The 134,175-nt window shown below is 38.0% G+C and overlaps 2 protein-coding genes across 5 annotated transcripts; one reads left to right on the top strand and one right to left on the bottom strand.

Annotated features, from left to right (window-relative positions):
* Nucleotides 1–26,980: 26,980 nt before the first annotated feature.
* CISD1 (CDGSH iron sulfur domain 1) lies at nucleotides 26,981–44,475 on the bottom strand. The gene is made up of 3 exons (XM_059055224.2): nucleotides 44,226–44,475; nucleotides 37,345–37,550; nucleotides 26,981–27,665 (listed from the first exon to the last, which is right to left on the bottom strand). Exons 1-3 carry the CDS (start codon nucleotides 44,248–44,250, stop codon nucleotides 27,576–27,578), a joined length of 321 nt encoding a protein of 106 aa, XP_058911207.1. The 5' UTR covers nucleotides 44,251–44,475; the 3' UTR covers nucleotides 26,981–27,575.
* Nucleotides 44,476–45,781: 1,306 nt separating this feature from the next.
* Nucleotides 45,782–86,257, top strand: IPMK (inositol polyphosphate multikinase). Of its 4 annotated transcripts, none has more exons than XM_059055214.2 (6): nucleotides 45,782–46,331; nucleotides 55,441–55,526; nucleotides 60,592–60,688; nucleotides 67,474–67,646; nucleotides 79,577–79,658; nucleotides 80,893–86,257. In XM_059055214.2, the coding sequence occupies exons 1-6, from the start codon at nucleotides 46,142–46,144 to the stop codon at nucleotides 81,513–81,515; spliced, it is 1,251 nt and encodes a 416-aa protein (XP_058911197.1). In that variant the 5' UTR covers nucleotides 45,782–46,141; the 3' UTR covers nucleotides 81,516–86,257. The 4 variants fall into 4 exon arrangements, with proteins under 4 accessions (XP_058911197.1, XP_058911198.1, XP_058911196.1 ...); XM_059055215.2 differs by having other exon boundaries at nucleotides 45,810–46,331; nucleotides 55,441–55,535; nucleotides 67,474–67,592; XM_059055213.2 differs by having other exon boundaries at nucleotides 45,836–46,331; nucleotides 55,441–55,535.
* Nucleotides 86,258–134,175: the final 47,918 nt, after the last annotated feature.

Below are 134,175 nucleotides of genomic sequence, written 5' to 3'. Positions count from 1 at the left end.
TAGGTCATTGGGCAGTTTTTACCTCCAACGCTTGTAATTTGCATATTCTTACATTTAAACTGTAGATTCAAAATAAACAATGATGGATGTCTTGTTATCTTTTTTCTGGTATGAAATTCTTAGATGAAGTTAATCAGATATGAAAATATTTGTAAACAGCAAGAATCAGACTTGAATATCTGATGAAAAAACACTAAGCGTTGAAATTGCTCCCTGAAGATCTGTGCATAGAAATTGAGGAGAAGGCTATACAACAACAAAATGTAAAGAAATGGGACATTTACATTAAAAAAAGAATAAAAGTTCAAAGAATTCCAAGAGAAACAATGAAAGATTCTGTTCTTACATTGCTAGAAAAAAATCAAAAGTCAATGTTTCAATTACAAGCACTGGACACCCATTTTAAAGTAATGGATCAAAAAAATGCCAATATTTACTATTACTATGTCATTTCCTCAGATTTTTTTTTATAAAATGCAAAACTTTGGAAGTTTTAACTAAATTACAGAAAAAGTAATCTCTGGTAAAGATAACATTTTAATATAAAATTTTTAATAGAAAAATTTTGATTGTGGAGACATTTGAAAGTCTCTAGAATCATTCCTGAAGACAAAGACTTGAAGCATATTGCAATTTCTGGAATTTCTTGTTAAATCTGATTTTTATGACTCTTCCAAATTTATCCTCATGTTTAAGACTTTCCCTAACTCTTTGTGTGTCCGTTTCTTTGTGTGAAAGAAACTTTTCCAAGTTAAAATTATTAAAACATGTTGTTTGCTCTGCAGATAGATCCACAAATCTATTGAATGTGAAGATACGAAGGAGGTCCAATTTGATGAAGTCATTAACAAATTTTTCTAAGCCAGTACCCCAAAACAGAAGATGTAATGTTATTCATTTCTGTCACAGACAAATATGTAGGTATGTTTCCCTTCTTTCAAGAAATACATTAAAGTAATTGAAAAACTTGATGCTTTTTTTTCTTTATTTTATTGAAATATTTAAATTTTAATTTTTACCAGCATGCTTATACATATGAAGTTAAAGGAAAATTTTCTCCATCTGCATTCTTTTCTGGCCATTATTATTATTTGTTCCCCTTTACAATATTACTGAAGCTAATTTTGTTGTGTAACATAGAAGGTGTTTAAAAGCAACAACAATAAAATGATTTGCTCTGGATGTCAGATAAGCAAGATATTTGATCACTACATTGATCATCTTTGAAAATTACTTTTTAAAAAAAAAAATTATTTTATTTATTTATTTATTTTTGGCTGCGTTGGGTCTTTGTTGCTGTGCACAGGTTTTCTCTAGTTGCGGTGAGCAGGGGCTACTCTTTGTTGCGGTGCACAGGCTTCTTATTGCAGTGGCTTCTCTTGTGGAGCATGGGCTCTAGGTGCACGGGCTTCAGTAGTTGCAGCATGCAGGCTCAGTAGTTGTGGCTCCTGGGCTCTAGAGCGCAGGCTCAGTAGTTGTGGCACACAGGCTTAGCTGCTCCACCTCATGTGGGATCTTCCTGGACCAGGGCTCGAACCCGTGTCCCCTGAATTGGCAGGCAGATTCTTAACCACTGCATCACCAGGGAAGTCCCTGGTTTCTTTCTTTTTTAAACCTATGCTATCATAAATAAAGATATACTAATGACTTCCTGCAAATTACTCGGTTAGAACCTGGTGGGGCATGACTCACATCTGGTACTCAGATGTGTCAGATGCTAGGACAGGCAGTTTCTCATGTGTTGCTTGAATCAATCAGCCCAACTCCCTGTGGTAGGTTTTATTATTTTAATTTTACAGGTGAGGTTTAGAGACGTTTAGCAAAGTAAAAGTTACATAGTAACATGTGGTTTCTAACTAGTGGATTTGAATCCAGGTCTACCTCAAATGAGAGGCATTGTGCTGCGGACGCTTACAGCCTAACTGGGAATTCAGAACCCATAAATGAAGATAAAAAGATAAAATAATACAAATAATCTATGCCAAGTGCCCATAAAGACCTGACCAAGACCTTTATTGGGTCAAAAAATGGAGCCATCATTAGGGGGTCTCGCAGTTGAGAAGGCTTTATGGGGAAAAGATTGAGCAGGGCCTGGAAGGGAGTATTTATATACAGAACTATAGAAGAAAGAGGAATCTGCATGAGGAAATGTGAAAAGCTGAAAAGCTGGGTCTGTTCCTTGCCTGTCAGGATTCTAAGTGCCGAATTTAATTGATTTAGAGGGACCTGCTTACAAAAGAAAGAAAGTTCACATCCTTTTAGTTTACCTGTATAACTGAGGCAAAATCCTACCAACCATTTCCAGTCATCTTCAAGTTTGGGCTTGGATTTCAGAAGCTCATGCCACTATATTCAATGTAACAAATATTTTGAGCATAGTAGCCATGGATAAAGCTTTGCACTGATTTTTCTTGAAACTTTATGATTTTTAGTTATATGTATATGCATATCCACACAGATATATACCCACACAAATATACATTTTCGCATAAAAGATAGTTATGGATAAAGCATATACATACTCTTCTGCACCCTTTTTTTTAACTTAACATATATTGTAGAGTTTCATATAAGTACATAAAGATCTGCCTTATTTCTTTTAATAGCAGCATTTTATTTCATTGTCTGAATCCTATCGTCTTTAACCCTTAGGTTGTTTCTTTTGGTTTGCCATTACAAACAGTGCATCATGTAACAACTTTAAAACTATATCCTTTGCTTATGTGTAAGTAAATCTAGGATAAATTCCTAGAAGTGGAATTTCTGGATCAAATTGTATATGAATTTTTAATTTTTAAAAGTAGTGACAGGGGCTTCCCTGGTGGCGCAGTGGTTGAGAATCCGCCTGCCGATGCAGGGGACACGGGTTCGTGCCCCGGTCCGGGACGATCCCACATGCTGCGGAGCGGCTGGGCCCGTGAGCCATGGCCGCTGAGCCTGCGCATCCGGAGCCTGTGCTCCGCAATGGGAGAGGCCACAACAGTGAGAGGCCCGCAAAAAAAAAAAAAAAAAAAAAAAGTAGTGACAAAGTCTCCTTCATAGAGGTTGGCATTAATAGTTTTTAACTTATCTGCAACCAAATTATATTCTTGCAGAAACAAAAGATTGATCCATTAATGCTTTGTACCGTCTGCTGGGTCCACCAAAGCAGCCTACCATGAAAGTGCATTCAATTCATTTCAGCCCATATTGCTGGAGCCTGTGCTGTGTGCAATGCATAACTTAAAACAATGGGCAAGAGAAGGGACTGAGGGAGAGAAATGGAGACATACTGCAAATACCAGAGAAGAAAAAAAATGCTCCTGCACCAAAACACCCACTTTCACACAAGTGGAAAGTACAGAGAAATCTTGAAAGAAGAGGCCTTTTGTGTTTTTTCCAAGGCCCCTCTCAAAGCCGTGAGAAATTCGGGACAGGCAAGGTTGCGGTCTTGGCTGTCCCAGTCTTCAGACAGGCAGGTGACTCCAGCAACAGAGGTCAAGCTTGGGTAAGTACACTGAGAAAATGAACACAATCAAGGTGATCAGCTAAGAAAAAGTTTGGTGGCTGGCAACGGAGAGGAGAGAGAGTATTTTAGAGGAGAACCAGTGAGGAAGAAGGGCTTTTGGTGGGGCAGAGAGGAAAGCTCGTGTGGAGAAGGGCAGTTTAGGGGCCAAGAAAGGGGAAGCAGTTTATACAGGAAAAGGTAGGAGGACGGGGTTTGTTGAAAAACGTTCATTATAATCTCTTTCCCGTCATTATCTCTCAAGTTTTGTCTGTTGAAAACCACTTCAGTAGGTCCCTACCAACCTAGACTCAAGACCTCTCTGTTTTCCTTCTATTGAGACACGGGTCAAAGCATCTGGTGTCTTGTCTTCCTCTTCTTGCCTCTTTCCTTCTCTGCACCAAATGGTTAGTGCAAACCCAGCCAGATAGTTACCTCATTTGTAAATGGGAATTCTTATCCCTGAACCCATGACCCTCCCCAACAGACAGGATACATAATGTAGCGGGAATCGATCATTTAAAAAAATTTTTTGTTGGAGTATAGTTGATTTATGAATCTATCATCTGAATGCGGCTAGAGTTTGCTTTGCTGAAAATACTCTGAGCTCTTTCTACTTCCAGCTCCTTCATCATGTCCTCCAAGAAAAGATCGCTTTATATATCAAAACCAAGAAGAAAATACAGATGAAATGCTAGTTGGAAGCAAAAGTCCAGTAACTTTATAAAGTTATGGACTGGAAGTTTGGAAAAGATGTTAAAGGGTAACTTGGTCCCATACTTCAACACCTGCAGGAATTCCCAGACCAATGATCTGTAATGACAAGAAACTGTAGTAAGTTTGGAAAAACATCAGCTCCTGGGGTAGTTTGTTTGTTTGTTTGTTTTGTGGTACGCGGGCCTCTCACTGTTGTGGCCTCTCCTGCTGCAGAGCACAGGCTCAGTGGCCATGGCTCACGGGACTACTCGCTCCACGGCATGTGGGATCTTCCCAGACCGGGGCATGAACCCGTGTCCCCTGCATCGGCAGGCGGACTCTCAACCACTGCGCCACCAGGGAAGCCCCTGGGCTAGTTTTATCAGTAACACTTCTCTCCTTTTTTTTTTTTTTAAACTATGTGATGTCTTGTTTTTTAATATAAATTTATTTATTTATTTTTGGCTGCGTTGGGTCTTTGTTGCAGGAGTTGTGGCTCGTGTACTACAGAGCGCAGGCTCAGTAGTTGTGGCGCATGGGCTTAGGTGCTCTGCGGCATATGGGATCTTTCCGGACCAGGGGTTGAACCCGTGTCTCCTGCATTGGCAGGCGAATTCTTAACCATTGCACCACCAGGAAAGTCCAACACTTCTCTTTATAGTGAGCTTAAACTTGTTTTCCTTGTACTATTCACCCACTGATCCAACTGTAATATCTATAGTTATACGAAATAAACTTAACTTCTCACTCCTCTCAATGTTTATGGTACTTATTGTCTATGTCGTTTCTCTAGGACTTATTATAATTTAAGATATTTAATATAGTAATTAATCAGTGAACACCAACTGCTGCTCTACAATGTAACAGGCACTTGCCTACATTCTGGTATTATTTCAATGAATAGGATGAATCTGGAAGAGACATATATAAGAGACATATAAACAGATAATAATAAATAATTGTTGAGTGCTATCTCTGTTAAAGCAAAACACTGTGAAACCACACAGGAGGGAATAATAGAACATATGGATGGGGTACCATGAAAAAACAACCAAGTTCATCATTAAATAAATATTTGATCTAGGTTTTGAAGGATGATTATGCATTTGGCAGGTGAAGAAATGGGGAAATAATTTTAGGAGGTGTTGGTTTCAGGGATTTCTTTTGGGCTTTTTTTTTTTTTTTGGCTGCACCACCTGGCTTGCAAGATCTTAGTTCCCTGACCAGGGATTGCATGCCCTTGAAAGTGAAAGTGCAAAGTCCTAACCACTGGACTGCCAGGGAATTCCCTCTTTTGGGCTTATAGAGAGCAAATTAGAGTCTGGAGACTGAAAATTCCTTTCTCCCTGCAGTGGACGGACTTTAAGATGGTCTGCAATGATCCCTAACTCCTGGTATTGATGCATTTTTGTAATCCCTTCCCCTTTATTGCGGGTGGGGCCTGTGACTTGCTTCTAACCAATAGAATACTGCAAAGGTGACAGCATGTCACTTCTGCTGTTATACGAGGTATAAGGCCCATCTCGATAGCATGATGAAGCAAAGGCCGTGTTGGGGAGGCCTACGTAGCAAGGAACTGAGAGTGGCCTTTGGCCAGCAACCAGCCGGGAACTGAAGACAGCATCTGCTGACAGCAAGAAACTGAAGATCTTAGTCCAACAGGCCACAAGAAACTGATTTCTGCTAACGACCATTTGAGTTTGAAACAGATCCCTTGCCCAGTCAAACCTTGAGATGAGACCAAAGCCAGGCCAATACCTTGATTTTGGCCTCATGGGATCCTGAAATAAAGAGTCCTGACCCACAGAAGCTGTGAGATAATAAATGTGTGTTGTTTTAAGCTGCTAAATTTCTGATAATACTGTTATGCTGCAATAGATAAGAGATAACCTTATGCATTTTCTCTTGCTGTTCCTTTTTTTCCTCTTCATTATCTTCTTTGTTTTAAAATATCTCCTTTCTTCACTCTCTTCTCTCTTTTTTAGAGAACTAAGCTGACTTTTCTGCCAGTCTTAGTCTAGAATGCTCTCTCTCTTCTTTAAATACAGCAAGTAATAACTTTAGCATGCCTCTTTGTCTAGGATTGAATGAAAAATGGAATTGTGTGGGAACACTTGGATTTGTGGAGTCAGAGAGACTTGGGTTTGAATCCTGACCTCTCTACTTAACAGCTACGTGAATTGAGGCATATTATTTAACCTATCTGAGATTCACTTACAGTAAAATGGGTATAAAAATAATGAACCAGGGTAGAAGATTTTAATGTTAGGAATTTCCTTGTAGCCAAGCTGCTTCTTCTAAGGACACCTCTAAATACTGTGTACTCAGCTGAGAAGTGGCAGCATCAGTAGCTAATGGCTCTAGCAATGCCAGCTAGCGTTAACTAGTGTCAAACACGAAAGGAGGAGTCCTTCACTCTCACATCATCTGGGAAAAATACCATTAGATATTAAATTTAAAGTCCTGGTTAGGTCTTATAAGAAAATCTACTTATTTATTTGGGGATGGGGAAGACTTTACATATTTCATTTAATCTACTAAAATAAAGGGAGATTTCAATTTTGCTTTTATTTCACTTTTATAATCCTTTAAATAAAGACTTGACCCCATTTTAGTAGGCTCTGATAGAACACACACCATTCATTTAAAGAGTATTCCTAGTGTCTATTTTGGGCAAAATGCATTTTATAAAATTCACCTGTCCTAGAAATAGAAAATATTTTATAGAGGAAAGTAGCTGAATAAATTAGGGAAAAAGAAACCATTCCTTATATTATTTAAAAAGAGAAGAGAAAACAGAAGTAGGCTACTCCCAACAGATACAGGAGATGTAAGGACACTTTATTTTTATTTTTTTGAATTTAATTTTATTTTTTTATACAGCAGGCTCTTATTAGTTATCCATTTTATACATATTAGTATATAGATGTCAATCCCAATCTCCCAATTCATCACACCACCACCCCCCACCACTTTCCCCCATTGGTGTCCATACGTTTGTTCTCTACATCTGTGTCTCTATTTCTGCCCTGCAAACCAGTTCGTCTGTACCATTTTTTCTAGGTTCCACATATATGCGTTAATATACGATATTTGTTTTTCTCTTTCTGACTTACTTTACTCTGTATGACAGTCTTTAGATCTAGTGGAATGTTACTCAGCCGTAAAAAGGAATGAAATTGGGTCATTTGAAAGGACACTTTAAAGGCCAGGTGTCCAGCATGTTCAAGTCTGCACCCCAGGGCTTGGCAGTCCTTGTATTTACAAGTTCTGCCTAGTGGAGAGAAACTGAAGAATAAAAGGCCTGATGAAGAGAATAAGGCAGAAATGGGAGGACAGGAAGGAAAGGGACTGGGAGGAACACTTTTTTCGAGAAACTTCACCCTTCTTTTTTTACTCAACCCTTCTCAAGAGCTGCACAAGCTGATCCAAGGCCTCCAAGAAACAAGATGAAGCCTACATGCTGAGCATTTCTCAAAGATTCCAGGGCTGGTGTCAGCAATTCCTAGGGTGTTTGTTAGTCTAATGCAGTTTATCTTGAGAAGACAGGCTCGGTGGAGGTAAGTGCAGGGAAAAAGTAAGTAATAGCTACTTCTACATAGTAAGTACAAAAGGGAGGGGAAAAAATAAGTTTATCCAATACGAGAGGGTGTAACAAAGTTTAGGAAAGGATGCAAATGTGAAAGTAGAAATAGTAGAGACTTTTTTCTGGTCATTCATTGCTTTGGACTGTAATGTTGGAACAGGATTGTGGAGGCCATTTCATTGCTGGGTTACAGGGAACTGGGTGGAAGAGGAGTTTGGGAGAACATATAGGAAATTTGGGACAGCACTTGGGGGGTCTCCTCTGGGCACTGGCCATTTGCCAACTGGTTCAGAGGAATTTCAATATTTTAACATCTGGAATGCCCATCCTGATGCTTCCTGGCCTGAATATCAGCCCTGCCAGTGTCCCCGCCCAGGAGCCCCCTCAGGTTCTTACTATAGTTTCCTGGGATCAGTGGGGCCAGTAGCTCAGCCATTGGGCCAAATGCCCCCTTCAGTTTTCGTCTATAGTTTTGAGCTGCCTGAAAAGAAGTTCTGAAATGCTATATTACTTTTCCTTCCAAAGAACAACAACAACAACACACACTGTTTTAAAGGAAATCCACTGTATGATAAATCTTGATCCACAATTTGACAGTTTGCTCATCCCATAAAAAAGTTTCACAAGGAAAAAATAAAACATAAAGTGACCAAAAAAAATGTCACAAGGACCATACCAAATTAGAAACTCCAGAAGCAAAGACATACCATGCATAAGAAAGGAAAACAACCAGTGCTCCTTTAGAAGCACAGACTCAGCATAGACAAGAGCATGGACGTCACCCAACTCCATGGAATACAATCCCTCCACCACCTCCCAAAGTATCCTCCACAGTCCTCCATTTGAAACCCTCTATCACTATGTATAATTTGTGTATCCCTGACTCCAGTATTGTCACTGGGCTTGGTGCCATCCTGCTGTTACCTTCAGTGCCCCCAGGAGAGTTGCTTCCACTGGGCACTTGTCATATGCAGTGAGCCCTGCTACTTCTGCTTTCACTAGACCTCCCAAACGAAGACCCAGTGCAGCCAAAATAAAAATAAAAATGGAAATTAAAAAATGAAAAATAAAATATTTAAAAGAAAGAGTATATTTAAAAAAAAATTAGCCCACCCATGCCCTGCACCACTATGTCTCCTAGAATTTTAAAGAAACTGTACTTTCTGTTTATATTTACAGAATTTCACTCCCTCTCTCTTTCCCTCTCTTCACCACCAGTTTTCCCCAGCAACCCTTGGTCATGAGCCCATGCGGAGAGTGGAGACTTGGCTCAATGAAGAATGTGAGTAGAAATGTCATGTGTTACTTAAAATCTTTCCTTCCTAGTGATGACTAAGGCTTTGGTACTAGATTAAGCTTGTCTGCTTCTCTCTTTAAATTATGACTGTTTTTTTTCTTTTTGGCCACACCACATGGCATGTTGGATCTTAGTTCACCGACTAGGGATCGAACCCATTCCCCCTGCATTGGAAATGCGAATTCTTAACCACTGGACCACCAGGGAAGTCCCAAATTATGACATATTTTAAGCATACAGAAAATACCAAAATTATATAAAAGATCCACAGTCCTATTCCCACCACCCAGATATAATGAATGTTTATATTTTTGTGGTGTTTAAATTACAGGTAAAGTTAAAGACATTTCATTCCCCTACTTCTTTCTGAAGAGGTAGCTCCTCTGTTGAAGTTTTGTGTGACCCCAGTGCATGCTTTTATAACTTTATTAGACATTTATGAACACATAGCTATGTATAATATTGGTTATATAATATTAGATACAAATTCATGTGTCTATAGACATTAAAATATTAGCTATATTGGTTTGGGTCTTCAAGTTGTACATTAATGGTATCACACTATATTACTTCTTTTCTTTGCTCAACAAAAATATTTTTCAGTTTTATTCATTTTCTTGCATATAGAGCTTAAGTAATTTTTATTGCTGTATTTTAGAAATAAATATATCACCATTTATCCATTAGTTCATGTCAGTGGACATTTAGATTGTTTCAAGTTTTTACTATTACTAATAATGTGTCACTGAGAGTTTTTGCTCTATAGATCTTATAATTGAGTAAAAGTTTTTCTGGGTTAAATTCCCAAAGTGAAATTGCTGGATAATGGTATATGCAACTTCAACTTGACTCAATATTGCCAAATTGACTGATCTCCAAGCTGGTGGTGCCAACATACACTCCCTCATTCTCTCCCAACATTTAGTATTATCAGTCTTTTCTGATAATCTGATAAATGTCAACTTATTTTAAAATCTGCACTACCCTAATTACTCAAGAGATTGAACATCTTTTACCTAATTATTGATCATATGGGTGTCCTTGTCTGTTAATTGACTTTTCACATCTTTTGCCAATTTTTCAATCTTTTCTTTCTTTATGAATTTGTAGAAATTCTTTATATATTCTGGATACTACGTGGGTTGTCTTTTGTGAAACAGAAACTTTAAAATATCTGTGTAATCAAATATCTGTGTGATCTATGTAATCAGATCTTCCCCTTCAGAGTTTGTGCTCTTGGGGTCTTGTTTAAGAAATCTCTATCTCGGGGCTTCCCTGGTGGCGCAGTGGTTGGGAATCTGCCTGCCAATGCAGGGGACATGGGTTCGAGCCCTGGTCTGGGAAGATCCCACATGCCACGGAGCAGCTGGGCCCATGTGTCACAACTACTGAGCCTGTGCATCTGGAGCCGGTGAGAGGCCTGCACCATGATGAAGAGTGGCCCCCACTCGCCGCAACTGAAGAAAGTCCACGCACAGAAACGAAGACCCAACACAGCCAAAAACAAATAAATAAATTTATATATTAAAAAAAGAAATCTCTATCTCAACATCACTAAAATAGGCTGCTGTATTTTTTTCTAAACATTTTAAAGTTTGCATTTTATATTTAGTTTTTAATTTACCTGGACTTTGTTTTTGTACAGAATGATACTGAAATCCAGTCTTATCCTTCTCCATGTGGTTAGGCAATTGCTCTGTCACCTGCCCATCTATGCATGGCTCTGGTGTGGGTTATCCTTTCTTTTTCTGGTATTCTTGTCTCACACTAAACCATGCTGTTTTGATTACTCTAGCTTCATAATGAGTTTTGCTTTCCTGCCCCTTTCTTTATTTACCTTGAAAACTATGTTGCCTATTCTTTATTTTTTCATATGAATTTTTGGATCAGCCTATCAAAGTCCATGAAAAACCCTGTAGGGATTTCAACTGTAATTGCATTAAATATAAAGATTAGTTTGAGGGGGAAATTGATATTGTTGAGATGGCAATTCTTACCATTCTTGATCATGCTGTAGTCCCAGTTTACTTAGGTCTTAGGTATTCTTCACTGAAATTGGTTTACTTTTTTTCCCATAAAGATCTTTGCATCTTTTGTAAAATTTATTTCTTGGCATTTTTGTAATTATTTGTTGCTAGTTTATAAGAATATAATCGATTTTGGTAGCCAGATCTTGTATTCAGCAACATTACATGACCTTAAATGTGCTAACTGTAACAAGATTTTCATGTCCACAGTCTTTGGGGCACCATGAGTACCCCAAAGTTAAGACTAGTTGAGACTGAAAGTTACAAAGTGACATCTAGAATTGTGTTTGTCCTTTTCAGTCATTTTGTCTCTTTTTTAAGTATCTTAGTCTCTTCCCTCTCTCCCCCAGCTCTTCTCACACTGACTTGGACTTCCAGTGACTTGTCTGAACGTAGTTTTAATAGTCAAGTCGTACAACAAGGTTCTGAAGAGAAAATGGTTGTCCTTTCCCACGAGCTTTGGTAAAATCAAAATTAATGGTTTAATCATTATAACCAGATAATTATTCACAGCAGAGCCACACATAACTTTTTCTCTTCTTGTATCACATGTACTTGTCTTAGAGTTTATAATGCATCTATTAACTCCCAAATGATTTCTCTGTTGTTGGTTTGGCCTGGTGATCATTGGCTATCGGTTCATATTTAAGAGGAGGTACTGAAAGGCTGGCTTCAGCCTCTGAGTGTATAAGCAGGGTTTGTTGACCCATGGGTATTACTTTAAGATTATTTATTTAGTTACAATTGTCAGTAATTTCTCTCAGTTATTCTGCTGAGCTGGGGTGGTGCTATGAAACAGATGTTTGTGTCCACCCCTACCCCCCAATTCATATGCTGAAGCCCTAACGTGATGGCATTTGGAGATGGGGCCTTTGGGAGGTAATTCATTCATGAGGATGGAGACATAACGGGATGAGTGTCCTTATAAGAAGAGGAAGAGAGTTAGTCCTGTGTTTTGGCTCTCTACCTATATAGATACAACAAGGAGATGTTTATCTGCAAACCAGGAAATGGGTTCTCACCAGATCTGCCGAGCACCTTGATCTTGATCTTAGCCTCCAGTACTGTGGAAAATAAATGATTGCTATTTAAGCCACCCAGTCTATGGTTATTCTTGTTATAGCACCCCAAGCTGAATAAGGTGGGGAGGGGATATGTAAAGGAGTTATAAGCAACACATCAGGAAAAGGGGCTGCAGGTCTCCCCATTAATATATAGATTTCAACTTAACTCTTCTGTTTTTAACTCAGCCCCTTGCCAAGTCTAGGATCCTGGAGTCTAGTGCCCACTCATGACAACCTCTCCTCAGAATAAATCTCAAGTCATCTTTCAGAGAGTTGGGGGAGGGGAAGAGGAACAGTCACCTGCCCAGAAGAGCCTTGCAGGGAATTTGGTGAGGGGTGTCTATAGCTTCCTAGTCAGATGTTCAATATATCCTTTTGCTTTTAGTGTCATACCCCTTCCCCGCTGTTCACAGTTACCCCAATTCCTGAATTTTTGTTAATTATTTTTGTTAATACAAAAAGTTGACAACATCATACATGTCTGTTGAAACATTACCCCAACCCCCAGTTTCTTGTTTGTCTTTTGATCTTATTTATTAGGTGTTCATCATGAAAAGTTTTTTTGTTTTTTAAAATGAAGTAAAAAATGATGGCTCTGTGTTTTGTGTGACAAAAGTCTTTCCCACTTCATGAATGAAAAAATATTGTCCTGTCTTTTATTCCAGAACTTTGTAGTCTCTCACCGTCTTTACATTTTGGAGGAGGATTAGCAATTAATGTAAGATTTCAGATAGTGGCAAGTATCCAAAATGATTCTTTCTTCCCAGCTGGCTATTTAGTTGTTTCAGCATAATTCTATGAATTACTTATCCTTTTAATACTTTTTTTTTTTTTTTTTTTTTCCGGTATGCCGGCCTCTCACCATTGTGGCCTCTCCCGTTGTGGAGCACAGGCTCCGGACGCGCAGGCTCAGCGGCCATGGCTCACGGGACTAGCCGCTCCGCGGCATGTGGGATCCTCCCGGACCGGGCCACGAACCCGCGTTCCCTGCATCGGCAGGCGGACTCTCAACCACTGCGCCACCAGGGAAGCCCTACTTATCCTTTTGATGATGATTAGAAATAGAACTTTTACTTTAAATTCTTATTTGACTTAATGTCATTTCTAAGCTTCTATTCTTTTCATAGATTTTGTGTGTGTGTGTGTGTGTGTGTGTGTGTGTGTAAATTCATGCTCCATTATCACACCATTTCAGTTATTACTGTAGTTTAATAATAGGTTTAACTATCTGAGGTTGCTAATTTGGGGTTTAATAATAGGTTTTGCAATCCTCCTACAGCAATCTGGAGAATGTCTCAATAAATGCTCAGGTCAAAAGACTTGCAGTAATCCTTTCTCTTTTTCTTACATGCTATATTCAGTCCATCAGCAAATCTGATTTATTCTATCTTCAAAATATATCCTGAATCTGACCAATTCACTACCGTTCTGTCGTACATGAAGCCGCCATCATTTCTTTCATCTGAGTTCTTGCAGTAGCCTCCCAAATGGTTTCCATGTTTTTGTGCTTGGTGTCCTTACAGTTAGTCTCCATACAGAAGCCTGTGTTATATGTAAATCAGATGTCAGCCTCCTGCTCAAAAACCTCCAGTACCATCTGATCTTACTCAGAGTAAAGACAAATACTCATAAAGCTCTGACCTCATTACCTCCCACTCCCTCTCAGCTCCAGCCCCAGGGACCTCCTTGCTATTCTCCAAACACAGAAACAAAAAACACTTAGCATAACTTACTCCAGGTCTTTACAATTGCTGTTCCACCACCCATAACTTACTTCCCTCAGATGTCCATTTATGTTGGCGGCAGAGAGGGAAGAAAGGGAGAGAGAAGTTCAAATATACTTATGTCATAATTCTTGAATAGGTAGTAGTTAGACACTATCTAAAGAAATAGAGGAGAAAGTCTATTTCATAATAAATGTAACAACTAAAATAAAAATATGAACTTCCCAAAATTGTCAGATGAAAAACACATACCAACACAAAACAGGTGTAGAGCATGTAGTGACAATTTATTTTAAGAAAAACCTAAAAATAAGAAAGAAATCATTTAGAAATGATAGAACTAAGACTCATCTAACTATTGTATCCATAGATGGAAATATGTTAACACCTATCTATTATCTATTATTGACATGTATACACTGATGTGTATAAAATTGATAACTAATAAGAATCTGCAGTATTAGAAAACAAACAAACAAAAAAACAACTAATACTAAACTTTCTTTGGGTTATTGGTATGGAAATAACCCAAAAAATATGTTAACATAAATGTTTCAGACATTACATGAAATTTCTAAAAATCTTATATGTTCTGGTATAATGTTATAAGTCATAATTCTAGTTATTACTTTAAAATGTATATCTCAGAAATAACTAAATTTCCTTGTCAATTGCATTTTTATGAACTTTCATCAAATCTTTAACCATGGTCATTTTTAAGTCTTTTGTCATTTACAGACAGTTCTGGGTGTACTCTGATGCTTTTGCAAAAATGTTCCTATAAAAGGGTTTCATCTTCAAGGAATTCATGGAAAAGACTGACAAGTACAGGTTTCTGGTAACTGACTATACTGCTGAACTGAACGAATCAGCATTTTCAGAACTCTAATGGAAAACTGATGAATTCATAGAAGTGCTAACAAAAGATCAAGATAAAAAAAATTAATTACATGGGACTCAGTGAACTGATGAGGCTGATTACAATTTTTGTGACTTTCTGTTTGAATAAAAAAAAAATCCCACAAGGACTCAGAGGCAAAAAATATACAAATCAATATTCACTGCAAAGTAAAGGAGGTGTTACAGTGTAGGATTACTGGACTGAATGTCAATATTATGACATAGTACGAGTGTGTTTTGTGTTTGGTAATTTCAACATTGTTGCTTTTGTTGTGGTCATCCATTTACAATGCTTGGTGTCAGTTTATTTATCCCTTGTAAAAATAAAATACAGAAAAAAAAAGACTCCAGTTGAATTATAAAACAAAGAACATTCTGTACTTCTCTATGTATATTCTAAACATAGAGAAAGTACGAAATTAAAATTGCTCAGAAACTTTGTAAAGAAAAGGATGAACAGAGATATTCTAGGAAAATACAAATAAAAGACAGTAGGGGTTCCGATATTAATATCAGATAAGATTAAATTCTGGAAAACAATTACAAAGATGACACTTTATAGGGTGAGCAATATACAATGAAGTTCTTACAGATCGTTATGCCCAACTTATTTGTACAATTTGACGAAAATTGTTGGAAATTGCAGGTGGGGGGGGTGGGCGGTACCAGTGGCAGAGAATCCAGAGGCCCCTGTATTGCTCTCTATGGCCTTGAATCATCGTTTAAGTATCACCTTCACTTTTTAGGACATACCCAAATACTGCCTGTAGTTACTTACTTTATGTTTTTCTTTAAAGTGACACATTCCTTAACTGAAATAAGTTTATAATGGTAAACTTTTTTATATTTTTAAAACGTTTTTATAATATAAAAAATGGTAAATGTGAATGTCTTATAAAACAGGAAGCTATTCCTCAGCTCTGAAAATGTAGTTCTATTTTACCAAATTATTTAAATGAAGCCAAAAAATCTACTTTATTATATAAAATCTGATTTTTCAATGTTAGCTTAAAGGGACAAACGAAACATGCCTGTGACTCCTTTGGCTGTGGGTCTACCAGTTCTTTGTGTTAATAGGTGCTGGGGACACGCAAAAGGAATCTTCCTCCCGGACTCCTCCCTCCAATATCAGCCAATGGCTCCTACAACTCAGTGCCCTCTCCCTCTTCTCCCTTTATCCTCAGCCACTGATAACACCACTCATGACTTATCTGGACTGTAAACTCCTTAAGAGCAAGGATTATGTCCTAGCATCCCTCTCTCCTTCCCCTCACCTATCAGAGTTTCTGGTACTTACCAGGGGTCCATGCATTCATTTGTTTGTTCACTCATTCAACAAATGTTAGGTAGCAGGGAAACAGAAAAGACTTCATAGCTTAAGTGAAAAGGCTTATAATAAGTGTAATAAGGACTCAAACAGAAAATATGCAGAGTTCTGTGGGCTGCAAAGAAGGGGCACCTAATCCTAACTGAGGGAGTAGGGACGGCTCCCAGAGGATGCAATATCTGTCTGAATTGATTCTTTGATTCTTGGAGAAGTTGTATTTATTTATTTATTTATTTATTTATTTATTTATTTATTTATTTATTTATTTATTTATTTACTTTTATTTTTTTGGTATGCGAGCCTCTCACTGTCGTGGCCTCTCCCGTTGCGGAGCACAGGCTCCGGACGCGCAGGCGCAGCGGCCATGGCTCACGGGCCTAGCCGCTCCGCGGCATGTGGGATCTTCCCAGACTGGGGCACGAACGCGCGTCCCCTGCATCGGCAGGTGGACTCTCAACCACTGCACCACCAGGGAAGCCCTTGTATTTATTTTTTTAAAAAAGTGTGGGGAGGCATTCCAAGAAGAGAAACCAGCTTGGCACGGGATCTAAATTAGATTGGAATAGCTGATTTCTAGAGCGTGAGTTGGGAATGTTGCATGATGGTGCCAGAGGGTAGTCAGGCTTGGCCGTAAAGAACTACATTGAATCCTAACTTCTTATGACACTGGCACACTACACACCCTAACACCTCTTCACTTTTTTTTCAGTGGGTTTCCCCCAACGGCAGTCTATAATTTCTTACTTCTTCCCTTTCTTTAAAAAAAAACAAACTCTTAGGCATTTTAGTATGACTCAGTTTACCTTTTTAAAAAAATTTTTATTGAAGTATAGTTGATTTACAATGTTGTGTTTCATTTCTTACTTCTTATTTCCTGACTGGCAACATCTCATTTATCCTTCATGTACCCGTTCAAATGCCAATTTTTCTGGAAAGATGATCTCAACCTCTCTGTAACCCTTAAGAATGGAATTTGAATTGACTGAACTACTGTACTCTGCATATACTTTTATTTTAGTTGTAATTATTTTGTTTTATAGTTATTGTTATTAGTTTTCCAACTAGGCTGGAATTGTTTTAAAGTCAAGGGCCATTTTTAAGTACATGTTTGTATTCAAAGCATCTGTTAAGATATTTCATATTTGTTCCTTGAATGACTAAATATCTGCATATTAGTGTTCTGGAAGTGCAAAAGGAAAAGGAGATTGTCCTTGACTTCTCAGAGGAAACAGTATTTGTTGGACGTTGAGTATAAGTAATGTTATACACAAAAAAAGAGTGAGGGAGGGCATATCATGCAAGTGGAATATCAGTAGCGAAGATGTGATTTCTAATTACATCATTTGGGTTAAAATGATTGCCCAAGTGATTAGTGGGGATAAAGAAAATTTGATGACATTTGCATAGGAGGAAGGTTGTAATAAAATTCCATTTCACAATGAACTTTTCTTCTATTGCTTTACCTGTGTCCAGATATTTTTGAGGTGGTGAGGCTATTTGTTTATTTGTGCTAGTGCTGTTGAACAGATGACTATGACAGGTCTTTTATCCCTTAGTGTGTGTATTTTAAGACTCAGTTCATGTTTGGCTTTCTCACACAGTCTTTTCCAACTACTGAAACCCAAAGGGCTCCTTTATCCTTTCTGAATTCCTCTGGACATTTTGCTGGTACATCTTCCACAAAGGCATGATTGTTTCTTTTGCAATTGCACACCTTATATTTTGATTTTTATCTGTAAAGTGACTTTTTTGTTGTTGTTGTTGTACGCGGGCCTCTCACTTTTGTGGCCACTCCCGTTGCAGAGCACAGGCTCTGGATGCACAGGCTCAGTGGCCGTGGCTCACAGGCCCAGCTGCTCCGTGGCATGTGGGATCTTCCCGGACCGGGGCACGAACCCGTGTGCCCTGCATCGGCAGGCGGACTCTCAACCACTGCGCCACCAGGGAAGCCCTGTAAAGTGACTTTTTGACTTGCAGCTGATACATATAAAACATAAATATTTACCACATATATAAATACAGAGAGAGAGAGAGCTGACTCTTCATTTTACCCTCCCAGAGCATGATGAGTATATTGAATCCTTCTTACCAAGAAGGAAAAAAAAAATCTCATTACTCTTTGGAACATTAGAAGATTAAGGCTAGAGAAATGTGCTTCACTTGAGAATTGTATTATTTTAAATGTTTCCTATCATTTAAGAGGTGTTTGAAGGCAATAGGAAATTAGAAAATTGTTTTGATATTACACATGGACTTTCATGAAGCCCTTCCTCTGCAAGTGTGCATTTTTCTGTGCCTACTGATAAAAAACAGTCTCAGATCCACTTGCTTTGATCTGCTTATTATTTGGAGTTTGATTCTGCCCTTAGGGTTTACATTCTCCTCTTTTTCCTTAGGACACTAATAAAAACTTAGCTGGATGAAACGGCTTCTTTGATATCCAGTGGTACACTCCCCTTAGTCAACCGTACTGTAGTTTTTCTAATCTTGATTAAAGGTTAATGAGAAACTTTTGCAAAAGAGACTTTGCTCCACTATACCTAGTACCTTGCCATAGACATGTGTGGCCAGGATGCCCCCAGGTGGTCATAGTAATAAGTATATGGGAATCTTCAGAACTTTGCATTTCTCCCTAGGGTTTTTCATCCTTTGGAGCAGATATTAATAGAAGAGGCTAAAGGACAAAAGGGGAAAGAGAAAAATGTAGGAATGTTTGGGTTACTTCTCTCAGCTTAAATTTCCAATCTCATTATCTTTGTGTGGTGTGTTTATTGCTTCTGTTTTTCTTCTAGTTTCTTGTTCTGGATGTTGATCAAAGTGTGTAACAATCCAAGCAGCTTTACACTCAAAACTAACTATGCAACTTCCCTGGTGGTGCAGTGGTTAAGAATCTGCCACAACTACTGAGCCTGTGCTCTAGAGCCCGCAAGCCACAACTACTGAAGCCCGAGTGCCCTAGAGCCTGTGCACTGCAACTACTGAAGCCTGCGTGCTCTAGGACCCGTGCTCTGCAACAAGAGAAGCCACTGCAATGAGAAGCCTGTGCACTGCAACGAAGACTAGCCCCCGCTTTGAGTCTAGTAGCCTCAACTAGAGAAAGCCCGTGTGCAGTAACGAAGACCCAACACAGCCAAAATAAATAAATAAATAACATAAAAATAAAAAACAAGACAAAACAAAATACTAACTATGGTTGGTTGACTATAGTTCTGACCAAACACTAGTTTTTTTTTTTTTTTTTTGCGGTATGCGGGCCTCTCACTGTTGTGGCCTCTCCCGTTGCGGAGCACAGGCTCCGGACGCACAGGCTCAGCGGCCATGGCTCACGGGCTTAGTTGCTCCGCGGCATGTGGGATCTTCCCGGACCAGGGCACGAACCCGTGTCTCCTGCATCGGCAGGCGGATTCTCAACCACTGCGCCACCAGGGAAGCCCCAAACACTAGTTTTTGATCAAGAAAAGGTTTCTTTGAATTGAAATGGTCATGGTAGATGCAATAGTAATGATTCCTATAGCATTCTGATACACTGTTAAACAGCTGGACAATAATGAGTAATTGAGTATACCTACCAGCTGTTGAACATGGTGTAAAGTGCTTCACATGCATTCCATCTTCACAAAGGCCCTGTGAGATAGTCAGTCCTATTATTCCTGTTTTATAGAGGCTCAAATAGGTGAAGTGGTCTGATCAAGTTCACACAGTGGAAAAGGCAGAGGGCTTATGAAAGGAGCGAGGCCCTGGGGGGCAAGACTCCAGCCTCCATGACCTTCCCTGAGTTCCAAAGTGTGGATTCGAAGAGTTGCTAATCAAGGGAGGAGCAGCCAAGAGACCACATAAGGCAAGATTAAGGGGGTCAGAGAAACTCATCAAGATTAGGAGAATGACCACCCGAGAAGAGATTTAAGGAGTGAAGGCCCTGCTCACCCCCTAATCTTGTCAGAGACCCCACCCTTGAAAGACTATTATAAACCCTCATCAAACCCTCTGGGGTTTTCAGCACAGGAGTACAGAGAAGCTGAGCTTTCGGTAACACTTAGCTCTTTGCTTTGTTAGGGACCTTCCAGCATGCTCATTGATGGGCAGTGAATACTGAGAATGATTTTGGCATAAATGCCCAGTTAACCTTCCTCTTCAAAATTACTTTGTAGTGTAACTTAATTAATACATCACTATTTCTACTGAGATCATGAAACATTTCTGTACAGATCAGGTGTTTCTTCATTAGGCACTGACAATACATAACACCATTGATTTGACTTCGTGGCTTTACTGGTGACGTGATTAAGGTTGAATACAAGATCTTTTAAATTTTGGCTCAAGCAATAAGGGCCGGCCTCTTTTACTAGGGTTTAATCCTGACTTTGTCCTTTCACCTGATGAGTCGGGGATGACAACTGGATTTCATCTTGCACATTAAAAGCCAGAAAAAAAATACCATTAATGAGATCGTGCCACAGGAAGGTACACTGCAGATATAATAAGCAGTAGAACCAGTCAGGGCCATCTCAGAGAAGAGGACAAGATGGATCACTCCCAGCCTTGAAACTTGCTGGCCCTTCTTCCCCTTCCAACATCTACTCATCCTTCAGCTCTTGTCCTGACCTCTGGTTCTGGATTTTTGCCCCTTGTGCTCTTACACTTATCTCCCTCATATCTCTAGTCATATTAATAATGGCCTGATTACTTGTCTGTACACCAACCTTCCTCCTTACTAAGAGTTGGGGGGGTCGATAAACTCCGTAAGGGCAGGAATTGTTTCAGTTTGTTACTAACAGCCTGGCAAACGGTAGGTGCTTAATAATTATTTGTAGAAATTGCTGTAGAAGGACATTGCAATTTTAAAACTGCTTTTTTCCCCCTCATGCAGAAAAACAGGAGACCTTTTTAGAAAGTTGTCTTGGGGATGTTAACAAAGTAAGTTTGCCAATGTTGAGTCATTCCTCTGTGTTATTTATGTAGAAGATAATTCTGAATACCTTCCTATACTACTTTTAGCAGGGGACATAATTTTAGGGTAAGGAAGTCATGTGTGAGATGATACCACAATAGATTTTTTTTTTTTTTTGGCTGCGTTGGGTCTTCGTTGCTGTTTGCACAGGCTTTCTCTAGTTGAAGTGAGTGGGGGGCTACTCTTCATTGCAGTGCGCGGGCTTGGTTCTCACTGTGGTGGCTTCTCTTGTGGAGCACGGGCTCTAGGTGTGCAGGCTTCAGTAGTTGCAGCACGTGGGCTCAGTAGTTGTGGCTTGCAGGCTCTAGAGCGCAGACTCAGTAGTTGTGGTGCACGGGCTTAGTTGCTCCATGGCATGTGGGATCTTCATGGACCAGGGCTTGAACTCGTGTCCCTTGAATTGGCAGGCAGATTCTTAACCACTGTGCCACCAGGGAAGTCCCACAATAGATGCTTAAATTCATTATCTCTAACCCCCTCAGGTAGGTATAACCCCCTTTAACATATTAAAAAAAAATAATAAAAGGGGCTGTATTAGGGATTTCCAGAGTGATAGATCTATATCTATATATGTATATAGATGTACAGGGTGAGTCAGCAAGTTGGAGATGATCTAGGAGATACAATGGTATAGTTCCAGTCCAAAGACTGGCAGGCTTGAGACCCAGGAAAAGCAGATGTTTCAGTTTAAAGGCAGTTAGGTAGAGAGAATTCTCTTCCTCTTGAAAGGGTAAGCCTTTTAATTCTATTCAGGCCTCCACCTGATTGGATGAGGCCTACCCACATTAGGAAAGACAATCTGTTTTTATCAATATAAATGTTACTCTCATCCAAAAACACCCAGAATCATGTTTGACCAAAATCTGGGCACTCTGTGGACCAGTCAAGTTGACACATAAAATTAACCACCACAGAGATCCACAGAAAATTATTTCTTCAAGTGGCAAAGCAGGGATTTCAACCTAAGTCTGATTTACAAGCCCCTGATTGTTGCCCCAGTCCACACATTGCCACCAGAGAGGTAATAAATGCAGTTAGAAGCACTTACAGGTTGATAAACCTTTGGTCTTTTTCATAATAGCTTTCTCTTTTCCCAAAGCAATGTCCACAGATTTTAAATATCCGAAGTGCCACATTTCCCCCCAGTTATGAAGCATCACGTGCATACCGGCTTCAAACAAACTGATCTGGATAGCAGTATTTCCTCGTTTTTTTTTTTTTTTTTTTTGCCGTACGCGGGCCTCTCAGTGTTGTGGCCTCTCCCGTTGTGGAGCACAGGCTCTGGACGCACAGGCCCAGCAGCCATGGCTCACGGGCCCAGCCGCTCCGCGGAATGTGGGATCTTCCCGGACCGGGGCACGAACCCGTGTCCCCCGCATCCGCAGGTGGACTCTCAAACACTGTGCCACCAGGGAAACCCTGCTCGTTGGTTTTTATACTAGAAGTTTAGGCACAGAAGTTGATTAAATAATAGCCAATCTGGTCAGGATAAGTAATTCAGTAAATTTTCCTAATAGGCAAGATCAAAAGTCTGTAATACTGGATACAGAGGAGCAAATTTAAAGAAAGATAATCAGGATTTGGAAGCAGAACAAGACAGAAATATTGACTTTTTGACAATTACTTTTGTATCCTTTTAAAATTACATTAAAATCTTATTAATTAAAACAAGTATTTATTGAGCACCTGCTATGTACCTGTAACTGTTTGGGGGGTACTGGGCATATTGTAATGATCAAAATTTGAAACATTTTCTTTCTCAGAGCTAAAAAAAAAAGCAAGTCATGTAGCATTACCAATGTCTTGGCAAACCAGATGCCCAAAACACAAGAGAGTCACAGAACTAAAAACGAAACTTGCCAGTGACCAGACTTCTGGAGTATAAATAAAGGTTCCTTAGGGTCAGGGACTTCAGTGCATACACTGGATGGCACTGTTAAATTAAGAAATGTAATTTATGATTTAATATTCTCATTACCAGAGAGTCTACACTAGGTGGCGTTCAGGGTCAGGATAGAAGCAGTAACCAGCAATGGAAAGTCAATATTGTCTCAGTGTCTGTGCTAGAAGCAGCTTCCTGGTGGATCCTGAGAAACAGTATTAAATGAGAAATGGATGAGGTTGCTTTAAGTGATGATCACAATGCTCTTCCCTGGAAGGGCCGCAGAGGTGAAGAGATAAAGAAAAGGTTCATGTGATGGCTACAGAGCAGACTGCAAGTTGGAAAGATAAAGGCTGACCAATTCTAAAAGTGTAAAATCGTGATATTAAGGGGAACACAGCCTTACTGTCTAGATCAAGGAGTGGTAGCCCATATCAAGAAAGTTTAGGATAAAGGATTGCTGTGCAGTGATGGAGTACATAAATGGAACTTTACCTTTCATAGTTGTGAGATTTTGAAATAAATTTAACAGATTTAGCTAAGTTTAATGGTTGATACAGCCATAAGAAAACATCATCTCTCAGGTCTATCTTGTATATGGTGTGAGATGAGCCACTGCCTAACCCAATAATGAAAATGTTGATAGGCAGTATTACCAGCAGAAAAACAATTTATCCTATAGTAATGAGCATGTGGGCAATGTTCAAAATTATTTTAAATGTAAAATAAAGGTGGAAATCTATAAAACTCTGATACTTACAAATGAAAACAACTTTTGAAATAGTACTTGAAGAAGCAGGTCTTGATAGAAATTGACTGCTGCTCATCTGTAAGTGACAGGTTGGAAGAACTAGAAAGAAATAGACTATCCTCAGAGACACAGGTATTACTGCAAGTGAAGAACACACAGTTTACACAATGCCTAGCTGACAACATTCTCAGCTTGGCACTCTTCAGTGCCATGTTTGAGGTCGCACTGCCTTTTTTGTTGTTCAGAGACCTTAGGGCTAACACCGTATCAATACCCTTAATTTATAATCTGAATGATACTCACCCATTTACTGATTAAAATTTTATTTCTAGTCTTTCCCCTTGGGCATGATTCCCGGTAACTTCAGCTCATACATGTAATTTTTTTGTTTATGAAATACTTCTTAGGTCCATAAAAAATACTTTTCTCAGAAAACACAGATGTGCAGTTAATAATCATCTTGTGCAAATCTCAGTGTTGTGTATTTTATTTAATTCTTTAAAATCATGAGTTGTGAAGGGATTGGGATGGATTGGTACTATTCTTAGCTTGGATCATGATGGTAAGTTGAATGAAAGTAAAACCACTCTTTTACATTAATAACTTTGCATGAAGCCTCAATGCACTGTGTTAATAGTCATATGAAAACTTTCAAATATACAAACTAAATATCAAAATCAATAAAACTATACTGTTTTAACACCTTTATAAAATAATTACTAAGTCCCAGAACTTTAGATTAAACCTTGGCTTTAGATAAAAATGTGGTTCCAGATTTTTAGATTTCATGGAGCAGTTAAAAAAAAAAAAAAGTGGGGGCCAATATAGGGCTGCCAACTTTTAATTTTGCCAAGAATATTGAAAGCAACTAATACTACTATCAACGCCATTTCATAAAAGGATACTTCAATACCACAAAAGTTGGTATAATCATGTAATAAAAATTAAATTCAAGTTGATGACCTTCTGTCAACCTTTTTTTTTTTTTTTTTCCTTTAGGGATGCTGAAATTTTAGTCTTGGTTTAGAATTGGGGAACAATGCCTAAAATGCCATTTTGTCCAACCATTTCAATTAAAAGGCTAAGAGGTGAGTGGCTTTGCCTGACATCAGTTAGTGTTAAAATCGGGGAGGAAAAGCAGAGCTTCTGACAATTAGTAGAATAAAATACTGTCACAGATACCCAAGTATTGAACATGTGGATAATTAGGAACCTTAACCAATGTTTATCTTAAAACAAAATCATTCATAACTAATACAAAATCAAATAAACCCACCTGCTCTGTAGAAAGACTTGGTATACATGACTGCACCTGTTACAATTTGTCAAGGAAAACAACCCCAAGTCATAAACTATCATAATATAACCCATGTCATAAATGATATAATCCAAACTGTGACCTTTGAATTCTCCAAAATGTTGTGTTCTCAATTACATCATCTATAATAAATGCTTAATAAATGTCTGCATGAACAGGAGTATGTCACTCTAAACTTGTCACTGCAAAACAAGTTTCTTCATGACATTAGAAACTTCTCAACCTGGCACAAAATCTTACTGCAGAAATCACTGAAACATAAATGATACAGAGAAAAATAGATGGTGATGGTGTTGGGGAGCCCCACTTGCCTGATCTATCAAACAAAAAAGCAATTAGAAGATTTAGGGTATTTAAGTGAGAACAGTAATTGTACACAATGATTTTTGTGTGAAAACATCTCACATTAACTTAACCACTCCTACTTTACTTTTTAGGTTAACTAATAACATGAAAAGGTTTTCCTATCCTAAAGGAATTCTAGTTCAAAAGCATGTAATAGAATTTTAACATGACTGTGGGACTACATTTATCTAATTATTCTGGAGTATCAAAATGCTACAGATCTGCATTTCACAATAAGGTGACCATTTCCAATTTTACCATAATCATAGTCACCCACTTACACCATTGAAAGTGGTTTTGAGAATTGGTACTAGTTTTTTTTGTTTTTTCCTCCCACTAGCTATAAAAATGCATGACTCATAATAATTTCAAATTCAAAATTAAGAATACAGCTTAGTGTGTTCAAAGGATGTCCCCCCTCCCTGTTTTTTTTTGGCTGCACCACGTGTCTCATGGGATCCTAGTTTCCCCACCAGGGATCGAACCTGGGACCCTGGCATTGAGTGTGGAGTCCCAACCACTGGACGACTGGGCAATTCCCTCAAAGGATGTCCTTTTATCTGTAACTTTGGGAGTTCATAGATGTATTTTTCTTTAAAACAATTAACCTTTAAAAGCATGATGCTCTCTATTGCTGACGCAATCATACTTATTTGAAAAAGGAGGAAGAGGCATGAAAAAATTCATCCTAAGAATCTTATAGGTAGAAACAGGGTTTGTAGCACTTGAGATTTTGTGCTTAGGATGTGCCTTAAAGACAAGTGCAACTAAGTATGTGGACTACTTAAAAACTGGTACACACAATTTTGGGATCAACTTTATCTACTATAATACATAAAACCATACATTAAAAAAATATCAATGATCATACTAAACATAGAACACTGACGTTTTAGTTGCACTGATTCCTGTTACTTCCAAAGTAATTCTGGATCCTACCAAGTAGAAAAATGATTGACTACAACTGAGAATTCAAGTGCCTGCAAAGAAATGAGAATGTTTACCTGTTACCTTTGTCAATTTCAAATTATGTCTGCTATATTACGTACATATTTTTCCTTCTAACCCATGAAATCCAAAAACCTAATTTCTCTTAAAAAATATATTAACTACTCCTGTCTTAACTCTTCTATTGCTCCTAATTATTTTCAGTTTTCATATTTTTTTCTGAATCAGCAATGAAATGCAATGTTTCTGGTCTGAAGAAAGTTTCTTTGAAGAATATTACATAAACACTTGTCTTCAAATTTTTGCTTTTAAGATTATACAGTTTAAAAGAGGATGTAATTCTTATTTTTCTCCCCCAAACAGTTTCTTTACTAGAATTAATCATGTGCCTGATTATCAAGAATGAGGAAATAAAAATCTTCCCATGTCTCTGATCTACCCTCACGACTACTATTTCTGTCAAGGATGTGTGGCTCTGAGTACAGAAGACTTGATATTATGTGTTCCAATTCCTTCAGTGTCCCCAATTCAAGTGTTTGCCACTCCTTGGCTAGAATTCTGGAACATTATCACATTTTAAGACATCCTTCATGACAACTTTAAATCTCATATCACTTTGATCTAAATTTCCACTACTGGTTTCTTTAATGGATCAATTAAATATCCATGAAGACGAATACAAAGAAGTTACTGTCCCTTTATTACTGACCTGGCCCACTTATAATTAAGCAGAATTAACATTCAAAGTTCATTTTGATTGAAAACACAGAAGCTGTATTTTCTCAGTGTCATTACCACGTTCGAGAAGAAAACCAAGGTCATAATAGATTTTTCCTAGATTGTTATTAAGAGATTAACGTAGTTTAATCACACCCAATTTACTTTCTAGGTTAACTAAGTAATATTAAATGGTGATAATTCTTCTTTGAAACTTACAAGTACAATCTGCACATACATGATTTTGAGAATAATTTAATACGTTAACTTCGCCATACAACTATATTGTAATGTCATTTTTAAATGTAAAGAAACGGATCCTTACAAGACCAAAATAACCCACAGTCCATGAGATTGGATTTTCCTTTTTTGTTTGTTTCAACAAATGTGCACCACAATGGTTCAACAAGTAAGGCAAATGCCATGAATATGAAAGCTGTAGTTTGCAATATACCACATCTAGAACCCAGGGGAGGTGAATTAGACACAAGTGGTACTCATTCTAATTAAACGATCAGGAAACATCATGACAAGTTGGTCTGCAGCATCAAAAGTGTCCATTTAAGTGGCTTTTTTCTTAATGATCAGAGGTCCCACGTTGTCTCCAGTTTCTTCATTGTGTTTTGTGTGAGAGCCATCACAGAGTGGGAACTAGGAAGAGAAAGAATGTGAAATGTCTAATTGCAGAATCAGTATTATGTTTGGCAGAGTGGGGGTGATGCTTAATTCACATATGACATGGTAACTCAATAGATTTTTCTTGGCTACCTTTTACAGGTTTTCTTAATGAGCATATGTAATGTGTACACACTAAGGAGGAGGAAGAAATTGACTTGTGGATAATACACAGATCATTAATTAAATTTCCATTTGTGACATTTGACTGTGGATGTGGAAAACCTTTTCCATGTTTATGTACTAGTTATATTTCCTTTCTAGTGAACTACATCCATGGCCTATTTATTGGTAAGAGCCTAAGTTCATTTGTTTAAAATCAATCTGTTCATTATCCTTTTGCTGATCATCTTTGCAGCCGTTTTTTACCCACAACCCTTTTTATTTTGCTTATTTGTTCATGTCTTTAATTTCTCTACTTTCATATAAATAAGTATTTCCCTTTTTATCATCCTTCATGGAGACTTCTTTCTCCTGGAAATGTGATAAACTTCCATTCCTTTCCAAGGTTTCACATATTAGAAAACACAGACATTTTGGTGTCTAGTTGAAGGAAAAGGGACAAAACTAAATATTTAACACAGTGTTTCCCAGAGTGAGCTCTGCAAATTAAGAAGTCCTGCAAAATATTCTGATTTAACTTCATTCTGTGTTTAAAAAACATATACAGTTAAGTCACAACATATATTATTATTTTAAAGAGGTTCTGCTATAAAAAACACTATTTTAATCCCAAATTTCCCAAGCTGATTGGTTTATGGACGACACTTTCACTTTGATACCCATTATCAGTGTTCGACAGAGCGTAATTTGCAAAATTCTGTTCTAAGATCCTGTTGCTTCAATATTATTAGAGGCAATTGCTTCCCAAATTGTTATACCTTTATTCATAAATTTATCAAAATTAATTCTACATATAAAAATGCTTATTTATAGGTTCTACATTATCATATTCATCATTCATATTATCATATTCATAATGGGATAATGACTGTGTTTAAAATGGGCTTCAATATTTGGTAGGGCTGGTTTTCCTTCACATTACTCTGCTTTGTTGAAACTTTCCCATTTATTCTTTACCTAACTTAATTAAACTTTACCTATTTATTCCTCCAGATAAACTTGAGAATTTTTTGGCCACATCCTGTTTTATTCCTCTTGTGTTTTTCACCCTCAGGTCTCATGCATTTTCTAATAAGATCATTTCTGCCTTATATGTTTTATGGTTATTATAATTAGGTATATATTTTCATACCTGACTAATCTTGATATATATTATAAATGTGTGTGTGTGTGTGTGTGTGTGTGTGTGTATCACTGTTTTTTGCAAGTATGTCCTTCCTACTGTTAAATGATAAAAATAAGAATGCAACAATGTTTTAGGTGTCTCCTCGGGATTTTACAATTATCAGTACAGTATTTTGTTTTTTCCTTCTATATTATACCTTTCATTTTTTATTTCATGTCAAATGATGATAGCTAGCATCCTTGTTTTATTCTTGATGTCTAGAATGTACCTGCACTCTAGAATCTAGCTTCACTGTTTAGTATAAGGTACACTTGTTGCACTAAAGGAGCCTATTTAGAAGAGTAAAGTAACAGGAGTCTTGGCCTGAAGAGTAAAATCACCTATTACTCCATTAAGGAAGTATAATTTTCAATACCTGAAAGTAGACAATGATGGTATATAATATTAAACTTTGATGAGACTTGTCTATTCTAAGATTAAAATAATATTTGGCTGATGTTAAAGAAATTCAATTTTAACTTTACGATCTGCATATAATTCTGGGAGGTGGTAAATTAGTTAAAAACTACAGAAAAACTCAAGATATCGTCACATCTTATATTTCCAAATATAAATTCTATCTTGGGGTGCCAATATAAATTCAATGTATATAAAAGTTACATTATTTCTGTCAATAAGATATGGTACAGTATATTCATATTAGAAACAAGTCCATGCAACAAAAACATGACCCCAAGCTTTCAGTGTTTTCTTGGCATGGATGAGGAAACAGGCCATAAAAAAATCAAACTGAAATGTATCCCACAGCAAAGAACAGCATTTCAAAGTGGCATATGTTTAATAAACAAACACAGATGATTTTACAGGGAGAATAAAAGTTTACATTGTTAAAAAACTCCATTTTAATAAATAGCACACACAAAACATGTCGCTGTATGGTGTTATGCCAACAGGTTATAAAATACATTTCTGAAAAATGAAATATTCAGTAAGTAAAAAGTCTTGAATAATTTACTAAAATAGCATATTTAACTTTTTTTTTCAAGATTTTTTTTTCATGTGGACCATTTTTAAAGTCTTCATTGAATTTGTTACCATATTGCTTCTGTTTTTTGGGTTTTTTTTGGTTTTTTGGCCGCAAGGCATGCGGTATCTTAGCTTGCTGACCAGGGATCGAACCCGCACCCCCTGCATTGGAAGGCTTAACCACTGGACCACCAGGGAAGTCCCTTTTATTTTTATTTTAATCTCATATTGAAAATACTAGAAAACTAATATATTTTCTCAAATTATTTTTCTCCATATATAAAGGACAGGAGAGAAACCTACAAAAGATAAGAAAGCCATACATCTAAAATGAGGATATACTTTTACAATAATCTGGTTCTGCCTAAAAATGGAAATTCACATGTTTCATCATGGTCTTAAAAGTAAACAAGTAAAAAATAAATACTTCTTTAGGGCTTCCCTGGTGGTGCAGTGGTTAAGAATCCACCTGCCATTACAGGGGACACGGATTTAAGACCTGGTCTGGGAAGATCCCACATGCCGTGGTGCAACTAAGTCTGTGCACCACAACTACTGAGCCTGCGCTCTAGAGCCTGCGAGCCACAGCTACTGAGCCTGCGTGCTACAACTACTGAAGCCTGTGCGCCTAGAACCTGTGCTCTGCAACTAGAGAAGCCACCGCAAAGAGAAGCCAGTGCACCACAATGAAGAGTGGCTCCCGCTTGCCTCAACTAGAGAGAGCCCACACGCAGCAACTAAGACCCAATGCAGCCAAAAACAAATAAATAAAATAAATTTTTAAAAAAGCTTAAAAGAAAAAAAAATCTAAAAAATATTTCTTTAAAAAGTAGTGAGTGGGGGGAGGGATACATTGGGATATTGGGATTGACATATACACACTACTGTATATAAACCAGATAACTAGTAAGGACCTACTAGTATAGCACAGGGAACTCTACTCAGTACTCTGTAATGACCTATACGGGAAAAGAATCTAAAAAAGAGTAGGTATATGTATATGTATAACTGATTCACTTGCTATACACCTGAAACTAACACATTGTAAATCAATTATACTCCAATAAAAGTTTTAAAAAAGTAGTGAATAAGGAGATCCTGGCTATTTGTTTAATAAACTTCCATGCTTCTTTAAAGTACATAAAGCTTTGTATCCCTTTAAAATGTAAACTCGGTATTCAAAATCATTCTGCTCAGAGGCACAGATATCTTTTAATAGTACTTCCTATATCACTTAACCCTACTCAGAATAATCTCCCAAACTTCATGTGAAGATTAGGCATTCTCATATTTATCCATTAGAGATGTCTCATTTTAAGTTAATGAAAAGACTAAATATTTTTTTCAACCAAGAGCCAAAATGAGTTATTTCAAGATAGGATTAGCAATTTCTTAAGAATACATTGTATGTGTTAATGGAGTGTATTTATTAAAATTAATTCATGATTCTGATATATAGTATAAATGAATGAATGGTAATTACTTGGCATTAAAATTCAAAAGGTAAATTACATAACAATATTTGTGTTTCTCCAGAAAGTGCCTTGTTTCATTTTTGACCTTTCTATACAGGAGAAAAAAAACATGTGGTGGATATATACTTCCAAACATAATCTAGGAAGTATAGCAGTTTTTGTATTAAATAATAATATAATGAATACGTGAATTTTATTAACTCATTAAAAATTTTAAATGTGTTAAAAATGTCAAGCAAAGAGCTGAAATTACAAAAAACAGAAAGGGTATATTTAATTCAGCTCATATATCAATACTTAAAAATAAAAGAATCAGAAAATTGATGAGAAAAAAGTTCAGCTCACAGATGATTCTAACATTTGTTCTAAGATGTTAATCTTTGTTTATTAACAAACCCTGGAGAAAAGTTTGTGAATTAAATTGGTTGAATTTCCTGTATGTCCAGAAAATATCCTATCATTCATTAACCCAATTAGAAAACTATGAATCCCAAATACCTTTAAAACTAGAGAAGAGAGGGTGTGGAGAAGAGTTGGAAATAAATGTTTAGGGGTAAAAAACACTAGAGATCCTTGCTCTCTACTTGGAAAGCTAGCAACCTTGTCAGGGTCTTCATAAAAAACACAAAACTTGTTTCTTTTTAATGGTCCCAGATCTCAAGTTACGATGTTTCTGTTTTTAGGGTGATTCAAGATGGAAATAAATAACTGTTCATCCTTGACTTACGTCTTCTACTTGCAAAAATTAAAAAAAATTTTTTTGAATCTTCCTTTGCCAAACTTTGTATTTTTAATTAGAGTTTGGATTATATTTTCCAAGGAAGTTGCCTGGGGCCATTTGGCTCATTACTATATATAAACTGCTCTGAGAAACAAGCTTGGTTTGGTTGAGAAAGAAAATAAAAGCTATGAGATCTTTGAGACTAACAAGAGAATATGACATTTTATACCATTCTTATGTACTTACTTTAGTAAGACCTATGATAGTAGATATAGTAGGAAAATATGTAAGAAAAATTATGATTTTATAAGACCGTCTTTTTTTTTTTAATTTAAATTTTATTTTTTTGGCTGCGTTGGGTCTTCGTTGTTGCGTGCGGGCACGTGTCATGGCGAGCCCGTGCTGCCCTTCATTGCGGTGCACGGGCTTCTCATTGCAGTGGCTTCTCTTGTTGTGGAGCACGGGCTCTAGGCACACAGGCTTCAGTAGTTGTGACACACGGGCTCAGTAGTTGTGGCTCGCGGGCTCTAGAGCGCAGACTCAGTAGTTGTGGCACACGGGCTCAGTGGTTCTGTGGCATGTGGGATCTTCCCAGCCCAGGGCTCGAACCCGTGTTCCCTGCATTGGCAGGTGGATTCTTAACCACTGCGCCACCAGGGAAGCCCTACAAGACTGTCTTTATGTGGATTGGGCAAGCAATGTAACCAACGATCAGAGTATTGTTTCTATGAAGAAATGGAGTCAGTGCAACTCACTTTTTTTTTTTTTTTGGCCCTGCTGCGTCGCTTGTGGGATCTTAGTTCCCCAACCAGGGATCGAACCCACGCCCCCTGCATTGGAAACCTGAAATCTTAACCACTGGACAGCCAGGGAAGTCCCATTTCTAACCATTAATAGGGTGGGGATTTTCCATAACTCATACACACACACACACACACACACACACACACACACACCAAAAACAAACCCACCACTAATAAAAAAAACCCAACTCAAATCCGGAAGTTGTAAAGGAAAGAAAATTATTCTACACAGTTACATTTCATTTCAATTTTAGTTGAGCTCCTGGCGTGAACTGGCTCACCTTTCCTCTATTTCTTGATTATCTCTTAGTCTGCCTTCTCCTGCTGTCCTTGTTCAAATCTCTCCTGCCTCCCCAATGGCCACCATACAACTCAGCAAACGCCATAATCTACCCGAGGTGAGTGGGGGGGGGGAATCTAGTAAGATCATTTTGCACACTCTTCCCTCTGACATCAATGTTCCTTCACCTTGTTTTGAAAGACTGTCTCTTTCTTTCTAAGGCTGAGTCTGAAATCTGTGCTCGTACTCTCCTTTCCTTCCACCCCTCTCAACATACCACTGTCTCAAACAGTATCTTTTCCTATAGTTGCTTTAATAATTTCCTTTGTATTGGTTCCTTTCCTTCTCACTTCACCTAGGGACAACGCTTTTGTGAAATACTATGCAACAGTCCAGTTTCTGAAACAGCAGAGGGCACACCAATCGGGGGGAAGAGAGGAGGAATGAAGTGTGTTAAAAACATGTAATTTCTGCACATGACTAAGAGATCTGATTCATTAGGTCTGAGAAAACTGCTCAAAATGTTAGAAACCCACAACAGGTTACTCGTGACTGTACCTTAAGAATGAATTAGAGGGGGGAGGGACAAAATTAAGAGTATGGGATTATCAGATACAAATGACTACACAAAATAGATAAACAACAGGATTTACTGTATAGCACAGAAGTATTATATCCAATAGCTCGTAATAACCTATATTGGAATATAATCAGCAAAAAAAAAAACCTCCAAAACTGAATCACTATGCTGTACACCTGAAACTTACGCAGTATTGTAAATCAACAATACTTCAATTAAAAAAAAGAATGAATTAAAACTGAACTAGTTTATATCACATATAACTTTTTTTTTTTTTTTAGATAGGAGTTTAAATTTTGTTGTATTAGAAACACAACTGGTGTATGAGGAAAAAACTACTGAACATAAACTCAATATAGCCATCTAATCAAAGGTATCAAGCCTTCTGTGGACAGGCATGTAGTGTGTGACTTGGCACCTGCATGACCTTAGGAATCTCAGGAATGTGGGGAGATTCCAAAGATGCCTGGAGAATAAGAACATCCACTAACTTGAATAATATTCAAAGTGAACATTGAATCGACTCATGTGGGAATAAAAAGTGCCCAAGATTCAGGGAAAATTCAGAACCGACATCAAAGATGCAAAGAGGATTAATAATGGTATAAAAGATAAGCTTAAAAAGAAAGAAGACACTAAGAAAACTGAAAATAAAATGACTGGTCTCGCATTCCTTTCCTTGAAGTCTACCTAAGGGAAACTCTAAATAGTATGATGAAAGAATAATCCTGGAACGTTCTGTTGACTTACAAAGTCTAATAAACATTTAAACCACTAGCTTGGCCTGTGTCCATTTGTGATTCTTCCTGAAATACTTGAGATCTTAGTCCATAAAAGTCCACATTTGCTTTATTGACCTTTTACCCTCTGGAAACACCCAACCAAAGCAAACGCCCTTTACTTGGCTTCAAAGCTAAGCTTCAGCGTTCACTCAAGCAGTCATCATATTTTTTTCTTTCCATTCACTGTCATATTTACTGAAATTTTGTCATATATTTAGACTTCTGGCATTTCTTTAGTAGTAATTCATACTGTAATCCATTTGGACACAGCTTCTATTCTAATTATTCTGTGAAAATGACACCAAAAGGTCAGTTGCCTAATTGTTTTACCCCACAGTCTTAGTATAATAGTCTATTCACCTCCTGGTCTTTTGCAAGTCTTAGTATAATAGTCTATTCACCTCCTGGTCTTTTGCACAAGCTGATGTTCACAATCAAACCTTCTTTGAAACTTTTCCCTTTTCCACTGTGAAGCCACGATATTCTTAGTTTTCTTCTAACTCTGGGGCCCATTTCATCTCCTTTTTTGGCTCTTCTCTTTACAAAATGCAGAAAATTCTCCAAGATTTCATACTTAGCCCTTGATTTTTATCTGTACCAAGGATCTGCTGCATTCCTACCCTTGACCCATCAGTTTTGCTGATCGCTATCTCCAACCCTGATGTCTCAGCTTTAGTCCCACATTTCAGACTGTCTGCTGTACATTTCCATTCAAATGTCACCTCAATGTCACTCTTTGAAATTGAACTCCTCATTGGTGTCCTGGAAAATGAGCCATTCACCCCGAATTCCTTATTTCCGTTGATGGCACCACCTCTTCTAACCCTACAATCCTATCTTAAGCAAGGTACTTCAATGAGCTTTAGTCTTCCTCCCCCCATCTTTCATGCAAATCAGTCATTGCATTTGGCTGATCCTTGCCTCAAAATAGTTCATGTATCTGTTCATGCTTCTCCATTCCCACGGCCAGCACTCTGGTGTAAGTATAACTTTATGTCTGAAATCCCTGACAAGAAGCTCCCCCATGTGGGGAGGCACAAATTCCTCAAGCTGGTACTCAAGACTCTCCTCAATTTGGACTTATTCCTGCGGGGAGGTGCAAGGACCAGACTAGATTCCTCATCGATCCCAATTTCACTCATGAGTCCTTTCCCACAGATTCTGAGAAAGAGTCCCCAATACTTGCTTGTGTATTCCAATGCCACCAATCTTTCCAGGGGCAATTTAACTCCCATGTATATATCACTATGCCTTCCCAGAAAATTCTAGCCCAGTGCAACAAGCTCTTCCTTTTATTTAAAGCACTCGTACTGCATCTACTACACGCATCTATGATACCTGCTGTTGTACTATTTAACTGTTCTCAAGCATGTATATAGTAATAGAAACTAAATGAACTACTTAAAAATCACTGACTATTACAACTCCGGACTTAGAAATTCCTTAATTTCTAAAGGTATTACTTTTTATATTTTGGTGAGCAACAAGAGAATGAAACCTATTATAGGTGTTAATTTTTAAAAAACAAACCAGATCTAGTCTACAGAATATTATTGAGGATTATTTTCTAGCAACTCCACTAGTACTTATAAACAATCCCATACTCCGAATGAACAGTGCTCTTCTTAAGGAAAAATTTCTGTAATGGGACTATTAATTTTTGGTTCATATTCCATATGTTCATCAAGCAGTTTTCAGACACAATGACATATTCTAAGCACTCTATCACCACTGGATTATACGGTATCAATTGTATCCGGAGAAGGGGGTTAGTGGAATATGCTTTCCAGTACCTAGTATGTGACTTCTTCCTTATATGTGATATGTGATTTGTGATAACGGCTTTCCACTGTGGGAAGAGGTCCCTGACATAACATGCTTTCAGAAATAGATACATCATTTTTATTGTCTATTTTCTTAGGCCTTATAGTGCCATCTTTAGTAAAATCCATTTTATTTAAATGCTAATAGTGGCAGTACACACAGTATTTCACCATATTTCTCTAAATATACCAGAAATTCTGAAGTCATTCAATGTATGAAGCTTTTCAAGATGACCTTAGGAGAGCATTTTACCATATTCAGATCACCAGCTGTCATCACTATCTAAAAGCTGCAGGTATCACAGAGATAATTCCAGACGGAACTTGATAAAATGCAATTCTCACAAAAGAAAATAAAGATACAAAAAAATCCTGTCTAAGATATTTAAATATAGGAGCTGCATCTTAAAGAAAGCTTGGAATACAGGGTCAATGCATATGTACCAGGTAAGAAATTTTCAGGGGTAATTTTCCAAAAGTTTCTCTTGATATTTCTAAAACTTGTGCTAGAATCTAGGAGCTTGAAATCTCAAGGGAAAAAAAATGACCTCTTCTGTTTCTCTTTGTATTTAGGCTGCATATTCCTTTTCCTGGGATAGTGAGTGCTAACACCCACTTGGGGAGGAAATTCTAAGCGTAAATAAAGGGATTTTTCTCTCTTCTTTGGCCAAGAATGTGGTTATATTTGCCTAACTTGATGAGGGTACGATGCAATTTCACTGCATGGTGGTTATACATTTTAGTAAATATATTCCTGAAGAGTACACAGAAAACAGAGAAAAACAGAATCTATTTTTAAAAAAGGAAGTAAAGGAGAAGGGATATCTTGATATTTGATGGTACCAGTGTGACAGAATAGTTTAAATGAAATGTTGCATTAAAGATGGCACAGGCATAAAGTACTTGCTTTTCTTACCTTCTTGGACCTCCAACAACGGCAGTACACAGCTTTATCTCCCAAATCCTCCATGTCAAAAGCATGTACTACCTTGGGGTTGTCTTTCTGGATGTGAGGGTTTACCATACATTTGTTGCGATGATCTTTGACATAAAATCTTTTGTAAGCTAGATAACCAACTGCAGCTGCCCCAGCAGCAATGGTAACCGCTGCAATCCATTCAGCTAGAGCAGGGAAGGAAAACAGGAATGATTATCAAAACCAAAATCTATACTAATAATCTAACATGAACGTTCAGGAAATCCAGTTTTTGAGTGCTAAGCATCACAACAGTCAAAGGTGTTTAACATTAAAAAAATGATCAGAACACACTGGTGAAGTAGTCCCTTGTTAAAACCTTCCCCAGCCCTTACTGAGGCAATTGTGTATTTTCTATTCAGTATTGTTAGCTAAGTTAAGATAGAAGAGGGAAACTTAAAAATTATTTTATAATTGGAGAAGAAACAAAGTTTAGTAATCTTTTTAAAGTGTTCATAAATAGATTTAAAATAACCTGTGAGCCTGCAGATATTTATTGCTTTAAAAAATATGTATAAACATTCAGATTACTAATAAGGCCATAAAAATTCAGATTACAAACAAGACCCTCCTCATCCCTCTAAAAATCAGGAGGTGATTATGTTAGCAAAATGACTCATCAGAGTTTTTTTTTTTTCTTTTTGGCCACACCTGAAGCATACAGGATCTTAGTTCCCTGACAAGGGACTGAACCTGTGGCCCCTGCAGTGGAAGAGTGGCGTCTTAACCACTGGACCACCAAGGAAGTCCCAGAGTTCATTTAAATAGTAGGTCCTTTAGTCATTTAAAAATGCATAACCACAAACAGAATTGGCATCCAAAGAAAAAGAAAGGACAAATAAAACAAAACCAACCCTTAATATTAAACATTCAGAGGAATATATCCAGCAGCATTCTGGGCTTCAAGTCATTCAAAAGCTTTGTTTTTTTTTTTTTTTTTTTTTTTCTAATTTCAAAGTGTCTCATTAAAATAAAACTCAGAAGGTACTAATTTTGTAGAAAACAGAATATAATTAGTTAGATTCTCCTTTAATAAATTCTAAATTTCCATTATCCACCAGTGGATGATCTGAATTCCCTACAAACTTCATTTTAAATTTAATGACATTTTTCGGCGCAATTATTTGCTTGACTAATAGGCCATCTATTTATTCTGTTCACGTAGCTTTTCAAGGATCCCTTAGAAATCCGAGCACTTAACAACTACCCCAGTTCCAGAGAATTTTGGAGAGGAGAGAGTTCTGCATAGTCTGGTTAGCCTCAGCCTCAGAGGAGAGTTGTCTATTCCCAGCATGGAGTGGACTGCAGGAAGAAGTTGAACAGGGGTCAGGATAAACACACTGGACTGCGTCCCAGCATTTCCTAAGTCAGATCTTCACAGTGTTTGAAATAAATTCCCAGACTATCAAATAAAGCCCTAGAGAGATAAGTACAAAAAACACATTCCAAGACCAAATAAAAACATATAATGAATAATTAACTGTATGGCTTTCTTGCACTACTGAGTCAAATTTCTTATTGTACTAATGTGATTAATCATTGAACCTAATAGTTCCTTACATAAAATTGGAGTTCATTCTTACAAAACTCTAATGGAAAGGAACAACCACTCTCACACTTAGTTCCTTTTATCTTGATCTTCTCTTCTAGCTTATTTAATAATTTAGTTTTCATCAAGTGTTCCTAATTAGCATGTTCACTGGATTCTAATTTCAACCAGTTATTTTTCTCTATGAAAAAATTTAGTTTGTTTTCCTGCCCACACAACAGTTCTATTCCTCCCTGCTATAATCCCCTAAAATAAACATTAACTTTATGCCCTTCCCAGATGCTGTATGACTGAAAAAGTTAATAAGTCATTTGATAGCCTCAAACCTTTGGCTTCATTTAAACTACACACCTTGTGTAGATTTGCCCTGAATTTTTTTTTTTTTTTTTTTTTTTTTTTTGCCCTGAATTTTTAACTTTTTTAAACTACACACCTTGTGTAGATTTGCCCTGAATTTTTAAATTTTTATTTATTATTTTTTAAAATTTGTTTTATTATGAATGTCATCATTTTTTCTCATTGGTAAAGGATACTTTCTTTCTTTTTTTTTTTGGCTTTGCTGCACAGCTTGTGGGATCTTATTCCCCCAACTAGGGATTGAACAGGAGCCCACAGCAGTGAAAGCTCCAGTCCTGGAGCTGGAGTCCTAACCACTGGACCGCCAAGGAATTCCCTGCCTTGAATTTTAGTGCTGTTTCATGGTATCATTCTGTGGCAACTCCAAGCAGGGCTGAAACTTTACTGATTTCTAGCTTGATTAATGATCTTCCTTTCTGATGCATTTTTTTACCATGGAAGTCCCTTGAGAAAATGTCAGGAGTTATAGCAATCTACTTCTTAGCTAATGGAAAGCCACTCTGAAGAGTTAATGTACCTATCACAAAATGGGCTAAAATACTGCTTTGCCCATATATATTCAATTATGTTTGCTGAATGTTAAATCCTTAGTATAAACTTAAAAGAGGGAAATATCCCAAAAGACTGAAATAATACAATTCCCTAAATGCTGTTGATCTTAGTTACACCTTACTTTTTTTTTTTTTTTTTTTTTTTTCCCTGCAGTACTCGGGCCTCTCACTGTCGTGGCCTCTCCCGTTGCGGAACACAGGCTCCGGACTCGCAGGCTCAGCTGTCATGGCTCACGGGCCCAGCCGCTCTGTGGCATGTGGGATCCTCCCGGACCGGGGCACGAACCCGTGTCCCCTGCATCGGCAGGCGGACTCTCAACCACTGCGCCACCAGGGAAGCCCTACACCTTACTTTTGAGGTGAAGTCTGAAGTAATCTCTATCTGATTTGTTTTAATGATGCCTACATATTACATAAAGGCCTGAGATCCAAAGAACACCTACAATTGGTTAGGATTAATTGGTCTCATGATATAAAAAATAGAATCCTATAGGAATTTCTACCTGAAACTTATGATAGGCCAGAAGAATCTTTCTCAGCCATCAAAACATCCTTCTATTCTCTTTTCTCATTATTATCAACTGAATCCATATGGTGACTTTTTAGAAACCTTTACTTCCCTTGGATATTTTTGATGGTGGAAGAAATGACAGAATAACTGACACAGAGGGAACTAACTCTAGATATTACTCAAGAGTGGCTGCCCTGTGGGGAATCAAAACATGTACTCTGTGACCGTACCCCCTAGGGAGGGTCACTGATGAACCTTTATAAATGTCATAGCACCATATGTGTGCTAGGAAATGGCTTTGCGTTTGCTCCAATTAGTTTTTTAGACTCACAGAGCCAGATAAGGTCTTAAGAAAACAATTTCCATCCCTCCTCCCTTCCCAAATTCTAATTCTCTAACCTCATTAGAGACAAATGTAAAAGTTCCCAGAATAAGAAAAATGTTGCTGTTTTATCATTTCATTACTGTAGCCTGAATCAGTCTTTTCTGGCAAAAAGCTATGGATGCCACTGGCAACTCTAGGGAAAAGAAAGAAAAGGAAACTATATGGAGGTAGACAAGAATGATGATGGATTCAAAAGTCAACAATTACAATAGAGAAAGAATTGAAAACCCAAGACAGTAAACAAACAATAAAAGCCAAGTAACATTTAGTTCTTGATAGTGTACATGCCTATTAAGAACAGACACCATCTCAGGTTGAACAAGGGGCTATATCAAGACCCAATTTCTAAAGATATTTCAGTTGGCACCTTTCAGACATTCTTTCAAAACTGGTGTCCAGAAATATCCTAAGCCTTATTTTTGCCTCTTCTACTTTATCCTTACTTCCCTTTTCTGTACACCTCTCTCAAGGTATAGTGTTCCTATAGTTAGATCAAACCCCTACCTTGCTTAACAATGCTATCTATACAAATGCCATGAATACATCAATATAAAGAAAATACAAAAAATACATTTCTAAATAATCCCTCCCTTTCTTACTCTTCCCCTGGCAATCTTTGTATAATCTTTGGTTTTCTCTCTTAGGATTATTCAGAGATAGAGAAAACATCAACTTGTTCCCAAACCCCACACCCATATTTATAACTTATTTCTTTACTGTGGGAAATCATTTTGCTTTAACCTAAGACAGAAATCTCACCCTGCTTCTTTTCCTTTAGCCCCTTTGGTAGCCCCAAACTGTCCTCTCCTACCCAGTGTCAACTGCTATAGAATCAGAATGTTCCTTCCACCTCAGGAGTGGGGGAGGGGAGCTGTGTTTAAATCTTTGCCTCTCTTAGGTCCCCCTCAGATTGGTAGGCTGTGCCTGGTAACGTTTTTCTCTCAAGGCCTGGTGTACAGGCAGTGTTCAATGTTAGTTAAGTAAAAAGAAATAATAGATTCCTAATTTGAATTTGCAACTCCATCTGTCCATCCTATCACATTGCTCTTACACCAAATGACTTCTCTTTGGCCTCATCTTAACCTACTGTATCAAACTGTGGAATTTCAATACTTCCTGAGATTAAAAAGAAAACTTCATTATGGAACCCTTCAGACATACACAGAAAATACTGTAATGACCTCCCATTTACACTCACCCAGCTCCAACACGTATCAACTCACTGCCAATCTTGTTTCATCTACAGCTCCCAAATCCCCTATTATTTATTGTTCATAACCCATAGGAGCTAACTCCTTTATTCACAGTATGATCTGCACATTCCTTCTCAGATAAAAACAAACCCTTGAATAGTTACTTTAAATGACTCAATATATTTATTGAACCCAAACAGTATTTTTATATGTTGAAGTTAAATGGATTGGAAAATTATGAGTTAGTTTCAACAAAAGAGACAAGGATATAACAGTCAGAGAATAAGAACTTATGAAATTTAGTTTTGGTTACAAGCATTGTAGTGCTCAGCGTTTGGGAAGTACAATAAAGCAGGCAAATAGACTAGTGCCTATTTTGCAATTGGAGGGTAAAGCAAAATATGAAGAAAAAAGTGACTTGAGGGGACAGCAGAAAGAAGGAAGGCCTTTAAAAATATTTGGTTTAGTTGGCTTATTTTTTTTAAATGAGGGTGAATTATGAGTGACTTTGGGCTGAAGAGAAGAAAATCCCTGTGAGTGAGAAGGCAGAAGAATTAAGAGCAATTGGTATTACTGAGGCAAGCGCTTAAGGAAGCAGGAGAAAATGGCATCTGGATGATATAGAGAGAACAGCCTCAGATAATCTCTTCCTTGCAAATAGAAGGGAAGGGATTAAGGATGAGAGCAGATTCAATGAGTCTTGGAGGTATTAAGGATCAAGAAGTTTAGTAAACTTCCTAGAGGTCATCTATTGGCTATGAGGAGAAGTCATTAGAGAATGGGGACTCTGTAGCAGTGAAAGCCACTTAATGTTTCTTAATGTTTATTACAGTTTCTAAAACTGTAATAAATTTCACAATTGTCTTATTCCTGGGAAAATTTTTTTTTTACAATAAAAATCACTCCCTATTTTAAATGTACGAAGGTGCCTCTATTTAAAGGAGCCTAAAGATGAGTATCCTTTGAAATACGTTTTGCAAATAATCACCTCCTATATACCGCATTAGTAACTTAAAAATGTCATGGGTTGCGCTTCCCTGGTGGCGCAGTGGTTGAGAGTCCGCCTGCCGATGCTGGGGACGCGGGTTCGTGCCCCAGTCCGGGACGATCCCACATGCCGTGGAGCGGCTGGGCCCGTGAGCCATGGCCGCTGAGCCTGCGCGTCCGGAGCCTGTGCTCCGCAACAGGAGAGGCCACAACAGTGAGAGGCCCGCGTACCGCAAAAAAAAAAAAAAAAAAAAAAAAAAAAAAAGTCATGGGTTATCACCCTCACTCTGACAGATAACTTTTAGCAGCAAGTGGAATTCTCCAATTTATAGAATCTATTACAAAATTAGGGCCTAGTAGGGACTTTTTACAGAACATGGCACTCCAGATGCTCAATATTTACTAAATTAATCAAGTAGACTATTTAAAATTAATTTCTGGACAATCTACCTAACTACTGTTACAGGTAACCAAACCTTGAGGGTGGTATTTTACACCTGGGTAAAGATCGCATGTATCCTGTATCAGTACAAACTATTATATTAACAATTATACTACCACCAAGAATTGTTATAAAGTGAAGCTCTAGAAAGTCTCTTAATTTTAATCGGATCTTCTATGAAGTAACATTTCCAAACGCTAGGTACTAGCACAAGGGAAGCAAGGCTGAGAAAGGTGAAGGTTCAATGAGTTCAGTTTTCAATCCTCTCTCCTGGACTACTGCTACCGAGGTCCAGATGCCAGAGGCATTAAAAACAAAAAACAACAACAAAAAACCCTGGAAAAACTGAATACCTCGGATTGGGTGCCTTCCCTTTAAAAAATGTGCAAAAGTAAGCTGTGATTAGTCATGCATCGCTTAAGGGCTGCAGGAGATCTACATTCTCACTCCACGGTAATTTAAACGTTGAGAAGGGGGAAGAGGGTTTTTGTTTTTTGTTTTCACCTTTCCTTTTTTTTCCAGGCCCTGTGACACAACAGAAAGGAGTCTCAGGGAAGAACAAGAAAAGCTAGCAGCGCAGCGGTATAGTTAGGGGACTACCCAGACCTGGGTAGATGCCTGCATGGCCCCCACGCCACTTTTGCCCCGGGATCATACCCTGACCTGGCCCCCTTGCCCCGCGTGGCCCGGGGAGCCTGCAGGTCCGCGGAGCACTTGCCCTTCTCCATCTCAAGGTTACAAGACTGGCGGGAACGCAGGGCAGCCGTAACAGCCCGAAGAGGTGCTGAGGGAGCTGCACCCGGTGCGCAGGCCGCCAGCCTCACCCGCTCCCATGCCCCACTTCACCTCGTACGCTGGAAGTCATACTCATGGCGCCGTCACTTGCAAGGATGTACACAAGACACTGAGCACTGACCGGCTCGAGCGGACAGCGGGAGTCAAGGTGCGACAGGCGTCTGTCCTAAGGGCGAACTGCAGGCTGCCACCGCGCAGGCGCCGCGATAGGCCACAAGCGTGTGTGTATTAAGCAGCCGGGCTGATGCTGAGCATGCGCAAAGCTTCGTTCCGGGCCTTTAGGAAGTCCTGAGTCCGGATTTTGACAGCTGTAAGAAGTGGGAGGAGGAAAAGACCAAGAGAGGTAGCAACTGAGTTTGCGCAAGCTTGAGGGGTTTGGTCCTGGAGCCCAGCGGACGGGCCTTTGGAATAAGGAATCCGGACCAGGTTTTACGTCTCTCCCAGGTGTGCGGATTTATGGGCGCAGAGGGTGTGTGCTGATATAACACTTGCCATAATCAGATATCTAAGGTTTTATCTAAAATTTTCTTGCTTAGTCTGGTACCTGCAAGGCCAGGTCCAATTTTCACTTGAAATGCCGGACACAGGAACCAACTGTGGTGTCCCATCCCAGAATCTCCCTCTCGCTCCCAGCGTGCAGCCCTTTTCTCTGCCTTCCACCCAATTCTCCTTGATCACCTTGGAACTTGCGCTAAGGGTCGAGTGGGAGAGAGAAAAAAACGGCTCATTTCTCTCTCTTTTTTTTTTTTTTGTGGTACGCGGGCCTCTCACTGCTGTGGCCTCTCCCGTTGTGGAGCACAGGCTCCGGACGCGCAGGCCTAGCGGCCACGGCTCACGGGCCCAGCCGTTCTGCGGCATGTGGGATCCTCCCGGACCGCGGCACGAACCCGTGTCTCCTGCATCGGCAGGCGGACTCCCAACCACTGCGCCACCAGGGAAGCCCGGCTCATTTCTTTAAAAAAAAATGTGCTCACTTAAAAAAAATTAAGATTATTCCCTATCTTCTACAGTCTGAAATCAGTGTCGTTTCAAATTTTTTAAATTAGCTGTTTAGGGGCAGCAATTTGGGGAGGGGGGATAGGATTACTTGAAGGATGTTTTGGAGGTGCGTCTTCTAGGAAGCTGCCTGTTTTTACTCCTGTTGTATCTGTGCAGGGTGGGAGTTGGAGGAGGGATGTGATTGCAGTTAAAGGGTGGTCTTCCAAGCCTCCCTGGGCACCGCTACTGCCTCCCAGCTCTCCTAAAGCGTGACTGACTGCCCCTCACAACTGGGAGCCCCTGATATCTTTGAGCTTAACCCAGGGAAGCGCTGAAGCGCGCACTGAATGAATGAAGGCACACCAGCCCTGGCAGCACCGTAAGGCCAACCCGGTGGGAATGAGAAGAGTCGCGAGCGTGGTCGCCTCATCCAGGTCGCCTTCCGCTCGCCCCGGCGGCGCCGAGCGCGCGCCCTGCGGCGGGGGTCCCGTCTGGCGGCCTCTGGGCATGCTCAGTAGCGGCGGCGGCCGCGAGTCGCGCAGTAGGAAGCTCGCGGCGGAGGCGGCGATGCCGGCGGCGCTGACGCGCGCGCGGCAGCTAAGGGGACTGGAGGACGGCGGGAGGGGGCGGGGGCACGGGAGGTGGGGCCGCCGTCGCCGTCAAGGCCCCAGGGAGCGCGGGGCGCCACCGCCGACGCCGCTCCTCCGCTGGGGTCAGTCTCCTGGGCTGCGCCCGGGTCGGCGGCCGCGGCGGCTGAGCAGCGGGAGCCGGGAGCCGAGAGCCGCGCTCCGCCGAGAGTTGGGCAGGACAGAGCCCGCGCCTTCGCGGCGTCATGGGCCCCGTCCTCGGGCCACAGAGGGCACCAGCCGCAGGAACCCCCGGGCCTCCTCGCGGCCGAGCCTGAGCGACCCCCGGGTTCTCCGGCGTCCCCTCCCTCCGCCTTATTTTTTTCCCTGCTCTCGCTGCTGTTGCCGCTTCAGCTCTCCGTAATGGCAACGGAGCCGCCATCCCCTCTCCGGCTCGAGGCGCCCGGCCCCCCAGAAATGCGGACCCCACCGGCGGGCGAGACAGTCCGTGAGGGCACCCCGAAGTCGGCGGGCGGCAGGCTCCGCTTCCTCAACGGCTGCGTGCCCCTCTCGCATCAGGTGGCCGGGCACATGTACGGGAAGGACAAAGTGGGTAAGTGGGGGTGGCGCGCAGATCGCCGCACCCCTTCCGCCTTCGCGAGCCCCGGGCCGGCCGAGGTAGCCTGGGGCTCGCTATCCGGGCCGGACGCCCCTCCGGGTGTACGCCGCACCCCCGGTCTCTTCCGCTTTCCCCCAGAGCCTCGCGACCCGTGCAGCAGGGGCTCGAAAAGTGGGACGATTTTCTGGGGTGTGGGGCGTCAGGCGGGCAGCAGGAGGTGGCGGGGAGAAGAGTGTCTGGTCATCCCAGGGAGGGTGGGTATTGATTGAAGATGGCTTTCGTTGTTAGTGAAAATAAGGAACTTCGTTTTTACTGGACGGGGAAGTAAATTCTCCCCTGAGCACTAGGTCTGTTTATTATAGGCGGGCAGCTAGTATTGCAAAAGAAAAGGAATGAAATGCAGATGATGCTAATCTAGTGCTTCTCTTTTGGGTGCAGCTGCATAGCTGGAGGGGAAGAAACAAGTGGGTTTTTTTTTGTTTTTTGTTTTAGAATGTTTGTTTGTTTGCGTTTTGGTTTTGGAAGCTTGTCCTGGTTTATCCGGGATCTCTCTCCGCGCCCCCTTGAGAGGTTTTTCTGATTTCTCCGGGAGGCGTGGTTTCAGGAATGCTGAAACTCGGATTCACGGTAGGAAATACACACCCTACTATTGTACTAGGATGGTACACAGATAAGACAATCAGTTATTCTTGATCATCTTTATAAGATAGTGTCATGGCCTGTGTAGTACATTTTTTTGAGTCACGGCGTTTAAAGCACAATCCAGGGCCTTTTAATTCTCTTGGTGATGTAAAAGTTCGGTTTAGAAGCTGGACTTCACCTAGCTTACACTGGTTCCTAGGCCATGATTACTTGGGAAATCAGATGGAGGCGTATGTGAGTAATGCGGCTCTTAGACCTGACAATTTGGTTTGTGCTGGTAAGATGATTCCGGTTTAGGCTGGTAAGATAATGCTGACATTTTTAGGCGAGGTAACTGAAGCCAAGGCTGGTTAAGTGACAAGCCTAAAGTCGCAAAGCTACTGTGTGTAGAATCTGGAAACCAAGGGTCCTGCTTCAGAGCACTGTTTTTTTCCCACCGTGTATTGTGCTTGTAGAAAACCACTCAAGGATTTTTGAAAATGGATGAGATTGAATGTATGTTATTTCCCAAAGAACATTTCCCACTACTTTGATCTTTACCTACTCCTTTTCTCTTTTTCAAAATTAGGGGTTAATTATGTGTCAGTTGCGTGCCTTTCTCCCCATTAAATTGTTAGTTAACTTGTTAGTTCCTTGAAGTTAGCTCTCTCTATATATTGATACATAATTTTTTTTCTGAACTATTTGAGAGTAGGTTGTATATATCATGCCCTTTTACACAGTAATACTTCAGCGAGTATCTCCTAAGAATGTACTTTAGTGTGTATTTCTGTAACCACAGCACATTTATCAAATATGGAAAATTTAACCGTGATACAATGCTTTAATCTGTAGTCCATATTCTGATTTTGTCAACTCTTCCAATAATGTCTTTTATCATATTTGTTTTTTTCGGCATAGGAACTAGTCCAGGATCATTTGTTGCATTTAGTTGTCATGTCTCTTGGAATTCTTTAATTTGTAAGTTTCTCAGCCTTTCTTTTTTTTAATTTTATGATATTATCAATTTTGAAGAGTACAGGCTAGTTATTTTATAAAATGTTGTTTAATTTTGATTTCTGATGGGTTCTTATGATGAGATTCAGGTGATACATTTCTGGATGGAACATTATAAAAGTGTGTCCTTCTTAGGGTATCACGTCTAAAGTCCACAGTGTCTGTCTGCCCATTATTAGTGATATTAACTTGATCATCTGGTCCAAGTGTGGTCTGGCTTCTCTAGTACATAGTTAATATTTTCCACCTTGCAACAATAAGCTGTCTATGGAGAGATGCTTTAAGATCATGCAGATATTGGGATCCTCATACTTTACCCCTAGATTAGATATCTATTGATGATTCTTGCCTGAAGCAGCCTTTACTCTGATAGTTGAAAAATTGTGATTTTTCCAATTCTACTACTCCCTCTATTTTAACAGTCAGCATTCTGTTGTAAGAAATAGCCCTCAGAGAGGAAGAAAAAAAAAAAGCCTTCCACTCACAGATACAGAGAACAAACTAATGGTTACTAGAGGGGAGGGGCAGTGGGAGGAGCAAAATACGGGAAGGGGATTAAGAGGTACAAACTACAAACTGAGGTATAAAATAAGTTACAAGGATGTAATGTACAACACAGGGAATATAGTCAGTATTTTATTTATTGAAGTATAGTTGACTTTGTAAGAAAAGGAAAAAAAATAGTCCTCCATTACTACTATGCATGTGTGTTCTTTTTTATGATCACTTTGGAGTCGTGTATTCTTATTTTATAAAGTGTCATAACCCATTATAGAACTTGTTTATTTTGCTGTCCAAATTGTCCTAGATTTGGCCAATTGGGAGTACTTCCTTCCTTTCTGTCACAAGTTATTTTCGCCTTTTCTCGTGCCTTCCCTTCCCAGCTCTGGAACCAGCCATTTTCTCTAAGGAGCCTTGGTTCATTTTTAATGGGAAATGGTATTTAGAAACCAAGATCTGGGTGCAGGTTTGCTCATTGCCCCTAGGGTGTCATTGCTTCCAGGTCTTTTCAATACACGTAACTAAAAAGTATATATAAATATTTTAGAAATCATAAGTACATACTGATATTTCCAGTTTCATTCCAACTCCACAGGGTTTTTTTCCTTTTCCTGATTCTAAATTTGTTTCCTGTTTGCCTCAGTGAGAACCTGGCTCCCAGCAATATTAATTTTTTTTTCTTAATCCTATAATCTTCAGGATTTCTATACCCATACTACTCTAGAAAACAAACCTAGAATAAAGAGTGCAAGATGAGATTCCCTTTTACTGAAGGTATGTGGTTGGAAACTCTTCAAAAGTTATTTGGTTTAGGATTTTTTTTGTGTTTGGTTATTTTTACCCCCCTCTTCTCAATGGTAATATTATTCATTTGAAATACAGTTGGATTCATTTGTTTCTGTTTAAATTCAGTTCCTTTCCTTCAATGATATATCAATATTTTTGAATGGTTATAAAATTACTATGCTTCCAAAAGTCAAAACTTTACAAAAAGGTATATCAGAAGTGTCACTCTATTTCCTATCACTCGATCCGATTTCTCAGCATCCCTTGTAGGTAACCAATTTCCTTGTTTTCTGATTTATCCTTTCTGAGTTTCTTGTTGCAGAAATAAGCAGATCTCTGTAAGTTTTCTCATTTTCCCTTCTTTCTGACACAAAAAGTGATATGCTATATATACTATTGTGGACGTTACTTTTTAAACTTAACAATATCTTCTAAAAATCAGTATTATCAGTTCATAGAGTGCTTCCTCATTGTTTTTTACAGCTCATTTGTACTGTATTGTGCATATACCCCAGTTATTTCAATTTCCTGAATTTCCTTTTGGACTTTTGCTTCACTGATTTGTTTATCCTAGCAATAATACTTCATTGTCTTAATTTAAGCTGCTGTATAATAAGTCTTGGTGTGTGGTAGAATAAACATCCCACTTTCTTTTTCAAGATTATCTTGACTATTTCTGGCCCTTTGCATTTCTGTATAGATTTTAAATCAACTAGTCATTTTCCCCAAGAAACCTGATAAGATTTTGTGTCTGCTTTGAATCTATAGATTGCTTTGATGCGATTTGATTTCTTTATAATCCTGAGTCTTCCAGTATTTGAATATGGTCTATCTCTCCATTTATTTAGGCTTTCTTTAATTCTCTTAGACATAGTTTTCAGTGTAAAGGTCTTACACTAGATTTTCCCTAGGTATTTGATGCTACTGTAAATCATGCTTCCTTTTTTTTTTTTTTTTTTTTTGCGGTACATGGGCCTCTCCCGTTGCGGAGCACAGGCTCCGGACGCACAGGCTCAGCGGCCATGGCTCACGGAACCAGCCGCTCCGTGGCATGTGGGATCTTCCCGGACCGGGGCACGAACCTGTGTCCCCTGCACCGGCAGGCGTACTCTCAACCACTGCGCCACCAGGGAAGCCCCATGCTTCCTTTTTAAAGAATTTGTGTGTGGGGGAACATTTCAAATTTAGAAAAGTTGCAAGTATAGTACAACGAACTGAATGAATATATTACCATTCATCTAGTTTACCTATTATTAATGTTTTGCCACATTTGCTTTATTACTCTCTGCATATGGTAATGATTTTGCAGAACCATTTTTTAAAAATTGCAGGCATCATGACCCCTTTCCTCTAAGTAATTGTGTATCTTCTAAAAATAAGAATATTTTCTTACCTAACCATGGTAAAATTATCAATTCCAGAATATTTCCATTTGGCTTTTGCCATTATTCCTATAGTATTCTTTATAGCAATTTTCCCCTAATATTCTTTATAACAGTTTTTCCCCTTCTAAGGCTATATACATTGCATTTAGTTGTTATGAGCCTTTAGTTGCCTGTCATATGGAGCAGTTTTTAAATTTTTTCTTTATGTTTCATAACTGAAATATTTGAAGAGTATAGGCATATGGCTTTTTAGAATATTCTTTAAGTTTGTCTGACTTTTTCCTCATGCTTAGAGTCAGATGAATGCATTTTTGGTAAAAATACTTATGAATTATGTTGTTTTCTTGAAGCATCATATTATAAAGCACAGGATGTCAGTTGCATTACTGATGATATATTGGGATGGCCAAAAAGTTCCTTTTGTTTTTAAGGAAAAATAAAAGACACATTTTTCCTTTTCACCAATAACTTTATTCAGCATTGTATTCACCATTTTCTTCTAGTAACCTTCTGCCATTTTTCAGGCAACTTCATAATTCCGTCTTCCCAAAACTTTTAATCTTTTTGAGCAAAGAACTGTTCCAGGTGCCTTTTACAATCTTCCAGGGAATTGAAATTTTTCCCATTAAGAGAATTTTGTAAAGACGAAATAAATGGAAATCCAAAGGTGCAATGTCTCGTGAATACGGCGGATGAATCAGAACTTCCCAGCCAAACTGTAACAGTTTTTGCCTGGTCATCAAAGAAACATGCGGTTTTGCATTATCCTGATGGAAGATTATGTGTTTTCTGTTGACTAATTCCAGATGCTTTTCGTCGAGTGCTGCTTTCAGTTGGTCTAATTGGGAGCAGTACTTCTTGTGATTAATCGTTTGGTTTTCTGGAAGGAGCTCATAATAGAGGACTCCCTTCCAATCCCACCATATACACATCACCTTCTTTGGATGAAGACCAGCCTTTGGTGTGGTTGGTGGTGCTTCATTTTGCTTGCCCCACAGTCTCTTCAGTTACACATTATTGTACAGTATCCATGTTTCATCACGTGTAACAATTTGTTTTAAAAACGGAACGTTTTCGTTATGTTTAAGTAGAGAATTGCATGTGGAAAGAAGATTTTTTTCGCTTAATTTATGTAGAATCCAAACATCAAAGCGATTAACATAACCAAGCTGGTGCAAATGATTTTCAACCCTTGATTTGTATATTTTGAGTATGTCGACTATCTATCACGTGATATAACGTCGATTGTTCTCAATTAATGTCTCAATTTGATTAATCATTATCAATTTCAACTGGTCTACCCGACCGTGGAGCATCGTGCAGTGAGAAATCGCCAGCAGGAAACTTCGCAAACCACTTTTGGCACGTTTGGTCAGTGACAGAACCTTCTCCATACACTGCACAAATCTTTTTTTGCATTTCAGTTGCGTTTTTACCTTTCTTGGAATAATAAAGCATAATATGCCAAAACTGTTGCTTTTTTTCTTCCATCTTCAATATTAAAATGGCTACACAAAAATTCACCAGTTTTGATAAGTTTTTTTAATCCACGCTGATAATGACAGCTGTCACAATATAATCTAACAAAATTGTTTCGAATGAAGTTAAAGACAACTAAGCACTACTAGAGCCAGCTTATGGACAAAACCGAACGAACCTTTTGGCCAACCCAATAAATGATATCTGCCAGATTTTTCCACTGTGAAGTTTTATTTTTCCTATTGTAAGTAAATAATTTGAGAGGAATATTTTGAGACTTAAAATATCACGTTTCTCATCAAAGTTTTCATCAAATGTTGTAAGCACCCATTGATGATATTTGACCAACTCACTAATTACTGTTAGTTGGAAAATGGTAATGTTCTAACTCTCTTATTCCTGCTACATTTGTTAGTTGTCATTCTTTTTTCCTTTTTTTTTTTTTTTTTTTTTTTTTTTGGCAGCACAGCATGGCAGGTAGGATCTTAGTTCCAGGACAAGGGATCAAACCTGTGCCCCCTGCAGTGGAAGCACAGAGTCTTAACTACTGGACTGCCAGGGAAGTCGCTTTTTTTTTTTTTTTGTGGCATTCTTCTATAAGGAATATAGATTTCCCTCCTCTGTCTCTGTCTCTCTCTTTAATTAGTAGGATGGAGTAATGGATTTTTCAAGTTTCAGTGAATGGGTCTTATCCATTATTGTTGCTACTTATTTTGATGCTCAGTTGTCCCAGATTTCGGTAGTGGGAGCTTCTTTAAGCCGGCTCCTGTGCCTTCTTTTTTTTTTTTTTTTTTTTTTAAATATTTATTTATTTATTTTGGCTGTCTTACCCACTGAATCACCAGGGAAGTCCCTCCTGTGCCTTTTTAACATTTCCATATTTTCTTTTAAAGCATTTTCTCACGTTGCGGCATAAAAAGATGTCCCATGTTCATCTTGTACTTTCCCTGTCCTGGTCCTAGAATGAACCACTATTTTCTTCAAGAACCTAGTTCCTTTGGGTGTAAATGGTATTTAAAAACCACAATCTAGGCAACAGGTGTATTTATTGCTCCTTTAGTGTGGTTGCTGTTTGTCCTTTCAGCAGACTAGATTAAGAAATAAATAATTTCATATTCTTAAAAAGTTTATATTCATACCTATAATTAAAATCTAATATCACAGGGTTCTTTACCTCCCCCTGTTCTGTATTCATATCTCCCTTTTTTCTCACAGAGAACTCTGTCTCCCCAGACATCAGTATATTTACTCATTTTGGAATATTTATTATTTTTTAAAGTTTATTATTATTTATCTTTATTTTTGGCTGTGTCTGGTCTTAGTTGCGGCACACGGGATCTTCGTTTTGGCAGGTGGGTGTCTTTCTAGTTGTGGCGTGCGGGTTTTCTCTCTCTGGTTGTGGCACGCGGGCTCCAGAGCACGGGGGCTCTGTAGTTGTGGCTCGAGGGCTTAGTTGCCCCACGGCATGTGGGATCTCAGTTCCCCGACCAGGGATCGAACCCACATCCCCTGCATTGGAAGGCGGATTCTTTACCACTGGACTACCAGGGAAGTCCCCTGAAGTGTACTATTTTTTGTTTTGTTTTGCTCCACATAGAGTATAAGCCCTTCCCTCTGTTTAGGGTGAGGGGCTGATAAATCATATTCCCCTTTGAATTTAATTGAGCTGGTGTGGGCTGCAGTCTTAGATTCAGTTCATCTGGTATTGGTTCAGCCTTCCAAGATGCTTCCTTTCTTATCATGACTGTTTTTTGGCTGTGAGGTTTTTGGCTGTGAGGTATTTGGCTGCAGTATAAGGTACTATTGGTTTACTTTTAGATCCTGGAATTCATTCACTGGGAGAATGCCTGGTATTACTATCTTCTACTCCATGTCTGCTTTCTCTAAAAACTTGGAGGGGGTGTTTTGCAGAGTGAGTAGTGTGGGAGAATTGCTGGACCAAGCAATCTATTTTTGTGTTAGGACTATTGTCTCTAATCCATCCTGCTACACCCCCCTGTTGTCTACAGTCTGGCTGATTTCTGCTTGCCTGCTAAAATATTTGTCTAATGGCAGGTTCACCTGTCTCTAGATGAGGTGTCTGCCCCAAGGTAGGGAAGCTTCATGGTTCTCTTCTCACTTATGAATGCCCCATTCCCCCCCCCCCGCAACCACAGTTCAGTTCATCAAGGAGTTTTTACATCTACCATTCTTCATTAGCCTATTGAAAATGTTTATTACCATGGGAGTGAAGGCCTTTCTTGTTCTATATCCCAGCCTTTGGGAATAGAATTTCTCTTTAGTAACTTTTACCTCTATTAGACTGCTCCTTGAAGTCCCAAAACCCCTACCAACCAATCTTATCCATATGAATTAATGTTTACCTTCCTTCTAGTCTATAACTAGGACTTAAAACAAATAAACTTGATTACTGTTTCTCTTAAGTTGGTACTTTCTGCCTCTGTTGATTAAACTCTGCATTTTCGTCATGATTAAAAATTCCTGGCATTGCCAAAAGAAATAGAAACTTAAGTGATGTATTTTAGCAAAATTGTAAATAGATTTACTTGAGCTATGTTGTGTTCTAACTAACGTGATTTTATGAAATCTCAATATATGAAAATTTAAGATTTTAACATATAAACTTGGGAATGAATCTTCATGGCATAGTGACAGGGGCAGTGCTAGTATAATGATGTGATGGCTTTAGAAAAAGATTTTCCCTTTGAGTAGACATATTATAAAAAGGTACCCCTTCCTGCTCCAGGCTTGGCCCCTGATTTCACCCCCCACTTCTCCCATTGCCTAGGTGCCCTCATGCTATCTGTACAACTGTACACAGTGCATCTGAATCAGGAAAAAATTTAAGTTGCTTTCTTATAACAAATGAGAGAAACAAAATAATTACAAAGTAGGAAATTCATATAGAACCATTGTTAACATTTTTTTGTTTGCTTAATAAAAGTGGGATCAATTTATGCTACTGCTTTTAACTTGCTTCTTATTTAACTATAAATTAACATCTCCTGGGAAGTCTATTACTGAAGAATTTCTGTAAAAATTTACATGTGTTCTATTTATTAGAAAGTCTGAGGGGGCTACAAGGGAAGCAGTGGTTGGAGACAATAAAACCAAGATTTTTAGAATTTGTGTTCTGGTGCTTTGCATATAATAAGCACTGAAATATGTTGGTTAAATGTTAAAGTTTCTGAAATAAGTGTAAGGAATCCCTTAAATTTATGAAAGTGGTTTATCTGTAACTTTAGGAACAAATCTATGATGCAAGATACACTATTATTTAAACCATTTTAAAATATGTGACTTTTGTTCTGTAGGTATACTGCAACATCCAGATGGCACAGTTTTGAAACAGTTGCAGCCACCTCCAAGGGGTCCAAGAGAGCTGGAATTCTATAATATGGTAAGTGAGGTAAGATTTGTTTTGTTGTATTCAAAGTGTTTTTCATAGTCTTCTGGTGATGACTCAGTAAAAAATACATCTGACAGAATGTCTTAGTATATTGTGTATGTGACTGAAACAAAAGCTTCAAGAAATACAATGCTTATCTTTACCGATGCATTCTAGTATTTTCTACTCTACTTCATTTTTTAAAGATTTGATCTACTAAATTGATTTCAGTTGATGGGTTGTGACCTACATTTTGAAAAACGCTTAGCTGAGAGACTGTATTTCTCAGAAATGCTGAGTTTAAATCGGTGTTTTTTTACTACAGGATTTCTTAGAGCCTTGAATGTGCTAATGTGTACTGTGCAACTCCAAAGGAGGGTAGGGGTGAAGGGGGGTACTTAACATCTAATTAACCATATTACTAGGAGTACTTTTAAAAAAAACTTATTTATTTATTTACCATCTTTATTGGGGTATAATTGCTTTACAGTGGTGTGCTAGGAGTATTTTTCAGAACATTCACAGTGTTTTGCAACTGCCACTTCTGTCTAGTTACAGAACATTTTTATCACATGAAAGAAAACCCTGAACCCATTAAGCCATGATGCCCTATTCCTCCCTCCCGCTAATCCCTGCCAACCACCAATCTGCTTTCTATGGACTTACCTATTCAGATTATTTCGTATAATTAGAGTTTCACAATATGTGACTTTGTGTCTAGCCTCTATTGTTGAGCATGTTTTTAAGGTTTGTGGTATGCATTAGTACTCTGTTCCTTTTTATGGCTGAGTAATACTCCATTATACTTACATACCACATTTTGTTTATCCATTCACCCATTGAAGAACATTCGGATTGTTTCCATCTTTTGGCTTTTGTAGGTAGTGCTTTTATGAACATTTATGTATAAGTATTTGTTCGAGTACCTGTTTCCAGTTCTTTCAGATATATACCCAGGAGTGGAATTGCTGGGTCATATAGTAATTCTACACTTAACTACTGAGGAACTGTTGGAAGTGTTTCCCAAAGTGGCTGCACTATTTTACATTTTCACCACTAATGTATGAGGGTTCCAGTTACTCCATATCCTCACCAACACTTGTTAGTTTTTTTTTTTTTTTTTAATTGACATTCAAGTGAGTGTGAAACTTATTGTGGTTTGTTTTGATTTTCATTTCCCTAATAGCTAATGATGTTGAACATATTTTCATGTACTTATTGGCCATGTGTGTATCTTCTCTGGAGTAACGTCTAGTTAGATCTTTTGCTCATTTTTTCATTAGGTTGTCTTTACCTTTTTTCCATGTTTTAGATACAAATCCTGTATCAGATATGTGATTTGTAAATATTTTCTCCTGTTCTTTGGGTTGTCTTTTCACTTTCTTGTTAGTGTCCTTTGAAGCTTAGATTTTGTGTCATATTTAAGGTCATGAAGGTTTAGGCTTATATTTTCTTCTAAGAATTTTATAACTCTAGCTCTTAAATTTAGTGCAAGTAAAACAATGATGCAAACCAAAACAAGTACTGCTGTAATGCTTTACCACCATTAGCTCATTTAACAACAACCTGTGAGTTAGGTACTATTTTTATCCTCATTTTATACTAAGGCATAATTAGTTTAAATAATTTGACAAAGATCATTCAAACAGTTAATGATGGCCCCTGGATTTGAATATAGGCAGTCTTATCTCTAGAATATGCTTTTAACTGCTAACACTGCTTCTTTTTTGAGGAAAGTATTTTATATTTACTCTGTAAAAGTCACACATAATTTGTTGGATTTATTCTAGGTACCTTATTTTTTGTTTCTATTGTAAATAGTATTTTTTTGAATTAAGTTTTCCAATGATTGCTAATACACTAGAATGAAATAGATATTTGTATAGTGTTCTTATATATAGTAATCTTGCTGAAATCTTTTTTTTTTTTTTTTGCCTGCACTGAGAGGCATGTGGGATCTTAGTTCCCCGACCAGGGATCAAACCTGCATCCCTTGCAGTCAGGGACTTTAGTTCAGTGCCTAATTGAAGCAATGGTGGGAGCATCTTCCTCTCATTTAGTAGAAGTGCTTCTAACATTTCCCCTTTAAAGTATGACTTTCAATCTAAGTTTTTGAGAGGTGCTTCTCCCCAGGTTAAGGAAATTGCTTTCTTTGTGAGTCAAGATTCTGTCAAGGAACAAATGGTGCACTCTGTCAGTTTAATAAAAGGACTGTAGTCAGAGTTTAAGGCCACCTGCAAGAGATAATGCCCTACCATCCCTGGGCCTAATCGGCAAGGAGAGGGAGTGGTTGCTGGAACTCAGGGAAGGTAGCTTTATGAGAAGACTTGAACTGATAAGGAGGGAACTAGAGAAGTAAATAAGCTGACCTCAAGTCTTCTCCTACCCTCCAGTCTCTTGTACCAGGAAGAGACAATGGCAAGAGGGCAAGGAACTCCCCTTGATACAGTCGATTCATATGAGCTTCTTGGAGAAGGAGAAGAAGATACGTAACATCCTTCCTATTTTTATTTCAAGAAACAATTCAAAATACGAATGGGTATTGAATATTTTTCAGCTGCCTTTCTGTATCTATTGAAAAGGTCATATGAGTTTCCTCTTTTAATCTGTTAATGTGGTAAATGCCATAATAGATTTCTAACATTACACTACCTTTCATTTTTGAAATAAAACCTACTTGGACATGTCTTTTTAAATTTGTTTTTTAATAATATGCATTACTGGATTTTGTTTTCTAGTGTTTTATTTAAGATTTTTTTCCAGCTATACTCATAAGTGAGATTGGACTATTGTTTCTTCACATATTGTCCTTGTCTGGTTTTGCTATCAAGTTTCTTTTAGCGTCATAAAATGAGTTGAGAAGCATTTCTTTCTCTATTTTGTGGAAGAATTTGTATCAGATAAGGATTTTGTTCCTTAAAGGCTTCATAAAACTTAACCTATGAATTCATCAGAGTGGCCTGTTGTCTCATTTTCTTCCTTTCCTTCTTTCCATCCATCTTTTTTTCTCTCATTCTTTCCTTGGAAGGGATGTGTGTGTGTGTATATATATATTTTGAAACAACTTTATTGGAGTATAATTACTTTACAATATTGTGTTAGTTTCTGCTGTATAACAAAGTGAATCAGCTATATGTATACATATATCCCCATATCCCCTCCCTCTTGCATCTCCTTCCCACCCTCCCTATCCCACCCCTCTAGGTGGTCACAAAGCACCGAGCTGATCTCCCTGTGCGATGCTGCTGCTTCGATCTACTTTACATTTGGTAGTGCATATATGTCAGTGCTACTCTCTCACTTTGTCCCAGCTTACCCTTCCCCAAGGGATGTATTTTTAAACTAATGATTCAGTTTCTTAAATGTCTTGATTTTTTCTTTGTTAATGTGATAGTAAAATACAGATTATAGTTTGTTTTATATAATTACCCACCTGGCAGATTTCTTCATAGTATTTTTTAAAATGCTATGCTAGTTTAGTTATGACTCCCTTTTAATTCCTGATATTGTTTATTTGCTGTTTTTCTCTTTTTCTCTATCAGCCTGACCAAAACATTCTTTATTTACTCTCCTTGTTTCAGTATAGTAGCTCTATCTTTATCTATGACTAGTCCTTAAGTTCAGATATCCTTTGGTTCAAGTCTTCAGAGTGGACCTCTGTGAGCCCAACATCACTGCTCAGCTTAGCACTTTGGGTTTCCTCTTTATTTTAGATCCCTATGAATTTCCTTTTTAACCTTGGGAGCTCAGTTATGTGTTTAAGAAAATATTTGTTATATTTTTTCCTACATTTCTAGGTAGAAAGCTTTTCAGGTTATCTTGCTTGGCATATTGTAGTAAATACCAGTCTTACTACTTTAAAAAATATTTAAAGTAAGAAGAGAAAGTTTACCTTTCTACTCTTCCAGTTTCTATCCTTTCACTTATAAATATATCATAGACTTCTTTAGGTAAGTACATAGAGATACACTTGGTTCCTCCATCTTGTTGTTAGGTCATCATGAACACTCTGTGCCCTTAACTCTCATTGTGCCAGGAACAGAGGGATGATAAGGTACACCCTGCTCTTAATTACCTTGGCCCAGAAGTGACTAATATCACTTCTGCTCATATTTCAATAGGGGAACCTGGGAAATACCATGTATCATGTGGATATTTGGTGAGTTTCTGCCATACTTGAGTTTATTGTGTAGAATTATGTTGTATGTAACTACTTGACAAATGTGGTGTGACACATAGAATTCTGATACTGAGATTTCATGAGCATTTTACATGAGTAAACTTAAGTGGTTTTGGATAATTAGGTAGACCTCATTTGGCAAGAGTTAATGGGATAAGATGTCTTACAAGTTGTTTTTAAAACAAAAATATTTTCTCTCCTTTTCTAGGAAAAAAGTTAAGAATCTTAGTTCCAGGATATCTGGATATTTCTAGTCTTTTTTTAGAATTACTGGCTATAAATCGAAGAATTAAATGAGCAATAATAGTTGGACTTGCATTGAGTTAAACGATACTTTTTTTGAGGTAAAATCACAATTTCCTTAGAGATATAAAATAAATACATGGTAAAGATTTTGTTAAATTCATCATTTAATGAGGGAACTAGGCAGATTTAAAACTGGTTCAAAAGAGAAGTCAAAGAAGCACAAATGTATATGGCTTAAAGGGAAGGTGAAATGAGTGTACATAAGAACACTGTAAACTCTCCCCTTTCAGGGGGGTTGGAGGGAAGTCATTTGACCCTCCTCTGGCCAGAATTTATTTTCATGTCTATTGGCAAGAATTCTTTTGCATTTGCTAAGAGTTATCTACAACTTACTTTGTTGTAAAATAGTTCAAGGACAGTGAAAGGCTAGAATTACATAACCAAGAAGAATGTGCTCTAAACAGTACATGGTTTTTCATTGAAGACACATAGTAATCTTTTTTTATTTTCCCAGATTTACTTCCAGTTAAAACTCATACCAGATAAATTATGATTCAACAGTAGTGTGTTATTTGCGAAATGTGTGGGGCAATTATAAATAAAGCATTATAAGAAACTAACATGCAAATATTATATTTCTCTTTGTTTCAGGTTTATGCTGCTGATTGTACTGATGGTGTTCTTTTAGAGCTACGAAAATATTTGCCAAAATATTACGGTATCTGGTCACCTCCCACTGCACCAAATGGTAATCTTTTCTTTAAAATACATCTTTTAGTCTTAATTCATGAGAGTTGCTTTTTAAAAGGCTTAAATAATATTAAGCCTAGTATATAAAAACAATATATCCATTTTTCTTACTACTTTTTCTCTTCTTTATTAAAGAAAACATATTAATATTTTTGCTGTTCATAACCAGTTTCTTAGATAGCATATACAAATTAATGACCAATCTCTTATAATTGAATGAAAATATATATACTAGTATTTAATACTGTATTAATTTACAGATGTTCTTTTTTCCAAACATTCTTTTTTTAAAAAAAATAGATTTATTTATTTTATTTATTTTTGGCTGCATTGGGTCTTTGTTGCTTCGTGCGGGCTTTCTCTAGTTGTGGCGAGTGGGGGCTACTCTTTGTTGCAGTGCATGGGCTTCTCATTGCAGTGGCTTCTCTTGTTGTGGAATATGGGCTCTAGGCCCACGGGCTTCAGTAGTTGTGGCACGCAGGCTCAGTAGTTATGGTGCACGGGCTTAGTTGCTCTGTGGCATGTGGGATCTTCTGTACCAGGGCTCGAACCCGTGTCCCCTGCATTGGCAGGTGGATTCTTAACGGCTGCGCCACCAGGGAAGCCCCTTCTGAACATATTGAGCAATTTCTTTTCCCATTTTGAAAAAAGAAAATCAAGAAAAATATTTTCTTTGTGTACCTTCCTCCCTATCTTCTGTCTCACTCCTTCATCCCCCACCTGCATGCTTTAAATAGCAGTCTTTTAAAAAATACTGGTAAGTTTCATAGTTAGAGGACAAAATGATCTATGTAAGGGCATAGCATTTCTTTCTTAATATTAGTTAATACTTGAAGCAGTATTTGCCACATCAAGGCCTTTAACAGCAGACAGAATTCAGTTAAACTGGTAGCATGACTGCTAACTATTGAAGAAGATTCATGAATGAGGGAAGAGTTTCAAACTTGACTGAGTTTAAGAATAACCCATAGGCCTGTTAAAATGCAAATTAATAGGCTCAATTCCCAGACATTTTGATTATGCAGATCTGTGTTGGAGTTTAGTGATATGCTTGTTAAATAAAAGCTTCAAGTTTTTTTGATATAGATAGTGCTTGAACCACGTTTTGAGAACAGGAAGGGAAGGGGGCTCCTTCTCTCCTTCTCTGAACAGTTTCAGCTTGTTCTTTTCCTTGGTTCTTTGTCTCCCTTCTACTCATTCACTACTTTTGTGAAGTTTCATTAATAGGGTATCATGGTATCTCCCTGTGAGTATCCTCAGATAATAGTAAATCAGTGTTTTCCCCAGGGTATTTAGGATTCTTCTGTATTTCAGTTGTATGGGGGGGGGCGGTGAGCTTTGCTTTGCTCTCCTTTCCTCTTCTCCTTTCCCCTTCTTTCCCTTTCCTTTCCTTTTCTTTTTTCTTTTCTCCCTCCCTGGCTCTTTCCCCTTCCCTTCCTTTCCCTTATCTAATCTAGCCTCGGAATAGTTAAATGCTCAGTTTAAAAAATTATTTAGAAGGGGTAGAGGGAATTCCCTGGCAGTCCAGTGGTTAGGATTCCCCACTTCCACTGCAGGAGGCACGGGTTCAATCTCTGGTTGGGGAGCTAAGATACCACATGCTATGCAGTGCAGACAAAAACAAAACAAAAAAGGGTAGAATAACTGAGCAAACAGCATCATTATTTTGAAAAGTAGAGTATACTGAAAGAATTTGGATAAGAGAAGAAATATTTTAATTGAAAGTAATATTTTATAGTTTAGGATTACTGGCACATGATTTAAAAATCAAAGACTTAAAAAATCAAAGACTTACTAGCAATCAACAGCCTTTTTGGTCTTCAGTACCAAATAATCTTGAGGGACATCTCTGCTAATGTATTGTAGAGCAGTAACTTTGAAGTCAGAAGACTTGGCTTCTACATTGGTTATTTCCAAATTTTGTGAACTTTGCTAACTCATTAACCTTTTTAGCTCCACTTTTCTTCTATAAATGGAAAATAATATCACATAGAGTTGTGAAGATCACGTTATATGAGGATGCTTTGTAAACTCTAATACTCTTATTTTAAGATAAATGGAGATATTGGTGCTACTGAGATGAAAAGATGAGGTGAGGAAGATGAGAAAAGAGAGGAGAAAATGTCAATAGAAGTATACATATTTAGAGTGGTTCTGTAATACCAACAATTGTCTCAGGGAATTTCCTGTCCCTTTCCAATTAAAAAAATATATTTTAATTTACTTTAAAAAATAAAAACTTTTTTTTTTTTTTTTTTTTTTTTTTTTGCGGTATGCGGGCCTCTCACTGCCGCAGCCTCTCCCGTTGAAGAGCACAGGCTCCGGAAGTGCAGGCTCAGTGGCCATGGCTCACGGGCCCAGCCGTTCCGCGACATGTGGGATCCTCCTGGACCGGGGCACGAACCCGTATCCCCTGCATCGGCAGGCGAACTCCCAACCACTGCGCCACCAGGGAAGCCCCAAAAGCCTTATATTGATAGTTATTCGGAGGAATGAAAAAGTGTATCTTCAAGTAGGTTTGAGCAAATTGAGAGTTCTGAAATGTAATCTCCAGTCTCATTAATTGGTAGGTTTCTAGATCTAGCTACTAGTCAAGTTTCAGGAAGCATGGACTGAAATTAGCTGTTCCCTTTATCCCACATTTGGAGGCTCAAGGTCTCTTCTATTTATAATTCCTTTTACTTTCAGCTTCTGTTGCTCTTAGAAATAGCTGAAGATTGATGTGAAATACAGAAATTTGGCTTCATAGATGGGCAGGGATTCACCACCAGGCCTTTTCTCCTTTTTGGGAGGTTCAGAAATGAAGATGGTAGCCAGTACCTAGGTATGGTGGGGAAGAGTGTGATGAAACTTGGAACCCATATTCTAATGATTTATACAATCAATAATATTCATTAAGTGGATCTGAATAAGTCTTCCTTCAACTCTCTAAATGTCTTCACCCTTGTCTTTCCTTTAAAAGAACTAGTTATCTCATCTTGACTGTTTAGTTTTTTGTAGGTCTTTCAATTTTTCCACAGTATTTCAAATGTTTTTAATTTTTTCTCCTTTGATACTGGGGAATTTTCTGCCTTTTTTTTTCTTAGAGTGTCAGGACTATATTCCGTCAGTAGAATTTTTTTTATGCTTAATGTATTAGAAAACAATGTAAGTATTTAATTTGTATTAATATTTAAGATAACTATATTTAATCGTATATATTTAAATAGAAAATATACTTAAAATAGAAAAGCGTTTTCATTCATAGTAACCTTGTGTAATCTTATACATAATATCATCAACAGCATGAAATATATAAATATTTTGAGCATGTTAACTATGCCATCAATATAGCCACTGAGAAGTCTTACTTAATAGTCTGCTTATAACAGCATGAAGTGGTGTATTTTAGAATACCTGGTAGTTATTTTCATGATTTTTACCTCAAAAAATTAAGGAACTATGGAAATTCTATATATTTTTTCCATAAATTAATATGTAAATAACAGATATATCCCTTATGGCCACAGCCCGTTAAACTAAACTATACTTCTAGTCAGTGTGACCTCTTTTAATGAGATCCATGTATTTATGAAAAATAGATGTCCTATTATTTATTATACAAATACCAAGACTAAGCTTAATAGAATATCTTTTAGCTCCGAGGTTCACAAATGCCAGTCCTTAGACCTCTGACAAACTGGCTTCATCAGAATCTGTTGTCCTAAATAGAGCTTTTAAGAATTTAAAAGGGCTTCCCTGGTGGCGCAGTGGTTGAGAGTCCGCCTGCCAATGCAGGGGACACGGGTTCGTGTCCCGGTCGGGGAAGATCCCACATGCCATGGAGCGGCTGGGCCCGTGGGCCATGGCTGCTGAACCTGCGCGTCCAGAGCCTGTGCTCCACAACGGGAGAGGTCACAACAGTGAGAGGCCCGCGTACCACAAAAAAAAAAAAAAAAAAAAAAAGAATTGAAAAAAGTAAATCTAGTTATTTTGCTGTCTTTATGATTTATACACACATGCATATATGTGTATATATGAAAAAATCAGCTCTCTTCATTCTTTAATATTCAAAAATCTGTCTTTACTTACAAGTTACATCATATCAAATTAGTCATAATTATTTTCCAAACATCATATTAGTATAGTTTAATTTATTTCTTTGACCTTGGTTACAGTGAACCTAAACTATTCCAGATAGAACATTATCTTATTCTTAGTCCATCAGATTTTGGTGATGGAGTTTTAGAACATATTTTCTGCATACCTAAAGATTGAAAAATATTGTTCCACTATACCCAGAGGGACTTAGCTGAAAAAGTGTCCTTTGTGATCCAGTCTGTAGCATTGCCTTATAAATGAGGCTCCCCTGTTGTAAAATGCCTTTTGTCATTTAAGCTATTAAGTCTTGAGATTGACCTACTTTGAGTTGAATGGTCTTCTACAGAAATAATTTGTTAATAGCATTTTTTCAGAGGGAATTTGTATTCAGATTAATTTCTAGTGATAATAACCTGTAAAAAAAAATCAGCTTAGATCTCAGTGCTCAGATCATGCCTCATTTTCCTATTTACCTATTTTATTCGAAAGCAGTTGTGGCAAGCTGCTAGATATATAACATCATATTCTGTTTTTAAAACTCTGCATCTCTAATGCAGGTTTTGATTTTTTTTTAATAACTTAGAGGGTAAGAGAAATGAGAATCTCAAAATCTTTTCACTAAAAAAAAATCAAGGCCAGAGAACTAATAGAATACACTAAACCAACTCTCAGTAGGCCTTAATTTAAGGATTATTAACTTAACGCTAATAATCAATAATTTAGCAGTTATTTGGTAATTCCAATCATATAAAACATATCAAGAATCTGAAAGTAAGATAGTGACAAACATTTGCCTAGTCAAAATAAATGTCAAATAAAATCGATGATACTTAAGCCTGTTTACTAAAGGAATGGCTCAACTTATTACAGGATGAGGAAGGCCAAACCCAAAGTTCCCCTGGGCAGTAAGAATGAGAAGGGCAAACATTGATTCTTTCAGCAAACATTTATTGTATTCCCACTATAAAGAAGGTTTGCATTTGTATTTTTCTCCTTCACAAGAGAAGGAAAAAATAGGGATTTTATATGCAGTTTGCAAAGTCTCTACTCTTGCTTCTGACATTTCTATCTTATTACAACAAACAGGTTATTTTTTGCTTTTAATCACTACCAAATTGGCAAATAGAAAATAATAACCCTACACTGAACTATAGATGCTGTGATAGCTAGGTTTACACACTATCTTTATACCCATACATAGTCTCACCTCAGTAAGGCTTTTAAGGTTTCTTGAGTTAGGGAAATTAGTGATGATAAATTTGTGAATGCTAATGATTTACTATATTAGGATCTAATTAGTCTTTTCTGATACTTGAAATATAAGCCTAGTTACTGAAATTTTTATACAATTTTAGGGAGAGGATGGATTGGTTTCCTTCTGTTTTGCTCAAGGTAGCTGAAATTGGGAAAAGAGAATCTGAAGGGACCTGTCCTGTGCTACCTCCTTTCTCTTCTTCTCATCCCCTCCTGTTGTTATCTTTTAAAGCACAGAAATGGGTGGGTTCCAGTTTCTTGATCAGGATATTCTTACTTGTCTCATTACCTTTCACTGTCAGCAGGTTCATGTGTGTGTACAGACCTTTTACTTTTTCTTATCCTGTTGAAGATGTCCATTTGTTAGAAACTTTCTTAAAATGTGGCATGCTCCTTCTTGTTTCTGCCAGTGCTGGTCTCTTAGGCTGCAGTTCCTTTTTTGTCACTTGACTTCACCTAGTTCTACAAGGTTATAATCCTCCCACTCGCCATTTTCCTTTCACTGAGATAAAATTTTAAAAAATAAATTTATTTACTTAAATTTTATTTACTTTAAAGAAGTAAAACCTTGTTACTTTGATAAGAAGAAAATATAATCTCTTCTGTCTTTGAGGAAAAGTTTTTACGAGAAGTGCTTCATATTACATTTGTAACTGAAAATTATGATCTCATTCAGAGCTTTATTTGGGAAGATTCATTCACCCAGGAAGCGGGGGGGAAGAATTTCTTTCCTTACTTCTTTCCCTCAGTGCACCTGGACTCTTATTCAAGCTAAAACTATAAGGTCAGCTACCGTGTGTGATAACTGGGATGTTTATTTTTTTACTTGAATCTCCATTTATAATAGTTTTCTGAGGGAAGATGCAAAGTTATTTACAAATGAACTTTTGAGGATTTCTTGTGTTCTAAAAAGCAGTATATTTGTATTTCCTTTGGGACTAGTAGGACTAGAACGTATATTTGGCAGTGACCATCATATGGAGTGATTTACCTTTCTTAACCTATACCTGTTGTGTCCTCTGTGGGAAGGATTTATTCCTATTACTACTTTTAAATGAAGACTTAAAAATTATTAAAATACTGATATCTGCTGAGGCATATATGATATAAACTATATTCAAAAGGAGAATGTATTCTGGGACAGCTTTTAAAATAATCTCATTGCCTTTTTAATGTCCTTGGAAGCCTTATATCTAATTCATACCTTTTGTTTATGGTTGAATATTATTTATTCCATCTCCTGCAAGAGTTTCTCTGTGACATTTATACCTGTTATAAATTTGTTGGTCAGTCTTTTTTTTTTCCTCTCTCTTCAGGTGGAGTAATAATAATTGTTGACTCTGGACTTGTTTTAACTTTTTTCTCAGTTTTAAGATTTCCTCATTTTTGTTTTTCCTTGAGTAGTAATATGTTTTCCTATTACTAATTAGGGTTTTTGTTTAATAACAGATTTATACCTAAAACTGGAAGATGTGACCCATAAATTTAATAAGCCCTGTATAATGGATGTAAAGATAGGGCGGAAAAGCTATGATCCTTTTGCTTCATCTGAGAAGATTCAGCAACAGGTCAGCAAGTACCCATTAATGGAAGAGATTGGGTTCTTGGTGCTTGGCATGAGGGTAAGAGTGATTTTTAGTGTAATACACATGTTTCTTGTTACATGTTCTTCTCTTGAAAATTATAGATGTCACATATGTTTTGGAATTAGCTTATGCATAACTCCCCAGTGTGGGCAGAGTTTTTTACCTCTTCTGTTCACTGGTATATGGGCAGTGTCAGGAATTATTCTGATACACAGTACATGATTAATAAGTAAATCAATAGCTAAATCTCAAGGCTCTGACTCTGATAATTTTGTATTAAAGAAGTCTTAAGTTTAGGTGCAAAATAAATAACATGATAAGTGAATGTGATATTTATGATTTTCTCACGGAAAAGTGCTAAGTTTATATATTCAGTAATTTTTCTGTATATTTAAAACGGAAAAGTGAAATTAAAAGTTAGGTTATTGTTTCAGACTGTGATTTAAAGCTGTTGTTTTCTTTGCTCATGTTTCTCTGGATTGGCAATTTGAGTTGGGCTCAGGTGGTCAGTTCTTCTGATCTCATCCAGGTTCCCTCTTGTGGCTGCACTCAACTCATGGCTCAGCTGGGGCTTGGTGGTCTAAATGACCTCACTCTTATGTCTACAAGTTGATACTAACTGTTGGCTGAGTCTTTTCCCATGAGGTTCCTCATCTTCCAGAAGCCTAAGTGGAGCTTCTTCGTGTGCTACATTCCAGGAAGGCAAGAGTGAGAGCTACAAGAGCTGTTAAAATCTAGGTTAGGAAGTCACTTTCTGTCATTTCTATGGAGTTTTATAGGTCGAAGTACATCATAGGGCCAGTCCATATTGATAGGGAGAAGAAGACCCCCACTTCTGATGGTGGGAATAGGGAAGTCAAAATACAAATGGCAGCGTGCACAAGGATGTTGAGGCCATCTTCACAAACAATATGCCACAGTTAAGAATGTGGAATAGAATCCTCTAAATAAATGATATGCCTAGATGTCTGGAGGTAAAATTTGTATATATGATAAATTATTGCTTCTATAAAAACATAACGGGTCATTTTGAAATTCATCATGTAAGATGATATAGAGTCTTCCTTTTGAGTTTTAAACAGGAGAGTTAATAGGAAGCATTATAAATGAATCTAACTGGGCAGTTATTTAAACCTTCACTGTTTTCAAATCTCTCACCCTCCTGCTTTCCTTCTCTTTTAGCAGATAACTTTGCCTTCTGCTTCAGAAAAAATAAACCATCACACAGGATTTCCTTTAATTTCCTGCTAACAGATGTACATACCTAACCTGCAAGTGCTTTCATTTCCTCCTTATTCCTTCCTGTCATGTTGAAGAATTTTCCATCTTCCTAAGGACAGCCCTTCCCTATGTCCTCTGGATCTCATTGTCTCCCACCTCTTCAGGAGCCTACTACTGTTGATTCTCTCTTGTCCTTTTTATATCTTCAACTTCTGTCTCTCTTTACTCTTTTTTCCCTTTGTTTTAAATATGTTCAAATCACTCTCAAAAAAAAAAAATCAAAACTGATCTTTATCCTGTTCTGCTCTCCAGCAAATTGTTTCCCCTTTGCACCCAAACTAGTTATATTTGTTTCTTTTGCCTTACTTCCCACTCAGTATTCTTCAACCCATTGCAGTCTGGCTTCAGCTTCATCATGCCACTAGATTGGCGTCTCATGCAGGTCCCTAATGACGTCTCCATGTCACTAAATCCAAATGGCATTTTTCATTACTCATCTTACTTCACTTTGAAAAGCAGCGTTCAACACTGACTAGGTCCTCCTTGAAACATTCCTTTTTGTGTCCATAACACTACACCCTCTCTTATTTTTTTCCTAAAACCACTTTGCAGTCTTCTTTGCCAGCTCATTTCTTTCTGTTCTTTAAATATTGAGGTATTCTGCTCAGTTCCATTTTACTGCCTCTCTCTCTTTTTTATTTCTTCCTAGGTAGCGTCCTTTGTTCTCATTGGTTCAGTTTCACTTACACTGATAACTCCCAAACATATATTTTCAGCTTCTGGTTTTTCTTTGATCTCCTAATCTATATAGCTAACAGCCTATTAGACATTTTACTTGGATAACTTAAAGACATCTAGGACTAATATGTAAAAAACTGACATAGATCTGTCTTGCAAAATAACAACCACAACAGTAGCAACAAACCTGTTATTCTCTGTCTCAGTAAATGACATCACCATACGTCCAGTTTTATGAGGAAGAAACCTCATAGTACCATCACCTCTCAGAGCCATCCGTCAATCCTGTTGATCTTAATTCCCAAGCACCTGAGTCCCATTGTCAAAATTATTCCTCACTAGACTAGTATCTTTACTGAACTCTCAATTTCAGTTTTGCTCTCTTCCAGTCTGTTCTCCAAACATTGCAAAATGTATATCTAATTGTGACATTCCCCAGCTTAAAAACTCTTCAGTGGGTTTCCGTTGCCTTTAAGGTGTGATTTTGCTCTCTTGGGTTGTGTTATTTCCCCAGACAAATGAGGTTCCTCTGTTTATATTTTTTAATAACATTTTTATTGAGATATAATTTATATACCATTCAATTCACTCATTTAAGGTATATAATTAATTGGTTTTAGTATATTCATAGAGTTGGGCAGCCATCATCATATTCAATTGTAGAACGTTTTCATCACCCCAAAAGAAATGCCATACCTGTGAGCAATCACTCCTCATTTCCTTCCAACTTCCAACTCCCTAGCCATAGACAATTCTAATCTACTTTCTGACTCTATAGCTTTGCCTCTTCTGGACGTTTCACATAAACGGAATCATGTAATACAATAGGTGGTCTTTTGTGACTGGCTTCTTTCAATAATGTTTGCAGAGTTTGTCTATGTTAGCATAAATCAATATTTTATTCCTTTTTATTGTTGTATGGATATACCACATTTTGTTTATCCATTTGTTCGTCGGTCAACTTTGGGTTGTTTCCACTTTGGGGCTATTGTTAATAATGCTATTGTGAGCATTCATGTACAAGTCGTTATGTTTTTATTTGGGGGGGGGTTAGTTCCAGAATTTGAAATTGGTGGGTGCTATGATTAAGTTTAACTTTTTCAGAAATTGCCAAAGTGTTTTTCCAAAGTTCCTGCACCATTTTACATTTCTACCAGTGATATATAGGAGTTCCAGTTTCTCCACATCCTCACCTCAAACCCAAACTTTGTTATTGTCTCACTCTCTCTCTTTTTCTTTTTTTAACTATAAGCCATCCTAGTGGATGTGAAGTGGTATCTCATTGTGGTTTTCATTTGCATTTCCCTAATGTCTCATGGTATTGAGCTTCTTTTCATGTGCTATTGACCATGTATATATCTTCTTTGGAGAAATGTCTATTCCAATACTTTGCCCATTTTTAATTTGGGTTGTTTTTTCTGTGGATTGTTTTTCCACTTTCTTTATAATGGCTTTGGAGTACAAAAGTTTTAAATTTTGAAGTCTAAATTTTTTTTTTTGTCTTTTGTTACTTGTGCTCTTGGTGTCATAGTTAAGAAACCATTGCCTAAACTAAAGTCATGAAGATTTACTCGTATTTTTCTTCTATAGTTTTAACTCTTACATTGAGATGTGTGTACATTTTAAGTTATTTTTTTGGGTGTGGTTTGAGGAAAGGGTCAAACTTCTTTTGCATATGGATATTCAGTTGTCCTAGTACCATTTATTGAAAAGACCAATCTTGGGGCTTCCCAGGTGGCGCAGTGGTTGAGAGTCCGCCTGCCGATGCAGGGGAGCCTGTGCTCCGCAACGGGAGAGGCCACAACAGTGAGAGGCCTGCGTACCACAAAAAAAAAAAAAAAAAAAAGAAAAGACCATTCTTTCCCCCACTGGATGCTATTGACACCCTTGTTGAAAATAAACTGACCATAAATGTAAGAGTTTATTTCTGGACTCTCAGTTCTCTTCTGTTGATCCATATTGTCTATCTTTATGCCAGAACCACACTGTCTTTTTTTTTTTTTTCCCAGCTTTATTGAGGTATAATTGACATAAAGATATTTAAAGTATACATTATGGTGATTTGATATGCATACACATTGTGAAAGGATTCACTCATTTGGTTAATTAACATATCCATCACCTCACATATTTATCTTTTATTTGTGTGTGTGAGAACATTTAAGTTCTAAGTTCTACCCTCTTAGCAAATTTCAGTTATGCAATACAGTGTTATCAATTCAGTCACGATGTTTTATATTAGATCCTCAGACTTCATCTTATAACTGAATGATGAATACCATCCTCTTCCTATTTCCCCCACCTCCTCCCAGCCCTTGGTAACCACTTTCTACTCTCTCTTTCTATAAGTTTGGTTTGTTTTTTTGGTATTCCATGTATAAGTGATGCTGTGCAGTATTTGTCTTTCTCTATCTGGCTTATTTCACTTAGCATAATGCCCTTAAGGTCCATCTGTGTTGTTGCAAATGGCAGGATTGCCTTCTTTTTCATTACTGAATAATATTCCATTGTTTATTTATAGGCGTACCTTGGAGGTATTGTGGGTTCAGCTCTAGACCACTGCAATAAAGCAGATATCACAATGAAACAAGTCACAAGAATTTTTTGGTTTCCCAATGCATATAAAAGTTATGTTTAGGGGCTTCCCTGGTGGCACAGTGGTTGAGAAGTCCTCCTGCCGATGCAGGGGACACGGGTTCGTGCCCCGGTCCGGGAAGATCCCACATGCCACAGAGTGGCTAGGCCTGTGAGCCATGGCCGCTGAGCCTGCGTGTCCAGAGCCTGTGCTCCACAACGGGAGAGGCCACAATGGTGAGAGACCCACGTACCACAAAAAAAAAAAAAAAAAAAAGAGTTATGTTTACACTATACTGTAATCTGTTAAGTATGCAATAGCATTATGTCTAAACAAACAATGGGCATACCTTAATTTAAAAATACTTTATTGCTAAAAAAGTGCCAAAACAATTATAATAGAAACATCAAAATTCACTGATCACATAACAATATAATAATAATGAAAAAGTTTGAAATACTGCGAGAATTACCAGATGTGACACAGAGACATGAACTGAGCAAATGCTGTTGGAAAAATGGTGCTGATAGACTTGTTCAATGGAGGCTTGCCATAAACCTTCAATTTGTGAAAAACACAGTATCTGTGAAGTGCAGTAAAACGAGGTATGTGTGTACACACCACATCTTTATCCATTCATTCATTGATGTACACTTAGGTTGTTTCCATATCTTGGCTATTGTGAATAATGCTGCAATGAACAGGGAGTGCATATAGCACCATGATATCCTATTTTCTTTTTCTTGGGTGTATACCCAGAAGTAGAACTGCTGGATCATAATGGTAGTTCTATTTTTAAGTTTTTGAGGAGCTTTCATACTGTTTTCCATAGTGGCTGCACCAGTTTACATTCCTACCAATAGTACTCAAGTGTTGCCTTTTCTCTATATTCTCACCAACACTTGTTATTTGTGATCTTTTTGATAATAACCATTCTAACAGGTGTGAAGTGTATCTTGTGATTTTGATTTGCATTTCCCTGATGATTAGTGATGTTGAGCACCTTTTGATGTTCCTGTTGGCCACTTGGTTGTTGTGTTTGGCAAAATATCTATTCAGTTCCTCTGTCCTTTTTTTTTTTTTTGTGGTACGCGGGCCTCTGGCTATTGTGGCCTCTCCCGTTGTGGAGCACAGGCTCCGGACGCGCAGGCTCAGCTGCCATGGCTCACAGGCCCAGCCGCTCCGCGGCATGTGGGATCTTCCCGGACCGGGGCACGAACCCATGTCCCCTGCATTGGCAGGTGGACTCTCAACCACTGCACCACCAGGGAAGCCCTGTCTATTTTTGAATCAAAAAATTTTCCCATCAAATTGTCTGACTTCTTTATATATTTGGAATATTAATGCCTTATCAGATATATGTTTTGCAGATATTTTCTCAGAACCACACTGTCTTTTTTTTTTTTTTTTGTCTGTGTGGTGCAGCTTGCGGGATCTTAGTTCCCTGACCAGGTGTTGAACCCAGGCCCATGGCAGTGAAAGCACTTAGTCCTAACCACTGGACCGCCAGGGAACTCCCAAGAACTACACTGTCTTGATTAGTGTAGCTTTGGAGTAAGTTTTGAAACCAGGAATTGTTAGACTTCCAACTTTGTTCTTCTTTTCCAAGATTGTTTTGGCTGTTCTGGGTCCCTTCAACTTTCATGCGAATTTTAGAATCAACTTGTCATTTCTGCAAAGAAGTGTTGCCTGGGATTTTGGTGTAAGGAATAGTTTTGGATCTGTAGATCAATTTGGGTTCCCCTATTTTTGTTTTCATGGCTTCCTTTATATAGTAGTTAGCAGTTTATAATTACATATTGTTTACTTATCTGAGAAAGGATATGATTGAAGTGTGAAATAATAAATGAGAATGTGAATATAAATTTAATTATATTATTCTAGAATGTTAATATTGGGAGACATACCTTGAATTTAGTAGGAGTTATGTTAGGATTCTTTTCAAATAGTTATTTCTTTAGTAGGTGGTAAATTCATTAAACTTTTTAATCACAGTGGGTTTATAGACTAATGATAAAGATAGGCGTGAATAATTTTAGAATGAATGTTCCAAATTAAAAAAATTCTCCTCCAAGACAGTCCTGCCTTTAAATTAAAAAAAAACCAAACCAAAAACAACCCTTAATATAACTGAATAGACTGAAATTTACCAAATATATCAGTTTTAACATACTTTTCTGTTATGTTTAACCAGTAGTAGGAAGAGGTTTGGTGGGTAGAACATGCCAATTTAGGAATTCCTTATTTTTAAATGACTGTCAGCAATTATACTGTTATTTCCTTGATCCCAAGATGGTGAAGATGATAAGACTCACTGATTTAACAAGATTTATTAAGATATGTGTAACAAAAGAGATAGAAACTGAATAGGAACTATAAGAACAAGGGAGTCACAAAAGGAGGAGTATAGAGTGCCTTTGAAAAAGGTGGTATTTTGAACTGGCAACGAGGAAAATAATAAGTAGAAAACCAAGAAGCAGAGCATATTGTGAAATAGGAGTTTATGTAAGGTGACTAGAGCATACTATATGTAGGAAGGTGGGGTGTATTTTAGTTTAAAGTATCAAACTTGAGAGAAGTTAATATATCAGCAGCTTGCTTTGGGACTTCCTGGCTTTTTGACATAGCATCCTTTTGGGTTAACTATTTGAATGGTTGTTTAATTTTCCAGTTTTCTATTGACTCAGAAAGTACATGCTATATAACTGTAGGGGTTTATTATATTTATTAACTACAAGTAATTGAAATACAATTTGTAGAAATTTACCTGAAATTTCTTTAAAACTTGTGATTCAAGATTTTAGATGATTTAATTTTGGATGTTCCAGTATATTTTTGGCAATAACTTAATTTGTGTGTGTGTGTGTGTGTGTGTGTGTGTTACACGGGCCTCTCAGTGTTGTGGCCTCTCCCATTGCGGAGCGCAGGCTGTGGACGCACAGGTTCAGAGGCCATGGCTCACGGGCCTAGCTGCTCCGCGGCATGTGGGATCTTCCCGGACCGGGGCACGAACCCGTGTCCCCTGTATTGGCAGGTGGATTCTCAACCACTGCGCCACCAGGGAAGTCCAATAACTTAAATTTTTGACAAAGAAATATTTGCACTTAAGAGAGAAGTCACGTTTCTTAATCACTGATTCCTAATTACTGGGGGAAAAGATTCTTCTCTTTTGATCTTTATTTATCACATTGTCTAAAAATCAGACTCTTTTTTTGTATACCTTTTTTCCTCTATAACAGTGGATAACAGTAACCCTTCAAATTTCTTTTTTCCATTAATAGGATTTGATTTAATAGGAAATGTGTTTTGCTAAAGATATTTGAATTGGTTTGCTCCTGACGTGAGTTCCTGTAAAATAAGCAACTCATATGATCCAGGAAGTACTGGAGCTTTTTTTTTGCTTGTTATTCTGTCGTACTCATGTCTTCCAGCTTACCATTCTGTTAAAAATATTTTCAAGGTGGTTCTGTAACTTTTGATTTATAGATATCTTTGTGACTGACCAAGACTGGACAGTGGGTAGAGACTGAAGAAATTCTCAGAACTCTTTATATTCTAGCTTTAACTAGTAAAGTAGGAGTAAATAGAGATGCCTGAAATTAATACAGCATTGTAAATCAACTATACGTCAATAAAAAAATAAATGAATAAATAAAAATAAGTAAATAGAGGAAGAGAATATCAATAAAGGAGTCCCACTGAAACTAATTATTAGCTTTAGTCTATTTGTGAAATTTAGATTTTTCATATGTGAAATCTAACTTAGCTCAGAAAATACATCCCTGAGTAGTAGAATGGTGACAATTTTGAGAATCCTCTTTTTTGGTACATTTCCTAGTTTTTAGTTTACATGACTGGGTATTTGAAAATTCTTTTCATTTGTTTTTTGTGTCTATTTAATATATTTCCTCAGATTATTAATTTCTCAATTTCATCCTTTTTTATTGCAACATAAATGATATATAACATTGTGTATGTTTGAGTTGTACAACATATTGATTTGCTACATTTGTATATTGCCATATGATTGCCACATAGCAGTTAATACCTCTGTCACTTTGAAAATCCTCTTTTACACATATTTCTGTGCATAGAAAACATGAGTATATTTTTTAAAACACATTTTGGTTATGATTAACTGTTCTTATAAAAATAGTTTTTCCTGTAGTCAAATGTAATTTTGGTATTTATGAAATGCTTTCTTCTATTCATAGTAGCACTTTGTTCAAGATAAATTATCTTTCTTTAATAGGCTGTAAATGCATGTAAGAACATGGTTCTAATTTAACTTTTTGAATAAAGTGAAGCATTTGAGATAGTTGGTAATTAGCCATATCAGACTGAAAGTTATAAAATATCAGTTTCTAAAGCAGTGTATTCTTTTTTTTTCTTTTTAAAAAAAATTATTTATTTATTTGGCTTTGCCGGGTCTTAGTTGAGGCACACACGGGATCTTCAGTTGTGGCATGTGGGATCTAATTCCCTGACCAGGGATCAAATTTGGGTCCCCTTCATGGGAGTGCATGGATCACCAGGGAAGTCCCTAAAGCAATGTATTCTTAATGCTTCTTAAAAATATTTAATCAAAATTTGATGAGATACATTGTTATATGGCTCAAACTCCAAAAAGTATAGAAATATATACTGTGAGAAGTTACTCTCCACACAGGATACTATATTATAGTGATTTTTTTCTCCAGTGTATCCTTCCAGAAGTATTTTAAACATATACAAGTAAATGCTGCATATATGTATTCCTTTATTGCAAAACCTACCTACTTTGAACACTGTTTTGCATCTTGCTTTTTTTGTTTGTTTAACGTATCATGAAGATTTTTCCATAGTGGCACAGTACTGTAGTTTAACCAGCTTACTTTGATGGTTCCTTTGACTTGTTTCCAGTCTTTTGCTCTTACAAGTAATGTTACAAATGACTAACCGGAGATCTACCTCATTCCACCAATGTGCTAGGGTATTTATGGGATAAGCTCCTAGAGGGGAATTGCTGAGCTTGTATGCGTTTATAGTTGTGGTAGATATTGGCAGTCTGCCTGATATCTAGAGCAGTGGTTTTGAACCAGGGGCAGTTTTATTCCCCAGGAAGTCATTTGGCAGTGTCTGGAGGCATTTTTGGTTGCCAAAATTTTGGGGTAGGCTGTGTTCCTGATATGTTTGAGAGCTGTTTGATTTCAGTGAACTCTTCAGATATGTTGTTCCTTTTCCCATAAGAGTAAACATGCCCTTTGTTCATCATATACATTTCAAATACCTTTTCTCTGTTTGTCTTTTGATTTCTGAATGGCAAAAAACACTATGAACATTTTAAAAAACATATTGTATGTGGTAGAAATTTTTGAGTTTTAGTTGGAAACGCTTTCCCTAGTTATCAGTTATTCAAGGATTGTTCTATCTTGGGGTGGGGAGGCATTGTATTTTGCTCATTTTGATCTTTGATGTATTTGGAATTTATCCTGGTGTAAGTTATAAATACAACTTATTTTTTCCAGATCACTAGTTAATCATACTAACACCATTTAATAATAATCCATCTTTTTCTACTGGTTTAAAATACCATTATCATATACAAGCTTCTCATGTTTTTGATTTTAAAGTATGTTTTATTGGAATTACTATCCCAAAGAGATATCTGCACTCCTATGTTCATTGCAGCAATATTCTTGATAGCCAAGATATGGGAACAACCTAAGTGTTTGTCTACAGATAAATGGATAAAGAAGATGTGCCTCTTTAAACAATGGAATATCATTCAGCCATGAGAAAGAAGGAAATATGGATGAAACCAGAGAGCATTTTGTGAAATGCAATAAGCCAGCCAAAGAAAGATAGATACTGTGTGGTAGCATTTATATGTGGAGTCAACAAAAGAAACCCAAATGACAAAGCTGATCTTATAGAAACAGAGAATAGAATGGGGGTTTCCAGGGATTTAGGGAAGGGAGAAATGGGGAGATGTAGGTCAGAGGGTACAAACTTTCAGTTATAAGATGAATAAGTTCTGAGGAGCTAATGTATAGCATGGTGACTATAGTTAATAATACGATATTGTATACTTGAAATTGGCTGAGAGTAGATTTTAAGCATTCTCACTGCATACATACACTCAAAATGAGTTAACTGTATGAGGTGATGCATGTGTTTCTTTTTTTTTTTTTTTTTTTTTTTGTGGTACGCGGGCCTCTCACTGTTGTGGCCTCTCCTGTTGCGGAAGTGCAGGCTCAGCGGCCATGGCTCATGGGCCCAGCTGCTTTGCGGTATGTGGGATCGTCCCAGACCGGGGCACGAACCCGTGTCCCCTGCATCAGCAGGCGGACTCTCAACCACTTCGCCACCAGGGAAGCCCTGCGTTTATTTTCATGATCTTAGTAATCATTCCACAATGTATATGTATACCAGATAATCACATTGTATACTTTAAATATATACAATTATACTTGTCATTTATTCCTCAATAAAGTTGGAAAAAATATAAATAAAATATGTTTTAATCTCTAGTAGGATGGCAAGGTTAGTCCCTCCTTACTGATCTTATTTGGATTTTCCTTAGCAATTCTTGATTTTCTATAAACTTTAAAATTAGCTTCTATGATTAAAATAATCATTGGTGTTTTATTATAATCTGATTTTACTTCTAGATTAATTATCTTTTATGATGTTGAATCTTTCTGAGAACATGGGTATGTGTTTATGTGTATATCTTAGGAGTGTTTTAAATACGTCTTTCTGTAGATCTTAGGCTTTTTTAGTTTATTCCTATGTTTTATTTCTTTTTATGATTTGTAGGTAGGGTCTTCCATTACATTTTCTAGCCAGTTGTTCGTATATATGAAAGTTTATTTTCTGTTTATTAATTTGTACTGTCACCATTTCAAGTTTTTATTGTTTTTGTTATTTTTTAAATTGATTTTCCAAAATACAACCACTATCTACAAAGAGTAATATTTTTGTTGCTGTCTTTTCAAATTATTATGCCTCTTATTTCTTTCTCTTATCTATTTGCATTTTCTAGAAACTCCAGAACAATGTTAGGTAATAATGATGATAAAACACATTGTGGTAGAGTACTTTTTGTGGAAGTTTCTTATATTTTAGGACATGCTTCCTTATTTCTACTTTAAACTTGAGGCTAACTTTTGGTGGATTGAGATGGATAATTCCTTTCATATTGGAAGTACTCATCTGTGTTTTTAAAGAGCTTTCATTGATAGTGGATGTAAATTTGCTAAATGCCTTTTCAGCATGATAAGACAATATGATTTTTTTTTTCATCTTAACTCCATTGGAATGAATTATATGAGTAGATCTTCCCATCTTTTTCCATCCTTGCATTGCTGGGCTTCCCCCCACTGATCCTCACTCCCAGCCCTGGGTCAAGGAGTATTAATGTTTAATATTCAGTGCTTTTTTCTGACAGGTTTATCATGTTCATTCTGATAGCTATGAGACACAAAACCAACACTATGGAAGAAGCTTAACAAGAGAAACTCTAAAGGATGGTAAGGATTGAAAAACCATACTTCAATGTTTTTATTACTACACAGTTATCATCTAAAGTGATTTCAGCTTTAATTCTCCTTTGGTATAATGATTCAATTCACAATAAAGTCTTAACATATATGCTTCTAAAATATTTATAGCCAAGATATTATAAAAGCAGTGATAGCACAGATTTCGAGAAATAATATTCTTTTAAAGTTTATTATTAGCTGTATCCAAGATGGGGCAGAACTTAAGAGTGATGTAAATAGTTTGAAGAATTTTTATTTTATGTATACAAAATAATCATCTATAGTGTGCCCTTAACAATTAGTATTTGCCTTGGTATATTTAACCCATAGCAAGCTAATATTCAGGATTGGGTGTTGTTTTTGGCCATGCTGTGCAGCTTGTGGGATCTTAGTTCCCTGACCAGGAATCAAACCCATGTCCCCTGCAGTGGAAGCATGGAGCCCTAACCACTGGATTGCCAGGGAAATCCCCAGACTGGCTCTTTATTAAAATATTTCTCAGGCTAATATGACTGTTTTTTAGCAGTTTCTGTCCTGAAGTAGGGGAACAGCAAAATTTAATTACATATATCCATAAATTCCCAAATATGACAAAATATGCTTAAATAATTTTCTAAGAGGCCTAATCTGATAGGTTAAAACATGTAAAAGTCTTAATTCTGAATAACATACTCAACTTGGAGTAGTACTAGTCCCCAAAGTGAGCTCAACTTTTGTGAAAAGACTGATTTAATAAATATTTTCGAGAACATAAATTAAGTACAGTTATGGTTTGGTATTTTGGTAATGGACTGTTGACATCATTAAAAATGGTTATGATTTGACTCTAGGTTCTAGATTAGTTCTTGAATGTGATTCTAACAAATATGTAATCTTACTGTAAAATTCCTCATAATAGCAAATGAAGCAAATCTTGGAATCCTGTTCCTTAAAAGAATGTATAGAGAGAGCACTAAACTAGCGGTCTACCTGTAGTAAATTTTTTGTCTAAATAAGGTATTTCACATTACATAAGTGTCATTTATATGTTTTCTAGAAGAATATCTTCACCAGAAATTAAGTTGAGCTCCAAGATTCTGTGTTTGACTAGAATTCTTATCTGTTCACTTAATTGCAGGGGCTGATGGGAGAAAATTAAAGAATTGTATCTAAGATGAGATTACTTCCCAAGTGATAGTTATTTCATAATTTCATTATAATCCTAGTATTTTCCTTTTTATAGGAGTCTCCCGTTTTTTTCATAATGGATTCTGCTTAAGAAAAGATGCTATTGCTGCCAGTATTCAGAAGATTGAGAATATTCTGCAGTGGTTTGAAAGCCAGAAGCAGCTGAACTTTTATGCAAGTTCATTACTGTTTGTTTATGAAGGTTCATCTCAGCCAACTACTGCAAAATTGAATGACAGAACTTTAGCAGAAAAGTTTTTGTCCAAAGGACAGCTCTCAGACACAGATGTACTAGAGTACAATAATAACTTTCATATGTTAAGTTCCACAGCGAATGGAAAAATAGAGGCTTCAGTGGGCAAAAGCTTGTCCAAAATGTATGCTCGTCACAGAAAAATGTATTCAAAAAAGCATCACAGTCAGACTTCGTTGAAAGTTGAAAATATAGAGCAAGACAATGGGTGGAAAAGCATGTCACAGGAACATTTAAATGGAAACGTACTTTCCCAACTGGAAAAAGTCTTCTACCATCTTCCCACTGGTTGTCAAGAGATTGCGGAAGTAGAAGTGCGAATGATAGACTTTGCTCATGTGTTCCCTAGCAACACAGTAGATGAGGGATATGTTTATGGGCTGAAGCATTTAATTACTGTACTGCAGAGTATTTTAGACAATTGAATCCTTTGCTGCAGTCTTTTAAAGGGGTGGGGCAATCATAATGAAGAGCAGCAGTTAATAACTCTGCACTTGTAATGCTGTGTAAAAAATTTGTATTGTGAGTCTACATTTTATTTGTCTTTATACTTTTGGTAGAAGGGTTAACTTTTTTATAATCTTACTCAGGAAAACTAATTATTTGTTCTTTAGAAAACTATAAAGAATAAAGAAACTTAGGAATGTTAAGCAGGGAATGTGGTGGTACGTGGCTTAAACATCTACTTGGCTTAAGCAAAATGTAAACCATTATTCAGTCATTACGAATTTAGTTAGCTTTCTGTAGCCAATTTATTGTGAAATCTCTGTCCACCCACCCTTGACAATGAGCCATATCTAAACTCATTACATTATTAGAACACTTTCAAAAATCTAGAAAGCACAGGTTGATATCCTTAGTATTGCTATGTATGAAGTTATTAAAACTGGAGAAAATTCTACAGAAATAAGTACTGTTTAGGTTCTATATTAAAAGTTCAGACCAGCATATCAAAAGGTGCTTCTTAGAAGTAAAGTGATTTAGAATTATTGTATTCCAAAAGCAGATTTTCACTTCAATTTCCATTTATATACATATTTCAAAATACTTCTTGAAAAAGGTCATTGAAATGGACAAAAACAACAACAAAAGTCTTGACATTAAGGGCACTAATAATTAGTCTTGCCAAGGTTAGGGAAGAGAGAAGTTATTTGCAAGGAACAAAATTTTTCTTTTAAAATCTTTATGGGAAAATTGGAATTTTACTACATTGTGACAAGTATTATAAACCATATAATACCTTTTACTGCAGCTTCAAAAAGGTGGATGATTGAAGCTCTTATTTCTCCTTTAAATAACTTTTGAGAGTGTTTTTATTTTACAATTCATGTATCTACATGTCCCCATTTAGTTAAGCAGTGGCATGAATATATGTTACTAAAAAGTGTTTCTCAGAATTCTAATAAGCAGTGAAGGACAACATCCAGTATTGTGAGTGTTATCAAAAATACTGTGTGTACATGCCGCAGAGCAGCTGGGCCTGTGAGCCATGGCCTCTGAGCCTGCATGTCCAAAGCCTGTGCTCTGCAACGGGAGAGGCCACAACAGTGAGAGGCCCACGTACCACAAAACAAAACAAAACAAAACAGAACAAAACTGTGTGTATATTAGTATGTCATACAGAGTTTGGTACATGTCTAAATTCATGCTTCTGTTTCATTCTTACTTAAAACAGTTGTATATCATATTCAAGATAGAAATTATAATTTAACTTCATGGGGGGGCAGTACTATTTTTCTTGGAAAAATTAGATTTGTAAGTATTATCTCTGTTTCACATCCACCCCTTTTAAAAAATAACTAGTTATTTGTTATTGGAAACATTTAGAACTTTGAAATTAAATTCGCAAATATGTTAAATGTTTATGTTTTCATTACTTGCACTTTGATTCACTAATGAAACATCTAAGTAGTTAACAGTCTTGCCATATTCCTGGAAATTGTTTTAGACTTGTGAACTGTTAGACTGTTTTCCCCCCAAAATTACAAATTAAACTTAAATTCAAGGGCCTTTTTTTAGTGTGAAGGAAAGTATCACAATTTTATGTTTATCTCACCTTCCCAACCCTCTCTGAGTGTACTTTTGCAAGTAAGAAAAGTAACAAATGCCCTATGGATTCTGTGCTTAGTAAATTTATTAGGCCTGAGTACCTTTAAAATTCATATGCATTTGTTATAGCAAAATTTGATTATTTAAATTTTTTATTTAGAGTCAGTGTAGGTATTTTCCAAAAGGACTTCATATTTTTCTCTGCTGCCTAAATGGGTATTGCCATAGCTTTTTTTGTGGGGATGAAGTTCAAGTCATAGTTAATAGAAATTATTTAGTTTTACTTTTTTTGTCCCACAGTGTAGACTTTTGTTGTTGTTGTTATTTGGATAGTGATTCAATAAATCTTAAGCTCATATAATTTAAACACTATTTTGAATCTTGACAAAACGAGACTTTTTTTTTGTATGGGGTGGTATCAACCTATATGTACAATGAATTTAATAAATTTAAGTATTATCAGATTTTTTGTGCATTTTAGCTCAATAAAGTGTGAATCAGTTCCATATTTTCTTTATCCATATTTGGAAATTTAGTTTTGTATAATCAGTATCTTACCTTTTTGATACAATAGATAATGTTTTGTTTTAATAAAACAAGAAACACTTTTATCTTTTGTTCTTCAGGGAAGGGATTCACATTTAATTCTATTTGTTTACATTTTTTTAATCACTGTTATCCAATGCCCATTTTATGTTACTTTATAAATAAGCTTATATGTAACAGAACAAGCATCTATTTGTGTTATCCACATGTGACTATTTTACTGTCTAGTCCAGTCATTTAACATTATGCTGAAATTTACCACTGTGGGGATGAATGATCACTATTCACCAAGCATATTTAAACATTTAAATGTTCAAGAAATAATAATAAGGATATAGTTTGGGTTAATAGGATTACTGTAGTTTTTTCCCCCTAGGAAATATAAATGATTTTAGTGTATTTCTTATGGAATGCACTCATGAAAAGGACTTTAAGAAATTGTGGATAGTGAATAATAATACATTTCTCTCATAAAAATTTAAATTGTATAATAGTTTTATAATAAAGTATTTACATTAATTGATATTTTAATACGGATGAAGTTACATAGATTCAAATAAATTAAAATTGATTATAAATGCTAAATATTTTATCTGAATAGTTTTTCAAGAAACATTTGTGAAAATGTGTGTATTAAATGACTGTAACGTGGAGCATGTGGTATTTTCAACTCAGTATTCGTTATTTGTTTTATGTGTCTGGAAATTGTACTTACTGTGCCTCTTTACACTACAATTTGCTGTTGTGAGGCTTTAGATTGTGTTCAACTGAATAAGATCTTTTTTTATGATTTTAATTGAGTATAATTTATGATTTTATGATTTCCAAGATGATGTTCTTCATATCTCTATACCATATACACATCAAATTTATAATGTAACTTGAGAAGATAGAATTAATTTTCAGAGATATCTCAGTTGTGATTTTCTTGTTTCATGCAACTGGAAACATTTGTTTCTAGGACTTGGAATATTAAAGATGATGTAGGATGAAAGAAAATGGTAGAACAATGAAAGAATTTTATTTGTGAAATTACAGAAATTTTGTCCACTATTTTAAAGCATTGTCATCATTTTAGTACCATTTGCTCTTAGTATGGCATTTGATACTTTAAAACTTGATTTGCTTTAAAAATTGTTTACAATGCTTTGTAATCTTCCTTATCCAGTGCCTTTAACCTTGATTTGATATATTTGTAGCCTTGGTTATCCTTCCATTACATCCTGTAATGTCTTCATAACCTAGACTTCAATTTAAAAAGTCAGTTTGGTCATGTAAAGAGGTTGCAATTGTCTATTAATGCTTTAGGAGAACAAGTAATGTTGTGTATGGAGGCCAGGCATCTTAGTTCATTCAGAAATATAAATGTGACTAACATTTTTAACCCCTGAATATATAGTTGTGATCCAGTCAGACAAAGCTGTAACCATTTCCAGCATTCTCTCTAGATGGGGGAGGGTTGGGGGTTAAATTAAAATAGAGATATGGAGAAATGCTTATTTAAAGATAATAAAGTTAACTAGCATTCAACTTTGTGTAAAGATAAGGTAATAATTGAGTTGAGGTGAAGCAACTAACAATATGTTAAAGAGTTTAAAAATAATACTTTGCAGCATTGTAACCTCTATTTGACATTTGAGTTCAGGTAATAATTATAGATAGCATTAAAAGGCCTTAATTTTTCACTTTTGCTGGTAAAGGTACGTTTACTTAGACTGTTCATATAGAATGGTGTTTTAACATAGCATTACTGTGAAAAACATTCCATTACATATTCACAAGCATATTACTGCACATTTAAAAATTGTACCTTACAATTTACTGCAAATATTTTAGGGCTCAATCTTCAAATCATTTGTATTTTAAATTTGGCAGTGAATATGAAATTACTTTTTTGACTTACAGAATGATTGTATTGTTACTTAAAATGCTCGTTAATATTTTAAGAAGGTTGGAGTCTCCATGTTTCTGGAGTTAATATTTAAATTCTTATTACTTATTTTGATAGTGTTTAGTAAGAAGAAATAGTACTCATGCAATTAAACAAATAAGAATATACTGTAAAGAGTATTTTTAATTGTTAAATTTGTCATCACTGAGGTTAAATTTTGGCCTGGTATTCACTTACAATATATATTAACACATTTAATTATGAAGTGAAATAGTCTTAAGTATGATGTATGATGCACCTGCATATAAATGGATATGGTGTGCACAAAGACACTTTACTGTGGGAATTGAACTGGAAGATATATGAAAGCATGTGAAATTGCACCTAAAATTGTGTTATTAGTGACTATGCTAAATTTATTGTACTTGATGAATGAATGTATTTAGTCTAGTCAAAGTTACTTTGGTTTAAATGTCTAAACAATGTCTTTTTAAAAAATGTGTTGGTAATTTGTACTATTGATGTGGGGGTTCTTGGACTGCAGGGGTTGTTGTCAATGTGTGATATGTGTTTTTATTTTATAGAATCATCTAATGTGATATACCGATTTTTATATAAGTGATATTTAGATAATTCTAATTACTGTATATTTGACAGCCTATTAAAATGTTTTGCATTGGAGCTTTTTTCATTAATTGTAATATGGTAACAAACTCACAGTAGTTTGAAAATAACTTGTTCATTCAACAAATATTTGAGTACATGTTATATAACAAAAACTATAGGGATCATTATAGATTCAAAGATGATTAAGATGGGATGTTAATGGAAAGAAGCATATGCACTGGAAATGAAAAAGTATGTAAACTATTTTGTTTGAATATTTATTTTTTCTATCATAGTCTAAAATCTTTGGAATCAATCTAGTAGGAGAAGTAGACTATAGGAGAAACAAATTGACTTGGCTGTGAAAACCTATACTGTAATTTTAAAACATCAAAAATAGGTAAGATATTTTTGTTTGTATTTTACATGAATCAGTCAATTAGTGACCAAGTTTTTTTTAATTTTCCATTCATTAATTAAAAAGAGAGAGCACAGTCCAATACTTACCTATGCCTTATCAGGCAGTGTATTTGGCCTTGGAGATTTTAAAAAGTTGAATAAGGGATCTAGTTAGTACTTGTCCTTGAGTTATGTGCTGTCCGGTAGAAGAAAACCATGTAAATGTGGGAAAAATGTTATTGGGGCTATGTTGTATACTTATCAATATCCAGCAGGGATGGAGAGGGGAATCAGTTTTGAATAGCATGTAAGAGGGTGAACAATTCACACACTCACAGCAGTTGTGAGTCAAAGCTCTCAAAGGTGGTATGGCATTACTCTTTTATGCTGCTGCTGTGAACTGTGGGGAGGAGCAGTTCTGTGTGAAGTACAGTCTCTCAGTATCCACAGGGGATTAGTTCCAGGGGCCCTCACCTATACCAAAATCCATGGGTGCTCAAGTCCCTCATATAAAATAGTACAGTCAGCAGTCCATATCCATGGGTTTCAAATCTGCAGATACAGAGGGCCTACTGTATATTTATCTAAAAACCGTATATAAGTGGACTCACCCAGTTGAAACCCATGTTGTTCAAGGGTCAACTGTAGTTTCTTCGTTTTTAAGACAGGCTGCCTAAGGAAAAAAAAAAAAAAAGACTGGCTGCCTAACTGCTGAAAATAACAGGGAATCCCATTGCCATAGTCTCCAAGTTAGGGCTAAGTATAGGAACTAAATAAAACCTGAAATGAAATAAGTGAAAATAATAGTATAATTAAGAGTGAAAGTAGTCACTTGGGGATCTTGTTAAAAATGCAGATTCTGATTCTGCAGGCTTGTGAGGGTTCTATGATGCTCGTGGTTCATGGACCACACTTTGAATAGCAAGGTTTTCTAAAAGATTTGGGGCATGGAGGGTGTAGTGGAACTTGGATTACTTTGATCCAAGGAACAGAGCTGTTTGAAAGCCAGGAGAGTGCTGAGAAAGCAGTGGGTTTACAAAGTGCGAAAATACAGCCAACAATGGTTCAAGGTAATATGGCCATTCTCAGTTGGAAGAAAAGTTCATTAGCTATGGGAGACAGACCATTAAACCTTCCTTTGGGAACAGGTGTTAAGAATTCTGTAATAATAGACTTGTCATTTTCTATTGTATGAATGTTGACTACTTTGCCAACCGAAGGAAACATTTCTGCATATGCTTGTTAATTATGTTGTACTTGCCATCTAACAACATTCTAGAGATGCTTTAGGCATAAATGACATGATACGATTGGTTTAGATAATCTGAAATATTTTTAAGTCAGATCTGTGTGTTTCTAAGAGAAGTTAGTTTAAATTGTTATTAAGTTAATATAATTCGACAAACTACTTTGGGATGGGCACAAAGTGATGAATGTGGAAGCACCATGTGGACACATGTTAGTCTATGGAAGAATAAAGAGTATCACATACATTTTGAAGAATATAAACTTAAGTTAAATGTATAGGCTTAACTTACAGCTTATTATTCAAATATGCTTTTTTAAAAAATTTGTAACGAAACCATAATATCATAACTTTTAGTTTTCATCAGTCTTAACTTCCATTTTTCACTCCCTAGTATGGTTGACCCTAATCCATCTAGGTTATGCCTGAGGCAGAGAGGACAGTCTAAGTTATGGTAGCCTGACCACTCTGTCAGCAATTATTTCTGCATAACACCTCAAAATGTAAGTGGCTTAAACAATCGACCATTCTTTATTATTTGTATGGATTTGCCAGTCAGTTGAGTGTTTCTGCTGATCTTGGCTGGACTTAGGTTTCTATCGATAAAATCAGCTGGCAGGTCACCTGAGTGGAGGCTAGTGAGGATGGGTTGTGAGCTAGTCTAGTCAGGCTAGCCCAGGCATTTTCTCTTAATGGTAGTAGGGGTCCAAGAGAAGATGCTGAAACCTGCAAACAGGTTTCAAGCTTGTTTGAGTCAAGGTTGCTACTATTGCCAAATCCTGAGTCAGTGTGGGAGGATACTACAGAAGGACGTGATGCTGGGAGGCCACGATGCAATCAATAGTATACTCCAGGGCTTCCCTGGTGGCGCAGTGGTTGAGAATCCGCCTGCCGATGCAGGGGACACGGGTTCGTGCCCCGGTCTGGGAAGATCCCACATGCCGTGGAGCGGCTGGGCCCGTGAGCCATGGCCGCTGAGCCTGCTCGTCCGGAGCCTGTGCTCCGCAATGGGAGAGGCCACAACAGTGAGAGGCCCGCCTAACACCAAAAAAAAAAAAAAAAAAAAAATAGTATACTCCAATCTCAGGCCAGCTCACACAGGGCACCAGGAAATTGAGTCTTAACATGTCATGGTCCATAGTTTCATCAGGAAGCAATACTGAATCAAGTTAGACAATGGATATGTAATTCTGGTGATGAAATCAGGCAGAAGGACAAGGAGCATATGCAAATTTTAAAATCTCTTTTCTTGTTCCTTTTTTTTTTTGATTTCACTGAAGCTTCCACCCATGACCTCCCCTAGGTAGAACCCACTGGGCAGTTTCACAGTGTTGCCATCCTCAATTTAATGTTTTTTTAATTTGAATTTTTATTTTTTTATACATCAGGTTCTTATTATCTATTTTATACATATTAGTGTATATATGTCAATCCCAATCTCCCAATTCACCCCCTCCCACTTTCTCCCCTTGGTATCCACATGTTTGTCCTCTACATCTGTGTCTCCACTTCTGCCATGCAAACTAGTTCATCTGTACCATTTTTCTAGATTTCACATATATGCGTTAATATACAATATTTGTTTTTCTCTTTCTGACTTCACTCTGTATGACAGTCTCTAGGTCCATCCACATCTCTACAAATGACCCAATTTCGTTCCTTTTTATGGCTGAGTAATATTCCATTGTATATGTGTACCACATCTTCTTTATCCATTTTTCTGTTGATGGGCATTTAGGTTGCTTCCATGACCTGGCTATTGTAAATAGTGCTGCAGTGAACATTGGGGTGCATGTGTCTTTTTTATTGCTTTTTGTTTTCGCAGAATGCGGGCCTCTCACTGCTGTGGCCTCTCCCGTTGCGGAGCACAGTCTCTGGATGTGCAGGCTCAGTGGCCATGGCTCACGGGCCCAGCTGCTCCGCGGCATGTGGGATCCTCCTGGACCAGGGCACAAACCCGCATCCCCTGCATTGGCAGGTGGACTCAACCACTGCACCACCAGGGAAGCCCGCATGTGTCTTTTTGAATTATGGTTTTCTCTGGGTGTATGCCCAGTAGTGGGATTGCTGGGTCACATGGTAATTCTATTTTTAGTTTTTTAAGGAACCTCCATACTGTTCTCCATAGTGGCTGTATCAATTTATATTCCCACCAACAGTGCAAGAGGGTTCCCTTTTCTCCACACCCTCTCCAGCATTTGTTGTTTGTAGATTTTCTGATGACATCCTCAATTTATATGACTATGTTATAATTTGGGGAGTGGTTTGGTATCCTCAACAATCTTGTCTTATTCATGAGTTTCCTTGGTAATAGCTTGAATGTCAGTTGATTTTCTTCCAATTGTGTGCAAACTCTTATGTTTCTATGCAAAAATAATGCAAAAAGTACTTTTTTTTTTTTTTTTTTTTTGTGGTACGCGGGCCTCTGGCTATTGTGGCCTCTCCCGTTGCGGAGCACAGGCTCTGGATGCACAGGCTCAGCAGCCATGGCTCACGGGCCCAGCCACTCCGCAGCATGTGGGATCTTCCCGGACCGGGGCACGAACCCGCGCCCCCTGCATTGGCAGGCGGACTCTCAACCACTGCGCCACCAGGGAAGCCCAAAAAAGTACTTTTTATTACATATTATAGACACCAGTTCACCAGTTGATATTAAAACTATTTTTTAAAATTGAACTAGTAGTTTTGGTTCAGTTTTTAGGTACAGAGGCTGTTTAATTCTAAAATTGTATTTGAACTTGAATGTGCTGTTTTATTGTCTGTTTAGCTGGATTTTAGTTGCCCTGAGGCAGAATTTCACATCAATTCATTAATTGTCATTTTCTCCCTATTGTTTTTTTTCCTCTTATTAGTGTGTAATATAACAGCAAGGGTGAAAATTCTTAGAATGAATGTCTGTTTACTTCCCTCTTTCCCTTTCCTATGCATTTCCTATTCATTTTCCCCGGAGGAGGTACCATTATGGTTCTTGCCCTTTAAATTTGTTCTGAATATATTTCTTGGAGAAAATAAAATTAATGCCTTTTTAAAAGAATGACACATCTAGTGTCATTCTTAACCTATCTAAAGCCGTCAGTGGGTTTATCCCTAATTTCTAGTTTCTAGGTCTATGATAATTCTGTATAACCTTAAGTGGGATGATTAATCAGACTTGTGCTCAGTAACTACGCAAATATATGCTATGTAGCTTTTCCTAGTTGTTTAATTTTTATTTTTATAGCTTTTGTAGAGACCTTGCTTTTACAAAGGATTCAAGTATCTCACTCTTTGAAATATGATTTTTATATTACACCATAAATAGCAGATAACATATCAGAAGCTTCCACACAACAAATCTACAAATAACTTCAAGTATCACAATGTTCTTAAACTATTTATAGTAATTCTTCCAAAAGGTTTTGTACAGTTTCTTTGATTTACAGAAGAAGATATTGAAGGTACATGGTGACTTTTTTCCCCCACATCTAAATAAGTTTGGGCCAGGAGGTACTACGTGTTCTGTAGTCATTTCCAGAATCATTGTTATTTCTGCCTCTTTCCTTGAACAAAACAGAAAAAATATCTATAATCAAATCAAATACTGAAAATATCATCCAAATTCAAAATGTGGGTTTATGGACTCTTACTCTTTTTTAAATTGAAATATGATTGACATACAGCATTATATTAGTTTTAGGTGTATAGCATAATCATTTGTATATGCATATATTTTGAAGTAATCATCACAGTAAGTTTAGTTAGTATCCCTCACCACACATAATTACACAATTTTTTTCTGTGTATGATAAGAACTTTTTATGATCTACTCTCAGGCAATACTTATTTCAAATATCCAATGCATATAGTATTATCAACTATAGTTGCCATGCTGTACATTATATCCCCATGAATGACTTATTTTATGACTGGAAGTTTGTACTTTTTGACCCCCTTCAGACATTTTGTGCCTCCGACCCCCCACCTCTGACAATCACCAATCTGTTCTCTGTGTCTATGAGGTTATTATTATTTTTTTAATCCCACATATAAGTAAGATCAGGTGGTATTTGTTTTCTCTGTCTGACTTATTTCACTCAACATAATGCCTTCAAGGTCCATTATGGGCAACATGCAGATACTCTGCATGTTAAAGAAGATGTTGAAAGCCAAAACTAAATATCAGATCATTTCTATTTGAGACTACTACATAACACAGGAAAAGAGAGTTTAAATATATACTTAATTACATTGGTTCAGATTATAGAAATGAATTAAAAATTTTAACTCGTAGCTAAGCAGAGAGCTTTCTTATGAATATACAAAGTATGTGAATGCTCTCAAGATATGCCATGTATAGAAATGTTTATTTCCGCTTTTTTTCCCTTTTTACCATTTTATTGAGGTACAATTCAAGACGTTTTAGTAAATTTGTGATTAAATTTGTGAGCCATCACCACAATCCAGTTTTAGAACTTTTTAATCGCCCCTCAAATTTCCCTCAAGGTCATTGGACTCTTTTCACTGTTCTTAATGAGAGGAAACACACACACACACACACACACACACACACACACACACACACACACACACACACACACACACACACACACATCATCTTAAAGGGAAAAGAAAAGTCAAGTACCACCTAGTGGTGTGTAAGTAGATAGCAAGTTGTTTTTCGAGTTCTTGAAATCCTCAGATTCACGTTTCCTTGTTTTCTTCTATGGGGTCACTAAATCAGCTAAAAATATTTATGGTTTATATAATTTATATAATTATATTTATAATTTCTACAAGATTATCTAAAACCCTTACTAGATAAATTTTTTAAAGTTTAATTTAAAAAATTAATGACATTCTTTCTTCAAATGAGAGTTTACTTGGAGCCTCAATATGTTTAGCTGATAAATGCTTAACAAGTTTGATTGAAGCAGGGATGGGGGGCCACTTGTTCCCCCACTTGCTGAAATTAACTTTATAAAGAAAAGACTGGAGAAATACACAAAAAAATAGAAAGAATCGTTACCTTTGTGTACTGGAAAATGAGTGAATTTTTCCTTTTGGTTTTATTTTTCTCTTGAGTATGTATTTATAATTGAAAAACTTTATTTTTAAAGGTGAACATCGAACTTCAAAATATTGCAAAAATGTTCAGCAGAATCCGTGAACGATAGTAATTTTCCATGACTATCCCCCATCTGGATTCTTCCCTCTTGGTGGCAGTAAGTACATCACTCATAGCATAAGATTGAAGGCAGTGGCTCACTGAAGGGGCTCCTGCCCCAGCATCACAGTCTGACTCTTTGGCTGGGGATTCCACCTGTTACCTGACTTCACTGGTGCTCAATGTCCCAAGATTAATTAAATGGTGATCTACCATTTAATTCATAAGTGTAAGATTCATATATTGTAAGATTCATATGGTGAAATGCACATAATTCTGATAGCATTTCTAGAAAACAGTGCTTTAGTACAGAAACATTATTCAGAGAAACAATAATTTCAATTATATAATTAGAGACATCAAATTGAATAATAATAATGAATACCTAATATAGATTCCAGTTCTGGCTCTGATTCTTACTATCTGTGTGGCCTTGGGCAAGCCACTTGACCTCCTTTTGTTGAATTTATTTCTCAGCTATAAGCTGGAGATAATAACCTACCTTATAGGGTTCTTACGGTATTAGGTGAAATAATACATGTATACCATATATTAAGAACAATAAATGTTAGATATTGTTACTATTATTTTACTATTAGTATTATTTTCTTAGAGTGGTGTGTGAGAGATCTGGCTTAACCTGTGACTGTAGAGGAAATCTGATCACACCAGTCCCATAGGTGTAGATAGAAAACTAAAAGTATGGAAAGGTAGGATTCAGGTGCTGTCCTTGGTTCTGAAACCACCATCACTCAGCAGGGCAAGATTGTTGTGAAACCTTAGGATACTGGTGATTCCTAAGTGAAGGGAAATGTACACATACACACATGGAGAGAGAGAGGGAGAGGGTGAGGGAGAGCGGAGCATAGCTCCTGAGAATTTGCCAGGATGTTTGGTGAGAAAAAGTGCTTGATGTTTTCAAATTACATTGCTTGCTATCATCAAGACAGAAACAAACAAACAAATCCCTTGCTTTTGGCAGAGAGCTTTGGGCGTGTATCTGGGGGAAGTTTATATATTTATTCCCTCATGCTATCATTGGTGTATTTCCTTATCACAGTAGCTAATCACCTTGAGATTAGTATCTAATGACTAAGCTGCAGATTCCCCGAGGGCAGGGACTGGGTCTTCTGCACCCTCGTGAGGACAAAGAATAATGTCTGTTTCTTAGTCAGCTCGAGCTGCCTTAACAAAATACAGAAAACCAACTGGCTTAAACAAAAAGAATTTATTTCTCACAGCTCTGGAGGCTAGAACTGTGAGATCATGGTGTCAGCATGGTTGGCCTTCCTGCTGTGTCCTGATATGGTAGAAAAAGAGAGAGAGATTTCTTATATTGGCACAAATCCCATCCTACCTACCCTTATGACCTCATCTAACCCTAATTACCTCCCAAAGGCCCCATCTCCAAACACCATCATATTGGGGATTAGAGCTTCAAAATGTGAATTTTGGGGGGGGCAAAAGCATTCAGTCCATAACAGCCCAGAAAGTGGGAAGCACACAGTGCCTGTTGTGAAGGCCCTCAAGAAATTGTAGTTATATATAAAAGGGAAGCTGCAACCTGGGCCTCAGTGTTTTGGTTTCACTGTATAATTCTTTTCCATGTTACAGGTCACATAAGATGAACTGGGTAGTAGCACATACAACTCTGTCATTGTCTTTGTTGCCTTAGCCACATGCACCTGCTTAGCATAGAAGATGTTCAGATTGACTGTGCTGGGAGAGGCGGGGGGCTGGAGATGTGAGACACATCAGGATGGAGCCTTAGTGCCGGAAAAGACCCTAGCTACACTCAGCGGAACATTGTTGGTTGGAGCCTATGTGGACTGCATTCTAAAGGTAGTTTAATGTAACCTGTAGTTGTAGCTAAGACTTACATAGCAGTTATTATGTGCCAGCTGTTCTAAGCACTTACATATGTTGACTCATTTTAATTATTATAAAAACCCTAAGGTAGTAAAAGTGTTATTATTGCAATTTGACAGATGAGGAAACTGAGGCAAAAATATGTAAAGGACCTTGACTAAGGTCACACAGTGAGTGCCACAGGGGAGGTTTGAATTCAGGCAGTCTAGCACTAGTGCCTGTGATCATAACCACCATGATATAGTATCTTCCCTGAAATTTAAGCAACATACTAAAATAACACCTTTTCCTCTTAGGCTTAGTCCTTTGACATATACTCAATTTCTTCCTGTTAATATTCAAAGACTGTGAGGAGTGGTGGAAGGAAAGACTGGGGATGGGCATTGAGAAGTGACTTCCTTTGGCAAAGGGATTCACTCATGTAAAGGAATTATAGTGTCTTTAAGAAGGTGGGGGCCAGCCCCATCAGGCAGGGGCAGAGAGGCTGTTTCAATTGTCTGAAAAGGTTCATTTGGGGGTAGGATGTTGGAGGCTTAGGGTAGTCCAGATCTTCTAAAACCTGCCATATATCCTTAGTCAGGTTCTTGGTATCCCACTCCTTTATGACCGATGCTGTAACTGCTATGTAAGAAATCATGAAACTGTCAACTCAGCAACCTGAAGGAGTTTGGTTCCCAGCTATCTTCTCAGCCTTGGTTCTAAGTAATAACAGTCTCTAGTTGGTCCTGGTCCAAAGAATTTAAGGATTTGAACTTCTCTTTGTTTAAACTTTCTGGTTTTGTGAGAAGCATCCACCCCACAATTTTGGATTCCTCATGGTCTTCATACTATTCTATGGCCAGAGAGCAGTTCAGTTCAGTTCCTCTAAACCTCCCTCAAAAGTCAATTCATTCCAGGTGATACCAAGAATTAGTTTAATTAGGTGATTCACCACAGCATGCTATGAGTTGCTAAAGTTTCATTTCTAAGCATTAACATTGTTTTCACTGCCTTCAGGCCAAATGACCAATGTCAGATTTTCCCATTTTCCTGAGGGTCTATTGCCTGCAACTAGCTCCTGATGATGTAATATATTAGGAAACGAATCCATCTGGATTAGTTTCCTAAGGCTGCTGTAACAAATTGGGAGCTGGGTGGCTTACAAAAACAGATATTTACTCTCTCACAGTTCTGGAGGCTAGAAGTCTGAAATCAAGGTATTTGCAGGGCCATGCTCCCACTAAAGGCTCATGGAATCTTTCCTTGCCCTTTTCCAGGTTCTGGTAGTTGCTGGGCCACGGCATTCTTTGGCTTGTAGCTGTGTGACTCCAATCTCTGCCCCTTTCTTTACATGGCTTTTCCTGCCTCTGTATGTCTGTGTCTCTGTGTCTACAAATCTCCCTCTCCTTATAAGGACAGGAGTCATTGGATTTAGGGCCCAGCCTAATCCATACGACCTCACTTTAACTTGATTACTTCTGCAAAGAACCTATTTCCAAGTAAGGTCACATATACAGGTACTAGGAGTTAGGACTTGAAACTCTGTCTTTGGGTCTCTCAGCTGTTTAATGGTTACTTTAAAATCAAATTATACATTCACAATGTATGGAAAAACCTACAGTTTTTTCCACCTGTGTAGGGAAAAACTCAGTTCTTCTCTACTGTGTCTCTTTTTCTCCTGTGTTTCTTTCCTCTGTGTCTGTTTTACCTTCACAGGGATCACTTCACATCTAGTCAACAAAGGTATGGAAGAAACACGTTGCTTGTTGTGTGGGGAAATGTGTTTTCCTCATGCCAACAAGCAATTATTGTATACCAACAGAATGCCCGAGAATTCAGCTCAATTCTGACACTATCTATGTAGAGATAGTATTAGATTTCATAGGGTAAGGGCTCAGTCCCACAAGAATGTTCCTCCCCACCTGCCTTCAGATGCTTCTGACCAACCAGCTATAGACTGGAGGCTCCAATGACTCCCTCCTCGAGTTCAGTTAATTTGCTAGAGAAGCTCACAGAACTCAGGGAAATGCTTACATACATTTACCATTTTACGAAATGATATGATAAAGGATGTAGATGAACATCCAGATGGAAGAGATGCATAGGGCAAGGTATGTGGGAAGTGGCATGGAGCTTCCATGCTCTGTCAGAGCACCTACACATGCTCCCAGCCTGGAAGTTCCCTGAACCCCTGCTATTGGGACGTTATGGCAGTTTCCTCACATTGGCATGATCATTTATTAATTCCATTCCCAACTGTTCTACTCTCTGGAGAATGTGGGGTGCGGCTGAAAATCCCAAGCTTCTAATCATGGCTTAGTCTTTCTGGTGACCAGCCCCCACTGAGGACCCCACCTAGAGTCACATCCTTAGGACAAGAGATGCTCCTAGTGTTCTTATCACTTAGGAAATTAAAGAGTTTTACGAGCTCTGTGCCAGGAACTGGGGGCTAGACCAATATATATTTTCTATAATTTCACACACATAAAGTGCTAAATCATTCTGGAAATCTCACTTAAAAAAAAAGCCCTTGTATACCCTCCATCCCATTTCTTTTTCTCACAGAAAACCCTTTGGTCACAGAAAGCTGCTTTAAAAATTTTTTTAGTTTTCATTTCCTGAACACTGCTACCTGTGTTTCAGCTCCCTCGGACGTCTTGCCCTCTTTGTGAGGCCTGATGAGCATTCCTTTTTGTGGGACATAATTCAGCTCACAACACCGTCTTTGCCCAACATTGGTGTTTATAGCTCCTTTTAATCATTTTCTATTTTTGCATATCTTGTACCTGCACGTTCCTGCCAAACCTCTCCCAAGACTTGACTTTTGAAGTAGGCATGAGGACCAGTGATGGGAAATGTCTCTGCGCAAACACATTTCAGAACTCAGGACACAGGAAAATGTATGTGTCATGTAAAAGAAGCTGATTTCCACTGGCTACAATTAGATCCATGCCTAGGGTATCATGAATTCCTTACCTGGTACTGGGCACTGACTGGTAGGCAGCTAGTGGTACCCTCAGTAAAGAGACAGTGGTGCCACTTCCTACATTCTTCTCCCTTTTATGTACTTTTTTGGAACAAATGTAAATGTTAGATGGATTTTAGTTGTGTATCTACATTTCTTTGAGTGATATGGGAGACAGCAGAGAAGAGATAAAATAAAAAGTGGTATTTCATCCGTGTTCAGTCAATGGAGGGAGATCTTGGTTTTGCTGAACTTTGATGTAATTACAGTGATCTTGAACTCTAGTACTGGCACCTTGCTTTGTATCACAACCCTCCATCTCTTGGTTTTTACTTTTCTCCCCATTCATTCTCATTTTTCTGCTTGCTTCTATCATGAGTCATAGGTGCCAATAGGTCTCTTGAGTCATTCTGTGTGTGACAGAATCTTAAGATTTTGCCTTGAAGCTTGGAACCTAAAATGTTTCTATGAAAAGAAATTAGGCTTTTATAAATTGATAAGCCTTGGCTATCTTTTTTCTTGGGAAATAACTGGAAGGGGTTGGTGAGAAGAAATTATGGCTTTTCAAATTAATTGGGAGGAGTCAGTTATTCCAAAGAAAATATTCTGCTCTGTATTCAATTAAACAACTAACTGATTTGTCAAATGCCTATTCATTTAACAGAGATACAAAAGAGATAGTAAAAGTTCTTGTCATATTCGGACTATACTACAAAGAACAGTAATCAAGACAGTATGGTACTGGCACAAAAACAGAAATATAGATCAATGGAACAGGATAGAAGGCCCAGAGATAAACCCACACATATATGGTCACCTTATTTTTGATAAAGGAGTCAAGAATATACAATGGAAAAAAGACAGCCTCTTCAGTAAGTGGTGCTGGGAAAACTGGACAGCTACATGTAAAAGAATGAAATTAGAACACTCCCTAACACCGTACAAAAAAATAAACTCAAAAGGATTAAAGACCTAAATGTAAGGCCAGACACTATAAAACTCTTCGTGGAAAACATAGGCAGAACATTCTATGATATAAATCACAACAAGATCCTTTTTGACCCACCTCCTAGAGAAATGGAAATAAAAACAAAAATAAACAGATGGAACCTAATGAAACTTCAAAGCTTTTGCGCCGCGAAGGAAACCATAAACAAGATGAAAAGACAACCCTCAGAATGGGAGAAAATATTTGCAAATGAAGCAACTGACAAAGGATTAATCTCCAAAATTTATAAGCAGCTCATGCAGCTCAATATCAAAAAAACAAACAACCCAATCCAAAAATGGGCAGAAGACCTAAATAGACATTTCTCCAAAGAAGATATAAAGATTGCCAACAAACACATGAAAGGATGCTCAACATCACTAATCATTAGAGAAATGCAAATCAAAACTGCAATGAGGTGTCACCTCACACTGGTCAGAATGGCTATCATCAAAAAAATCTACAAACAATAAATGCTGGAGAAAGTGTGGAGAAAAGGGAACCCTCTTGGCACTGCTGGTGGGAATGTATATTGATACAGTCACTATGGAGAACAGTATGGAGGTTCCTTAAAAAACTACAAATAGAACTACCATACGACCCAGCAATCCCACTACTGGGCATATACCCTGAGAAAACCATAATTCAAAGAGTCATGTACCACAATGTTCATTGCAGCTCTATTTACAATAGCTAAGACATGGAAGCAACCTAAGTGTCCATCGACAGATGAATGGATAAAGAAGATGTGGCACATATATACAATGGAATATTACTCAGCCATAAAAAGAAATGAAATTGAGTTATTTGTAGTGAGGTGGATGGACCTAGAGTCTGTCATACAGAGTGAAGTAAGTCAGAAAGAGCAAAACAAATAGTGTATGCTAACACATATATATGGAATCTAAAAAAAAAAAAAAAAGGTTCTGAAGAACCTAGGGGCAGGACAGGAATAAAGACGCAGATGTAGAGAATGGACTTGAGGACAAAGGGAGGGGGAGAGGTAAGCTGGGACGAAGTGAGGGAATGGCATGGACATATATATACACCACCAAATGTAAAATAGATAGCTAGTGGGAAGCAGCCACATAGCATAGGGAGATCAGCTCAGTGCTTTGTGACCACCTAGAGGGGTGGGATAGGGAGGGTGGGAGGGAGACGTAAGAGGGAGGAGATATGGGGATATATGTATATGTATAGCTGATTCACTTTGTTATACAGCAGAAACTAACACAACATTGTAAAGCAATTATACTCCAATAAAGATGTTAAAAAATTTTTTTAAAAAAGTTCTTGTCATAGCATGCAAGGAGGTTTATACTTTTTTTTCAGGGTGAAAAGACTTGAAAAGATAAAAACATTAGTGAATTATGGAATATCATAAACAGAAATGCAAAATAGCCTGATTTTAACTATATGTAGTTGACTGCCATCAGTCCCCAGGATTTGAACTACCTGTCAGTTCCACTTTATAAGACCACAGATAGCATTAATTTGAACATTCCATGAAAGGCACACGCCTAAAAACTCCAAGTAATTAAATACTGACTAAAAAATGTTAAGAGTTTCCTAGAGGAAACTCCATACTTTTTTTTCTTTCTAAAGCTACTTTTGCCATGTTTTTGAAATCCAAATATGAGCAGCAAAGACTTTTTTACAACTAAATGAATTATCTGACACCATCACAAGGGAGCTGGATCCCTCATAGAAGTCCAAGAGTTAAAAAAAATTTCACTTAAGCGTGTTACCTTTGACAGAGCATGCCAGCTCTCTACTCAGTATCCATTCTCTGCTTCTTCAACAGTAATAGAAACCCCAGTTAACATGTTTGTACATGGAAGTCTTACAATAAAGTGTACGTATCCCAGACCTTCAGAAAGCTCTGAGGTGTCATGTGTAGTCATGTGACAAAGTTCTGGTCTGTGAGTTGTGAGTTGTGGTCATGTGTGCATCTTTCAGGCCATGTGCTTTTATTTATTTATTTTTAAAATTTTGGCATTATTCTGGTTTAGTTAAATAAGATAATCTGGCAATCATTAATGAAGTTATCAACTTTCTACATCATCAGCATACTTGGAGGAGTAGCATAATTCTAGAAACTATCACATAATTATATTAAATTTCACAAGTGTTTTCTGTATTTATACTTTGAAAATGTTGTTTAAAAATGTGGTCTTCGGGCTTCCCTGGTGGCGCAGTGGTTGAGAATCCATCTGCTGATGATGCAGGGGACACGGGTTTGTGCCCCGGTCCGGGAAGATCCCACATGCCACGGAGCGGCTGGGCCCGTGAGCCATGGCCATGGAGCCTGTGCTCCGCAACGGGAGAGGCCACGACAGTGAGAGGCCCACGTACCGAAAAAAAAAAAAAAAAAATGTGGTCTTCTTACTCTACTATGTGCATACAAAGATCTGCTGTCCTATTTGATTTTTATTTCTCATAAAAATGAAACTGAATTGTTTAAGCTACTATGTTTTCTTTCTTTTTTTTCCCTTGTTGGTTATTTATTTTAAATATAGCATTGTGTACATGTCAATCCCAAACTCCCTAACTATCCCCCTCCCACCACCCTTCCCCCCTGGTAACCAGAAATTCATTCTCTAAGTCTGTGAGTCTCTTTCTGTTTTGTAAATAAGTTCATTTGTATCTTTTTTTTTTTATTCCACATATAAATGATATCATGAGATACTTCTTTCTTTGTCTGACTTACTTCACTCAGTATGACAATCTCTAGGGAAGGGATTTCCCATTCCCCTCCATTTCCTTCTTTTTCTGATGTCTGGAATGCAAATATGGATTATGCAGATGTGTGTAACACACCAGCCTTGTATCTCATTGTTTTTATTTGCCTATCTCTGAATATTAATGAGGCTGAGTCTTTTTTCATACACTTATTAGTCATTCAAGCACAGCATTTAACTCAATGAACTGGAAAAGGGTAACTAAGCACATCCATAGGGGTAAGAAGAAAAGAAGTAATAAAGATTTCTATTTTTAGCCTTCTTAATTTCTGAGTGCATATAGAACAATCAATTTCCTTCTAAGTACTGCCTTAGTTATGTTAAACAATTTTTTTCCGGGAGCCAAGTTTCGTTTGTATTCAGTTCTAAGTAGATCTTCATTTCCTTTGGGTGTTTTTTTTTTTTTACCCCATGGGGTGCTTGGTCTTATGTTATTTAGTTCCCAAACATTTGAAATGTCTTAATCGCTATATTTTTGGCATTAATTTCTAACATTATTGCACTATGGTTGAAGTAGTCTGAATTGTATATTGACCATGTGGGATTTATTAAGATTATTTCAAAGGCCTAAAATGGTTTACTTTTATAAAGGTTGTGTGTGTGTTGAAAAAGTGTATATTGTTCATTGGCTGTATGTAATGTGTGTTTGCATGTGTGTGTGTGTGTGTGTGTGTATTCCAATATTTATTTTATACATTTAATATATTTCATAAATCCAGTACAGTATTAATTGTTCATAACTTTGATATTGTCACTTATTCTTGTCTGCTTGTTATATCAGTTTCTGAGAGGATTATGTTATAAATCTATAACATAATTTTAGAATTATATCAACAGTTGTTCTTAGAATAATGCTTTTTGCAATTATTTTGATGAGCATCTTACACTTATTCTGGTCTTTGTCAAACAATTACAGAAGTTGATTGTATTTATATCTTGGCTTGATTGGATTTTTTTCAATTATTTTGGCATTTGGAGTGCATTCTTATTTTCAGAGGGGAATTTTATTTTAGTTATTATTTCTCTCTCTCCTGCTGTGCTCATCCACTCTTCTTTAATGGTTTTGCAACTGTAAAAAGAAGGGCAGAATTTCAACAAGAAGGAATGTTTTCAGGGAGTTTTACCCAGAGTGCCTAACATCATGAAAAGATTCAGCTGAAAATGTGGGGACCATGCAGAATGAATGAATAGTTATGTTTAGCACTGGCAGTGTTGTGCATCTCTGGGAGGGGAGTCTGGAAATGGATTCTCCATGACAGTGAGAATCTTTGAAACAAGGCTCTTCACTTTATTCTGCAGAATTTGTACAGTTCTTAAATACTCTGTTGTCTTGGCTTTGATTCTGATTTCTTAAAAGTAGAACAGGGAAAAGATTTACTTAATATTATTCTCAATATTGTCATGTGACTATTTGTGACATTATTTGAAGATCTGAAACGATAAACTCCCAATGGCTGAAAAATTATCTCATTATTATTCTCAGAACAATGTCTTCAGTGAATGTCTAAAGCTATATGTGATGTTCCTGAAGTCTCTTGCTGCCACAATTTGTCTTTTATTTTTATCTGGTATTCTTTTGGATCAATGATTTCCCAATTTGGCAGTGTTATCAGGAAACCAATTTGAATTATAGCTGCTTAGCTTTCCAGAAATATAAAGCCAAATACATCATTCCCTTATTTTGTCTTATTAACACTTACTAGCTTGTATTGCACTATAAGTGATTATTTAAATCTGTGTGTTAAAAACTTATAGATTTTCCCCAGTATTCATCGTTCTCATCCCCAATTTTTAAACCCCAATTTTTGGTTCTGTGCATGGTTACTCACAGATTTCCCAGCCTCCTTTGTAGCTAGATGTGGCCAAATGACTCTGTTCCACTCATTGGGATGTATCTAGAAGTAATGTTTAAAGGCAAAGTGCATCTGCCTTCTTTATACTTCCTTATATTTTTTGGCCAGAAAAAGATGTAATAGCTGGAGTTGCAGTGTTTATCTTGGACAATGAGGTGACCTTTAGAATGGAAATCATGAAGGGAGCAAAAACAAGATAATGAGCCTGATCTTTTACACCTTTGAGTGCTTTAACAGTTCTGATCTGACTACCATTGGGCTTCTTGAATATGAGAGAGAAATAAAGTTCTATTTTTGTTTAAACAAAAATTTTGTTTAAGTCTGCTAAGTCTGGTAAGAAAGAGGCTCAGGGGTAGAAGTGGCAGAGGGTATATTAGAAAGCAAATGAACTTTTAATAAGTTTTGTTAAAACTCATTAAAATATATAAAATAGGCATTATTAATTCCAGTTTACCTAAGAGAAGTTGTATAAATGGCCTGAGGATTCACAGTCCATGTAGCCAGGGCCAGGACCCAATCCCAGATTTGTCTCACTCCAAAAACTGTGACTTTTCCCTTCCACCAGTTTGCCTTCTTAAGGCTGACTTTATTTGGTGAGATTGGGCACGTTCACGGTGGTATGGCCGTAGACAAGGCTTACTTTATTTGGAATAAAAACTCCTATAAAGCAAAGAGACTTACTTCCTCTTGAGTTTTGTCATATAAGTGTCATGCCATAGGGTAGAGATAAACACTTCTAGTGGCACAATGGGTAAGTGTAAAGTGAGGGTTATTGGGGAAGATTTAAAGAAGGTCAGCCCATCATGTGTAGGGTGCTTAGTTTAGGCCCACCTGGATGCACTGTCGAAAGTGGTCCATGAGAATAATCCTGCCGTGGTACCTCTTTGGATATAAATGGAGAATGCTGTGGTCTGAATGTTCGTGTCCCTCCAAAGTTCACAAGTTGAAAACCTAATGTCCAAGGTGATGGTATTAGGAGGTGAGGCTTTTGGGAGGCAATTAGGTCCTAAGGGCTGAGTCCTTGCGACTGGGATTAGAGCTCTAATGAAAGAGGCTCCAGAAGGATAGCTTGTCCCTCTCATCACATGAGGACACAGTGAGAAGTCAGCAGTCTGCAACCTGGAAGAGGGCCCTCACCAGAACCCGACAGCTGGCACCTTGGTCTCAGACAAACAGCCTTGAGAGCTGTGAGAAATATGTTTCTGTTGTTTATAAGCTACCCAAGGTGTGGTATTTTGTTATAGAAGCCTGAAAGGACTAAGAAAACAAGGGAGGGGAACAGGAAACACTTGTCTGATCATGTACAGTGAGAGTTTTCTGATGGTAAGAAGTGGCCTTGTTGACAAAAGGGAGTGTCTGGAGCCCAGGTGTCAATAGTGTAGGGGGTTCACATGCAGGTGCTACTTACCTTGTAGGGCTTCAGCTGAGCCAGCTCCCTCCTGCTGAGTGAACTCTTTGGCAGACTACTCAAAGGGCGGGCAGTGATAAGGGGGACAGGAAGGGACCAGGTATAGGTGGAGCCACCAGGGCCATCCAGCAGGTTTATGGTTTGTCTTTTTTCAGCAAGTGTGTAGTTTCCTGACATGACTATTTTATTTGAATGGATATGTTTGTTTGTTTGTTTTGGTCTCGTTCATTTTCATCTTATCTCCTCTTACTACTTTACTCCTTATTGCATATTTCTAGAGTGTCCCTCCAAATGGTAAGGGATGCAATTCTCTTTTGAAAATGAGCTTCTGAAGAGTATTTCTTGGGCATATACAACCCAGGACTCTCAGTTTGCTGTCTATTTGAAAGAAAGTCTCCTAGGAGCTTCAACAGAGAAGGCGAGTATCTCACAGTTACCTTGAGCGTCTATGGTGATAATCACTAGCCAGAACATCCCAGGGTAACAGAAAGGTCCAAGGCTCTCTGATAGTATTGTATTTTCTCTATCTGATCTTTTGAACCTAATCCAGAGACTGGAATAGAGGCAATGAGTCAGCTGTCTTGATGAACACACATGTTGTTCTCTAAAGATAGAGGTTGCTGTTATTTTTAAAAAGGTCGTGGAAGCCTTTGGGCAGGAGGCTTTTGTTTTACCTGCTTTTTCTCTAACCACTCAATGACATCAGTTTCCAGTGGTGACTGTGGAGTGGAGCACTGTTACATTCTGTAACTCTGTGTGTTGCCCGTTCAAGAAGTGGCTGGAAATTTTCTGCGACTGCAGCATGTAAAAGACAGCTCTGCTGTGGTGCCTTTTTATAAAGAAAAGGATGGGGACTTCCCTGGTGGTGCAGTGGTTAAGAATCCGCCTGCCAATACAGGGGACATGGGTTCGATCCCTGGTCTGGGAAGATCCCACATACCGTGGAGCAATTAAGCCTGTGTGCCACAACTACTGAGCCTGAGCTCTAGAGCCCATGCACTGCAACTACTGAGCCCATGTGCTGCAACTACTGAGCCCACACGCCTAGAGCCCATGCTCTGCAACAACAGAAGCCACCACAGTGAGAAGTCCACGCACTGCAATGATGAAGAGCAGCCCCCCGCTCACCTCAACTAGAGAAAGCCCACGTGCAGCAAGAAGACCCAGTACAGCCAAAAAAAAAAAAAAGAAAAGAAAAGGATGGGCCAAGTTTCTTCTGCCTTTTAATGGGGACCACGGAAAACAATACCAGGAGCAAAATGAGGGGAGGGTTCTAGAAGCAGAAAGCTGGGAGATAAGGGGAAGTCAAGTGTGATCTGCTAACAGGCACAACTGCTCTTGATTCCATCATTTCTGGGCTGTGTGATTCTGCACAAATGACTGAACCTCCCTCTGCCTCATATCCATCTGAAAATGGGAATAATAATAATACCTTGTTGGTTTGCAACCTTGGGAGTTCCCTGGGTGAACTTTAAAACTGGTCCCCATACACGGAGGGTAGGGGGAGACTGAAGAAAGAGGCTGACCCTTACAGATTGGTAGGTGGCAGGTTTAATAAGCAAGAAAACTTACATATGAGGCTTGTCTTGGGCAACCACAGGATGAGTAGAGCTCTGCACCTGCCCAACAGAATCTTAAAAGTTTTCTATAGAGGCCTTAAGGAGTTCAGTGATCTAGACCATCCAGATGGTCTCTTAAGGCTGTGTCCTTGAATCTGCTGCTGGTGTGGCAATAGTAGGCAGAAGTACATTCCAGGGACAGGGAGAGGGTGAGGAGCCTCCCACTGCCGGGGTCCAGCTGAAGGACCCACCTGCAGCCACTTCGTCTCAGTGACCTCCAGCACATCTACCCCATAAAACTGTTGGGGAGATTAAATGATTGAAACATATTTCTCGAGTGTCTGCTGTGTACAGGCATCAAAGTAAGCAATAAAAGTGTTCATTTTTGTTGTGATGATGATGATAATAATTATAATTATTAAGGACATCATGGGAGAGGATGGGCATTTTGGTGGCATCTGGCAGGGTATATCAGTCTGCATCCAATCAGGTGACAGAAACCACAAAATAATTTAAACAGGGCTTTATAATGTAAAGAATTATTAAATGTGGAGAAAAGAGTAACTGTACGATAAAAGAAGATTTTATAGGGTACCTTAGGACTGAGGGGGAGTACACAGGAAAGACACCTGGAAGAGGGTCTCACCCTTAAGGCTGGGGTTCACATTTTGTTGGAGAAGTTGTAGTTAGAGCCCACCGGATGGCAAAAAATTTTGCTGGTTTGCATGGGCCAGAGCTGGTCTGCATATTCTGGGCAAGCAAGAAACACCTCTCCAGGAACAAAACACGTGGGGGCACAGGAGGAGCTGCAGGGCTGGCACGCGGCGGTGCAGGAGTGGGAGCGCCAGTGCAGGTTGCCGTCGGTGTTGAGAGGGCTCTGGGAAGGTGATTGCTAGGCCAGGCCGGGGCTGCAAGGTTGTCAAGGGACTGTGCATTCTGGGCACCTTTTGCTCTCACACCAACACCACGACTGACCCTGCTGCAGTCACAGGAAACAGACCTCTTTCCTTTTGGAATTTTCCTGCAGCGCCCTCTACTGAAAACGTTTAAAATTGCACCCACTGTTGAGAAATGAGTAAGAAAATCCACCCCTTGTGCAGAATGTGTTCAGGGGGCATTTACAGCTGAGAGGCACTAAGTTGATAACTGGCACACAGGTTTTCCTTGTAGCTCATAGTAAGTGCTCAGTAAATATTGGCTTGATCCTTTCCCCCAAGCCAGCTGGATGAGCTAGCAGATATTTGACTTAGAAAGAGCACTGGCTGGAAAACCCGAAGACGGACGTGGAGTTTTAGTCCCCCCTGTAGCATTACTTTTGTAACCTTGAACAAGTCACTTATCTTCCCTAGGCCTTAGCTTCCTCGTCTAGAAAACAAAAGGGGTGGACTAGATGCAGAGCCTCCAATATCCACCTTTAAGATATAAAAATTTAAAAATACAATACAAGCCCCTTGGCCTCCAGAACCAGGCAATCAAGGGGTGACTGGGTGGCAGCTGCAAAAGCCAGGGCATGAGATATGTGTAGAAGCTCCTCTCTGGGAGATGCTGGCGCTCAGGATCTCAGCAGAGGGAGAGCAGGAAAGTGCCATCCACCAACCTCAGTCCCCTGAGTTCCCCAGCAGCCCCCTGGCCCTCAGTCCAATGCTTTTAAAGTAGCAAATGAGCCTCTTTCACAGGAAATCTGGGCACTTTTCAAAGAGCTGCTTCTGTGCTGAACCCTAAGGTGAGTAAGTTGTGTGGGAGTTTTAAAAAGCTGTACAATAAATTTGGAGACCTCAGCAGAATCAGATTCAGATGCTCCAAGATGGAGCTGTGAGCCTGTATTTTTGAAAATCTGAGCAGGAAGTTCTGATCATTAGTCAGGTCTTGAACTACTGACTTAAACCCTGGGAGCTCTCTTTTCCTAAAGCTTTTTTCACAAGCCAGAAATACATTTTGTCAACTGGGAGGAAATATTCCAACACATATGAGTAAAAAAACCCAGTACAAGAAATTAAAACCATAGAAAATACTCACTGATTTAGATAGTCTTTAAAATTTTTGTCTTAAATTACCTGGCAAACTGTAAATGTTTGCAAATGTTTTAAATGTTTGTAAATAACGTGGATGCATAATTACCGATATTGTCCAACCTAGTAGAAAGGAACTTCAATTATTATGCAATGGTCATGTTGTATAACCAGGAAAAGGACTGAGGTGGTGAGACAATGATGTACACCATTGTTAGAGCCATGACAGCAAAGAATTAGACATTTCAATAATGGTTTTCTTTCTTTCTTTCCTTCCTTCCTTCTTTCTTTCTCTCTCTTTTTTTTTTTTTTGGAAAAGTGAAGTTGTTCAGTTTCTGATTTAAGTTTAAATGGCATCACATTGAGATATTTCTCTTTTGTTTTTATTGGGCTGAGAATAAGCTGTCAAGGAAGAATGTATAATATTGTGCTGCAGAGGACAGTGTAGTACAGCCTTTAAGAGCCCAGATTCTAGAGCCAGTTGCCCATTGCCTGGGTTTTAAAAAAAACTGACATGCTTAAAAACTTTTTTCCCCTAGTTCCTAGAGCCCACTGGCTTGTGATACGAAGCGTAAATGGAATGCAGGGATTCCCTGGATGTAGGGAGGACCCCTAGTTCTTCCAGTCTGATTGGCACAGGGTATCGACAGTTGATTCTATCTCAATGGAGTACTAATGTAGGTGAAGCACAGTGCCTGGTACATCGTAAGTGCTTGATTGATGCCCGTTAATTTCAGTGGTGCCTGGATAAATTCCCCTGATAACTGTTAGTCCTTTATTTGTTCCCAGAGGGTCATATATATTTTATCTTTAACCTGGAAGAGGGCAAAGAGGATTGGCTGCATTGTAGAGGTGGAACCATGGGGAAGAAAGGGCTGGTTATCCCCTTAGGTTCCTCTCTCTGAATCCATTGCCTGGTGATCCATCCCTACTCACATTAGCCATAGAACAGCTCTTACTCTGGCTGGGGAAAGGGCATTAAACCACATAAGGTACACCTGCATCTTTGCTTAGACAAGAGCTTCAACACTTCCCTGTTAGTTCAGGTTTATTTTATTTAGTGTCTTTATCACCATCACCTGGGGAGGTAGGGCTGTATAGTCTGGTCCCAGGCATTTCCTAGGGACAGAACATTTTGATGTGAATTATATGTTGTGAAATGTAAATTTCAGCACCAAAATACTACAGTGGTTACGTTTTTGTTGAAATTTAAATTACTGTAATTGGACAGACTACCTCCAGCCAATGAGGAGCAAAACTTCTCAAGGTTAGAGATGTGCACGTAGAAACCACCTGTCTGACGACAGGATCTGCTCTGCAAACATGTGTTGTTCCAACTGCCAGTTTTGTGGACCCAGTTTAACGAGAATGAGGGTCAGGCAGACGGATCACTAATATTTTAATTGATTTTCATAGTCTTCAGTGAGTGAGCAATGAGTGCAAGTTTTTGTGTTTTGATAGGTTTTACCCAGAAATAACACCTCCCACTATTATCCCCAAGCATTCCAGAATTGACCTTAGCCAAAGAAAGTGAAACTGAAGAAGGCCTGAGATACAGCAGCTACTTTTCTCTGAAGACTGACAAATGTTATGCTGACTTTGAACACTAGGTGGCAGACGTGCTCTTGTTAAGATTTGACGATGGCGTTTGGAGAGCGACTTTGTCCTGACAGGGACGATGCTCTTTCTTAATTAAATAGTCACCTCCTCACACACAAAGGCCACACAGGATGTTCCTATCGAAATAGACATCTCTTTTGCAATCCACGGGGACCATGTTTTTACATTATTGATGGCTTGGCTGGGGATGCTTTTTGAGGCCTTTCGATTCATTTTAGTAATGGAATGGAGTCACACAGACCTCAAACTCTCCTTCATCAGTGGTGAGTAGGAGGAGAAAAATGAAATCTGATTTAAAACCTGGATGTCATGTTTAGTACTAAAAATCTTGGGGCTCTAGAAGAGGCTGACAGAACAGACAGTGGGACGCAATTTTCTCTCATGATTGTGGAGAAATAAATTTTCATTGCATATCACAGAACTTCAGAGGCAGGATGGCCCTCAGTGATCATCTGATGTCTCTTTGAGAGGGAGTCAACACTGACTGTGACTGAAACTCACCTGGGTACTTTCAAAAAGTACAGGTGTCTGGATGCTAGAGATGGCGTCCCTGGAGGTGGGATACAGGCCTGAGCATCTTCCATTTGAGTAGGTGCATGGGTGATTCTGGAGTGAAATCTCCACCCTGGACTAATATTTGTAATTTCTTTTTTAAAAAAAATTAATTTATTTTAAAATTTTTGTCTGCATTGGGTCTTCATTGCTGCATGCGGGCTTTCTCTAGTTGTGGTGAGCGGGGGCTACTCTTCACTGCGGTGCACGGACTTCTCATTGTGGTGGCTTCTCTTGTTGCCGAGAATAGACTCTAGGCGCACGGGCTTCAGTAGTTGTGGCATGTGGGCTCAGTAGTTGTGGCTTGCAGGCTCTAGAGCGCAGGCTCAGTAGTTGTGGCTCACGGACTTAGTTGCTCCGCGGCACGTGGGATCTTCCTGGACCGAGGATCGAACCCGTGTCCCCTGCAGGCAGATTCTTAACCACTGTGCCACCAGGGATTTCCCAACATTTGTAATTTCTTAAGCATAAAGTAAACACATTCTCAGGATCAACTTACCAGGGTGGCAGACCACAACGGTGGTCTCAGGAACACAGAAAAACCCAGGGGCCCTAAATCCATTCTCCCCTTTAACCTATAGGAGGTTTGAGTCTTCTCACTGTTTCCTCCTTTGTGTCTCTTAGGCTGAAGTGCAACATTAATATGGGGTGTCATTCATCATCAGCCTTTAGCTTTCTAGTTCTGAGTTATTTATTTTATTATCAAAAGCAGTCAGTAAAGCACTGGGTATTAGGCAGTAGATTGATCAGAACTGAGAAAGGTTTAGGATTTTGCTGTCTTCTTGGGAAGGGCAGGCTTAGCTCTGGGGAGGCACAGAAATTCACTGGTCACCAGAGCATAGCAAGGCAGGAGAAGGATTCAGAGAAGTGGATTTGGAGGTTCTCCAAAGCAGACTTTGTATGTTTTCCAATTTTTGCAGTGCACTGTCCAGGCACTCTGCTTCGTATGGAGGAGTCAAGTGTATGGTGTAATTCTTCCTTGGGCAGGAATGAAGCAGCTAAATCCAGTGGTGTCGAAGGCATGTTTTAATCTCTGAGCTGTTATGGAGATGAGGTCAGATCTCCGTGGTCATGAACACAGGGTTTCTCTCTGTGGACGTCTTAGGGTTCAATAGAATTACTACTGAATCTATGTCTCTAAGATAGCACAACGGTAGATTAAAAAGTACAACTGTTGTCCTTCAGCCAGAAGCATGAGACCATACTCGTTTATTGTTGTTCCTCTGGATCTGTTACTATAGTGGTATATAAGCACATCCTGTATAGTCAATTTGAGTCAGTTTTGTCAAAAACTAGTCAGTTCAGTGAAAAAAAATCAGTTGAACATTTCATTTGGCATAAACATAGCATAAACCTAAAGTACGAAGGAATTTTGATTGATTGTAGCTTTCACTTTTAGCATTGGAATGGCATGGTAGTCAGTCTAGCCTTTAAAATACCTCGAAAGATGATCATGTATTATTCACTTTAAAATGGTTAATTTTAAGTTATATGAATTTCACTTAAATAAAACAGACACATACACATACACGATAACTAGAAAGAGCAACATTTCCTACTTGGGGAAAAAGTTTCTGGTTATCAATTCTCAATTAGCCATCTACCACATTAGTGTTTATTATAAATCACTAGTTTTTCTCTGTATTGGTCTTTATTACACTCAGGGAAAGCAAATGTAGAATTCAGGATATAGAATGAACTGTGTGCTAGTGACATTTGGTAGTCTCTGGCTGTCCATGTGGTTTATCAATCTCAGAAATATGTGCTTTGGAAACCGATTTGCTTAGCCTTCCAATATTTATAGTGCTCTTGTCCCAGTTCCTAATTAATGGGCAGGTTGTAACACAGCAAAAAGAATCAGGATCTACCAGAGAGGCCTTCCTCCAGGGCAGCCTACACAAGCACTCAGAACAGCCCAAGCCTCTTAGGTTTTGCATATGGCACCCAGGCAGCACTCAGGGTTGGAGAGATGCGCCCTAGTGCCTCTTGTACCATGGATTCTAAAGTTCTGTGAACCCAGAAAGAAACATACATTTGCCAAACTGGTTATATACTTTTTTACAACAGACATTTTTTGAGATTGCAATTCTTTCTCAGGGGAAAAACATCTCATAAATATTCCTTTGGAATTTAGTGAAGTATTTATAACTTTAGCTCCGAGGTGGAATCGTTGGCAACTGTAAATATTTCTGACATTATGCCTTAAATGCTTCTCCTCTTCAAAGTCACAGGAAGCATGGTCCAGGGCTCACCATTCTCTTTGGAAAGAGTAGTACACAGAGCTCACAGGAGTGCAGTGGGATGATATGAAAAATTGTCTTCTCACTCTACCAGGCTGAACTCTATTTAAAATCAGGGTGTCAATAGTCATATACAAGATGAACTAGATTCCTGAAGGATCTTCCTCTTAAAAAAATAACATAAAAGTGATTTACTTTATTCACAGAGAAAACAAATTTCTCTCCTCTTTTTGATTTTCAGTGACTAATCAGTTATAAATAAATTAGATAATGTGAGTACTATCTATTTTCTCATGATTGATTGGATAAAAAGAGCTTTGCTTGGCTTTAGGCCTTCACAGTCAGACACCTTTGTTTAAGGAAAGGTGCTTTCAATGATGAACTGACTGAAATACCACCAGTGACAGAAAAGGTTGAGGTATTTGCATAGTGCCTCTGTGGCTTTGCCTGATAAATGTGAACTGCTTTATCTAGGTTTCCAATAAATAATTTGCCTGCATTGTAATGAAAATGATGATGGAGTATCCTGAATGCTATGCAAATTCCCTGTTCATCATGAATTGTCCAAGTAATTGCTGCATTTTTTTGCATTGTGTGAATTGTAGCTATCAGGCCAACAGGTGCTTTGCAAAACAGAAATTTGCTAATGTAATTTGCCTGGGAAGTTGGAAAGCTGATGATAAATAGGGAAAAGATCTCTCTCACTTAAATACCCCATAAATCATAAAGCACATTTAAGCCTGAGATTAATATGAGCTTAGTTTTGAAGTGAGTCAGAAAGTTTCATATGTTTTGCATTATTTTATTAATTTCATATAGTTGCAAGTTGATGTTATATATACCAAAATCATCCTACAGATGTGTTCTGTTTAGCCTGTATGTTGTGGCCCCGCAAAGTTTCCATTTATTATCATCTTGTTTTTCTTATAGTAGAATAAAAAGGAAAATGCAATTATATCTTAAGAATATTTTTCCATTAAAAGTAGAAAAGTAAAATCCAGACCGAGAAGGTCATGGCTTTCCTAGAAGGATCAAGGAATGATTGTGTGCGTGTACGTGGAGAGTAGTCTATATGCAAAGGGGGTCTTTGTCAAAAGAATAAACTTAAACCACCATTACATAATAAACCTTGCCTCTGTTTCATTTATTTATTTATTTGTTATTGGCTGTGTTGGGTCTTCGTTGCTGTGCACAGGCTTTCTCTAGTTGTGGCGAGTGGGGGCTATTCTTCGTTGCGATGTGCGGGTTTCTCATTGTGGTGACTTCTCTTATTGCGGAGCATGGGCTCTAGACACCCAGGCTTCAGTAGTTGTGGCTCGTGGGCTTAGTTGCTCTGCTGTATGTGGGATCTTCCCGGACCAGGGCTCGAACCCGTGTCCCCTGCATTGGCAGGTGGATTCTTAACCTCTGCACCACGAGGAAGTCCCTGTTTCTTTTCTTAACATTTTCTACCTGGACCCTATAAGTCATTTTGGTTTGAGAACACTATTTTAAACAAGAATGGGGTTTTCTCTTGATATTTTGTCCTTTTTTTCCAAATTACATGGATTCTTTTGTTGTTTTATTTTGATTTGAGATATTGTTACCATTGCACAAAGAGGAAAGCCTGAAGGTATTAATCAGTGGATTTTATGAACAGAGCATTTTTTTAACTTTTTATTTTATATTGGATTATAGCCAATTAACAATGCTATGATAGTTTCAGGTTCACAGCAAAGTGACTCAGCCCTACATATACATGTATCCATTCTCCCCCAGATTCCTGTCCCATCCAGGTAGCCCCATAACTTTGAGCAGAGTTCCCTGTGCTATACAGTAGGTCCTTTTTGGTTATCGTTTTTAAATATAGCAGTGTGTACATGTCAATCCTAAAGTCGCTAACTATCCTTTCCCTCCACACTCCACCCACCCCCCCAGTAGCCATAAGTTCATTCTCTAAGTCTGTGAGTCTGTTTTTGCTTTGTAAATATGTTCATTTGTATCATTTCTTTTTAGAGTCTGAATATAAGCAATATCATATGATATTTCTCTTTGTCCTACTTACTTCACTCAGTATGACAATCTCTAGGTCCATCCATGTTGCTGCAAATGGCATTATTTCATTCTTTTTTATGGCCAAGTAATATTCCATTGTATATATATGTATCACATCTTCTTTATCCATTCTTCTGTTGATGGACATTTAGGTTGCTTCCATATCTTTGCTATTGTAAACAGTGCTGCAATGAGCATTAGGGTGCATGTATCCTTTCAGACCATGTTTTTCTCTGGATGTATGCCCAGGAGTGGGATTGCAGGGTCATATGGTAGTTCTATTTTTAGTTTTTTAAGGAACCTCCATACTGTTCTCCATAGTGACTGTATCAATTTACATTCCCACCAACAGTACAAGAGGGTTCCCTTTTCTCCACACCCTCTCCAGCATTTGTTGTTTGTGAATTTTTTGATGATAGCCATTTTGACTGGTGTGAGGTGATATCTCATTATAGTTTTTTTTATAAAGCTATTTAAAAATTTTTATTTATTTATTTAGTATCATTATTATTTTTAGCTGTGTTGGGTCTTTGTAGCTGCGTGCAGGTTTTCTCTAGTTGCAGCAAGTGGGGGCTACTCATGGTTGTGGTGCGCAGGCTTCTCATTGTGGTGGCTTCTCTTTTACGGAGCAGGGGTTCTAGGCCTGTGGACTTCAGTAGTTGTGGTGTGCAGGCTCTAGAGCTCAGGCTCAGTAGTTGTGGTTTGTGGGCTCAGTACTTGTGGCTCGCAGGCTTCAGTAGTTGTGGTGCATGAGCTTATTTGCTCTGCGGAATGTGAGATCTTTCTGGACCAGGGATTGAACCCATGTCCCCTGCACTGGCAGGCAGATTCTTAACCACTGCACCACCAGGGAAGTCCCTCATTGTAATTTTTATTAACATCTTTATTGGAGTATATTTGCTTTACAATGGTGTGTTAGTTTCTGCTGTATAACAAAGTGAATCATCTATACATATACATATATCCCCATATCTCCTCCGTCTTGCGTCTCCTTCCCATCCTCCCTATCCCACCCCTCTAGGTAGTCACAAAGCACCAAGCTGATCTCCCTGTGCTATGCAGATGCTTCCCACTAGCTAGCTATTTTACATTTGGTAGTGTATATATGTCCATGCCACTCTCTCACTTCGTCCCAGCTTACCCTTCCCCCTCACCATGTCCTCAAGTCCATTCTCTGTGTCTGCGTCTTTATACCTGTCCTGCTCCTAGGTTCTTCAGAACCTTTTTTTTTTTTTAGATTCCATATATATATGTTAGCATATGGTATTTTTTTCTCTCTTTCTGACTTATTTCACTCTGTGTGACAGTCTCTAGGTCCATCCACCTCACTACAAATAACTCAATTTCATTTCTTTTTATGGCTGAGTAATATTCCATTGTATATATGTGCCACATCTTCTTTATCCATTCATCTATCGATGGACACTTAGGTTGCTTCCATGTCCTGGCTATTGTAAATAGAGCTGCAATGAACATTGTGGTACATGACTCTTTTTGAATTATGGTTTTCTCAGGGTATATGCCCAGTAGTGGGAGTGCTGAGTCGTATAGTAGTTCTCTTTTTAGTTTTTTTTTTTTTTTGGTACGCGGGCCTCTCACTGTCGTGGCCTCTCCCGTTGTGGAGCACAGGCTCCGGACGCGCAGGCTCAGCGGCCATGGCTCACGGGCCCAGTCGCTCCGCGGCATGTGGGATCTTCCCGGACCGGGGCACGAACCCGCGTCCCCTGCATCGGCAGGCGGATTCTCAACCACTGCGCCACCAGGGAAGCCCCTCTTTTTAGTTTTTTTAAGGAACCTCCATACTGTTCTCCATAGTGGCTGTATCAATTTACATTCCCACCAACAGTGCAAGAGGGTTCCCTTTTCTCCATACCCTCTCCAGCATTTATTGTTTGTAGATTTTTTGATGATGGCCATTCTTACTGGTGTGAGGTGATACCTCATTGTAGTTTTGATTTGCATTTCTCTAATGATTAGTGATGTTGAGCATCCTTTCATGTGTTTGTTGGCAATCTGTATATCTTCTTTGGAGTAATGTCTATTTAGGTCTTCTGCCCATTTTTTGGATTGGGTTGTTTGTTTTTTTGATATTGAATTGCATGAGCTGCTTATAAATTTTGTAGATTAATCCTTTGTCAGTTGCTTCATTTGCAAATATTTTCTCCCATTCTGCAGGTTGTCTTTTCATCTTGTTTATGGTTTCCTTTGCTGTGCAAAAGCTTTGAAGTTTTATTAGGTCCCATTTGTTTATTTTTGTTTTTATTTCCATTTCTCTAGGAGGTGGGTCAAAAAGGATCTTGCTGTGATTTATGTCATAAAGTGTTCTGCCTATGTTTTCTTCTAAGAGTTTTATAGTGTGTGGCTTTACATTTAGGTCTTTAATCCATTTTGAATTTATTTTTGTGTATGGTGTTAGGGAGTGCTCTAATTTCATTCTTTTACATGTAGCTGTCCAGGTTTCCCAATACCACTTATTGAAGGAGCTGTCTTTTCTCCATTGTATATTCTTGCTTCCTCTACCAAAAATCCTTATTGTAGTTTTGATTTGCATTTCTCTAATCATTAGCAATGTTGAACATCTTTTCATGTGCCTCTTGGCCATCCATATGTCTTCCTTGGAAAAATGTCTATTTAGGTCTTCTGCCTATTTTTTGACTGGGTTGTTTGTTTTGATGATATTAAGCCACATGAGCTGTTTGTAAATTTTGGAGACTATTCCCTTGTCAGTCACATCATTGGCAAATATTTTCTTCTAGTCTGTGGGTGTGCTTTTTTTCCCTCTTCCTGTTTTCTTCTACTTTTCTGTCTCTTTAGTAAAAAGTGAACAATGTCTCAATTTATTATTATTTTGTCTTACTACTGCCTATTCTATATCTAGCTGTCCAAGGTTCTGAAACACTGCTTGAGCATTGGTTCTTTGTTTGTTTGTTTGTTTGTTTGTTTGTTTTTTGGCTGCGTTGGGTCTTCATTGCTGTGTGCAGGCTTTCTCTAGGTGTGGTGAGTGGGGGCTGCTCTTCGTTGTGCAGCACAGGCTCTAGGTGCGCAGGCTTCAGTAGTTGTGGCATGCGAGCTCAGTAGTTGTGGCTCATGGGCTCTAGAGCGCAAGCTCAGTAGTTGTGGCACACGGGCTTCATTGTTCTGTGGCATGTGGGACCTTCCCGGCCCAGGGATTGAACCCGTGTCCCCTGCATTGGCAGGTGGTTTCTTAACCACTGCTCTACCAGGGAAGTCCTGAGCATTGGTTCTTAATTTTGGCTGAATATTGGAGTCCTCTGGGGAGCTTGAAGGAAAAAAAAAAAAAAAAAACACCCCATCAACCTCATGCATGGGTCTCATCTCTACAGATTCTGGTTTAACTCATCTTTAAAATGCTCACTATGAGGTTGTAATGTGTCAATGTGTGAACTAAGGTGAGAGCCACATTTCTATGGCCATGTTATTTCAGTCTGATACTGCTGTTTAACTTCTCTGTGCATACTTTGATATTATTAGTTAAAATTTTTCTTCCTTGGTGAAGATAATTTGTACTTTTTGTCATAGTTCTAGGACAAACAGAACTTTATTTTTGTTTCATGATGCATAAATAGAAGTTTTGGTTGACCTATTACATTTCTGTCAGATATAAGCATTTCCTCCTCTTGGAAGTGTTTTTATGATACTTAAAAAAAATCATTCCTGATATTTCATGGAACAATATCATGATTATATAGAACCTAATTTCCAGCTCAAGTGTTGCTAAAGAGGAAAAAGGGATAGGGAAAGAGCACAATTGTAATTGGAGAGAAATGTGGTCTCTGCAATTTGTGAGAAATATCATGTGGTTAGAGGGTTGTATATGACCCAAAACCTTGGAATACATACTATTCCGGTTTAATCATTCAAAGTCTCCAAATGGAATATATATTAATAGGATAAAATGGTGGCACCCAGGAGCATTCTTTATTATACTCTGACTCTGACCCTTAACCCTGTTGTAGAACTTTAATGTTCTATATTGGGTCATACAGAAAACATTTTTTTCCATCCCAAGGGTGGTTCTGATATTTGGAACCAAAACAGGTTATGTGGTCTTTTTCACTAGTTGTCCATTGGAGTGATCTGAGATTAAAACAAAACAAACAAAAAACAAAACAAAACACTGTTTTTTTGGTTCTCCTCTTTTCTGCCACCAGAGATACTGGCTGATTTGGTATAATATGTGGTTTGGCCAATAGAATTTAAAAAACCTAACAAGGTGGATTCTAATGTGTAGTCAAGGATAATAACCACTAATCTATTCTGCTTCCTTTCCATTAAGTGCACCCCGAGTCTCGGATCTTTATGCTCCAATGGCAAAGGCCAGAGCATCCAGCAATGAATAAAAGAATAAGAAGCTCTAGAAGCCCTTAGGAAGGAGTCATCTCCAAACTCATCTTTTCTTACCAGTTGGGATGATGTAGGTCTAAAAAGGGAGAAGGGAGCCAAAATGAAGCAGAGATGGACAGATTTTCCTGCAGGACAGAGCAGGTCCTGTTCTTATCTTCCTTCTCCAGCTTCAAGGAATCAAGGATATACAAGGAAAGAACATACATGTATGCCCATTATCTTTAACTCCCTTGAAAGTGCACATTCAAGGACAGAGGTCAATCCAGAGACAAACTTTTCATCCCAGAGTAGAATGAGATGTGAAGGTCAGGAAAATATCAGGGTCCTGATCCCACTGATATCACTGGCTCAGTCTGCCTCTGCACTTGTGGCCATGAGATGGGCAGCTTGGTCTTTCAAGGCTTTTATGAAGGCCTCTGACATTGTCCAAAGACCCTTTTTGAGGTTAGCTCCAGTACCACTCTGTACAGTACCTGAGAAGTCATCCTCTTTATTTTTGACTTTAATTTTGTTGAAATATGTTTTATTTGATCCTTGTCACGATGATAGTCCCTGGACTCCGGACACGCAGGCCCAGTGGCCATGGCTCATGGGCCCAGCCGCTCCGCGGCACGTGGGATCCTCCCAGACCGGGGCATGAACCCATGTCCCCTGCATCGGCAGGTGGACTCTCAACCATTGTGCCACCAGGGAAGCCCTGTCTCTGGAGTCTTATCACTGGGGTTTCCACTCCTAGAGTCACTAATTACTACCTGTGTTGACCTTAGTAAAATGCTTAGTCTTTCTGAACCTCAGTTTCATTGTCTTTAAAGTAATGGTACCTACTCCATAAGGTTGGGCTGAGTAATAAATAATAAATACAAATACAAATACAAATACATAATAATTGAATAATAACTAAAATTAAAAAAAATAGTCTGTCTTGGCACTCAGTACAGTGTCTAGCACACAGTTAAGTACTCATTCAGTGCTAGATGTTCCTCCTCCTCCCCTACTTCTCAAACCCAGTGACCAGACAGTATTTTACTATTTGCCCCAGAGTAAAGTCCAGAGGAAAAAAAAAAAGATTATTATAAGAGCATCTAACATTTATTGAGCAATTATTATGGGCTAGGCACTTTTCAGGCATTGTTTAACTCAATTCTCACATTAACTTTCTCGGGTGGTTAGTATTATTATCTATCTCATTTTACAGTTGAGAAACCTGAGGATCAGAGACATCAAGTAATTTGCTACAACAACATGCTAATAAATGATGGATATAGGTTTTAGCTATATAGGATATAGCTTTATAATGCTATAACATAATTAACCTAAAGTTGAACAGTATGAAATTCCCTAGTAAGTCAATCCCTTGTTTCACCTGAGAAACTAGTATAATAAAATGGATCTCCTTTCTTCTTGTTGCCATAAAAAGATTAAAGTCCCTAAATATGTATAACAACCATTTTTTCCTGGTGGATTCATTTGCTGTCAGTGGTGGCCTATTTGGAATCTGGGTTTCTCCTATAGCAGCTGCCTTCCTCTGGAACTGAGGTTGCTTCTTCAACACCACCAAACATCTCAAAATTTGAAGTAATTTAATTCTAGCTTCCAAATGTGTCTTACAGTTCTGCAGTTCCAACAATACAGATAACACCTAAAATTGCAGCAACAAATATTCATGCTTCAGCCACTCTTAATCACAACAGTAGTTTCCTTTATAGTAACACGTCCTTCAAGAAAGTATGAGTTGGAAATTAAAATATATTGTATTCTAGACCTACACTGTTGATATGAACCATAGACTAAGCGAGTCATATGGGAGAAGTTGATAGATAGAGTCAACAGGAGAGCAAAATACAGAGATTTCTTGTTTCCAGCATTGCCAGGTGGTAATCAATCTAGGCCAGTTTTCTAGAGTGGAGGACACGTGAACATACAACTCCATTGGGAGGAATCTCCCATCAGAATGTTAATTGTGACACAAAAGCTCTTACATTCTGGGGGGAAGTCCACCCCTGTTACAAATTGTCTTTTCTCCACAGGGGGCTCCTGTCTTTTTGCAAAATTTAGCAACCTGCTAGAGTGGCATTGCCCATCCTAAGGTTTTTTCTGAAATCTCCTTCTTCCTTTTGGTGTCCATTTTCTTGTTTAAAACTCCTAAATTTTCTTTCCATCTTCTTCTTGATTTCCTACTTCCTTGGGTTCCATTGTTGAATTTTAGTGAGTGTATTAGTCAGCTCAGGCTGCCATAAAAAGATACCACAGACTGGGTGTCCTAAACAACAGAAATTTATTTTCTCATAGTACCGGAGGCTTGAAGTCCTAGATCAAGGGGCTGGCAGATTCAGTTTCTGGTGAGAGCTCTCTTTTTGGCTTGCAGAGAGAGAGCTGCCTTCTTTCTATGTCCTTACATGACCTTTCCTCTGTGTGCACGTGGAGAGTGGAGAGAGAGAGGGAGAGAGAGCTCTCTGGTATCTCTTCTTCTTCTAAGGACACCAGTCTTATTAGGGCCCCACCCTTATGACCTCACTTAACCTTAATTACCTCCTTAAATGCTCTGTCTCCAAATGTAGCTGCATTGGGGGTTAGGGCTTCGAGATATGAATTTTGAGGGAACAATTCAGTCCATACAGTGTGGGTTTCTTTAGGGATTTAACACTCATTCCCTCTTGCAGCAAGATACCCTACATTTGTAACAGGTACACTCCTGAGAATAGTTCCATGATCTCTGTATTTTTTTGTCTAGCATGATTCTAAGTCTTTCTGGGCCTTGTACTGTTATTATGCCATAGTACCTTTTCATCTGGAGTTCCTTAGGTCTGTGAGGATTTTATCATGAAGGAGGAGATCCCTTAAGATATTTCTGTTACTTTACTTTCTTCTCCTATTTTCTCTAGTTTAAGCACTACCCTTGTTGGTTGTGTGTGTGTGTGTGCGCGCGTGTGTGTGTGTGTGTGTGGTGGTGGTGGTGGTGGGGTTCCTTTTATGTACAACCTGTTCATTTTTCCAAGCCAGTTGCTTGAGATCACCTTGCTTTCTCTCAGTCCAAAATAAAGTGGAAGATTTATTCAGACCTTCTTTGAGCCAGTTCCACCTCTGCTCTCTTGAATCTCTAGGAATAAAGTATATTTAAAGAGAAACCATGATCATGTATGCTTGCACTTCAATCCCTTTGGAAGCTCTCTCTACCTCTTAGAACTGTAGTCCAGGAACTTGACCAATCTATAACAATATTCCTTAGTCTTTGGGGTGAAGTAAGTGGTACTTGAAGGGAACAGAAAGGAACCATGAACTCTCCCCAATTAAACCTCAAGAGCACAACATAGATCCTGAGCCCATCCAACACTAAAAATTTAGGGATTCATGGGGAAGCTCAGTCAGGCACCTGCACTGCCACTTGACAGTCTCTCTCTCTCCATAGTGCTTTACTTTGTAAGCATTTATATCCCTGTATTTATATAAAAACCCCTTAACTCTAAATATAAAATGAGGCATGCCACTGCTGACGTGTTTGCCTTTGATTGTGTAGAAGTATCTCATGCAGGCAAGTTTTATAGTGTTTAAGGACACAGACACTAGTTTCAAATTCTGCAACTGTAACTTATTAGTTGTGCGAACTTTGGTCCAGTTAATTAAACTCTCTAAGCCCCATTTCTCATCTGTAGAATGAGGATAATGCTAATACTGTGACTACCTAGTAGCATTATTGTAAGAATTAAATCAGATAATGTGTGTTAAACATCTAGCATGGGATATAGCACATCGTGAACACAAAATGAATTGCAAATCACTCCCCTCCCTCTCCCCCATCATTATCATAATCATGAACATCATCTCTGGAGGATGCAAGATGGTGGGAGGCAAAGAGGGTTTAAAGGAGCACAGTATGCGGACAAAGAGAGAGCCTACAAAAGATAGCAAATTATGTTGCTGCTGATAATAAATAATAGTAGTTACCAGTTATTGAGTACTTTTAATACTTAACCTTAATATACATATAATAGAGATTTACATATAATACATATAATAGAGATTATATATATATATATTATTCCCATTTAATTCTCATAACATGTTATTTCTTCATAGTGGAAATAAAGCTCAGAGAAGTTAAACACGTTGCCAAGGACACACAGCAAGAAATGATTTAATGTGTATGTGCTTTCCATTTTTCAACCTTTATTTCCTTTCACCTGACTTCCATGTTTATGCTCTTTTTATTTGTCTATATCAATTTTTTTTGTGGGGGGAAAAGTAAGCAGAGGAGCAAATGAAGAAGAGAAGAGAGAGAGATGACAGGAGGAGAGGAGAAGAAAGGAGGTAAAAAGGAAGTGAGCAGGTGAAATTAAAGGATGACAAAATGAATGGCTAGAAGAAGGCTGGTAGAAAGGAGGTTCATTTATGGGGTTTCTTCAGTTTTCATGTTTCTTGGCTGTGAATTCCTGGTTAGTGTGTTCTGGGTCATTGGCCAAATTTTACTGACACAACGAAGCCTGTGGAGTGCTAGAACTGAACTGGCATCATGGTCCTTTCCTCTTCCTTGCCCTGTGGACTCTGTGGCTGTTGAGTTGGGCCCTGCAGAATGATTAGAAGTGTCATAATGAAATCAGGCTGACCGCTCACAAGCTTCTATTAACAGTGGAACAGGATTGCCAAAGGAAGGAATTCAATGCCAGTGTGTATCATAGGGGATGAGACGAGGGGATGCAGATCAACCCAAGACGGTTAATATCTAGTGAAAATGAATGACCCTCTAAGTGGATTTTCAGGGAGAAGGGACAAGGCCAGGATATTACTTTTGAAGGATTTTATTTAAACAAACCAGAAGAGTCGACTGTGTTCCTAGTACTGTGCTGAGTGTTTCCCATATCAATTGTTTCACACTTTCAAAGACCTCCCTCCACCCCCGCCCCCAAAGCAGAAAGTCTTATGCTGAAGGCAACAGAAATAAGTGGAGATGCCCAGGATGAAAGTTTCCCCCACCTTTCCTTCGTATCCCTCTGGGTCATCTCCTTGGATTCTTGAGGATGTTGAGGAGTCCCTTAGCATGGTGGGAAGCTCCTGCCCTTGGGTAAATCCCAGAAGCTAGGGATGGTAAACTCTATTTTAGTTCATACATGTGGACCTAAAGTAAGTGCTTTACTAGAGCATGGTGCCACAGTTGGGGGACCTTGAACACTTTTACATTTTATTTATTGCCTGTATTTATTAATCAGTTATTGATCAGCCTTAGTATTTCCATGTAGGAATCCTTCCTTGTAGCTCTTGGGACTTGTATGTTCTTTAAAATTCCAGATCCGGAAGGAATTAAAGCTTAACAGTCAATATAGAGATATTACTGGTTTGAAGGAATTCACTGAAGTCAAGTTAAAAGCAAGAACAGGAAACCTGACATGTGAAGTTGAAAGTTAAGTTTGACATTTCTGGGAGCTGGTACAGGAGCACATAGGAGGGAAGTGGTCATGATATAATCATTCAGTCTTAGAGCTGATGACATAACTGGGTGTTTGTGGCCTTGTCTGCTTTTCATAGTGAGTCATTTTTATAAATAAAAGAGATATTAATATTAATAAGTTTACATGCATTATAAACTATGTGCAAATTATATGAGTGGTGTTCCAAGAAATAAGTTTTGTAGGTAAAATAGTTCTTACATTGGCAGTTTTGACACATGATTTCTGGTAGTGCTGCTAACTTTTCTAGAAGATCTGAATTTCAGGCTATTAGAATATACCCAAAAATGTTCGCTGGTGTTTTCTGGTATCTAAAATTATAAACACTTTAATAGAAAAGATGTGTATATTTATGTGGAATATGCTGATATACAATCACAAATGATCTAAGATCTGTATTAGCAAAAGCAATATCAATTTCAATGTCAAATCCAAAATCAAAGCATGAATGAAAATGAGCTTATCAGAAGCAACATGTATGCTAACACTCAATAGAAAGATGTTTTGGGATGCACTCTTCGACAATATCAATGTGCAATGAACAACAATTTTTCTTTGAAATATTTGTTACATAACAAAGATCAAGATGATTGATAGGGCAATTAATGCCTTTTCTGCTTTGAAGTTTCCCTTTAAGAATAATATGTCTAAAATATCAAATGTTTGTGTACAGGGTTCAGAGAGTTTCCAGGTTGAACATATCCACATACCAGGAGGGTGAGACACTCCAGCTCTTTGGAGGCGGAAGCTCCCGCAGTTGGGACCTTTTCAGACCTTGCCCTGTGTACCTGATCTTCATCTGGCTGTTCATCTGTATGCTTCCTCATATCCTTTATTATACAATAAACTGGTAAACGTAAGTAAGTGTTTCCTTGAGTTCTGTAGCCAGTTCTGGCAAATAATTGAATCCAAGGTAGAGGAGGTCATGGGAACCTTGGACTTGTAGCCAAGTGGGACAGAAAATGGGTAACCTGGGGGCTCACTACTTGTGATTGGCATCTGAAGTGGGTGGTAGTCCTGACTGAGCCCATAACTGTGGGATCTTACGTTGTCTCCAGGTAGGTAGCGTCAGAATTGAGTTAAACCGTAGGCCACTCAGTTGGTGTCACAGAGAATTGCTTGGTGTGGGAAAACCCCCCACACCCCTGGTGTCAGAAGTGTTGTGTGGTAGTAATGGGAAGAGTAAAGGAGAAACACAGGAGAGCTGAATTTTTCCATTACACAGCTCCTCCCCAGGATCAGCCCTATTTAATCCCACAACCCATGCTCCAGAGATGAAGAACATATTGTCTCACTGGGGTCTTGTTCAGAGGCGCAGATATTCTGTGCTTCCTCCAATGTTCCCTGTGTCTTTTCATGACCCCTGGCTCCTCAAGGCTCTCCACTTCTGCACCCACTCCAGAGGTTGGTACTCTGCTTATTCCCTGCCTATCTGTCCCCTCCTGGTGAAATGGGTTCTCTTCTCTTTGGCCTCTGTTGTTTAAAGGGACAAACTAATTTATACTAAAGCATTAGCACAGTGGTTCCTAGCCCTGGCTGCAACAAGAAAAACACCTGGGTGGCTTTTCAAATGTATCCATGCTGAGCTCTGTCCCAACCAATGAAATCATAATCTGTGACACCAAAAAAAAAAAAAAAAAAAATTCTATAAGCCTTTCAGGTGATTCTCATACTCAGTCAGGTAATGGCTCAGGTGGACTTGTATAGCACATTTGAATATGAACTGAGGCTCTCAATGTCTAACTCCAAAGGAGGATGTTGGGCGGGACTTCCAGTCTTCAGGATAAGCATTTATAGGCTGAGGGAATGGGCTGGGCGGAGAATGGAGGCTTCCTTAACCCACACCAATCAGGGCTTGATCAGGGAGGAGTGTGGTGGGGAAGCTGGAGCTCGACGTCGACTGCTTTTTTCTCTGTAATGAGATGAAGAGCACAGGAGAGTGCAACTGGCCAAGTAAGGAATAAAAATTGCTGTGTTAGGGACACATTTTCTAGAGCCATTTCTGTCTTGTAGCACAATGCAGAGTTATGTTGCATATATTGCACTTCCTTGTCTTCTCTGAATGTGTCTGCATTTATGTGTTTTTGTAAAAATAGATTGTTTGGATCTCACCCTTTGTCATAGCTAGGGAGGCTTCCAGAACAGCTCAGCTTCCTGAGTGCTTGACACATACGACTATTGTCTTATTTTAATTTGCAACCATAACAAGCATCATTAATGAAATGAGTCTGTGGGGGTCTGGCTGACTCTTGTGAAAAACCTCCACCCAGTAAGTGAAGATACATGCATAATAATTAGTGACCAGAGAGTCACCACTCATTTCTCCTCTGGCATGTTGTTTCTGCTAAAACTGCTATAATTATTTGTTTTATGTGCTTCTGTCCAACTTACTATTTAAAAAAAAGTATCTACTTATTTATCATCTCTTCTACCAGGATGCAAGCTTCATGAAGATGGGAACATGTTTTTTTTTACCCCGTTGTATCCCTAGCATCTAACCTACTGCCAGAGCATGGTAGACACTCACATTTTCCATCAATGAATGGTTAAAGCATTGGCTCTGGAGCTGGTTTTCTTGTTCCTTCTACAAATCAAGAAAATCAGTTGCAGAAGTAAAATTGCTCAGTCATCCATTTTCACTTATTCCTATTTAATTAAGATAATTACATTTGCAGCATCTTTGTTTACTCCTCTGTAAAACTGCTTCCTTTGTCTCTGAGAAGGATTTTCTATCATATCTTATTTTAATTGTACCTCTAAGAAGCCAAACTTTAACAACCTTCCCTTGTTTCATTTAGAGTTTTGTGAACCTTCCATGTTTAATTCATGCTGATGTCTTGTAGGCTGCTATCAGCCAAGAGCTGAAATCTAAAGTCCTGGAATAAGACATCCCTTAAAGAATATTATGACAGTCTAGCAGTGACCATGATGTTCATATACTGTGAAAGTAATTTCATACCTTATTCCCCATGCAGGTTTTCCAGTGTTATCTACATATTTGGATGAGACATAAAAATAGGATTACTTCTTCCCCTTTTCTCACTTCTTCACTTCTATGAATTTTTTCAATCAGAAATGAATCTCATTATAATGGAGACCCATTCCTCAGAGTACTTAGCGGCCTGTCCGTCACTGACTGGATCTCTCACATTTTCTAAGACAGTGAGTTATGATGCCATAAACCAAATCTCATGTGGCATATCCCATGCAATGTTCAGGATGTCTGCTTTCTTATCCTTTGGATTTTCCTGAATGAATACTTAGTTAAAAAAATATATATCACATTTTATTTCAATGTCTTGCCAGTAGAATACAGGAGCAAATTGTATCCCTGAGGTTCTCTTCAATTTTCCAATTGTTTTAATCAGGTTACACTTTTGCTAATTGCTTTAATCCCAATACATTTTCAAAGAAGCTTGCCAACAGCTTGCTAGTTATTCTCCTAAGAGTTATTTGTATCTCTTCTAATTAATAGGAAGGAAAGTGGCTCAGTGAGGTTGTGACTGTTGATGGGGTGCAAACATTTCAAAAAGTAAACCAGAGCTTGTAAATTGAGATGCCATTCATTAGTGAGTTAGACTTGAGAAACAGTTTTATAATTCTATGAATGCTGGGATGAAATCAGCAATTCCATTTACTATGTGATGCTGTTTGATGGGGTGTTGAATATAAAAGATCAATACCTAGTAGGTGGGACCCTGACAGTTTATTTGGATGAGGATTTAATGAAGTTATATATCCTTCCTATAAATGACATTTATTAAATGCAGGTTAAACCTGCCTAACTGTGATCTAGGTCAGAGCTTTAAAAATTGGCATGAAATTGGAAACTGCTAATGAATTTGTAAATATCTCTTCTGAACTCTGCATTTAACCTATTCTTCAGGATAGAAGTTGTCATGAAGAGCTAAAGTCACTCTCTTGGGTCTCCTTATAAAATTGCTCATTTCTAAGTTCTAGAAATGGATAGTGGTAATGGTTGCACAACACTGTGAATGTACTTAATATCATGGAATTGTACACTTAAAATGGTTAAGACAGTAGATTTTAGCACAGTTTAAAAAAAGAACTACAGCCACAAAAAATAATAGTGAAGATTAACAAAATCAAAGCTGGTAGACCTTTGGCAAGACCAATAAAAAAAATAGGGAAAAATAACAATTATAAAGGAAAAATAACTGTAGATACAATAGAGATTTTAAAAACAATAATAACCTTATTTGGATTCTGGTTTGAAAAAGCCACCTGTTAAAATGTATTTGTGAAACAAGTGGTGGTAACTGAAGACCGAGTGGTATTGAAAACTATCAATAAATTATTGTGAATTCTGCTGAATGTGTTATTGATGTAGTGGTTATATATATATTTTTAAAAGGTCTAATTTTTAGTGATAAAAGCTAACATTTAAGGAGAAATTTTTATGATGTCTGGGATATGCTTGAAAATAATCCAGAAAAAAAATCGGTGAGGGGGGCTTCCCTGGTGGCCCAGTGGTTGGGAGTCCGCCTGCCGATGCAGAGAATGCGGGTTCGTGCCCCGGTCCGGGAAGATCCCACATGCCGCGGAGTGGCTGGGCCCGTGAGCCATGGCCGCTGAGCCTGTGCGTAGGCTCCGCAGCGAGAGAGGCCGCAGTGGTGAGAGGCCCACGTACCGCAAAAAAAAAAAAAAAAAAAAAAAAAAAATTGGTGGGCAATATATGGAATGGTAGTGTCAGAGTGTTGGAAACTGTGGAAGCTGGTGATGGATACATGGAGTTATATTATTTTTTCTGCTTTTGTATTAATTTAAAACTACCTACCCACCTGCCAATAAGAAACTTGGGAGAAGATTTTTAACTTTTTGTACCCTGTAAAATGGGTTAAAATGACATACCTTGCCTACATCGTAGTGTCTCTGAAGGCTCAGATGAAATGGAAGGGTCTTTTCCAATGTAAAAGAACAGCCCTTCCCCCTAAAGTCCCTAGATGGTGCTGAATGAGGCAGGCACGTGTTGGTGAGCCGCCGTGGCCCAGAGCAGCGTGTTGGAGGCAGAGTGGGCTGAGAAGGTTGTCCACGTGGGGGGCAAGTGGGGGTGGCTCAGCCTGGGGTGTTTGAATGGGTAGAGGCGTGTGATTGCACCAGTGTAGGAGTGGTGAAGGTGGTACTGAGAGATTGGTGACATGTAAGGGGACTGATCCGTATATTAAAGTTACTGTCACTCAAATCTCTATTATTTTTTATAATTTTTTAAAAAAATTATTTATTTATTTTGGGCTGTGTTGGGTCTTCGTTTCTGTGCGAGGGCTTTCTCTAGTTGCGGCGAGCGGGGACCACTCTTCATCACGGTGCGCGGGCCTCTTACTGTCGCAGCCTCTCCCGTTGTGGAGCACAGGCTCCAGATGCGCAGGCTCAGTAATTGTGGCTCACGGGCCCAGTTGCCCCGCGGCATGTGGGATCTTCCCGGGCCAGGGCTCGAACCTGTGTCCCCTGCTTTGGCAGGCGGATTCTTAACCACTGCACCACCAGGGAAGCCCTCAAATCTCTATTAAGGTATAAATATTTTCATTGTCCCAGAAAGTTGCCTTCTGCTCCTTCCTAGTCAATTCCTGTCTCCACCCACCAGAGGCAACCAGTGTTCTGATGTTTTCTACCATAAATTAGTTTTGCTCATTTTAGAATTTTATTTAAAAAATTAATATAAGTTAATAAAATATAAATTATGATCTCTTTTAGGTCTTCTTTCATTCAGCATACTACTTTTGGTATTCATCCATTTGTTGCATGTATCACTGTTTTGTTCTTTTTATTCCATTCCATTGTGTACTAGAGTATTCCATTGTGTGATTACACCATAATTTGTTCATCCATTTTTGTGTTGATGGACATTTAGTTTCCTTTTTATCTCATTTGAATGAAGTTACTAAGGATAAAGTTTGAATAACATTCTTGTTTCTTTGGGTAGATACTAAAGACTAGAATTGCTGGGTCATAAATAAGAGGTATAGTTTTATAAGAAGCTGCCAGACCATTTTTCTTTTTTTTCTTTTCTTTTCCTTTTTTTGGCCATGCCAGGCAGCTTGTGGGATCTTAGTTCCCCAACCAGGGATGGAATCCATGCCCCCTGCAGTGGAAGTGCAGAGTCCTAACCACTGGACTGCCAGGGAACTCCCCCCAGACCATTTTTCAAAGTTTGATTTTTCTGGCGACTATTGATGTTGAACATGTTTTCATTGGGTTGTCTTTTATTTTTGTTTGTAAGAAATTTTTTATAGACCCAAGATAACAGTTGTCTGATATATGTTCTTGAATCTTTTCTCCTGTTCTGTGGTTTGCCTATTCATTTTCTTTAATTGTATCTTCAGATGAGTAGAATTTTAAAATTTTGATAAATTCCAAATTTTCAATTATTTTTCTCTTACACTTATTTCTTCCTGTGTCCTGTCTAAGAAATACTGAGCTATCTTCAAGTCACAATGATATTCCATGATTTCTGTTTCTTATGTTTCTTATCCTTGCCAGTCTGCATGCCATTCTCCCTTCCTTCCTTTCTTTTTCTTTTGCCTTATTATCCCTATTAGGGCCTCCAGCACAATGTTGAATAACAGCGAGTGAGAACATCCTTGCTTGTTCTTGGATTTAGGAAGAAAGTTTTCCCTCTTTCACTATCAAATATTATGTTAACTGTAGGTTTGTCATAGATTTCCTTATGAGGTTGTGGTAGGTCCCTTTATTCCTAGTTTTCTGAGAATTTTTATTTTGAATGAGTACTGACTTTATCAAGTGCTTTTTCTGTGTCTAATAAGATCATCTTTATTCTATAAATATTAATTACATTGCTTTTCAAAAGTAGCTGGAAATATATACTGCACAATTCAGTTTACAATTCAATGTTTTTATTATATTCACAGTGTTGTGCAAACATTACCACTGTCTAATTCTGGAACATTTTCATCATCCCAAGTAGAAACTCTGTACCCATTAGGCAGTCATTCCGCAGTTCTCCTTCCCTCCAAGACCCTGGCAACTACTAATCTACTTTCTGTCTCTATAGATTTGCCTATTCTGAACAGTTCATGTAAATGGAATCATGTAATATGTGATCTTTTGTGTCTGGTTTCTTTAACTTAGCATATTTTAAAGGTTCACTCATGTTGTAGCATGTATTAGTAGTTAATTCCTTTTCATAGTCAAATAATATTCCATTGCATATACCACATTAAAAAAAAATCCATTCACTGTTGATGGCTATTTTGAATTGTTTCCACACTTTGGCTATTATAAATGCTTCTCCTATGAGCATTCATATACAAGTTTTTGTGTGAACTTATGTTTTTATTTCTCTTGGATACCTAGGATTGGAATTGCTGGGTTATATAGTAACTGTATGATTAAGTTTTTAAGGAAACGGCGAACTTTTTCATACTGGCTACACCATTTTACATTCCTACCAGCAATGTTCTTTTGGTGATTGCTCTAGAGTTTGCAGTATAATCTAAGTACACTTTTTTTTTTTTTTTTTTTGCTTTTGTGGGTTTTTTTTGCCACACTGTGTGGCTTGTGGGATTTTAGCTCCCTGACCAGGGATTGAACCTGGGCCCTTGGCAGTGAGGGCATGGAGTCCTAACCACTGGACCACCAGGAGATCCCCTAAGTCAACTTTCAAATAACATTACTTTTAACATTTCTTGCAAGGCATTTCTATTGGCAACAACTTCCCTCAGGTTTTGTTTGTCTGAGAAAGTCCTAATTTCTCTTTTCACTTTTGAAGGATAATTTCACCAGATTCAGAATTCTGTGGGTTTTTTTCTTTCAACACTTAAATGTTTAATTCCACTCCCTTCTTGCTTAGATGGTTCCTGGAGAGAAGTCTGGTGTAATTCATATTCTTGATTCTCTATAGGTAAGGTGATTTTTTTTCCCCATTTGGTTTCTTTCAAGATTTTCTCCTTGTCTTTCATTTTCCATGGTTTGAATATGATATACTTAAATGTAGATTTTGGGGATATTAATCCTGCATGGTGTTCTGTGATTCCTGGATCTGTAGTTTGGTATCTGTCTTTAATTTTGGAAAATTCTCAGCCATAGTTAATTCAAATATTTCTTCTGCTCCATCTCTCTTTCTTTTCCTTCTTCCCAGTATGTATATGCTACACCTTTTGTAATTGACCCCTAGTTCTTGGACATCCTATTCCACATTAAAATTTTTTTTTCTCTTTTCATTTAAGTTTGGGAATTTCTACTGGTATTTCTTTAAGTTCACCAACTCTTTCCTCAGCTGTGTCTAGTCTATTGTTGATACCATGGAAGGCATTCTTAATTTCTGTTACAGTGGTTTTGGTTTCTAGCCTTTTGTTTTAATTCTTTTTTCTTCACCTTTCTAATTATATTACCTATCTGTTCATGCATGTTGTCCACTTTTTCCATTAGAGCCCTTAGCTTATTAATCATAGTTATTTAAAATTTCTGGTCCAATAATTCCAGAATCTCTACCATATCTGAGTCAGGTTCTGACACCTGCTTTGTCTCTTCAGACTGAGTTTTTTCTTGCCTTTTAACATGCTTTGTACTTTTTTTTTGAAAGCTTGACATGATGTATTGGGTAATAGGAACTGAGGTAAACGTAAATTTAGTGTGAGATTTTATGTTTTATCTGGCTAGGAGTTACGCTATCCTTAATGTTTCCTATAGCTGTGTATTGCAGAGGTTGAGTTTCCTCTAGTATCCTTGCTTTTGTCTTCCCTACGGTCTTTGGGTTTCCCTAGAAACTCTTTCTTAAATTGAGTCTCTGCCTTGTACCTCTCTCAGTGGTAATCCACTGTTATTATACTGGAGCCTTGTTAATGTGGTAGTAAGGTACAGGGGAGGGAAACCATTCTATAATCTTATGATTAAATCCCAGTATTTTAGTGGGCCTGGGTCCCTGAAGTATGACCATCAGGAAGGATTCTTAGCTGTTTTTCTTTCTGCTCTTATGTGAGACAGGAAGGCTAGAGGGGACCAGAGCTGTCTAACTGCCCTTCTGATAGGTCAGATCAGGTTCTGGTAAAATAGCTTTCCTTGAGGACTACCCTTTGTTATAGAGAACAGAATGCTCCAGGCTTATTTCAAAATGGTTAGTTCTTCCCCCTCCCTTTACTCCCTGCCCCCACTCACCTGGGAGCAGAGGCTATTTTTCTCTAGTCTTCACTGGGGAAACCTGGTGGGGTGCCTAGATGTAAAACTCACAACAATGTAGGAGTCCCCCCTAAAACTGTATCTTTAGGGTTTTTTTTTTTAACTCTCAAGGGAGTTCATACTCAGTCTCCAGCAATTTCAATTACTGTTTAAGTGTTCCTTTCACTTTATAACTTTATAGCTCCAGTGGATTCTGATTGTGGTGAACTGTGATCCTCTGTTTTCATGTCTTGCCAATTTTCAGGGCAGTGATCTGCCCTGTGACCTCAATTCTCTGATGGATCCAAGAAGAGATGTTGATTTTTAATTCATTCAGCTTTTTTTCTTTTAGAAGAACTGGAGAGATGACTTTCAAGCTCTTTATATATTGGAGCTAAAATCAGAAATTCAGTCCATTGATTTTTGAATGTCAAATCAACTTTGTATTCCTGG

This window comes from Kogia breviceps, chromosome 2, assembly GCF_026419965.1.
Source record: "Kogia breviceps isolate mKogBre1 chromosome 2, mKogBre1 haplotype 1, whole genome shotgun sequence".
NCBI classification, from domain to species: Eukaryota; Metazoa; Chordata; class Mammalia; order Artiodactyla; family Physeteridae; genus Kogia; species Kogia breviceps.
This window is presented reverse-complemented; position numbering and strand designations above follow the sequence as displayed.

Excerpts from the sequence above, each read along its gene's own strand:
- IPMK (XM_059055213.2), top strand. The coding sequence starts at position 46,142 with ATGGCAACGGAGCCGCCATCCCCTCTCCGGCTCGAGGCGCCCGGCCCC. Across the intron at positions 55,536-60,591 it reads TCTATAATATGGTAAGTGAG|GTTTATGCTGCTGATTGTAC; the intron begins GTAAGATTTGTT and ends TCTTTGTTTCAG. Across the intron at positions 79,659-80,892 it reads AAGAGAAACTCTAAAGGATG|GAGTCTCCCGTTTTTTTCAT; the intron begins GTAAGGATTGAA and ends TCCTTTTTATAG.
- CISD1 (XM_059055224.2), bottom strand. The coding sequence starts at position 44,250 with ATGAGTATGACTTCCAGCGTACGAG. Across the intron at positions 37,551-44,225 it reads TATGACTTCCAGCGTACGAG|CTGAATGGATTGCAGCGGTT; the intron begins GTGAAGTGGGGC and ends TCCCTGCTCTAG. Across the intron at positions 27,666-37,344 it reads GTTGTTGGAGGTCCAAGAAG|TTCCCACTCTGTGATGGCTC; the intron begins GTAAGAAAAGCA and ends TTCTCTTCCTAG.